Below are 144,179 nucleotides of genomic sequence, written 5' to 3'. Positions count from 1 at the left end.
AAAGGGTCCGGAAGAGCATTGAGAGCTATCTGGACTTGAATGACACGGGTGAGGTGCAGGTGGGGATGGTCTGGGAGGCCCTGAAGGCAGTGATCAGGGGAGAGCTGATCTCCATAAGGGCGCATAGAGAAAGAAAGGAGAGGCAGGAGAGGGAGAGGCTGGTGGGGGAGCTATTGGAAGTGGATAGGAGATACGCGGAGGCACCAGAGGAGGGGCTGCTGGAAGAACGGCGCAGCCTGCAGGTCAAGTTCGACCTGCTGACCACCAGGAAGGCAGAGACGCAGTGGAGAAGGGCACAGGGCGCGGTCTATGAGTATGGGGAAAAGGCGAGCAGGATGCTGGCACACCAGCTTCGCAAACGAGATGCGGCTAGGGAGATTGGGGGAGTGAAGGAGAGGGGCGGGAAGGTAGTGCAGAAGGGGCAAGAAGTGAACGGGGTCTTCAGGGATTTTTACAAGGAGTTGTATCGGTCTGAGCCGCCGACAAGGAGAGGGGGAATGGAGGACTTCCTAAACAAATTGAGGTTCCCAAGGGTCCAGGAGGGGCTGGTAGAAGGGCTGGGGGCGCCAATAGGGCTAGAGGAGCTAGTCAAGGGAATAGGTCAGATGCAAGCGGGGAAGGCGCCGGGGCCAGATGGGTTCCCGGTGGAATTCTATAAGAAAAATGTGGACTTGGTGGGACCGGTACTGGTACGAGCCTTTAATGAGGCGCGAGAGGGGGGGGTTCTGCCCCCGACAATGTCGCAGGCTCTGATCTCCCTGATATTGAAGCGGGATAAAGACCCCGTGCAGTGCAGGTCCTACAGGCCTATCTCGCTTTTGAACGTGGATGCCAAGTTGCTGGCAAAGATCCTGGCAGCTAGAATAGAGGATTGTGTGCCAGGGGTAATCCATGAGGACCAGACGGGGTTCGTGAAGGGGCGGCAGCTCAACACGAACGTGCGGAGATTGCTGAATGTAATTATGATGCCGGCAGTGGAGGGGGAGGCTGAGATAGTGGTAGCGCTGGACGCGGAGAAGGCATTCGATAGGGTGGAGTGGGAGTACCTGTGGGAGACGTTGAAACGGTTTGGGTTTGGGGAAGGGTTTATTAAGTGGGTGAAGTTGCTCTACTCGGCCCCGACGGCGAGTGTAGTGACAAACGGGAGGAGGTCGGAGTATTTCGGGCTCCACCGAGGGACCAGGCAGGGATGTCCCCTATCCCCCCTACTTTTCGCACTGGCGATTGAACCGTTGGCGATGGCACTGAGGGGTTCAGGGGGGTGGAGAGGACTGACTAGGGGAGGGGAGGAACATCGAGTATCGCTGTATGCGGATGATCTATTGCTGTACGTGGCAGACCCAGAAGGGGGAATGCCGGAGATAATGGAACTATTAGCAGAGTTTGGGGACTTTTCGGGGTACAAATTAAATTTGGGCAAAAGCGAGGTTTTTGTGATACACCCGGGGGACCAGGGAGAGGGTATTGGGAGACTCCCCTTCAAGCGAGCAGGAAAGAGCTTTAGGTACTTAGGGGTGCAGGTGGCAAGGAACTGGGGGACCCTCCACAAGTTGAACTTTTCCAGGCTGGTGGAACAGATGGAGGAGGAGTTTAAGAGGTGGGACATGGTACCGTTGTCGCTGGCGGGGAGGGTGCAGTCAATCAAAATGACGGTCCTCCCAAGGTTCTTGTTTTTATTTCAGTGCTTGCCCATCTTCCTCCCTAGGGCCTTCTTCAAAAAGGTGACGAGTAGCATCATGAGCTACGTGTGGGCGCATGGCACCCCAAGGGTGAGGAGGGTCTTTTTGGAGCGGAGTAGGGACAGTGGAGGGCTGGCACTGCCCAATCTCTCAGGGTACTACTGGGCGGCAAATGTGTCAATGGTGCGCAAGTGGATGATGGAAGGGGAGGGGGCAGCTTGGAAACGAATGGAGAGGGCGTCCTGTGGCAACACAAGCCTGGGGCCCTAGTAACGGCACCATGGCCGCTCCCCCCCACGAGGTACACCACGAGCCCGGTGGTGGCGGCCACCCTCAAGATATGGGGGCAGTGGAGGCGACATAGGGGTGAAATGGGAGGTCTGTTGGCGGCGCCAATAAGAGGGAACCATAGATTCATCCCGGGGAACATCGACGGGGGATTTCAGAGCTGGTACAGGGTGGGCATACGGCAGCTGAAGGACCTGTTTATAGAGGGGAGGTTTGCGAGCCTGGGAGGGCTGGAGGAGAAGTTTGAGCTCCCCCCGGGAAACATGTTCAGATATTTACAAGTGAAGGCATTTGCTAGGCGGCAGGTGGAGGGGTTTCCCCTGCTCCCCAGTAAGGGGGCGAGTGATAGGGTGCTCTCGGGGGTCTGGGTCGGAGGGGGGAAGATATCAGACATCTACAAGATAATGCAGGAGGCGGAAGCAGCATCGGGGGAGGAGCTGAAAGCCAAGTGGGAAGGGGAGCTGGGAGAGCAGATAGAAGACGGGACGTGGGCGGATGCACTGGAGAAGGTCAACTCTTCCTCCTCGTGTGCGAGACTGAGCCTCATTCAATTTAAGGTGCTGCATAGAGCTCACATGACGGGGACAAGGATGAGCCGGTTCTTTGGGGGTGAGGACAGGTGTGTCAGATGTCTGGGAAGCCCAGCGAACCATGTGCATATGTTCTGGGCATGTCCGGTGCTGGAAGGGTTCTGGAAGGGGGTGGCAAGGACGGTGTCGAAGGTGGTGGGGTCCAGGGTCAAACCAGGATGGGGGCTTGCGATCTTTGGGGTCGGGGTAGAACCGGGGGTACAGGAGGCTAGGGAGGCCGGAATACTGGCCTTTGCGTCCCTAGTGGCTCGACGAAGGATATTAATTCAATGGAAGGACGCGAGGCCTCCAAGCGTTGAAACTTGGATTAACGATATGGCTAGCTATATTCAGCTAGAAAGGATCAAATTTGCCCTGAGAGGGTCGGTACAGGGATTCGCCAGGCGGTGGCAACCTTTCCTTGACTTTTTAGATCAGAGATAGACGTTCGGGGTCGTGGCAGCAGCAACCCGGGGGGGGGGGGGAGGAGGGGGGGAGGGAGGGGGGGGGGAGGGAGGGGGGGGAGGGGAGGGGAGGGGGGGGGGCAGCAAGGGTCGTGGGGGGACACGCACGACTGTAACGCGGGCAAGCCTGCTCGCTGCTCATGTCTGAAACTGTAGGCTGCCTTGGTTGTTAAGGTTGCCGGGGGGGGGGGGGGGGGGGGGGGAGGACTGGTGCGCGCGAGAGGGCGGGCGAGGGAGGGACATTTGCCTAGAGGGATTGTGTTGTAAATAATTTAAAAATTAGTAGGGGTAAATGTCTGTATGGAAAAACTCTTTCAATAAAAATTATTTTTAAAAAAAAGGTATCCAATATTCAATACATAAATCATCTGAACCCCTCGATTAGATTCCAGTCAGTAACTCACTACCAGGTATCCATTATTCTGTATATAAACCATCTGAACCCCTCAATTAGATTCCAGTCTGTAACGCACTCCCAGGTATCCATTATTCTATATTTAAACCTACTGTACCCCTCGATCAGATTCCAATCTGTAACTCACTCTCAGGTATCCATTATTCTATATATAAACCATCTGAACCCCTCGATTAGATTCTAGTCTGTAACTCACTCCCAGGAACCCATTATTCTATAAATAAACTATCTGAACCCCTCGATTAGATTCCAGTCTGTAACTCACTACCAGGTCTCCATTATTCTATATATAAACCATCTGAACCCCTCGATTAGATTCCAGTCTGTAACTCACTCCCAGGTATCCATTATTCTATATTTAAACCATCTGTACCCCTCGATCAGATTCCAATCTGTAACTCACTCTCAGGTATCCATTATTCTATATATAAACCATCTGAACCCCTCGATTAGATTCCAGTCTGTAACTCACCCCCAGGTATCCATTATTTTGTATATAAACCATCTGAACCCCTCGATTAAATTCCAGTCTGTAACTCACTCCCAGGTATCCATTATTCTATATATAAACCATCTGAACCCCTCGATTAGATTCCAGTCTGTAACTCACCCCCAGGTATCCATTATTTTGTATATAAACCATCTGAACCCCTCGATTAGATTCTAGTCTGTAACTCACTCCCAGGAACCCATTATTCTATAAATAAACTATCTGAACCCCTCGATTAGATTCCAGTCTGTAACTCACTCTCAGGTATCCAATATTCAATACATAAATCATCTGAACCCCTCGATTAGATTCCAGTCAGTAACTCACTACCAGGTATCCATTATTCTGTATATAAACCATCTGAACCCCTCAATTAGATTCCAGTCTGTAACTCACTCCCAGGTATCCATTATTCTATATATAAACCATCTGAACCCCTCGATTAGATTCCAGTCTGTAACTCACTCCCAGGTATCCATTATTCTATATATAAACCATCTGAACCCCTCGATTAGATTCCAGTCTGTAACTCACTCCCAGGTATCCATTATTCTATATTTAAACCTACTGTACCCCTCGATCAGATTCCAATCTGTAACTCACTCTCAGGTATCCATTATTCTATATATAAACCATCTGAACCCCTCGAATAGATTCCAGTCTGTAACGCACTCTCAGGTATCCATTATTCTATATATAAACCATCTGAACCCCACGATTAGATTCCAGTCTATAACGCAGTCTCAGGTATCCATTATTCTATATATAAACCATCTGAACCCCTCGATTAGATTCCAGTCTGTAACTCACTCCCAGGTATCCATTATTCTGTATATAAACCATCTGAACCCCTCGATTACATTCTAGTCTAGAACGCACTCTCAGGTATAATTATTCTATATGTAAACCACATGAACTGCACATTTGTTGGAACTCTAACCTTCTCAGTTTTTTGTATAATGTATGGAAACTCTGGGGCTTTTCCGAGTCCAACTACAATGACTGCATGTGTTCAGCCCCGTGATAATTGGGAAACAGAATCCTGCTTTAAAACAAGTGACAATTTCAGATACTCCCAGGCTAAGATTTCACGCATGTAGATAATGTTTCATCATACGCCCTGACTTAAATATTTTAGATGGTGGTGAGGCTTTGATGGATGGAATCATGAGCACATGACTTGCTGCCTAGTTCACCGGCCTTTACCGTACTTGTAAAGCCACAGTGTTGACAATACTAGTCCTGTTAGTTATCTGATCGATGGTAACCCACAAGATATTAATGGTGGTGAATTAGTGATGATGTGGCCTTTGAAGGTTGCATGAAAATGGGTGAGATTTTTCTTTTCTGTGGGGTGGTCATGGCTGGGCACATTATATGGTGAAATGTTACCTTTTCAGGCAATGTCTGAGTGTTCTAAAGTTGTATTATGGGCTGGAATTGGCTTTTTCATTATTGGAGGAGTTGTTAGTTGAGCTGAGGTTAAGGTAATTGTTAAAACACCTGAGGATGGTGAGTCTTGGATGCTATCCTGCAGCAATATCCTCAATCTGTGATATCTAACCTTCAACCATCTCCCTTGTACAAGTTATAAGTCCAATCAGGGGACGATTTTCTCACCCTTTGACCAACGGTTTTGCTGAGGCTTATTGATGCCATTGTTGGTCCATTGTTCACTTGATGTTGAGCTCAAGCCTGTAGTGATTATGCATATACACAGTAATATATCAATACATATAGTTTTCTATGTGACCTTACACCAGCAGGTGGTGACAGAGTGCCACCAAGTGCCTCCACAGATCGGCAAAGAACAAAGAAAATTACAGCACAGGAACAGGCCCTTCGGCCCTCCAAGCCCGTGCCGACCATGCTGCCCGACTACACTACAATCTTCTACACTTCCTGGGTCCGTATCCCTCTATTCCCATCCTATTCATGTATTTGTCAAGATGCCCCTTAAATATCACTATCGTCCCTACTTCCACCACCTCCTCCGGCAGCGAGTTCCAGGCACCCACTACCCTCTGTGTAAAAAACTTGCCTCGTACATCTACTTTAAACCTTGCCCCTCGCACCTTAAACCTATACCCCCCCTAGTAATTGACCACTCTATCCTGGGAAATAGCCTCTGACTATCCACTCTGTCCATGTCCCTCATAAATTTGCAGCCCTCTATCAGGTCACCCCTCAACCTCCGTTGTTCCAGTGAGAATAAACCGAGTTTATTCAACAGCTCCTCAGAGCTAATGCTCTCCATACCAGGCAACATCTCTTCTGCACCCTCTCTAAAGCCTCCACATCCTTCTGGTAGTGTGGCGACCAGAATTAAACACTATACTCCAAGTGTGGCCTTACCAAGGTTCTATATAGCTGCTACATGACTTGCCAATTCTTATACTCAATGCCCCGGCCAATGAAGGCAAGCATGCCGTATGCCTTCTTGACTACCTTCTCCAACTGTGTTGCCCCTTTCAGTGACCTGTGGACCTGTACACCTAGATCTCTCTGACTTTCAATACTCTTGCGGGTTCTACCATTCACTGTATATTCCCTGCCTGCATTAGACCTTCCAAAATGCATTACCTCACATTTGTCCGGATTAAAGTCCATCTGCCATCTCTCTGCACAAGTCTCCAAACGATCTAAATCCTGCTGTATCCTCTGACGGTCCTCATCGCTATCCGCAATTCCACAAACCTTTGTGTCGTCTGCAAGCTTACTAGTTAGACCAGTTACATTTCCTCCAAATCATTTATATAGACTATGAACAGCCAAGGTCCCAGCACTGATCCCTATGGAACACCACTAGTCACAGCCTTCTATGACCTAGCCAGTTCTGTATCCACCTTGCAAGCTCACCCCTGATTCCGTGTGACTTTACCTTTTGTACCAGTCTACCATGAGGGAACTTGTCAAAGGCCTTACTGAAGTCCATATAGACAACATCCACTGCCCTACCTGCATCAATCATCTTTGTGACCTCTTCGAAAATCTCTATCAAGTTAGTGAGACACGGCTTCCCCTTCACAAAACCATGCTGCCTCTCACTAATACGTCCATTTGCTTCCAAATGAGAGTAGATCCTGTCTCGAAGAATTCTCTCCAGTAATTTCCCTACCACTGACATAAGGCTCATCGGCCTGTAGTTCCCTAGATTATCCTTGCTACCCTTCTTAAACAAAGAAACAACATTGGCTATTCTCCAGTCCTCCGGGACATCACCTGAAGACAGTGAGGATCCAAAGATTTTTGTCAAGGCCTCAGCAATTTCCTCTCTAGCTTCCTTCAGTATTCTGGGGTAGATCCCATCAGACCCTGGGGACTTATCTACCTTAATATTTTTTAAGGCGCCCAGCACCTCGTCTTTTTGGATCTCAATGTGACCCAGGCTATCTACACACCCTTCTCCAGACTCAACATCCACCAATTCCTTCTCTTTGGTGAATATGATGCAAAATATTCATTTAATACCTCGCCCATTTCCTCTGGCTCCACACATAGATTCCCTTGCCTATCCTTCAGTGGGCCAACCCTTTCCCTGGCTACCCTCTTGCTTTTTATGTATGTGTAAAAAGCCTTGGGATTTTCCTTAACCCTATTTGCCAATAACTTTTCGTGACACCTTCTAGCCCTCCTGACTCCTTGCTTAAGTTCCTTCCTACTTTCATTATATTCCACACAGGCTTCGTCTGTTCCCAGCCTTCTAGCCCTGACAAATGCCTCCTTTTTCTTTTTGATGAGGCCTACAATATCTCTCATTATCCAAGGTTCCTGAAATTTGACGTATTTATCCTTCTTCCTCACAGGAACATGCCGGTCCTGAATTCCTTTAACTGACACTTGAAAGCCTCCCATGTGTCAGATGTTGATTTACCCTCAAACATCTGCTCCCAGTCTAGGTTCTTCAGTTCCCGCCTAATATTGTTATAATTAGCCTTCCCCCAATTTAGCACATTCACCCTAGGACCACTCTTAGCCTTGTCCATCAGCACTTTAAAACTTACTGAATTGTGGTCACTGTTCCCAAAATGCTCCCCTACTGAAACTTCTACCACCTGGCCGGGCTCATTCCCCAAGACCAGATCCAGTACAGTCCCTTCCCTAGTTGGACTATCTACATATAGTTTTAAGAAGCCCCCCTGGATGCTCCTTACAAACTCTGCCCCCCGTCTAAGCCCCTAGCACTAAGTGAGTCCCAGTCAATATTGGGGAAGTTGAAGTCTTCCATCAGAACAACCCTGTTGTTTTTACTCTTTTCCAAAATCTGTCTACCTCTCTGCTCCTCTATCTCCCGCTGGCTGTTGGGAGGCCTGTAGTAAGCCCCCAACATTGTGACTGCACCCTTCTTACTCCTGATCTCTACCCATATAGCCTCACTGCCCTCTGAGTACAACTGTGATAGTCTCCCTAACCAGTAGCCACCCCTTTTACATCCCCCTCTATCCCGCCTGAAACATCTAAATCCTGGAACGTCTAGCTGCCAATCCTGTCCTTCCCTCAACCAGGTCTCTGTAATGGCAACAACATCATAGTTCCAAGTTCTAATCCAATTGGTAGTTGGTAGTAAGTCGTACTAGCTCCAGGAGAATTCATTTATTCGTTCCCGTTTGTATTATAGTTTGTTAGTTATCTTTCCATGTGATCATTTTGTCAATAACCTATCTTACTAGTAAAGAACTAGATGTTCTGTGTGCATCTTTACATTGGCCACAACACAGAACATAACATGGTACCTGGAGCATTGAACAGCTGAAGATAACTACGGAGAAGACGGGATGAAAAACCGAAGAAAGAAAAAAGAAAATTCTTCCGCCTACCGGGTAAAATACTGGCAACTGGAACTCAATGTGTGGAAAGTCCGTGAAATTCGAGATGGAGGGTTTAAAGGCCCCACCAGTTTTAAGTCACTAGTAATATAAATGAGAATTGGCGTGTTTTTAAGCAGCAATTTGAATTCTATGTTCCAGCCATTGGCCTGCAGACACAGCCTGATGCGAAGAGTATTGCATTACTGCTTATGGTAGCAGGTTCTCAAGCAATAGAAATTTATAATACCATCACGTTCAACAGCGAAGCAGAAAGCAACCTTCGATGAAGTAATAAAAACTTTGAGCGACATTGCTTCCCGAAAAAAATGAAACGTTTGAGTATTATATCTTTTGCACGCGAACCCAGTAGGCGGGCGAATCCTTCAATAGTTTTCTCACCGACTTGCAGTTGAAGGCAGTTGAACCGACTCTGACTTTTATGTACCACATTCAATTGAAGGAGAATGTGACGCCAGTCGTACCTGCACCGAGACGTGTACCTGCTCCATTGAAGGACAAATTGAAGGCCAGGTTATGCAGAATGATGGCTCTCGGAGTGGAGTCAGCAGATGTATAGAGGAACCTGCAGACTGGGTTAACTCTATGGTGTGCGTCAAGATGAGGGATAGCGACCTACGAATATGCATGGCCCCAAAGACCTGAACATTAACATCAAGAGAGAGCGCTACCCGATTCCAAAGAGGGAGGAAATAACAGGGGAGATGGCTGGAGCGACATGTTTCAGCAAGTTGGACGCGTCACAAGGCTTCTGGCAGCTCAAACTGGACAAAGCGAACACAAAGCTGTGCACGTTTAACACATCCTTTGGGCGCTATTGTTCCCTTGGGATGCCATTTGGCATAATTTCTGCTTCAGAAATTTTCCATCGTGCCATGGAGCACATAGTTGAAAGGTTACCAGGCGCCCGAGTCTATGTGGATGACATAATAATTTGGGGGTCCACACCAACGAGCCTGACAGAAAGCTTCTCAGGGTCTTAAGAAGTAGAAAGAAGAATGGCCGAAAGCTTAACAAAGCAAAGTGTCAAATTAGGGTTGACAGCATCACCTTCTTGGGGACAGGCTTGCTGCACAAGGTGTGCAGCCGGATCAAGAGAAGATAAAGGCTATTTTGGCGATGCCATGTCCCACAGATAAAGAAGGCATCCTACGGATGTTGGGGATGATCAACTTTGTTGGCAAATTCATTCCCAACCTGGCATCTAAAATCTCTCGCCTGCGAGATACGATCAAAGAGGACGCAGTTTTCCAATGATTCCCCCAGACATGAGCAGGAATGGCAAGGGTTGCAAAGCCCCTTGACTACAGCACCAGTTTTAACGTTTTTTGACCCTGCAAAAAAGACCAGAATTTAAATCGATACATCTGAGGACGGCCTGGGAGCATTGTTACTACAGCAGGCTGCATACGCATAGATAGAATTTATAGAATTCATAGAATTTACAGTGCAGAAGGAGGCCATTCAGCCCATCGAGTCTGCACCGGCTATTGGAAAGAGCACCCTACCTGAGGTCAACACCTCCACCCTATCCCCATAACCCAGTAACCCCACCCTATCCCCATAACCCAGTAACCCCACCCAACACTAAGGGCAATTTTGGACACTAAGGGCAATTTATCATGGCCAATCCACCTAACCCGCACATCTTTGGACTGTGGGAGGAAACCGGAGCACCCGGAGGAAACCCACGCACACACGAGGAGGATGTGCAGACTCCGCACAGACAGTGACCCAAGCCGGAATCGAACCTGGGACCCTGGAGCTGTGAAGCAATTGTGCTATCCACAATGCTACCATGCTGCCCTACCGTTGCATCCAGAGCAATGTCAGAGACAGAGCGCAGATATGCGCAAATTGAAAAGGAATGCCTTGGGTTAGTCAATGGTTTGGACAAGTTCCTTGACTTTGTGTATGGTTTTCCGACATTTCTTGTGGAGACTGACCACAGGCCACTCGTCTCAATTGTCCAGAAGAATTTGAGCGAAATGTCCCCGAGGATCCAGCGCATGATGATGAAGCTCCAACGCTACAATTTCAACCTAATCTACACTCCAGGCCAGCATCTCACTATCGCTGACATGCTTTCTCGAGCATCAAAGAGATACACCTGGTTGATGAGCGCGTGCAAATCCATGTTAAACTCGTCAATGAGTTTCTTACAGTCTCTGATGAGAAGTCGTGTCTAATCAAGGAAGAAACAGCTAAGGAAGTAGTCCTACAGAAAGTAGAAAAGTATCTCCACGAGAGGGCAGAGTTGGGTGAGGTGAATGGATTTCTATTGCGACAGCAGGGGACTGTGATGCCGCATTCCGTGGGGTCAATCATTCTCAAGAAGCTCTACGAAGGAAACCTGGGCAATGAGAAGGGCAAGCGCAGGGCCTCAGATATAGTTTATGGCCAGGCATCACCCAAGCCATTGCAGCCACAGTTGGTAATGGTGGCACGTGTCAGAAGTTTCAGTGCAAGCAGAGCAAAGAACCGACGCACATGGGTGAAACCATCACAACTCCTTGGCAGAAGGTGGGCATGCATCTTTTTCACTTCAATAGAAAAGAATACCTTTTGGTCATCGAATACTTCTTTAATTGCCCAGAGGTAGCACAGTTCGTGAACTTGACTGCTCGGTGTGTTATCCAACATGCTGAAGAGATTTTTGCCCAGCATGGCGTACCAGTGTATTGACTGCCAATGGTCCCTGTTTACTTCATGTCTGTTATATCCTCAGTCAAACAGGAAGGTAGAAAAGGGCATGCACATTGTTAAAAAGCCACTGATAAAAGCCATTGACAGCAGGAAGACATGTATCTGGCTCTTTTGAGCGATCTTTCAGCACCACTTATCAATGGGTTGCCACCAGCCCAGCTGCTGATGAATAGACAGCGACGAACGACCCTGCCTTCCACTCCACCTCACCCTGTGGACGGATGACTGGAGTGGAAACGGCTCCTTCAGAAAAGGAGGCAGAAAGGGTTCTACGATGGATCCACAAGGAAGCTCCAGCCACTGCACCCAGGTGACATGGAGGATGCCAATAGAAATGGATGGTCAAGGCTTGCAAAGGACTGCAACAGGCAGGTCCACATTCGTTTGCTGCCATCACTGAGAATGGCGCTGCCCTGTGAAGAAATCGAAGAGCGCTGCGGAAAGTTCAATGTCCCTTCGTTTTCCGTCCAACAGAAGAGTTGGTATGTAACCCCAAAACACTTGAAGAGGTTACAGACCACCAATCAGAGCCAGCACTCAGGGAAACATCCAAAGCAATAATTACAGGCCAAGCAGGAACACCAACAATAAATGAAGGTGAAACATGATCGTCTATTCAGCCACTGCTCAGGAGATCAACCAGATTAGGTCATAAACCTCACGGCCTGAACTTGCAGTGAATTGTGTGCAGTTACAATTGATATTGTTATGCATATCATCTTTGGTGAAGCTTAGTTACATTTGGAAATGTTCATATATCCAAAGAAAGGGGGATGTGGTGATATGCGTACACACAATAATGTACATAGTTATCTATTAATGTATATAGTTATCTATACCAGGCATTGTCAAACTCGGGGGCACGACCCGCGGGTGGGTCGCGGGCGGGTGTCGGGAGGGTCGCGGAGCCGTCCGTCACGGCGCTCCCGATCGCGCAAATCTGCACGCAACAGCCGCAGCAGCCGGTTGTCAAAAACGCCGGCTGCAAGCGGCCTTCAAAATGGCCGCAAACATGTAAAGAAATGCGGCTGCACTGCGCATGGGTGCCCGATCATCAGTGCGCATGCGTAAAACTATGCGCATGTGCGCCGATGATCGGGCATGCATGCGCAGTGCGGCCACTTTTTAAAAAATGGTCACAGCTTTTTGTTTTACAAGTTCGGGGGGGGTTTATTCATTTTATTCATTTATTTTATTCATTTAATTTTTATTTTTTCCATTTATTTTGTTCATTTTATTTTTATTTTATTTTACAAGTTCGGGGGCAGAGGTGGTTTATTTGATAAAATCTTACCGGAATAAAATGCAGAACTTTGGACAGATGGAGACTCCATACTTTCCGACACCGGAAGGCTTCACCTTCACCCAACAGGTTCCATTGGAGGAGCGTGTACGAGACCCAAAACCATTTCCTCCATTTTTATCAGCAGCAAACAAAGTAAGAGAAAATGGTGGGTTGCTCAGGTCGGCCGGCGTGGGTCGCAAATGTCGGCCGGCGCGGGTCATGAAGCTTGGCCGGGTTGGGTCCCGAAGGTTGGTTGGTTGGTAAAAATGGGTCCCCGGAAAAAAAGTTTGAAGAACACTGATCTATACGACCTCTAACCAGCAGGTGGTGATAGAGATCCACCATGTGACTCCACAGATCGACAGTTGGTAGTAAGTTGTAATAGAGGAGAATTGAATTATAAGTAGCTCCAGGAGAATTCATTTATTCACTATCATTTATATTATAGTTCGTTAGTGATCTTTCCACGTGTCCATTTTGTCAATAAACTATCTTGCCAGTAAAGAACTAGATGTTCTGTGTGCATCTTTACAATGGCCGCAACACAACATAACAAACTCTGCTTACCTCTCTTTTGACATTCATGTGTCCATACCATGGTCAAATTTGCGATATTCCAATGATTGAGATGGAATCTGAATTGTGCGTTGGGGAGCAGATTATTGATGACCACATGTAGTTTGATACCATAGATAACTGCTTCTCTCACTTTACTGAAGATTAGGAGGAGGATGAGACAGTAGTAATTGGGCAGCATCGTGTGCTGGTCTTCAGAAGAGACATTGAGTTTGGATAAGAAGCACAGCTGCTGAACATGCTGTTAAAATACGGATTCCTTTAATCGCCCCCCAGACTCCCTCTGCTGGTATGTGTGCATGGTAGCCAACTAGTGAAGAAAATGCAGAAAGCAATTTTCACTGCCTACTCCCCTTCATTAGTCAGTGAGAAGCATAATGTGTTTCCATGGTTTGTTCAAGTGTAAACAAAAAACTTCAGCATAACTTGAACACTCGACTTCACCAGTAACTCTATTATATATTCTCGTGTTTTTATTAATTTAACCTTTCACTCAGTCATGTACAATGCGATGAGAGATTTGTTCACCAGTTTACTCTGTCACATAATCGCTTACATTTGGTGGACGTGTTCTCATATGACTAGGGTATTGTCTGACGACATGTGTAGTCTCATATAACTCCTCTTCCTCATCTGAGATGTCAGTGTCAAAATCAGATTTACTGCTAAATGAGTGGAGTTTTCATTGCGTTGAAAAATGGCACAGTTCATGTGGTGATTTATAGAATCATAGAATCTCAACAGTGCAGAAGGAGGCCATTCAGCCCATCGAGTCTGCACCGGCCCTTGGAAAGAGCACCCTACTTAGCCCACGCCTCCACCCTATCCCCGTAATCCAGTAACCCCACCTAACCTTTTATTTGGACACAAGTGCAATTTATCACGGCCGATCCACCTAACCGGCACATCTTTGGACTGTGGGAGGAACCCGGAGGAAATGAACGCACACACAGGGAGAACGTGCAGACTCCACATAGACAGTGACCCAGCGGGGAAATCGAACCTGGGACCCTGGCGCTGTGAAGCAACCGCGCTAGCCACTGTGCTACCGTGCTGCCCACATTAATGCTGGACATTAAGGGACAATTTGAAATGACCAACCCGGCAAACCTGCACATCTTTGGACTGTGTGAACCAATTTTGCAGTGATCATTGATCCTTTTGTCTTGCAACCAACAAGGGGCTGGACCTCTGAAAGGGGGGAATTTTCTTTCCAAACTATCCCATCACGTTTCTCAAGCACTTTATTTTTTGGCTGCAATGGTGGAGCTGCAAATGTTGTGCATTTACACTCACTCAGTCCTTCTGCTGTCAATCGCGTTTGCACGCGTGTTCTTCATTAGTTGGGGGGACAGCCGAGGGAGGCATGCGTGTGCATGTGGGACGTGCATAGGTGGATGTAGTGACTGAAGGCAGGGGAGGAGGTTCCTCCTTCTTTGACAATATGTCGCCTCAGGAGGGAAAAGTGGTGTGTAGCCTGCCGGCTGCACTGCCGGCTTTCTCGGCCGTGATTTTGTCCTCTGAATAAATCCTGCAGCCGGGTCCCCCGACATCACACTGAGGGGGCCCGGCCCCTGACACAAGGCGCCCCAGTCTGAAAATAATAGAGATAAAAAGCAAACGCAAATGAAAATCGCTTATTGTCACAAGTAGACTTCAAAGAAGTTACTGTGAAAAGCCCCTAGTCGCCACATTCCGGCGCCTGTTCAGGGAGGCTTTTACGGGAATCGAACCGTGCTGCTGGTCTGGTATCAAAGCCAGCGATTTAGCCCAGTGTGCTAAACAGCTCCTAAACAGTCCAGTGTGCTAAACATCTAAAATTCCCCACAGACCGAACCCCCCTCCCCCCCCCCCCCCCCACCATGCCACCACAGACTAGGAATCCCCCCCCTTTCCATGGGCTCGGATCCCCCTCTCAGGATCAGGAAGAAGTCTGACAACACCAGGTTAAAGTCCAGCAGGTTTGTTGGGAATCACTAGCTTTCGGAGAGCAGCTCCTTCCTCAGGTGAGTCGATTGGACTTTAACCTGTTGGACTTTAACCCGGTGTCGTCAGACCTTTTACTGTGCCCACCCCAGTCCAACGCCGGCATCTCCACATCATGGCCCTCTCAGGAAATCTAGGGAGCTCCCTCTCCCTCGCACCCTACGACACAGGAAGCCCCCTCTCCCAGGAAACCCCCATGCACGCACCCAGGAATCACCCCTCCCACGCACTCAGGAACACCCCATCCTTCCACTGACTCGGGTCCCTCCCCTCCGCCTCCCCCTCTCCTAGGGAACCCCCACCAACATGGGATCAGCTTGCCATTGGTGGGTACCCTGTCTTGTCATTCTGCCCGAGATTGGCACCTAAGCCGGGTTTGCAACGTAAACTGAGCGGATGGTTTACTCAGGGTCACAATCGCCATTTGCGCAACTTGCAGGTGACTTTCATTTGAGCTGGGCAGTCCCCCCACCCCCCTTCTCCACTCCCCATTTTCCAGAGGTGGCAGTGACGGGTTTCCTGGCGGAGGGGCCAGGCGAGCAACACAAAAGGCCGTAGACCGTGACGGGCCTGGTAGATCCCGTCCACCAGCCAATGGAGAGCCGGGGGGGGGGGGGGGGGGGGGGGGGACCAGAAGATCCCGGCCTTGAAGTGCAGCCTGTTTGTGTGATTTTGTTCATGGCCACTTTGTGACGTCTTTTGTCAGATTGAGTAGGGGTGAAGGGCAGTATTTTCTCAAGTTCAGGGAATTGTCCAGCACCCATCACTTTCTCGATGATGTAACTGTCGGTATCGGGGGTCTTCCTTGTTTATGTCTTGATTTGATGACCACATGTCAAGGCAGATTCTAATCTGCTCTTGGCCCTCTTGAAGATTTGTACGGTTGGGCCCCCCCCCCCCCCCCCCCCCCCCCCCCCCCCCCCCCCCCCCCCCCCCGCCGTCCTTCTCGATAATGTCACGTCAGGTAGATGCTGAAGACCCTTCTCTCTTTGCTTTCTTTTTTTTTTTTTTTTTTAAATTTAGATTAGCCAATTATTTTTTCCAATTAAGGGGCAATTTAGCATTGCCAATCCACCTACTCTGCACATTTTTGGGTTGTGGGGGCGAAACCCACGCAGACACGGGGAGAATGTGCAAACTCCACACGGACAGTGACCCAGAGCCGGGATCGAACCTGGGACCTCAGCGCCGTGAGGCGGTTGTGCTAACCACTAGGCCACCGTGCTGCCCCTCTCTTTGCTTTCTGACATGAAATGATATTCCTCCCTGTGGATGTGTGACTGGGGGTGATGCGACCATCAATTCACACAAGACAGAGAATGGAAGTGAACTGTGGCTTTAATCAACTAGAACAGTGCCTGCCTGCGACTGCTCTGCAATGAGAGCCGCCTACAGGGAAGCTGCTCTTTATACCTCCCCTCAAGGGGGCAGAGCCAGGGGCTGAGCCCACAAGGGCACCAACATGATACAATCAGTGTAGTACAGTACAATGGTCCATAGGTGGAGCCCACATGGGCAACAGCGTGGTACAATGTAGGACAGTGGTGAATGATTACCATAATACGTTCACCACAGGGGGCACATTACATTCCACGTGCAACTGCCAGGTGATACTTTTCACTTTGCCGATACCAGTGAAGCAATCAGCATGGGCCGAGGAATCGTGTACATAACTACAATAATGCACAAATCTGTTGTTATATAGAAAGGTGTGTCATATCCTTCAGATATTTAACAGAATACAGCATTTCAATGACCTTGTCCTTCCAAATGTTCTGTGAACTGTCAGTGGTTCCTCACTGTTGTATCATAGAATCCTAGAATTTACAGTGCAGAAGGATGCCATTCAGCCCATCAAGTCTGCACTGGCCCTTGGAAAGAGCACCCTACTTAAGCCCATACCTCCACCCCATTTCCATAACCCAGTAACCCACCTAACCTTTTTTTGGACACTAATGGCAATTTAGCATGGCCAATCCACCTAACTTGCATATCTTTGGACTGTGGGAGAACGGGGAGAACGTGCAGACTCCACACAGTGACCCAAGCCGGGAATCGAACCTGGGATCCTGGAGCTGTGAAGCAACTGTGCTCACCACTGTGCTACCATGCTGCCCAATTGTACTTAATATTGAGTTGAACAACTTCAGACTGTTGTCATGTGAGAGTACCTTTAAGAAATGGGTGTTTATAAATGGATGTGTATATAAATATCTATAGTGAGAGTACCTTTAAGAAATAGGTGTTTACTACTGCAGTGATGTCAGAGTACCGGTGGAGTTGGGCTGGCAGTCAGCTTTCTACTTTCGTTTTAGGCTGTTTGCTGCAAGATGTGTTTTAGTTTCGTTTTCAGAGCTGGATAGCTGCAGTCACAGCCAGAAGGTGTATGAATCTCTCTCTGTAATCTAAAGACTGTAAATCAATTCTGGTGATTTAAAACTAATAACAATGATGACTTTAACATGATGTGCTTCTGGTAAAAGGTGTTTTAAGTGTTCTGGATGTTAAAAGGACAGCTTACGGATTACTTAGTGTTGTATTCTTTGGGGCTTGTATTTGAATTAATGGTTGCTAAGATGTTCACTGTAAGTTTTAAAAAGGTTAACTTGAGTTAACAAAGTATTTTGCTTTAAAAATTACTTTTCCATTTCTGCTGTACCACACCTGTAGAGTGGGCCGTGTGCTCCCCATACCACAATCTAATAAAAGTTGTGGGTCAGGTGAACTCCATGATACACTTTGGGGTTCTCCAAACCCTGGCCTATAACACTGTCAACTCTCTCCTCCACCTTCACCCCATTTTTATTTATATTCATTTATCTTCATTTCTTCCATCGATCCATTTTTTCTCTCCCAATGTCTCCCCTCCCCCCCACCCCACTCCACTCGGGACATCTCTTCCCAGGTTCCCTGTTCCTAGTTGTCCTTTGACACTCTGCTTGTCTTCGTTCTGCCATTAATACATCCTGATCTCTTAATGTGCCACCATCAGTACCCTTCTTAATCATTATTGCCACCATTTACATCCCTGTGTCTTTTTGTCCACGGCATCTTTGTCAATCTCCACCGATCGCACCACTGCCCAACCCCCCTCCCCACCAACAGTACAAATCAGAGCCTATTCCCAGCTCTCTCCTGCTCTGATGAAGAGTCACCCAGACTCGAAACGTTCGCTCCCTTCTCTCTCCACAGACCTGCTGAGGTTGTCCAGCCTTTTCTGTTTTTGGTTTCAGATTCCAGCATCTGCAGTAACTTGCTTTTATCTTAAAATGTTCACATTCCTTGGCTTGCAGTGAACAACAATAATAATTATTATTAATGTCACAAGTAGACTTGCATTAACATTGCAATGAAGTTACTGTGAAAAGCCCTTAGTCGCCACATTCCGGTGCCTGTTCGGGTACACGGAGGGAGAATTCAGAATGTCCAGATTTGCTAACAAGCACGTCTTTCCGGACTTGTGGGAGGAAACCGGAGCACCCGGAGGAAACCCACGCAGACACGGGGAGAACGTGCAGACTCCGCACAGACAGTGGCCCAAGCAGGGAATTGAACCTGGGACCCTGGCGCTGTGAAGCAACAGTGCTAACCACTGTGCTATTGTTCCGCCCTTTGGGACAGCCCGGAATCTTATTGGATGTCATGCCCCTCATGACATTGAGAAGTGCTCCTATTTCTTTGAGGAATATTCATCCGAGCAGTCAGTGGTCTCTGTCACACCTGGCTGGTGATCTTCTGCCACGTTAGCGGCGGACAGTGTTCACAGGAGCGGGGCTCGGAGTGCGGTCGATACTGTTGGCAGCCCTCAGCTTCAGCAGATCTGGATTCTGAAAGCAGAGAGCCTTCCTTCTAATTCCAGCACCTTTCTCTGTCTTTCCCGACTGCTTTTTGAGTGGGAGGAAAATTATTGGAAAACGTTCTGAGGGACAGAGTTAATCTCCACTTGGCGAGGCAAGGATTAATCAAGGATCGTCAGCACAGCTTTGTCAGGGGGGAGATTGCGTCCAACAAATTTGATTGAATTTTTCGAGGAATGATTGGTTGACATGGACTTCGGTAAGAAGCCTTACAACACCAGGTTAAAGCCCAACAGGTTTGTTTCAAATCATTAGCTCTACCCCCTCTGGATCTGCAAAGACTTAATGACCTGCAAATGCTCGCATTCAAAGTATCGTCTTGCATCTTTGACTTTGTCTATATATATGTTTCTGGAACCCACCTCTTCATTCACCTGAGGAAGGGGCAGTGCTCCGAAAGCTCGTGTTTGAAACAAACCTGTTGGACTTTAACCTGGTGTTGTAAGACTTCTTTCTGTGCCCACCCCAGTCCAACGCCGGCATCTCCACTACATGGACTTCAGTAAGGCTTTTAACAAGGCCCCACATGGGAGGTAAGATCAAGAAGGTAAGATCCAGGGCAAGTTGGCAAATTAGATCCAAAATTGGCTCAGTGGCATGTGGCAGAGGGTGATGGTCGAAGGTTGTTTTTGTGACTGGGAGCCTGTGTCCTGTGGTCTTCTGCAGGGATTGGTTCTGGGTCGCTTGTAGTGTATATTAATGATCTGGATGTGAATGTGGGGGAATGATCAGTACGTTTGCAGAGGGCACGGAAATTGGTGGTGTGGTAAATAGAGAGGAAGAAAGCCTTAGATCACAGGATGATATAGACGGGGTGTGAGATGGGAACAACAGTGGCAAATGGAATTTAACCCTGAAAACTGTGAGACAAAGCATTCTGAGAGGTCTCACAAAGCAAGGTAACACACAATAGGACGCTGGGAACTGCAGAGGATCAGAGGGACCTTGGTGTATCTGTCCATAGATCCCTACAGACAGCAGGACAGGTAGATAAGGTGGTTGAGGCGGCATAGGATATAAGAGCAGGGAGGTTATGATGGAGCTGTATAGAATGCTGGTTAGGCCACAACTGGAGCAGTGTGTGCAGTGCTGGTCGCCACATTGTCGGAAGGAAGTGACTGCACTTGGAGAGGGTGCAGAGGAGATTCACCAGGATGGTGTCTGGGTTGGAGCGTTTCAACTATCAAGAGAGGCTGGGGTTGTGTTCCTTAGAGCAGAGAAGGCTGAGGGGGGTGGGGGGGGGGGGGGGGGGGGACACACCTGATTGAGTTGTATAAACCAAGAGGGACGTAGATAAGGTGGATAGGAAGAAATTCCCCCTCAATAACCAGGGGGCCCAGATTTAAGGTCATGGGCAGGAGGTTTAGAGATTTGAGGAAAATGTGGAACTCACTGCCCTAAAGGGTGGAAGAGGCGGGAACCCTCCCAACATTTCAGAAGCATTTAGATGGGCACTGGAGACACCAGAGCACACACAAGGCTACGGACCAACTGCTGGAAAGTGGGGTTAGAATAGGAGCTTGATGGCAGGCACAGACACGATGGGCTGAAGGGCCTCTTTCTGTGCTGTAAATCTCAATGACTCGATGACTCTACTTTTGGTGCAGTTGAATAGAGAGACAACCTTACAGGATTTTTGTTCTGACTTCCCTGTCGATATGTTCAACATCATCAAAGTCACATTTTGGTGACTTGTTGCCACATTGTGAGCAACATTGATCAATTGTCTCATTTGCTTCCTGCTTAGTACATCGGCCGGAAAGCAATTATTGTGTCCGGTGAATTTTTCTTGGGTGTCAGATTGGTTGTTCGAGCGTTTTTGTTGAGTTGCTGCCATTTTAGCTCACTCGGCTAAATCGCTGGCTTTGAAGCAGACCAAGCAGGCCAGCAGCACGGTTCGATTCCCGTACCAGCCTCCCCGGACAGGCGCCGGAATGTGGCGACTAGGGGCTTTTCACAGTAACTTCATTGAAGCCTACTCGTGACAATAAGCGATTTTCATTTCATTTCATTTTCATTTTCTTCTTGCACAAGGTGTGAATGTCTCAAACATATCTTCGTCGCCTCTCGTGGAGAAGTAAGGCCCTTTTCTTTTGTTATCTGAGCTTGCAAAACTTGCCATTGTGTCTTCGAAAGGTCGCTAGCCAACGTGGGAATACAGATGAGGGCGGCACAATGGTTAGCACTGCTGCCTCACAGCACCAGGGACCCAGGTTCAATTTCGGCCTCGGGTGACTGTGCGAAGTCTGCACTTTCTCCCCGTGTCTGCGTGGGTTTCCTCCGGGTGCTCCCGTTTCCTCCCACAGTCCGAAGATGTGCAGGTTAGATGGAAGGGCCATTCTAAATTGCCCCTTAGTGTCCAATGATGTGGGGTTAAGGGGCTAGAACTGGTGTTTTGGCCTTGGTTGGCTGCTCTTTCAGAGAATTGGGGTATATTCGATAGGCTGAATGGCCTCCTTCTGCACTGTATGGATTCAATGACTTTGAACGCACCTCAGAAGGTGGAGGATTGGGCACAGACAATGCCTCCTTTTTTTTTTCTTTTTTTTAATTTAGATTACCCAATTATTTTTTCCAATTAAGGGGCAATTTAGCGTGGCCAATCCACCTACTCTGCACATTTTTGGGTTGTGGAGGCGAAACCCACGCAGACACGGGGAGAATGTGCAAACTCCACACGGATAGTGACCCAGAGCCGGGATCGAACCTGGGACCTCAGCGCCGTGAGGCGGTTGTGCTAACCACTAGGCCACCGTGCTGCCCTAGACAATGCCTCCTTGATCAGCAATGCAGTGATAGTGCCTGATCAAGGGTCCAGGGTGACCTTCCTTCCAAGAGAAATCTCCATCATAATTATTGTGTTATGTACTCTGGGATAACACAGGCTGCAACTCGATGCAGCTTTGACCAAAAGATACTCCAGATGTTGAAGTAAGTTGAATGTGATTTATTGAACCATTAGCACAGTTCTCTATGAGTTCCACTTTCCTGTTAATCTTGCTATAGTAACTCAGTCTAACTAACCAGTCTGCTCTAAGCCACGTGGTGGGTGTGATGCTTCTGATCTGCCCCTGTCCTACTCTCTAAGTGTCGCCTGTGGAAAGAGACAGAGCATGTGTGCCCTGGCCTTTTATATGGGTTGTGTAATGCCCCCTTGTGGTAGTGTCACCTCTGGGTGTCTTGACTGCCCATTGGTTGTGTTCTATTCTATGTGTTCATTAGCTGTATGTCTGCATGTCATGACGTCTCTGGGGCTCCCTCTAGTGTTTACTTCGTGTATTTACATTAACCCCTTGCGTATTTACAGTGATGCATATCACCACAATAATGTAGCATTAATTTTACTTTTTTGAGTGGGGTGGTTAGTTTTGTGAGATCAATGTGAGTGTACGTGAATATTGCATCGGCCTTGCTCTTGCTAATCCCAGGCTGGAGTACCTCAATGTGGGCCTAAGTTCAGCCTCTCAGTGTGTTCCCTACATCTCCAACTTAAAATGCTGTCTGCAGAAAGTAGACAAAGGCCTACCCCAGTCAGTGGGGGTGGATTGGAGGGCGGTGGGTGAGGGGGAGGGGGGGGGGGGGTGCAGCCATTAGCAACCATCTTTTAACCTTGGTTACCGTCCCTATATGGCCTGGTCACTGCCGGTCCTCCCTGCCACTGAGCCTTTCACCCCAATTCCCCCCCCCCCCCCTCCCCATCCCTGCCCACGAACCCCCTCCCTGGGCATCACTTACCCTTCCATCCCTCAGACTCCCTCAGGCTCTGTCGGGACTGCTTGCAGTCCCGGTCCTGTCCACTGCTGCTTCTGGCGCTGCAGGGACTGGAATGATGCTGGCAATCAGATGGGCCCGCAGTTTTCTAAGGCCGGACTTCATCTGAGTGAGGGGCAGAAGTCCCACCGGCAGCCGATTAATGCTCATCGAAGCAGCAAATGGATGAGCAGTACCGGTGGGGATGTGTTCCTCACTAGCCTCCCCACCATCTGAAATATCCTGGCCGTGGGTTCCATCATTCTCCTTTTAGACTCCCTCTGCTGTTACAAGGGTAAACTAACCTTAAATAGACAGAACGCACAATGGAAGATTTTCCATTCCTTTTCATGGACTCATGGTCTCTCGCTCATGGATACATCTGGACACTGACAGGACACTTTCAGTCCCTCGCTCACAGAAATATCTGCACTGACGTGGGCTCAGAGCCCCTCTCCCAAGGAGATCTCAGTACACCAAATCTTGTCTCATAGTATCTCTCAGAGATTAATATCTGTTCAGTGACAGTATTCTTTCATTCTCTCACTCTCTCAGGGAAATACTTGTTCACTGACTGATGTCTCTTCGCCTCTTTTGAAAAGATATCTGGAGACTGACTGGGGTCTGTCAGTGCCTCTCACTCAGGGAGGAGGGGGGGTTGTTGGGTTACGGGTATAGGGTGGATACGTGGGTTTGAGTAGGGTGATCATGGCTCGGCACAACATTGAGGGCCAAAGGGCCTGTTCTGTGCTGTACTGTTCTATGTTCTAACACTGACTGGAGTCTCTCAGTCCCTCTCCCTCAGGGAGATATCTGTACACTGACTGGAGTCTCTCAGTCCCTCTCTCTCAGGGAGATATCTGTACATTGACTGGGGTCTCTCAGTCCCTCTCTCTCTCAGGGAGATATCTGTACACTGACTGGAGTCCCTCAGTCCCTCTCGCTCAAGGAGATATCTGTACACTGACTGGGGTCTCTCAGTCCCTCTCTCAGGGAGATATCTGTACACTGACTGGGGTCTCTCAGTCCCTCTCTCAGGGAGATATCTGTACACTGACTGGGGTCTCTCAGTCCCTCTCTCTCAGGGAGATATCTGTACTCTGACTGGAGTCTCTCAGTGCCTCTCCCTCAGTGAGATATCTGTACACTGACTGGGGTCTGTCAGTCCCTCTCCCTCAGGGAGATATCTGTACACTGACTGGGGTCTCTCAGTCCCTCTCCCTCAGGGAGATATCTGTACACTGACTGGAGTCTCTCAGTCCCTCTCACTCAGGGAGATATCTGTACACTGACTGGGGTCTCTCAGTCCCTCTCTCAGAGAGATATCTGTACACTGACTGGAGTCTCTCAGTCCCTCTCTCTCAGGGAGATATCTGTACACTGACTGGAGTCTCTCAGTCCCTCTCTCAGGGAGATATCTGTACACTGACTGGGGTCTCTCAGCCCCTCTCCCTCAGTGAGATATCTGTACACTTACTGGGGTCTCTCAGTCCCTCTCTCAGAGAGATATCTGTACACTGACTGGAGTCTCTCAGTCCCTCTCTCTCAGGGAGATATCTGTACACTGACTGGAGTCTCTCAGTCTCTCTCTCTCAGGGAGATATCTGTACACTGACTGGGGTCTCTCAGTCCCTCTCCCTCGGGGAGATATCTGTACACTGACTGTGGTCTCTCAGTCCCTCTCCCTCGGGGAGATATCTGTACACTGACTGGAGTCTCTCAGTCCCTCTCTCTCAGGGAGATATCTGTACACTGACTGGAGTCTCTCAGTCCCTCTCTCTCAGGGATATATCTGTTCACTGACTGGGGTCTCTCAGTCCCTCTCTCTAGGAGATATCTGTACACTGACTGGAGTCTCTCAGTCCCTCTCTCAGGGAGATATCTGTACACTGACTGTGGTCTCTCAGTCCCTCTCCCTCAGGGAGATATCTGTACACTGACTGGAGTCCCTCAGTCCCTCTCGCTCAAGGAGATATCTGTACACTGACTGGGGTCTCTCAGTCCCTCTCTCAGGGAGATATCTGTACACTGACTGTGGTCTCTCAGTCCCTCTCTCAGGGAGATATCTGTACACTGACTGGGGTCTCTCAGTCCCTCTCTCTCAGGGAGATATCTGTACTCTGACTGGAGTCTCTCAGTGTCTCTCCCTCAGTGAGATATCTGTACACTGACTGGGGTCTGTCAGTCCCTCTCCCTCAGGGAGATATCTGTACACTGACTGGAGTCTCTCAGTCCCTCTCACTCAGGGAGATATCTGTACACTGACTGGGGTCTCTCAGTCCCTCTCTCAGAGAGATATCTGTACACTGACTGGAGTCTCTCAGTCCCTCTCTCAGGGAGATATCTGTACACTGACTGGGGTCTCTCAGCCCCTCTCCCTCAGTGAGATATCTGTACACTTACTGGGGTCTCTCAGTCCCTCTCTCAGAGAGATATCTGTACACTGACTGGAGTCTCTCAGTCCCTCTCTCTCAGGGAGATACCTGTACACTGACTGGAGTCTCTCAGTCTCTCTCTCTCAGGGAGATATCTGTACACTGACTGGGGTCTCTCAGTCCCTCTCCCTCGGGGAGATATCTGTACACTGACTGTGGTCTCTCAGTCCCTCTCCCTCGGGGAGATATCTGTACACTGACTGGGGCCTCTCAGTCCCTCTCTCTCAGGGAGATATCTGTACACTGACTGGAGTCTCTCAGTCCCTCTCTCTCAGGGAGATATCTGTACACTGACTGGGGTCTCTCAGTCCCTCTCTCAGGGAGATATCTGTACACTGACTGGAGTCTCTCAGTCCCTCTCTCAGGGAGATATCTGTACACTGACTGGAGTCCCTCAGACCCTCTCCCTCGGGGAGATATCTGTACACTGACTGGAGTCTCTAAGTCCCTCTCTCTCAGGGAGATATCTGTACACTGACTGGAGTCTCTCAGTCCCTCTCTCTCAGGGAGATATCTGTACACTGACTGGAGTCTCTCAGTCCCTCTCTCTCAGGGAGATATCTGTACACTGACTGGAGTCTCTCAGTCCCCCTCCCTCAGGGAGATATCTGTACACTGACTGGAGTCTCTCAGTCCCTCTCTCAGGGAGATATCTGTACACTGACTGAATGCTCTCAGTCCCTCTCCCTCAGGGAGATATCTGTACACTGACTGGAGTCTCTCAGTCCCTCTCTCAGGGAGGTATCTGTACAATGACTGTAGGATCCCTCAGTCCCCTCTCTCAGTGTTCATACAAGCGGATGTTGATGATCCCAAGGTATTATTTGAATAGCCGAGAGTCGGCCAGGTCCCTGGTCAATATTCCCCTCTTAACCAGCAGTAGCAAAAGCGGATTTGCTACACCTCCCAGAAAGGCTGTATATCCTTCCCCCTCCATAATAATTCCATCTGCAAAATGTTTCAAGAAGTTTCAGCAGTCAAGACAAGTCAGTGGGGTTTTTGTTCTGTTGATATTTATTTACAAGCAGTTAAAGATATTCTGCAAGTCTTCGCTAAATCAAAACAACTGCTCTGGGGTTGGAGGACATCTTACATAAGGTAAATGCATGACCTCCGCACAATCGCTAAAGTCCAGCCAAGTAACCAGGCAGGTTTTACCACCGAGTGAACAACACATCACAACTGTAAAGCAAGATGAGGAAACGTTCACGCTGTTTACTCCCCAGGACATCCCCAAAGCATTTTTTAAAAATTCCTCCCCAGGGCATTGCTGTGAGGGCCAACATTTGGGGCTGGTTTAGCACAGGGCCAAATCGCTGGCTTTGAAAGCAGACCAAGGCAGACCAGCAATTCCCGTACCAGCCTCCCCGAACAGGCGCCGGAATGTGGCGACTAGGGGCTTTTCACAGTAACTTCATTTGAAGCCTACTTGTGACAATAAGCGATTTTCATTTCATTTCATTTATTGCCCATTGTGTTGCTCTTTCCCCAATTGCCCTGCTGATTTTACTTTTCGTGCAGTGACCCCCATTCCCCCTTTGGCAGTTATTACTAACTATTCTTCCGCTCCCCTTCCGGCAGCACGTTACTAAGGTAAAGGTAGGCAGGGCCCAAGTAAAGGCTTTTGGCCTCCTTCAGCCTCAACAACAGCCTGGTCTGTTTTCACAGTTGACACTGCAATGCATGAGCCTGGGATGACACGTGCAGCACGTGTGTTCATTGAGAAAGGCAGCATCTCCAACTGTGCCCCCCACCCCCCCCCACCGAGTGCTGACTGTGCATCAACAAACTGCTCTTGAGTGTTGCCTGGCTCTTTCGCCAGTCACCTGATCAGTAGCCCTTCTCACCATGGAAACGGTTTCTCCCTATTTAGTCCGTCTGAACCCTTCATGAGCACGTCCATCAAACCTCCCCGTGCCTTTTTCTACCTCGGGGGGGGAGCAGTGTCAAGAAATTAGTAAGGGCTGAGCCTAAAAGTCGTGTACAAATTACGTAAGGATGGCAGAAATAAATCGGCACGGGGTTAGCACTGCTGCCTCACAGCGCCAGGGACCCGGGTCCGATTCCGGCCTCAGGTGACTTGTCTGTGTGGAGCCCGCATTTTCTCCCCGTGTCTGCGTGGGTTTCCTCCGGGTGCTCCGGTTCCCCCCCCCCCCCCCCCCCCCACAGTCCAAAGATATGCAGGTTAGGTGGATTGGCCATGATAAAATTGCCCCTTAGTGTGCAAAGATGTGCAGGTGAGATGTGAGGTTCCGGGGATAGAGTTGGGGAACGGCCTGAATAAGGATGCTCTTTCAGAGGGTCGGAACAGACTCGATGGGCCGAATGGCTTCCTTCTGCACTGTGGAGATTCATGGTTCCTTCCCTCAGGTCAAGAAAGTGACCTGGACAATCAGACTGCACCTCAGGACCATCTCTTTTACTGATTTTGCAACCAGCGAGTTACTTCGTGACGCGTGGCAAATGGCATTTTACAGGCAGACCTTCTCACGAGGGAGGAATGAATGATTGACCAAGGCAGCTTGGTCCCATCTGTCTGTCCGGTTCTTATCAGCTGCTTTGTCCTTGCGAGCAGGTTGGAGATTTGGGAACATAGAACATGCAATGCAGAAGGAGGCCATTCGGCCCATCGAGTCTGCACCGACCCACTCAAGCCCTCACTTCCACCCTATCCCCGTAACCCAATAACCCCTCCTAACCCTTTTGGACACTAAGGGGCAATTTAGCATGGCCAATTCACCTAACCTGCATGTCTTTGGACTGTGGGAGGAAACCGGAGCACTCGGAGGAAACCCACTCAGACACGGGGAGAACGGGCAGACTCCGCACCAACAGTGACCCAGCGGGGAATCGAACCTGGGACCCTGGTGCTGTGAAGCCACAGTGCTAGCCACTGTGCTGCTGTAGGAAGGATTGTCCTTAGTGTTGTTGTCTCGCTGGTGGGCGAAATCGGTTCCCGGCCACAGATTGGGATCCACGAAAATTTACGGGAACCCCGGATCTTAACTCATGGCTACGGCCCACCCTCACCTTGGAGTCAGGAAGCCCACTCCAGATCACACTAAACCCGGGCTAACCCACCCAGCGCGGCACTGATGGCTTGCTGCCCTTTCAGAGTTGGTGCCCTTCAAATAATTCCTCAAACCTGGGCCCTGTTTGGCCTCGATCCCGAGGGGAGGTGAAAGATTCCATGGCAGGAGAACAAGGCAGTTGTCCCCAGTGTCCTGGCCAAACTTCATCCATCCATCAACAATAAGAGCTCATGTTACCTTGTCAGCTACGTGGCAAACTCCGCTTCATAAAAAGAATATCACTGGAGGTGAGGAACGCTGGGATAATCTGGGAAGTACTGGATATACAACCAATTTAAGTCGGTCTTGGAATTTCCAAATCTGGGAATGCGGATCAGGAATCTCCAGATCTTCACACCCCTAAGTTTATTTGTAAGAAGTCTTACAACACCAGGTTAAAGTTCAACAGGTTTGTTTCAAACACGAGCTTTCGGAGCACTGCTCCTTCCTCAGGTGAATGGAGAGGTGGGTTCCAGAAACATATATACAGACAAAGTCAGAGATGCCAGACAATGCTTGGAATGCGAGCATTTGCAGGAGTCTTTAAAGATTCAGAGATAGGGGTAACCCCAGGTTAAAGAGGTGTGAATTGCCTCAAGCCAGGACAGTTGGTAGGATTTCGCAAGCCCAGGCCAGATGGTGGGGGATGAATGTAATGCGATATGAATCCCAGGTCCCGGTTGAGGTCGTACTCATGTGTGCGGAACTTGGCTATAAGTTACTGCTCGGCGATTCTGCGTTGTCGCACGTCCTGAAGGCCGTCTTGAAGGAAGTCCCACAGCGTGGTACATTGGCGAGACCATGCAGACGCTGCGACAACGAATGAACGGACATCGCGCGACAATCACTAGGCAGGAATGTTCCCTTCCACTCGGGGAACACTTCAGCAGTCAAGGGCATTCAGCCTCTGATCTCCGGGTAAGCGTTCTCCAAGGATGCTTTAGAGAGGGTGCAGAGGAGGTTCACCAGGATGTTGCCTGGTATGGAGGGGGCTAGCTATGAAGAAAGGTTGAGTAGATTAGGATTGTTTTCGTTGGAAAGACGGAGGTTGAGGGGGGACCTGATTGAAGTCTACAAAATTATGAGAGGTATGGACAGGGTGGATAGCAACAAGCTTTTCCCAAGAGTGGGGGTGTCAGTTACAAGGGGTCACGATTTCAAGGTGAGAGGGGGAAAGTTTAAGGGAGATGTGCGTGGAAAGTTTTTTACGCAGAGGGTGTTGGTTGCCTGTAAAGCTTTACCAGCGGAGGTGGTAGAGGCGGGCATGATAGCATCATTTAAGAGGCATCTAGACAGGTATATGAATAGGCGGGAACAGAGGGAAGTAGACCTTGGAAAATAGGAGACAAGTTTAGATAAAGGATCTGGATCAGCGCAGGCTGGGAGGGCCGAAGGGCCTGTTCCTGTGCTGTGATGTTCGTTGTTCTTTAACCTGGGGTTACCCCTATCTCTGGATCTGTTAAGACTTAATTACCTGCAAATGCTCGCATTCTAAGTATGGTCTGGCATCTTTGAATTTGTCTATATATATGTTTCTGGAACATACCTCTTCATTCACCTGAGGAAGGAGCAGTGCTCCGAAAGCTAGTGTTTGAAACAAACCTGTTGGACTTTAACCTGGTGTTGTAAGACTTCTTACTGTGCTCACCCCAGTCCAACGCCGGTGTCTCCACATCATAAGTTTATTTGAATTACCTTGAATGTACAGTGAATTGAGGGGAATTGTCTAGTTATGTATCCCTAGGGACAGCGTAGTGAGTACCTGAGTGGTTCACAAAGGGGAACAAAAGACTTGTACAAGAGGCTGGGAATTCTGCCGCGAGTAACTCACCCCTTGACTTTCCAAAGTCCGTCCACTATCTCCAGGGCACAAATCAGGACTGCAGGTCCAACAACGCTCAACAAGCTCGACACCATCCAGGACAAAGCTTCCAGCTGACTCACACCCCATCTAACATATTTAACATTCACTCCCTCCACCACCGACACACCGTGGCAGCCGGGTGTGCCATCGACAAGGCGCACTGCACCTTCCAAACTCAGGACTGCTGCCATTTAAAAGGACAAGGGCAACAGGTAAGTGGGACTCTCACCACCTGGAGGTTCCCCTCCAAATCACCCACCATCCTGACTTGGAAATATATCGGCCGCTCCTTCTGAAAATCCTGAAACTTCCTCCCTAACAGCGCTGTGGGTGTACCTACGCGAAACGGGCTCCAGCAGGCACTTCCTGCAAGGCAATTTGGAATAGGCTTGAAATGCTGTCCTAGCCAGCAACAATCCCAGCAATGAACCAAATGTACCTGTCCCACTCTCAGTGAAGCTGTCAACTGCACAGTGGGCTGAGTTGCAACGTTTTGTATCAGTGGCCTTCAACTGAGTTGGGGAGGGAGAAATTAGCCAATGTTCCTACTCAAAGGATCACCCGCTGAACAGCGTCACTCTCGCACCCTCTCCCCCCCCCCACCCCCCCACCCCACCCCCCGCAGTCCCCAAAGGTGGCTGTTGTGTGACCAACAGGATTAAACCGCTGACAGTGCCAACAAGAACAACTTGCATTTGTGCGGCGCTGGTTTTAAACAGCGTCTGGAAGGAGAGGGCCCGGGGATGGACTTAACTACAAAACCAGGGGGAATTAGCAGGCGGGGGGAGAGGGGGGGGAATCGAGGAGCGACCAGGAATAGCACCGGTGAATGGGAAGGATTGGAGGGTGCGAAACGACGATAGGACGGAATTGAATGCACTCGAGAGGGTGCAGAGGAGATTCACCAGGATGTTGCCTGGGCTGCAGGGTTTCAGCTCTGAAGAGAGGCTGGTTAGGCTGGGGTTGCTTTCCTTGGAGCAGAGAAGGATGAGGGGGGAACCTGATTGAGTTGTTTTAACTGAGGGGCATAGATAGGGTGGATAGGAAGAAAAATTCCCCCTTAGCGGAGGGGTCAATAACCAGAGGGCGTAGATTTAAGGATGGGGCAGGTGCTTCAGAGGGGATTTCTTCAAGCGGAGACATTGACCCTCCTCTTCCTCCCTCCCCCTCGGGAGAGGCTACAGGGTGGCACAGTCCCAAGCAGTCCCGATTTTAATGCCATCTTGATCTGGGTCGAAGGGTTAGCGTTTATTTCTTGGGCTATTCTCAGGTTATCCAGCTTCTGCGTTTCAATATCTTTGACTGTAACACCGAGCTGAGCTTCTGCTCGCCAGCCTCATCCATGAGCTGACTAATATGTGTGTGTGTGTGTGTGTGTGTGTGTGTGTGTTTGTGCGCGCGCATAACTTTTGTGGGGCTTTTGCGATTTCCTCCATACCGCATTCGTATTTTAAAAAAATAATTTCTCTCTTCCCGCTGCAACTTTAGCTGGAGTTGGCACGACGTTGGGCCATGCCCTTCAGCAAGGGCGAGAAGAAGGATCCCCGACGCTCCTCCTGAACCCGGTTCGGCACCCTCTTCGGTGCCAGGCCCGGCGGCAGCGATGCCCGTTGCTCGTCCATCCGCTGCTCCTGCAGGCGATGCAGCAGATCGAAGAAGGCCTGGGAGCTGTAGGCCGGAGGGTGACTGCGCTGATCCTCAATCCGAGCACTGGCTGACTGGCGGAGGCAAGGAGGGGGAGCGAGAGAGGGGGAGAGAGAGAGAGAAACAAAATGGGTTACTTAATTTCCGCTGCTGCCCCCTGCTCTTCAGCCCAGCTCGTCACCCGAGCAGGTCCGGTATCGGCCACTGACACTGCGGCCAGCGCTCACACCTCTGAGTCAGAACGACGCGAGTTTGAAAACCCACTCCCGGAGGCTTGAGCCTCACCCCTCGCCACAAAGAGCTTAGCTTCTCGCTGGGGGCCATGTCTCATTAGACCTATTCGACTGAGTGGGGCGTCACCGTCCAGCCCAATCGCCAGTTCCAGCGAAGGGGGGGGGGGGGGGGTTGGGGTCACACCGCTCAAACAGGAACTGGGTGTAAACTGGCAGAGGGTATATTTGTAGAATTACGGTTAAACAGCCGGGGGGCGGGAGGGGGGGGGGGGGGTCAAATATCTAAAAGTTTGTGCAAGCGTGGTAGGCCTCCTCCTGTGCTACGTGTTCTGATAAAGCGTTCCGAAATTCCTTCTGCGAATATCACTAAATGTCCACACCCCCTACCCCCTCCCCCCTACCCATCACCAGGATTACAGAGTGGGCATAGTCATCCCTTGTGGCAAAGCATTGCAATGCCCAACACTGGGCACCAATTCCCTGCTTAACCTGCCACTGACAAGTTGAAAGTGACGGTGCCTTGTGGCTGACTCCCTCACCGGCGGAAACAGCCTTTTCCTTGCACGTTGCCAGAACGGGTAGCAGAGTCTGGCTGCTGTTTGCGGGAGCTTCCTGCGGGCAAATTTCCCACGCCGAAAATGTACGTAACGTTTGTGATCTGTGAGCACTCACCGGAAGTGGATTTTGAACCCCCGGGGCGGGTGGGAAATGGACAAGAGGGGGGGGGGTGAAAGACTGGAGATATTGAACGACAGACTTTCCCCCCGACCCAGACCACAGGGAATGGTGACAGGACGAGAGAAGGAACAGAAGATGTGCCGGGAAAAGGGTACGCTGCTGACTGGACGTAGGGAGAAAAAGCCAACACGTGAAGGAAAAGGAACAACATGAAACAGGGATGATGATCCGCAGTTATTGACCTCAGAGTCCGGAAGGCTGTAGGGTGTCTCAGCGAGAGGGGAGGTGGCGGCTCCTCCAACTTACATCCAGTCTCACCGGGACATTGAGCAGAGCGAGGACATCGATGTCAGTCTGGCGACGAGGTGGAGAATTAAAAGGACAGTCCGTGGTCGTGCGTGCGGACTGAGTGGAGGTAATCCGTAATGCAGATGCCCTTCATCCCCCCTCATCTGCGTTTGGTCTCCCCAATGTAGAGGAGGCCGCGTTGCGAGCAGCGAGCACAGTAGAGTACACTGAAAGAAAGGTTCACCCGGAAGAAAGGTTGGACAGTGAGAAGAGCGGGGCGGTCAGGAGGGCAGGGGGCAAGGGCAAGTGTTACACCTCCTGCGTTTGCGTGAGATGGAGCCATGGGAAAGGAGAAGGTGTTGGGAGTAACTGAGGAGCGGACCAGGATATGGCAGAGGGGATTTCCCCTTCGGAATGCTGAACGGGCAGGGGAAGATGTGTTTGGCGACGGCATTGTGCTTTCTGGTTTTATTTCAGGTTTCCAGCATCTGCACTGTTCTGCTTTTGTGTGTGAATTTTGCTGTGAATTGCATTGGGACATCCTGGAATTAGAATTGCTACAATGCAGGAGGAGGCCATTTGGCCCATCGAGTCTGTACCCACCCTCCAAAAGAGCACCCTCCCTCGGCCCACTCCCCAGCGTAAACCCCGCAGCCCCACCTACCCCCCACATCTTTGGACACTAAGGGACAACCAGCGTGACCCAATCCACCTAATGTGCAAACTCCACACAGTCACCTGAGGCCGGTATTGAACCCGGGTCCCTGGCACTGTGAGGCAGCAGTGCTAACCACTGTGACACCGTGCCGCCCATGTGCCACCGTGCTATCCCTTGAAAAATGACCCACCCACTCAGCCCTTGCTTTCCCCGACAGGAGCCCCCAAACATTTAAGCAGCGTGGATTCCACAGTTCGATTCGGATCTGAGATATGCACTGGTTTCAGTCGATGGATTGAAATGAACGGCGAAATGGGATGTGTGCAGTTCTATAGGGTGGGGGGGGGGGGGGGGGAGAGCGCGATTGGGTATTTGCTTTTCCTGCACTACCTGCGCGTGTGGTCTTAGAGACGGTTGGATAGGAAGGTGGGGGGGGGTGCGGTGTGACCATGGATCTCTTCAAACCCCAGCAGCCAGCCAGCGCCCTCTGCTGGGAACATGTCTGAACTGTTTGTCTTAAGAATTAAAAACCTGCCCACTAAGTCCCTTCCACAATGGTTATGCGCGGTGTTCTAACAGGTGCCCGATGTGCAGCCTGCACCTGAAATAGGGTCGCATCTGTAGTGATCTCTGCATCTGCACGTACACAAGGGATTAATATGTAATCAGTAGCACCAGGTGATCACTCGAGGGCCGGACCAACAGGGGTACAAAATAAACTACATATGGTCTGCCTCCCTCTCTTTTCGATGCGTTTTTTTTTTGAAAGCGTTTGAAGAAACTGTGATGTACAGGGGCAGCTGTAAAGCCTCCGGCCATTTGAAATCAGAATTTTTAAAACTTTCCCGTTCTGAGGTGGCACGCAAAACGAAAACCTCTTCCAATTTCACCACTTCCTGCTTTGAATAATTTGATGCCGCAGCTTATCTATTGACACCTTTTGTTTTTCCACAGTTAAGGCCACTGCTTCACTTCCTCACTCATTCACTAATGGTTCACTCAGAGATGGAAAACATTCCCAGTCTGGTTTAAGGAGTGAGCACAGCAGTGCGGCTGACTGTTAACCAGTCTCTGGAAAGGCCCAGCAAGCCACCCAGTTGTTTTCAGGAAGGCAGCCAACCGCCTCCTCCTCAAGGGAAATAGTGATGGGCGGCAAGTGCTGTGAATAAATTAAAAAGTAGATGTACACAAACACAACCTGGCAAACGATGTCCTCAACCATCAACTCCTTCTCTCTCCAACATGCACACTGGTCCCTGGTATATCTGGCTGTAAGTCTCCATACAATTCCTACGGTCCAGAAGGATGCCATTCAGCCCATCAAGTCTGGGCAAACCCGCTGAAGGAGCACTCTGTCAAGGCCCACTCCCCCCCTCTCTCTACCCCCATGACCCCAGTTATTTATCATGGCCAATCCACCTAACCTGCACATTTTAATAATAATAATCCTTCTTGTCCCAAGTAGGTTTGCAATAACACTGCAATGAAGTTACTGTGTAAAGCCCCTAGTCGCCACATTCCGGCGCCTGTTTGGGGACATGGGGGGAGAATTCAGAATGTCCAATTCACATATCAGCACGTCTTTCGGGTCTTGTGGGAGGAAACCGGAGCGCCCGTAGGCAAGGGGAGAACACGCACACTCCGCCCAGGCAGTCATCCAAGGCCAGAATCAGACCCGGGTTCCTGGCGCGGTGAGGCAGCAGTGCTAAATATTCCCCACTGCGCCGCCCATGTGCCACCATGCTGTCCGCCATTAAGGTGATGGCCCAGACTAATTGCATCCAGACTCATTCTGTCTACTACAGCCCTCAGACAATGGCCTCTCCGGAAATTTCTTTCCTCCTGTCTTATCAAGATGAAGACTGCTGCTATGCAGCTAGAGATACCCCCTCCCCCTGTCTCCCCCCACCCACCACCCTTTGCTGAGAGCAGGAAATCACCACATGCAGGTGGTCTTGCAGATGTTTGATGGGATTGTTGAGGCACCGAAACCCAATGATGGCCCAACTGGAAGTCTGGCCTCGTATGTGAAGTGACCCAGGTGAGATCAGGATATGAAAGGTCCAGGCCCACGTGATCACCGCTGTGGCAGCTGGGAAAGAATGTCTTGGTCAGTCCCCGGGAGGTGTGCGGAGGACCTCGTCCAGCGGACCGACCATCCAGGGATGAGCTCTGGCACGCGGGTCTTACTGATCCAGGGGTGGTGTGAGTGTATACCATCGCTTCGTGGGTTAATGAAGGCTTCCCCACACAAAGTGGAAATTGTTTCCAAAGCTGTATCGTGTCATTGCTACTTATTACAGGATCCTACCCTTCGAGGGAAATCAGACCCCCCCCCCCCCCCCCTCAGGTGTATTAACAGACAGAGGGATCTGGGCAAAAGGTCGATAAATCACTGAAAGTGGCAACGTAGGTGGATAAAGCAATCAAGAATGTATACGGCATGCTCGCCTTCATCGGCCGGGGCATGAAGTTTCAAAATTGGCAAGTAGGGGGCAGCACGGTGGAGCAGTGGTTAGCACAGTTGCCTCACGGTGCTGAGGTCCCAGGTTCGATCCCGGCTCTGAGTCACTGTCCGTATGGAGTTTGCACATTCTCCCCGTGTCTGTGTGGGTCTCACCCGCACAACCCAAAGATGTGCAGGGTAGGTGGATTGGCCATGCTAAATTGCCCCTTAATTGGAAAAAATGAATTGGGTACTCTAAATTTATAAAAATAAATTTAATTAAAACTCGCAAGTCATGCTGCAGCTGTACAGAACCTTAGTGAGGCTACACTTGAAATATTGCGTGCAATTCTGGCCGCCACACCAGCAGGATGTGGAGGCTTTGGAGACGGTACAGGAGAGGTTTACCAGGATGTTGCCTGGTCTGGTGGGTATTAACTATGAGGAGAGAGCCAGGGAGTTGGGATGGAAATTTCAGAAATGGGAGGGGCGGGGGGGGGGGGGGGGGGGGGGGGGGGGTCGCTAATCACGTACATATGTTTTGGTCCTGTTCAAAGCTAGAGGATTACTGGAAGGAGGTTTTTAGGCTAATCTCTAAAGTGGTGCACGTGAAGCTGGACCCGGGTCCCCGGGTGGCCATATTCAGGGTGTCGGACCAGCCGGGGTTGGAAACGGGTGCGGAGGCAGATGTTGTAGCCTTCGCTTCATTGATCGCCCAAAGGTGGATCCTGATGGGATGGAGGGCAACCTCTCCATCCTGTGACCTGGCGTGGCAGGGGGGGGGGGGACCTGTTGGAATTCTTGACTCTTGAGAAGGTTAAGTTTGAACTGAGGGGAAGGATGGAGGGGATTCTACAATTCATGGACATTATTCATCATGCACTTTCAAGAACTGGATAACATTGAACATTAGTTTGGGGGGTGGGAGGGTTGGGGGGAGAGGGGGGCGATGGGTGTTAATGGGGGCCATGGGTGATTCCTGATTCCTTTTTGTCCTTTGTTTATGTGAACATGCGGGCGAATGTTTGGGGGTTTGGTCGAAGAATGGGATCGTTGTTATTGATCTGGGGATTGACATATTTGTTACTGATTACCGTTTATTACTGATTATTGTTTATTGTTGGTGGGTGCAAATTTGGGAGAAAATGCAAAAAAGGAGGAGAATAAAGAGATATTTTTTAAAAACGATGAGGAGAGGTTGGATGAACTTCGATTGTTTGCACTGAAATGACGAAGGTTGAGGGGGGACCTGATAGAGGTTTACAAAATTCTGAGTAGCGTGGGCAGAGTGGATAGTCAGAAGCTTTTTCCCAGGGTGGGAAAGTCAATTACTAGGGGAAATTAGTTTAAGGCGCGAGGGGGAAAGTTTAGAGGAGATGTGCGAGGCACGTTTTTTTACAAAAGGATGCCTGGAACTCGCTGCCAGAGGAGGTGGTGGAAGCAGGAACGATAGCGACGTTTAAGGGGCATCTCGGCGAAGACATGACTAGGATGGGAATAGATACGAATCCCTGAAGTGCAGAAGGTTTTAGTTTAGACAGGCTTCATGGTGGGTGCAGGTTTGGAGGGCCGAAGGGCCTGTTCCTGTGTTGTATCATTCATTATTCTTTTTATTCACTCATGGAATGTAGGCATCACTGGCTAGGCCCAGCCTCCATTGCACATCCCTAACTGCCCTTGAGAAGGTGGGTGGTGTTGAGCTGCCTTCTTGAACCTGCTGCAGTCCATGTGGTGGAGGTACACCCACAGTGCTGTTAGGGAGGGAGTCAATGGATCTCGCCCCAGCGACAGTGAAGGAACGACCAATATATTTCCAAGTCAGAACGGAGGAGGTCCAGAGAGGGTTCACTGGGTTGATCCTGGGTATGGGGGAATGTTCTTATGAGGGGAAGTTGAGTAGGTTGAGCCGGAACTGTTGAGAAGAATGGAAGGTAACCTTATTGAGACATGTTGGATTCTCAGGTGGCTTGACAGGGTAGATGTTGAGAGGATGTTTCCCCTTGTGGGAGAGTCCGGGACCAGAGGGCATAATCTCAGAGTAAGAGGTCACCCATTGAAGACTGAGGAGGAAGAATTTCTTCTCTCAGAGGGTAGTGAATCGGCGGAATTCTTTAACGCAGAGAGCTGTGGAGGCTGGGATCGTTAAGTATGTTCAAGGCGGAGATAGACAGATATTTAATCAGTGAGGGAATCAAGGGTTATGGGGATAAGGCAGGAAAATGGAATTGAGGATCATCAGATGACATCAGATCAGTCATGATCTCATTGAATGGCAGAGCAGAATCGATGGGCCGAGCGGCCTACTTTTGCTCTTATGCCTCGTGATCTGAGTGTGTGACTCAGAGGGGAACTTCCAGGTGGTGGATTTCCCATGTATCTTCTGGGTGGTAGAGGCTGAGGGTTTGGAAGGTGCTGTCCAAGTAGTCTTGGTGAGTTCCTGCAGTGCATCGTGTAGATGGTACACACTGTTGCTACTTTGCAATGGTGGTGGATGGAGTGAATGTTTAAGGTGGTGATAGGGGTGCCAATCACGCGGGATTGCTTTGTCCTGGATGGCATCGCACTTCCTGAGTGTTGTTGGAGCTGCATTCATCCAGGCAAGTTAGAGGGTATTCCATCACACTCCTGACTTGTGTCTAGTAAGTTGTGGACAGGCTTTGGGGAGTCAGGAGGTGAGTTACTCGCTGCAGGATTCCCAGCCTCTGAAATGCTCATTAACCACAACATTCATAGAACATAGAACAGTACAGCACAGAACAGGCCCTTCGGCCCTCGATGTTGTGCCGAGCATTGATCACCCTACTCAAACCCACGTATCCACCCTATACCCGTAACCCAACAACCCCCCCCCCCCCCCCCCCCCCCCCCCCCTTAACTGTACATTTTTAGGACACTACGGGCAATTTAGCATGGCCAATCCACCTAACCCGCACATCTTTGGACTGTTCATGTGGCCCGTCCAGTTTCATTTCTGGTGAATAGTGACCTGCAGAATGTTGATAGTGGTGGGATTCTACGATGGGTCATGTCATTGAATGTAAGGGGAGATAGTTAGATTCCCTCTTGTTGGTGATGGTTAGAGCCCTTCTTGTTGGAGATGGTTAGATCCCTCATGCCAGACTGGTACAAAAGGTGGTCACACGCGATCAGAGGTAAGATGGATACAGAACTGGCTAGGTCATAGAAAGCAGAGGGTAGCAATGGAAGGGGGCTTTTCTGCAGGGATCAGCGCTGGGACCGTTGCAGTTTGTAGTTTGTATAAATGATTTGGAGGAAAATGTAACTGATCTGATTAGTAAATTTGCGGACCACACAAACGTTGGTGGAATTGCGGATAGTGATGAGGACTGTCAGAGGATATAGCAGGATTTAGATCATTTGGAGACTTGGGCGGAGAGATGGCAGATGGAGTTTAATCCGGACAAATGTGAGGTAATGCATTTTGGAAGGTCTAATGCAGGCAGGGAATATACAGTGACTGGTAGAACCCTCAAGAGTATTGACAGTGAGAGAGATCTAGGTCTACAGGTCCACAGGTCACTGAAAGGGGCAACGCAGGTGGAGAAGGTAGTCAAGAAGGCATACTAAGAAGTCTTACAACACCAGGTTAAAGTCCAACAGGTTTGTTTCAAACACGAGCTTTCGGAGCACGGCTCCTTCTTCAGGTGAATGGAAAGGCTTGTTCCAGAAATGTTTATATAGACACAGTCAGAGATGCCCCGGAATGCGAGCACCTGCAGGCAATCAAATCATCAAAGATGCAGAGAGAGAGGTAACTCCAGGTTAAAGAGGTGTGAATTGTCCCAAGCCAGTTCAGTCGGTAGGCCTCTGCAAGTCCAGGCTTGTTGGTGGGGGCCGAATGTAATGCGACATGAATCCCAGATCCCGGTTGAGTCCGCATTCATGCGTGCGGAACTTAGCTATAAGTTTTTGCTCAGCAATTTTGCGTTGTCGCGTCTCCTGAAGGCCTCCTTGTAGAATGCTGACCCGGAGATCAGAGGCTGAATGTCCTTGACTGCTGAAGTGTTCCCCAACTGGAAGGGAACAGTCCTGCCTGTTGATAGTCGCACGATGCCCGTTTATTCGTTGTCGCAGTGTCTGCATGGTCTCGCCAATGTACCACGCTTCGGGACATCCTTTCCTGCAGCGTATGAGGTAGACTACATTGGTCGAGTCGCACGAGTATGCGCCGCGTACCTGGTGGGTGGTGTTTCCACGTGTAATGGTGGTGTCCACTTCAAACAACCGCGCAACCTCAAACAAACCATTGTTTGCAGCAAATTACCCAGCCTTCAGAACAGCAACCACAACACCACAAAACCCTGCCAGGGTAATCTCTGCAAGACATGCCAGATCATCGACATGGACACCACCATTACACGTGGAAACACCACCCACCAGGTACGCGGCGCATACTCGTGCGACTCGACCAATGTAGTCTACCTCATACGCTGCAGGAAAGGATGTCCCGAAGCGTGGTACATTGGCGAGACCATGCAGACACTGCGACAACGAATAAACGGGCATCGTGCGACTATCAACAGGCAGGACTGTTCCCTTCCAGTTGGGGAACACTTCAGCAGTCAAGGACATTCAGCCTCTGATCTCCGGGTCAGCATTCTACAAGGAGGCCTTCAGGAGACGCGACAACGCAAAATTGCTGAGCAAAAACTTATAGCTAAGTTCCGCACGCATGAATGCGGACTCAACCGGGATCTGGGATTCATGTCGCATTACATTCGGCCCCCACCAACAAGCCTGGACTTGCAGAGGCCTACCGACTGAACTGGCTTGGGACAATTCACACCTCTTTAACCTGGAGTTACCTCTCTCTCTGCATCTTTGATGATTTGATTGCCTGCAGGTGCTCGCATTCCGGGGCATCTCTGACTGTGTCTATATAAACATTTCTGGAACAAGCCTTTCCATTCACCTGAAGAAGGAGCCGTGCTCCGAAAGCTCGTGTTTGAAACAAACCTGTTGGACTTTAACCTGGTGTTGTAAGACTTCTTACTGTGCTCACCCCAGTCCAACGCCGGCATCTCCACATCAAGAAGGCATACGGCAGCTTTGCCTTCATTGGCCGGGGCATTGAGTATAAAAATTGACAAGTCATGTTGCAGCTGTATAGAACCTTAGTTAGGCCACACTTGGAGTATAGTGTTCAATTCTGGTCGCCACACTACCAGAAGGATGTGGAGGCTTTGGAGAGGTTGCAGAAGAGATTCACCAGGAAGTTGCCTGGTATGGAGGGCATTAGCTATGAGGAGAGGTTGAATAAACTCGGCTTGTTCTCACTGGAACGACGGAGGTTGAGGGGCGACCTGATAGAGGTCTACAAAATTATGAGGGGCATAGACAGAGTTGATAGTCAGAGGCTTTTTCCCAGGATAGAGGGGTCAATTAATAAGGGGCATAGGTTTAAGATGCAAGGGGCAAGGTTTAGAGGAAATGTACGAGGCAAGTTATTTACACAGAGTGTAGTAGGTGCCTGGAACTCGCTGCTGGAGGGGGTGGTGGAAGCAGGGACAATAATGACATTTAAGGGGCATCTTGACAAATACATGAATAGGATGGGAATAGAGGGATACGGACCTCAGAAGTGCAGAAGATTTTAGTTTAGACGGGCAGCATGGTCGGCGCAGACTTGGAGGGCCGAAGGGCCTGTTCCTGTGCTGTACTTTTCTTTGTTCTTTGTTCTATTCCCTCTTGTTAGAGATGGTTAGATTCCCCCTTGCCTGGCACATGTGGGGTATGAGTGGTTCTTGCCACGTATCAACTGGAACCTCTTCTACTCTATATGATGATGACTTCCATGTTCTAATCACTGTCTGGAGAAGGAGGTTTCTCTTGAATTTCTGTTGGATTTATGCTTCCCTGGTTCTGGTCCCACGAGCAAGGGCCAACATCTATTCTACATTGACCCTGAACAACCCTTTCTTAATCTTGAAGACCTTGAGCTAATCACCTCTTCTATTTTCTGGAGGCAAGTGTTCCAGCCTATGTCATTCGGGAAGGCAGTGACATAGTGGTATTGTCACTGGATTAGTAACCCAGAGACCTAGGGTAAGGCTCTGGGGACCTGGGTTCAAATCCTACCAGGGCAGTTGGTGGAATTTAATTTTTATTTTTAAACCTGGAATTAGAAGTTTAGAAGTGCAATGATGACCATGAAACCATTGTTAATTGTCATAACAACCGCTCTGGTTCACTAATGATGGAAAAAAATCTGTCATACTTCTTACCTGGTTTCGACCTATATGTGACTCCAGACCCATAGCAATGTGGTTGACTCTAATTCCCTCAGGGATGGGCAATAAGTGCTGGCCCAGCCAGCGATGGCCGCATCCCATAAACCAGGGGTGGGCAAACTACGGCCCGCGGGCCGCATGCGGCCCGCCAAAGGTATTTCTGCGGCCCACCAAGTCATTAAAAAAAAAAAAAAAAAAAAAAATTTTTTTTTTAAAATTTTTTTTTTTTTTTTAATTTTTTTTTAAGGTTAATGGGGGGGGGGGGGCTGTTGGGTTACTTACTGGTATAGGGTGGATACGTTGACTTGAGTAGGGTGATCATTGCTCGGCACAACGTCGAGGGCCGAAGGGCCTGTTCTGTGCTGTACTGTTCTATGTTCTATATGAGGCTCCCAGAATCATAACCGGGTGAAGTAATTATTTTACTTAATATACTATGCGGCCCTTTGTGAATTGTGAATTTCTGAATGTGGCCCTTGCACGGAAAAGTTTGCCCACCCCTGCCATAAACGATTAAAGAAAATAAAAGGTATGACTAACCACTTATCGACCCACTGACCTTACGGCCACAAATGACAGGACAAAGAAAACAACTGGACGATGTCTCTTTTGTGGGCTGCCTATTGCCCACGCCCCCACCCCAACCACCCCCCACTCAGATCAAGAGTTGACCCTTTTGTTTCTCCGTACCTGATGTGTCATGATGGTGTTGTACAGTTCATCTTCCGGCTCCTTCTTCACTTTCACTGCTGGCAGCTCCTCTCTCTCTACTGGGTTCTTCTCTTCCTCTGCTGGAGCTTCCCCTTTCTCTCCTGGGCTGTCAGCTCCCCCTGATGGATTCTCAGCTTCCCCTGCTGGGCTCTCGGCTCCGTCTCCTGGGTACTCGGTTCCCCTTGATGGACTCCCAGCTTCCTCTGCTGGGCTCGCGTCTACCTCTTCTGGCCTCTCAGCCCCCTCTGCTGCACACCCAGCCCCCTCTGCTGGGCTCCCGGCTCCCTCTGCTGGGCTCCCGGCTCCCTCTGCTGGGCTCCCGGCTCCCTCTGCTGGACTCCTGGCTCCCTCTGCTGGACTTCCAGCTCCCTCTGCTGGGCTCCCGGCTCCCTCTGCTGGACTCCTGGCTCCCTCTGCTGGACTTCCAGCTCCCTCTGCTGGGCCCCCAGCTGCCTCTGCTGGGCTCTTGGCTCCCTCTGCTGGCCTCTCCACCTCCTCTGCTGGGATCTCTTCTTCCCCTGCGGGATTCTGGTTTGCCTCTGCTGGAGTTGCTGCTGGAGCCTCCCCTCTCTGCGAATCAGATGCCGTCCTTCCCACTGGAGCCAGGTACTCAACAATATCCGCTGGAAAAGGTGAGCTGAGTTCAACTGTGGGGGAGTCTTCAAAGTCTGCTCGCTGGTCATTGATGCGACGGCTCTGGGAATAGGCAATGAGGTCGAAGAATTCTTCCGTTTGCAGTGACGACATGGAGGGGAAAAAATCTGCAAAGAAGGTGGAAGATTAGCAGAGGGGCATGAAAATATTTCAATTCAACTTCATCTCTCCAGCCTTCATTTTTTTATAATAAATTTAGATTACCCAATTATTTTTTCCAATTAAGGGGCAATTTAGCGTGGCCAATCCACCTACTCTGCACATTTTTGGGTTGTGGGGGCGAAACCCACGCAGACACGGTCTCCAGCCTTCATAACATGTACCTCCATCTTTACAAATACACACATTCATCCAAAGCTACACATCCATGTACATCCATACACATGCTGGACCATGTACACATCCACGTCTGTGTACACATTGGCAACCATGTACACCTACACATCCAAGTGCACCTGTACATCCATGCACATACTGTCCCATATACACAACCACGTCCGTGTGCATATTGTATACCTACACATCCATCTGCACATACGTGTACGTCCATACAGATACACACCTATGGACACTTGCACATCCATGTACACCACCACAATAATGCACCCCTCTAATGTACGTGTGTGCCCATGCATCCATACATATGTATCCCTTACGTTTCTCTTTGTCCAAAGGTGTTGAGGGCATCGATCTATATGCTCGACGGTCTTTGACCTTCTTACGGAAAGAGCACCGTTGGTCATTCAGACGTCTGCTCTGGACCTCCCACACCAGATCAAGGAACACCTCGCGGTCACTGAAGTCAGGGGTCAAACGTTTAGTCTGCAGAGCGAGAGAGAGGGGAAGAGAGAGAGAGACAACATGACATAGAGTGACGTGCCACTCAGCCGATCCCAGCCAAGTTCCTGGCAGAAGGCAGCTCCAAAAACGGCCAACGAAGTGGCTTTTCTGCCATGCCCTGATTTGCTCGGTAGGGAGTAAGGAACAAGAGGAAACATTAATGAGGTGAGATGGCGCAGGGGAAGGAAGAGGCTCATAAAGACTAGCATGGATCTCTTGGGCCGAATAGCCTGTCCCCTGTGCTGTAAAATTCAATATAATTGATCCAATTATATTGGATTGGGCTAGGGTTGCACCTATTTCATTTGGTGCCCTTACGGCCAATAGAATCCCTGCAATGCAGAAGGAGGCCATTCGGCCCATCGAGTCGGCACTGACTCTCCAAAAGAGCACCCTATCCGGGCCCACCCCCCCCCCCTCCCCCCCCCCGCCCCACCCCACCTAACCTTTGTTCACAAATGAGCAATTTAGCATGGCCAATTCATCTAACATGCACATCTTTAGAGAGAGAGAAGAGGCCACTGTTCCCCCAGTCTGACAAAACTCACTTGCGAGAATGGTGCCCAGGTCCTCCCCCTAACAAGAACCACAAGGGAGGATGGTGCACAAGGTTGGAAATTGTGGGAGCTCGTCAGAAAGGTACAGCGATAATCATGCGGGACTTTAGTCAGTATTTGTGTAGACTGGAGAAACCGGATGGGCAAAGGTAACTCAGGTGAGGAATTGTCTGCAGGAGAGGCACACAGACACGAAATGATAACTCTGCTTCTCTCTCCACAAATGCTGCCAGGCCGGCTGAGTTTTTCCGGCACTTTCTCTTTTTATTGTGTGAGGAATTCATAGAATGCTTTCAGGGTAGGTTACTCCAATATTTCGACAGCACATTCTGGCGCCAACCACAGAGCAGGCTTTTTTAGAACTGGTACTTTGAAACAAGCTAGGATTAATTAATGACCTCATAGGCAAGTCACCCTTAGGTTCTGGTGTGAGGTGCTCCGGAGAGTGAACGCCTCCACCTCATGTGCGAGGTTAGGGCTGATACGGCTGAAGGTGGTATACAGAGCACACCTCATGAGGGTGAGAATGAGCCAATTCTTTGAAGGAGTAGAAGATGTGTGTGAACGTTGCGGGGGAAAGGGGGGGGAGGGGGGGGGGCTCCGCTAATCACGTTCGTATGTTTTGTCCAAAGCTAGAGGATTACTGGAAGGAGGTTTTTAGGGTAATTTCTAAAGTGGTGCACGTGAGACTGGACCTGGGCCCCCGGGAGGCCATCTTCGGGGTGTCGGACCAGCCGGGGTTGGAAACGGGTGCTGAGGCAGATGTTGTAGCCTTCGCCTCGTTGATCGCCCGAAGGCGGATCCTGATGGGTTGGAGAGCAACCTCTCCACCCTGTGCCCTGGCGTGGCGGGGGGACCTGTTGGAATTCTTGAATCTTGAGATTAAGTTTGAACTGAGGGGAAGCTCGGAGGCGTTCCACAATTCAAGGGCATTATTCATGATGCACTTTCAAGAACTGGATAACAACGAACATTAATTGGGGGGGGGGGTGTTAATGATGGTTATGGGTAATTCCCGATTCCTTTTTGTCATTTGTTTATGCGAACAAGTGGGCGAATGTTTGGGGTTTGGTGGGAGGATGGGATTGGATTGGATTGGATTTGTTTATTGTCACGTGTACCGAGGTACAGTGAAAAGTATTTTTCTGCAAGCAGCTCTTTGTTCGTTGTTATTGATATGGGGAATGCCATATTTGTTGCTGATTATTGTTTATTGTTGGTGGGTGTAAATATGGGATAAGATGTGAAAAAGGAGGAAAATAAATTTTAAAAAATTTTTTAAGTCATCCCTAGGTAACAGTGATCATAATATGATTGAATTTTAAGTTCAGGTTGAGAGCGAGAAGAGTCGGACCAAGGTTCTCAATTTGAACTTAAATAAAGGGCAATTATGAGGGGATAAAACTAGAGCTAGCGAACAATAACGATAAATTAGGTTAAGTAATAGATCAATAGAGATGCACTGGCAAACATTTAAGAAAATATTTCCGAAGACACAAATTAGATAGGTTCCAAGAAGCAGGAAAAATTCCAAAGGAAGGACCCACACCATCTGTGGTTAACAAAAAAATTAAAGATCGTGTCAAACTTGGCGTCATGGTGGCACCGTGGTTAGCATTTCTGCCTCACAGCGCCAGGGACCCAGGTTCGATTCCAACCTCGGGTAGCTGTCTGTGTGGAGTTTGCACATTCTCCCCCTGTCTGCGTGGGTTTCCTCCGGGTGCTCCGGTATCGTCCCACAGTCCAAAGATGTGCCGGTTAAGCGGGTTGCCCATTTTAAATTGTCCCTTAATGTGCAGCATTAACGTGGGCAGCGCCACAGCACAGAGGTTAGCACAGTTGCTCCACAGTTCCAGGTTCAATTCCCGGTTTGGGGCACTGTCGGTGCATGTTCTCCCCGTGTCTGCGTGGGTTTCCTCCGGGTGCTCCGGTTTCCTCCCACAGTCCAAAGATGTGCCAGTTAGGTGGATTGGCCATGCTAAATTGCACTTAGTGTCCAAATAAAAGGTTAGGTGGGGTTACTGGATTACGGGGATAGGGTGGCGGCGTGGGCTAAGTAGGGTGCTCTTTCCAAGGGCCGGTGCAGACTCAATGGGCCGAATGGCCTCCTTTGCACTGTTGTGATTATATGATTCTATTCCGGTCTATGATTCTAAAGAAAAAGCATTTAATTGCACAAAAATACAGGGCAGTAGATTGGAGGAGTCCTTGCGGTACGGTGGGTAGCCCCCCCCCCCCCCCCCCCCCCCCCCCCCACAGCTGGACTAGGAACCCCTGGTTCGATTCCAACCCTGGGACTTGTTGGCCACGGAAGGTGAGTTCAACAGGTGGATAGTCAGCTCGGGAATCCTTTCCCCACTCGCCCCACTATTCTCCAAAGGGTGTGGGTGTGTGAAGATGCGCTAAAAAATTCCGCTAGATCGTCAAATGTTCCACTCAGGACCGGACTCAAAGACCAGGGGGGTAGTGATCTTGATCAGCAAACGAGTGGCATTCGAGGCAGGGAGAATCATATCAGACCAGGTGGTAGATACATAATGGTGAGTGGGAAGCTGGAGGGGTGCGAGTGGTACTTGTGAACATATATGCTCCGAATTGGACGACGTAGAATTTATGAGGCGGGTAAGATCCCAGACTTAGAGCCACATAACCTGATCATTGGAGGGGACTTCAACACAGTCATTGATTCGGAACTGGACCGGTAAAAATCAGGGAGGAGGCCGGCAGTGGCAAAGGAATTGAAGGGTTTTATGGAACAGATGGGGGGAGTAGACCCCTGCAGGTTTGCACGGCCGAGAACAAAGGAGTTTTCCTTTTTTTCACATGTCCACAGGGTATACTCTCGCATCGACTTTTTTTGTTCTGAGCAGGATGCTGATACCAATGGTGATGGATATTGAGTATTCGTTAATTGCAGTGTTGGATCATGCCCCGCACTGGGTGGATCTACGGGTTAGTGTGGAGAGAGGGCAACGCCCGCTGTGGCGACTGGATGTGGGGTTGCTAGCGGACAAAGCAATCTGTGGGCGGGTTAAAACGAAATGAAATGAAAACCACTTATGGTCACGAGTAGGCTTCAATGAAGTTACTGTGAAAAGCCCCTAGTCGCCACATTCCGGCACCTGTCCAGGGAGGCTGGTACAGGAATCGAACCGTGCTGCTGGCCTGCTTGGTCTGCTTTAAAAGCCATCGATTTAGCCCAGTGAGCTAAACCAGCCCCACAAGTCCATCCCAATCTATCTGGAATCAAATGATACGGGGGAGGTCTCTGCAGCGACGGTCTGGGAAGCTTTGAAGCCAGTAGTCAGACGGGAATTAATCTCGATACGGGCCCACAGAGAAAAGGTGGAATGGGCTGAGAGGGATAGATTAGTGGAGGAGATACTCCAGGTGGACAGGAGATACTCGGAGGCCCCGGATGCGGGGCTACTGAGGGAGCGGCGGAGGTTACAGGTGGGGTTTGGGCTGTTGACCACAGGGAAAGCAGTGGAACAGTTGAAGAAGGCAAGGGGGGGGGGGGGGGGGGGTGATTTAGATGTAGTATTCCAAGGGGGGGGTGGGGGGGGAGGAGGATTGTTTTTTAAAAATAATATTTTATTAAGGGTATTTGAAAATTTTTATAATAGTGACAAAAACAATGACATCAACAGGGTAAAATAAACATCCCCCCCCCCCCCCCAGCTGAATCTTCACACAACACAACCACACAACAACGATCCACCCGTACCCCCCCCCTTGTAATACTGCATCTGCCGACATTTTTAATTTTCCGCGAGAAAGTCGACGAACGGCTGCCACCTCTGGGAGAACCCTAACATTGACCTTCTTAAGGCAAACCTTATTTTCTCCAGACTGAGAAACCCAGCCACGTCACTAACCCAGGTCTCTACACCCGGGGGCTTTGAGTCCCTCCACATTAACAAGATCCGTCTCCAGGCTACCAGGGAGTCAAAAGGCCAGGGCGCCGGCCTCTTTCGCCCCCTGAACTCCCAAATCTTCCAGACTCGGCACCACCCATGTTTTTAGCACCATAGACATTGCCTTAGCAAAACCCTGCCAAAACCCTCGAAGCTTCAGGCATGCCCAAAACATGTGGACATGATTGGCTGGGCTTCCCGCGCACCTCACACACCTATCCTCTACCCCGAAAATCGAGGCCTGCGACATTGACTCCCTTCTATCTTGCTTCGTTAAATGTCCTCACCAGCAGTGGGCTCAGTATCTCTGAAAACTTTATAGAATTCCACCGGGTAGCCGTCAGGCTCCGGGGCCTTGCCCGACTGCATGCCCTCCAGAACCTTGATTATTTCCTCAATCTCAATTGCGGCTCCCAGCCCCTCCACCAGGTCCTCCTCCATCCCCGGGAACCTCAACTGATCCGGAATTTATTTATTTTTTTTACATTGTAATATGTTCTTTATTTTCCAGTTCTGGATGTGAAAAGAGGCATTATTTTTTAATTAAATACTTAATAAAGCAAAAAGTATTTACACATTAATTTTAAACTGTAATCAATGAAGGATTCATTCTTGTTGATAATTACAAGCACCTTATGAACTCAGGAATACTATAAATACAGGAGACACTGCTGCACTTTATCAAAGACAGCAGAAATAACATGGCATTACATTAGCAATATTGCGGAACATTTATTTACAGAACTGTCCTAAAACTGTTCTACATTAAGTAGAATCATTTAGGAACTGTACTGTTTTACATTTTGTCTAATTAAACTGTTAAACTCTTACTGATTTTTAAAATCCACTACAGGCTTGTTCAAGGCTTTTTATACAACTCATAGGCATAAGAACAGAGGAGACCAGGGGCTGGGGGGCCCTCCCCTCAAAAGAAAAATCTAGCATAGGGAAGCCAAGTTGATATACCTTGGGATCCCTAAATTTGTTTGCATCGTTGGTGATTGTGCAAAAACTCAAAGGACAGTTCTCATCTGCCTAATGCGATTTGCCATGTGACTGACTTCTGCCAATCATGATTTCTAATTGCCTTCTGATTCTTCTTCAGCTTCTCTTAACCAAGTGAAGAAAGCGGTCACAGATTTCAAAGCTACTCCTTTTCCTTGTTGCTCAGCTGGATCTTTACTGGACTCTCATTTGTAAAAGGCTTCTTCAGATATCACATCCTCATCATACAAAACATCGAAAAATGTCCTTAGTAAGTTTGGTGGCTGCTCTAACTTGGCCATTAAGGCCTGGAGGGCATAGAGTGAACTGATCCAGAAATTACCTCATCCCCTCCACCCCAGCCGGGGGTTCCGACTCATATCATTTGCTATAAAAGTCCTTAAACATCTCGTTCACCCCCACAAGATCCAGGACAGTGTTACCGTCTCTACTCTTTACTTTACCTATCTCCCTGGCCGTCTCTCTTTTCCTGAGCTGGTGCGCCAATATTCTGCTTGCCTTTTCCCCGTACTCATAAATCGCCCCCCTTGCCTTCCTCAACTGTTCCACTGCTTTCCCAGTCGTCAACAGCCCAAAGTCCACCTGTAACCTCCGCCGCTCCCTCAGTAGCCCCGCGTCCGGGGCCTCCGAGTATCTCCTGTCCACCTGGAGTATCTCCTCCACTGATCTACCCTCTCAGCCCGTTCCACCTTTTCTCTGTGGGCCTGTATCGAGATTAATTCCTCTTTGACCACTACCTTCAAAGCTTCCCAGACCGTCGCTGCGGAAACCTCCCCCGTATCATTTGATTCCAGATAGTTCTGGATGAACTTGTTAACCTGCCGATAGATCGCTTCATCCGCTAGCAACTCCACATCCAGTCGCCACAGCGGGCGTTGCCTTCTCTCCACACTAACCCGTAGATCCACCCAATGCGGGGCATGATCCAACACTGCGATTGCCGAGTACTCAGTATCCACCACCTTCAGTATTAGCGCCCTGCTCAGAACAAAAAAGTTGATGCGAGAGTATACCTTGTGAACATGTGAAAAAAGGAAAACTCCTTCATCTTCGGCTGTGCAAACCTCCATGGGCCTACTCCCCTCCATCTGTTCCATAAAACCCTTCAATTCCTTTGCCGCAGCCGGCCTCCACCCTGTCCTGGATTTTGACCGGTCCAATTCCGGATCAATGACTGATCAACCGGATCAACCTCCCATGATCAGGATGTGTGACTCTAAGTCTGGGCCCCTGCCGACTAGCCATCACCCTTTTTAGGTCAGCCTCGAGCTCGCGCCCTCTGCTTCCTCGACTCCCCACTCCGGCTGTTGCCGTTCCCGACCTCCCATTTGTCCCCTAGTAACAGTTCCTCCCCTGTCAGCAAAGCAGCTCTCCCCCTCCCCACTAGCAACAACACTATAAACCCAATCCCACAAGTCAAGCTCCAGGTTAACACCTGCTCACCCCCCACTGCGCTTCTGAGAGTCAGCTGACCCATGCTGACTCGATCGCTCCCGCCCCGGCACCGAGCAGTCTGTCTCCCTATTGTACTCTCCTCTCTCCCCGCTACATGAATAAACATTTTAAAAGCATCACATTCCCCAGTAAATAAACAACAGAAAAAAAACAGAAAAGAAACAATCACTTTCGAAAAATAGTCACCCAAAAAGTAGAACTAAATTCAAAGCCCATCCCCCCTCTAACAAGGTCCCAACAGATCAACCTTTAACCATCTACACAGCTCATTATTTCACATAGAGCTACTTAAAGTTTTACAATCCAGCACCACAAATCGCTGCCACAGTACCTCTCCAAGGCTTAAGTGTCTTTTAATTCACCTCCAGCTTCATTTCTTTAATAAAGGTCCATACTTCGTCTGGCGTTTCAAAGTAGAAGTCCCGTTCCTCATGTGTGACCCACAGGCGGGCTGGGTACAACATCCCGAACTTCACCCCCTTCTTAAAGGGGGTCGTTTTTGCCCAATTGAACGCAGCTCGCCTCTTGGCCAAATCCGCTCCCAGGTCCTGATAAATGCACAACTCACAGTTCTCCCACTTGCTGCTCCGATCCTTCTTGGCCCATCGCAAAACGTGTTCCTTGTCCATGAAACGGTGAAAGCGTACCACCATGGCCCTCGGCGGTTCATTCGCTCTGGGCTTCCTCACGAGGGCTCTGTGCGCTCTGTCCAATTCCAGGGGCCGAGGGAACGCCCCAGCCCCCATCAACTTCTCCAACATGTCCGTCACATAGGCCCTCGCACCCGATCCCTCACTGCCTTCAGGGAGGCGAACAATTCTGAGATTCTAACTCCTGGACCTATTCTCCAGGTCCTCCAGCTTCTCCTGCGTTCTTTTCTGGCGGTCGTTAATCATCCCCACCTTGTTTTCCAGCACGGTTATATACTCCTCGTGCTCGGACAACTTTTGTTCCACCTCCTGGATCGCTCTCCATGGGTTTCCTGATTCTGAACCACTTGATCAATCGAAGCCTTAGTCGGGTCCAGCGTGTCCTTTTACTGCTTGACGAATCAATCCTCGAAAAACTTCACCAGCTTCTCCGTCGACCACTGTGTCGTCTCCCTTGCCCTCCGCCATGCTGTCCTGTGTTACCAGCTCTGCTTGCGTCTCCCTTATAGGACTTTCTCGTCTCACACGGCCACTTCTGGTCCAATTCTCCAGACACCGGAGGGGGATTTCTCCTCACTGTCTCACTCTTCCCTGCTTTATCCCATAAAATCCGAACAGAACCGGGGAAAAAGGTCCAAAAGTCCGTTACAGGCGGAGCTATCAAATGTGCGACCTACCCCTCCATGGCCGCTACCGGAAGTCGGGCGGGCGGACTGTAGTTGTATGGTTGACGTGTGTGAAGATTGGGCTGGTTGGGTGGGGGGGGGGGGGGGTGTTGATGTCATTGTTTTTGTTACTGTTATAAAAAAATTTAAATACCTTAATTAAATATTATTTTTAAAAAAGGAAGAGAGACAGAGAGCAGGTCAGTCATAGGGAAAATATGGGCAGCACGGTAGCATTGTGGATAGCAAAATTGCTTCACAGCTCCAGTGCCCCAGGTTCAATTCCGGCTTGGGTCACTGTCTGCGCGGAGTCTGCACATCCTCCCCGTGTCTGCGTGCGTTTCCTCCGGGTGCTCTGGTTTCCTCCCACAGTCCAAAGATGTGCAGGTTAGGTGGACTGGCCATGATAAATTGCCCTTAGTGTACAAAATTGCCCTTCGTGTTGGGTGGGGTTACTGGGTTATGGGGATAGGGTATAGGTGTTGACGTTGGGTAGGGTGCTTTTTCCAAGAGCCGGTGCAGACTCGATGGACCGAATGGCCTCATTCTGCACTGTAAATTCTATGAAATTGTATAAAATGTTGGAAGCCATAATTAAAGACCTTCATTGAAGCCATTAATAAAGGGACGTTGAAAAATTCAACATAATCAGGCAAAGCCAACATGGTCTTGTGAAAGGGAAATCATGTTTGACCAATTTACTGGAGTCCTTTAAAGAAGTAATGTGCTGTGAATAAAGGGGAATTGGTGGATGTACTGGACTTTCCAGCAGATTTTTGGTAAGGTGCCACATCAAAGGTTATCGGAGAAAATTAAACTTGTGGTGTTGGGAGTAACATGTTGGCATGGATGGAAGATTGGTTAGTTAACAGGAAACAAAGAGTAGGTTAAATGGGTCTTTTTCTCTTTAGCAAGGTGTGAAGAGTGGTGAGCCACAGGAATCAATGCTGGGACCTCAACTGTTTACAATTTATATCAATAACATGGATGGAGGGACAAAAGACACCAGTTAAATTTGCTGATGACACAAAAATCGGTGGGATAGTAAGTTGTGAAGAGGACGTACGGAGGCTACAAGGGGACACAGACGGGGTAAGTGAGTGAGCAAAGAACTGGCACAAGGGATATAATGTGGGCAAATGTGAAATTGTCTATTTTGGCAGGAAGAATAATAAAAAAAGATTATTATCTAAGTGATGAGACATGCCAGGTGAGTACGTTAAGTTACTGGGCCCCTGTGACCATCTTTAGTACAGGGGAACACTGCTAATGCAGGATTCCTATTAACCACATGTGCAGCCTGTGCTGCTTATGAAGAGCAACAGAAAGATCCAAGACTCTTTTCTGATATTTTTCTGCTCACCGTGTTGTTTACGTTGTTGGTATCCAGGGGCAACAGGTCAAGCCTGAGGTGCCTCACAACTTCAGTGGTGCAGTCATTCTGTGGCGTGGGACCATCATCCTCCCCACTCCCGCCTGTCGGGCAACTGGGTTGACCCATCTCGGCACTCGTGTCTGTAAAAGCTGTCACCTCACCGTCCTCCTGCCCACCATTATATTCATTCTCTCCATTCTGCAACAAGAAGGACACAGTAGATATATCAGCACCTTTAACAACCTCAGTGAGCTATTCTTCATGGTCCGAGTGACTCGAAGGCAACGATTTGGCAGCCAGTTCACATGAAATGAGATGACCGCCCAGTCGGCCACTTTGAATGGTGGTGCCCACCCTGGGGCTGGTTTAGCTCACTGGGCTAAATCGCTGGCTTTTAAAGCAGACCAAGCAGGCCAGCAGCACGGTTCGATTCCCGTACCAGCCTCCCCGGACAGGCGCTGGAATGTGGCGACTAGGGGCTTTTCACAGTAACTTCATTGAAGCCTACTCGTGACAATAAGCGATTTTCATTTCATTTCATTTCAGTCCGCACACACTGTTCATACCCAGTGTCCACACACACTGTTCATACCCAGTGTCCACACACACTGTTCATACCCAGTGTCCACACACACTGTTCATACCCAGTGTCCACACACACTGTTCATACCCAGTGTCCACACACACTGTTCATACCCAGTGTCCACACACACTGTTCATACCCAGTGTCCACACACTGTCCACACACACTGTTCATACCCAGTGTCCACACACACTGTTCATACCCAGTGTCCACACACATTGTTCATACCCAGTGTCCACACACACTGTTCACACCCAGTGTCCACACACATTGTTCATACCCAGTGTCCACACACACTGTTCATACCCAGTGTCCACACACATTGTTCATACCCAGTGTCCACACACACTGTTCATACCCAGTGTCCACACACACTGTTCATACACACTGTTCATACCCAGTGTCCACACACACTGTTCATACCCAGTGTCCACACACATTGTTCATACCCAGTGTCCACACACACTGTTCATACCCAGTGTCCACACACATTGTTCATACCCAGTGTCCACACACACTGTTCACACCCAGTGTCCACACACATTGTTCATACCCAGTGTCCACACACACTGTTCATACCCAGTGTCCACACACATTGTTCATACCCAGTGTCCACACACACTGTTTATACCCAGTGTCCACACACACTGTTCATACCCAGTGTCCACACACACTGTTCATACCCAGTGTCCACACACTGTCCACACACACTGTTCACACCCAGTGTCCACACACACTGTTCATACCCAGTGTCCACACACACTGTTCACACCCAGTGTCCACACACTGTCCACACACACTGTTCACACCCAGTGTTCACTCACACTCACACTGTTCATACCCAGTGTCCACACACACTGTTCACACCCAGTGTCCACACACTGTCCACACACACTGTTCACACCCAGTGTTCACTCACACTGTTCACACCCAGTGTCCACACACACTGTTCACACCCAGCATCCACTCACACTGTCCACACACACAGTTCACAGCCAGTGTCCACACACACTGTCCACACCGAGTGTCCACACACACAGTCCACACACACTGTTCACACCCAGTGTCCACACCCAGTGTTCATACCCAGTGTCCACACACACTGTTCACACCCCTTTCCACTCATACTGTCCACACACACTGTTCATACCCAGTGTCCACACACACTGTTCACACCCAGTGTTCACTCACACTGATCATACCCAGTGTCCGCACACACTGTTCATACACAGTGTCCACACACACTGTTCATACCCAGTGTCCACACACACTGTTCACACCCAGTGTTCACTCACACTGATCATACCCAGTGTCCGCACACACTGTTCATACACAGTGTCCACACACACTGTTCATTCCCAGTGTCCACTCACACTGTTCACACCCAGTGTCCACACACACTGTTCATACCCAGTGTCCACACCCAGTGTCCACACACACTGTTCACACCCAGTGTCCACACCCAGTGTCCACACACACTGTTCACACCCAGTGTCCACACCCAGTGTTCACACACACTGTTCACACCCAGTGTCCACACCCAGTGTTCACACACACTGTTCACACAGTGTCCACACACACTGTTCACACAGTGTCCACACACACTGTTCACACAGTGTCCACACACACTGTTCACACCCAGTGTCCACACCCAGTGTCCACACACACTGTTCACACAGTGTCCACACACACTGTTCACACACAGTGTCCACACACACTGTTCATACCCAGTGTCCACACCCAGTGTCCACACACACTGTCTGCACCCAGTGTCCACACACACTGTTCACACACAGTGTCCACACACACTGTTCACACCCAGTGTCCACACCCAGTGTTCACACACAGTGTCCACACACACTGTTCACACACAGTGTCCACACACACTGTTCATTCCCAGTGCCCACACACACTGTTCACACCCAGTGCTCACACCCAGTGTCCACACCCAGTGTCCACACACACTGTTCATACCCAGTGTCCACACACACTGTTCACACCCAGTGTCCACACCCAGTGTCCACACACACTGTTCACACAGTGTCCACACACACTGTTCACACCCAGTGTCCACACCCGGTGTTCACACCCAGTGTCCACACCCAGTGTCCACACACACTGTTCACACCCAGTGTCCACACCCAGTGTCCACACACACTGTTCACACAGTGTTCACACACACTGTTCACACCCAGTGTCCACACCCAGTGTCCACACACACTGTTCACACAGTGTCCACACACACTGTTCACACAGTGTCCACACACACTGTTCACACCCAGTGTCCACACCCGGTGTTCACACCCAGTGTCCACACCCAGTGTCCACACACACTGTTCATACAGTGTCCACACACACTGTTCATACAGTGTCCACACACACTGTTCACACAGTGTCCACACACACTGTCCACACACACTGTTCACACCCAGTGTCCACACCCAGTGTCCACACCCAGTGTCCACACACCCAGTGTTCACACCCAGTGTCCACACCCAGTGTCCACACACACTGTTCACACAGTGTCCACACGCACTGTTCATTCCCAGTGTCCACACGCACTGCCCAAACCCAGTGTCCACACACACTGTTCACACACACTGTCCACACACACTGTTCACACCCAGTGTCCACACACACTGTCCACACACACTGTTCACACACAGTGTCCACACACACTGTTCATTCCCAGTGTCCACACGCACTGCCCAAACCCAGTGTCCACACACACTGTTCACACACACTGTCCACACACACTGTTCACACCCAGTGTCCACACACACTGTCCACACACACTGTTCACACACAGTGTCCACACACAGTGTTCACACAGTGTCCACACACACTGTTCATACCCAGTGTCCACACACACTGTTCATACCCAGTGTCCACACACACTGTCCACACACACTGTTCACACACACTGTCCACACACAGTGTCCACACACACTGTTCATACCCAGTGTCCACACACACTGCCCACACCCAGTGTCCACACACACCGTAAGGGGCAGCACGGTATCATTGTGGATAGCACAACTGCTTCACAGCTCCAGGGTCCCAGGTTCGATTCCGGCTTGGGTCACTATCTGTGCGGTGTCTGCACATCCTCCCCGTGTGTGCGTGGGTTTCCTCCGGGTGCTCCGGTTTCCTCCCACAGTCCAAAGATGTGCAGGTTAGGTGGATTGGCCATGATAAATTGCCCTTAGTGTCCAAAATTGCCCTTAGTGTTGGGTGGGGTTACTGGGTTATGGGGATAGGGTGAAGGTGTTGACCTTGGGTAGGGTGCTCTTTCCAAGAGCTGGGTCAGACTCGATGGGCTGAATGGCCTCCTTCTGCACTGTAAATTCTATGATACCCAGTGTCCACACACATAGTTCACACCCAGTGTCCACACACATTGTTCATACCCAGTGTCCACACACACTGTTCACACCCAGTGTCCACACACACTGTCTACACCCAGTGTTCACACACACACTGTCTACACCCAGTGTCCACATCCAGTATCCACACACACTGTCCACACACACTGTCCACACCCAGTGTCAACACCCAGTGTTCACACACACACTATCCACGCCCAGTGTTCACACACACACTGTCCACACCCAGTGTTCACACACACTATCCACGCCCAGTGTTCACACACACACTGTCCACACCCAGTGTTCACACACACTATCCACACCCAGTGTTCACACACACACTGTCCACACCCAGTGTTCACACACACTATCCACGCCCAGTGTTCACACACACACTATCCACACCCAGTGTTCACACACATACTATCCACGCCCAGTGTTCACACACACTGTCCACACCCAGTGTCGACACACTCTGTCCACACCCAGTGACAACACGCACTATTCACACCCAGTGTTCACACACACACTGTCTACACCCAGTGTCCACATCCAGTATCCACACACACTGTCCACACACACTGTCCACACCCAGTGTCAACACCCAGTGTTCACACACACACTATTCACACCCAGTGTTCACACACACTGTCCACACCCAGTGTCGACACACTCTGTCCACACCCAGTGACAACACGCACTATTCACACCCAGTGTTCACACACACTGTCCACACCCAGTGTCGACACACTCTGTCCACACCCAGTGACAACACGCACTATTCACACCCAGTGTTCACACACACGCTGTCCACACCCAGTGTCGACACACTCTGTCCACACCCAGTGACAACACGCACTATTCACACCCAGTGTTCACACACACGCTGTCCACACCCAGTGTCGACACACTCTGTCCACACCCAGTGACAACACGCACTATTCACACCCAGTGTTCACACACACGCTGTCCACACCCAGTGTCGACACACTCTGTCCACACCCAGTGTCGACACACTCTGTCCACACCCAGTGTTCACACACACTGTCCACACGCAGTATCCACACACACTGTCCGCACCCAGTGACAACACGCACTATTCACACCCAGTGTTCACACACACGCTGTCCACACCCAGTGTCGACACACTCTGTCCACACCCAGTGACAACACGCACTATTCACACCCAGTGTTCACACACACGCTGTCCACACCCAGTGTCGACACACTCTGTCCACACCCAGTGTCGACACACTCTGTCCACACCCAGTGTTCACACACACTGTCCGCACCCAGTGTTCACACACACTGTCCACACGCAGTATCCACACACACTGTCCGCACCCAGTGTCGACACACTCTGTCCACACGCAGTATCCACACACACTGTCCGCACCCAGTCCAAGTGTGTTCATTGGTTCACTGATCTAAATCACAAGTTCTCACCCCCTCCCCCCTCAGGGCTCCAGATGTCACTTCAGTGGAATGGAACGCGATCTAAGATGCCAAGGCCTACCTGCCCACCTTACCCCATAGGCTTCTCATTCACACGTTTGCTCTCAACTCCCTTTACCCATGCTGGTCTTCAATATCTCCTTTCAGGGTGGAGTCAGAAGTGAGAATGGATCCAGTGGCCTCCAGCGACAGCTCCAGCAGGAGGCGCTGCATGTGGGACAAGGCTAGGGGGAGCGTGAGCACCAACAGGAGGCTGACAAGCGGAGACCCAGATGGCGGAGGCGGCCGGCAACACAAAGGATCCACCATCCACGAGTCCGCTTTCCACAGATGAGCGAGAGGCGGCGCAGGGCAAGGCTGCGATTGGCCAGAGATCAGGTAGTCACATACGGCACATGCTCCGAGAAGACCTGCGCCATGTGGGGTTGGTGGTTTCCCCTTGCCCACGGCCCTGGCGACGAGGGCAGCACTCAGTTTCGTTGCCCGCTGGCTCATTCCAGGAATAAACCGGGGACCTGCGTGGCATTTGACGGGCACAGCCGGTTTGCGGCCGAGATGATGAGCTGGAAGATTGAACATCCAGAGGTTTTTCCTTCACAGTAACACTTGGCAGGCCATAATGAATCAGCAAGGACAAAGGGCTGGATTCTCCGATTTGAAGACTGTGCTGGCGCCGGAGTGGGAACAGAGACGTTTTATGCCTGGAAAAACGGTGCAAAAGCTGCACCAATTCTCTGTCTGGTGGGGGGGATGGGGGGGGGGGGGGGGGGGGGGGGGGGGACCTAGCTGGCACGTAGCTGAAAGCTACGGTCCCACCCAACTGAGGCAGCGCTGGGCTCAGTCCGCAGCTGCCACTCTGGGTTCACAAAAATAAATAGCGTAAGTGACCCATGCCGTCGGGAACTCGGCCCATCGGGGGGGGCGGAGCTTCAGGGGAAGGCCTCAGGTGACGTCCTGAGACCCTCCATATGTTGTGCGGCGTACTCTGCGAGTGCGGGTTTTGGAGGGGGCGGAGAATCCCAAAAGTGGCACCGAACCCGAGTCCACCGCAAACGGGGATTCCCCAGCCGATCGCCCAACGTGATTTCGGCGTCTGACACCAGAGAATCCCGTCCAGATTGTGTGACGAGAGGGCATTCATTAAAGAATCCTGAGCTTCCTGATGTGTTATCTGTGTTGGTCTAACATTGACTGCAACTGGATGCAGTTAAACGAGAAACAGGCTTCCGACACAGGCGATGGTCCAACACTGTTCTATTGAACCTGTTGATTGCTGTACATCATCTGCTGTGGGTGTTGACACTCTATTAACCTAACTGATAACCTCCTACTGGCTTGACCAGACTAGCTCTCTACCACATGGTGATGATGTTCATTGGCCTGTGCCCTGCGACTATCTCCTTAGCCGTGTCCTGTGAGAGAGGGAGAGCCTTAATGCCCTGTGGGCTTTATAGTGGCGGTGTCCTGTCTGGTGATTGGTTGTTCTGTGTCGAGTGTGTTCATTGGTTATCCTGTGTGTCAATCACTGCCTGTCTGCATCTCATTATATACATGAGTGGATGTTATGACACTTCCCTCTCACAATTTTGGAGGGTGAGCAACATTGAAAGGATAAATGAAGGTTCGGACCTTATCTCACAGTGGGGCGGGGCTTGGTGGAATGGGGTATTATTGCTTATTTCTCTCAACGCTACTGCTTAGAAATATTGCATGAATCAACAACTCAGTCAAACACAACGGCCGGAATGTTCCTGCTATCACACCGCCGGGATCAGCCAGTCCCACCAAATGTGCCACCCTGCCGGTTGAAGATTCCACCGCCGGCCAATAGCGGAATGCCGTCACGGCGGCAGGTTATGCGGGGGAATGGACGATGTCGCCATCACATTTGGTGTGGGCTTTTGAATATTCTTACATCGCTCCCGCGAAGCATCGTGAACTGTTTAACGACAACGTGCATTTAGAACATAGTGTCGTGTTAAGCACACTGAGATAACACGGGCTGCAACTGGATGCAGCTTTAACTGAAAGATACTCCAGACCTTGAAGTTAGTTCAATCTGATTTATTGAACCTGTCACACAGTTAGCTCAGTTCTCTGTGAGTTCGACTCTCTGCTAACCTAAGTTAGATCTCTCTGTCTGACTGAACCAGACTAGCTCTTAGCCACGTGGTGGTGTTTTGTGATATATACACCCTGACTCACTCTGTAGATGCCCCCAGTGGAAAGAGGCGGAGTGTGAGTGTCTCGTGCCTTTTATAGTGTGAAACCACCCCCAAGTGTTCTGCCTGCTGATTGGTTATGTCCTGTTCTCTGTGTTCATTAGCTGCCTGTCTGTTGCTCATCATGTGAATGTCTGCATATCATGACACATAGAACATACAGTGCAGAAGGAGGCCATTCGGCCCATCGAGTCTGCACCGACCCACTTAAGCCCTCACTTCCACCCTACCCCTGTAACCCAATAACCCCTCCTCACCTTTTTTGGTCACTCAGGGCAATTTAGCATGGTCAATCCACCCTAACCTGCACGTCTTTGGACTGTGGTAGGAAACCGGAGCACCCGGAGTAAACCCACTCAGACTCGGGGTGAACATGCAGACTCCGCACAGACCGTGACCCGGCGGGGAATCGAACCTGGGACCCTGGAGCTGTGAAGCCACAGTGCTAGCCACTTGTGCTACCATGCTGCCCTCGAAATAATGAACTGTCCCAATAAAATTGAATTCCAACCACATAAGGGGATATTAAGGAGCTGTTCCAAGGCTGGCCAAAAGGTTTAGGTTTTAGGAACATCTTTGAAAATTCTTTCCTGGGATGTGGGGGTCGCTGACAGCCCATTTGTAGCTCATCCCTAATAGCCCACAGACTGGTCGCTTTGCTCGGCCCTTTCAGAGGGCAGTTAAGGGTAAAGGAGTTTGCCGAGGGTCTGGAGTCACTTGTCAGCCAGACCGGGTGAGGGTAGCAGATTCCCTTCCCTGAAGGGCATTAGGGTCGGAATTCTCCGCTCCCGCGATAAATCGGGAAGGCCGCCGTGAACTCGGCCGAGTTTCACGACGGCCTCGGAGGCCGCTCCTCTCACCTTATTCACCCCCACCCGGGGGGCTAGGAGCGGCGCTCCGTAACTCTCGGCCGCCGGGCCTTGACGCTTGCGTCAAGGTGCTGCGCCGAGACTGACGCGACGGCGGCGCCTAAGTGACGGCAGCCGCGCATGCGTAGGTTGGGCGGCTCCAACCCGCGCATGCGCGGCTGACGTCACGACGGCTGCCGGCTAAAACCCGCGCATGCGCGGTTCCACTCTTCCCCACCGCTGCCCCGCAAGACGTGGCGGCTTGATCTAGTGGGGCGGCGGAGGGGAAAGAGAGCGTCGCTTGGAGACGCCGGCCCGACGATCGGTGAGCACCGATCACGGGCCAGTCCCCTCCCGAGCACGGCCGTGGTGCTCACTCCCCTTAATCACTGTCTTGAACCGGTTGGGAACGGCAGGCCGCTCAGCCCATCCGGGCCAGTCGCCATGAAAAACGGCGAGCGCAGATTCTTCCGAGCGGGGGGTGGGAGAATCGCGGGGGGCGCCAGGGGGGGCATGTCATGAGTCACCCAGCCCTCCCACGATTCTCCCACCCAGCGTGGGGAGTGGAGAATTCCGCCCTAGAGTTGGGAGCGAGGAGGTTTCTGGAGCTGAGGGCCCAGACAGCCAAAAATGTGGCCGCTAAATGTGAAGCGATTAAAACTGCGGGATTCTCACCAGGTCGGAACAGGAGAAGCGCAGCTATCTCGGAGGGCCATGGAGGCTGGAGGAGGTGACAGGGATTCAGATGGACGAGGGGTTGAGTTGCAGCATCCCGACCTCCTCAGGCACGGGCCTTTGCTTGCAGCCTCTTCACGGGGGCAGATGATGGGACAATTCCCAGTTCCTTCACCGTCGTTGAGCCAAAATCCTGGAACGCCCAACCTAACGGCGCTGCGGGCACACCTTCACCAGACGGGCCGCCACGGTTCTAGAAGGTAGCTCACCATCAACCCCTTCAAGGGCGAAAAGGAACGACCAACTTTGCAGCAATGCCGCACAGCCCAAGATCAAACTGAAATTAAAAACATTGCCCACCATGATCTTCCAACAATTCATTTCTCCGGAGAGGAAATCTAGACAGGAATGGGTGCTCGCTCACAGTCTCTTCCTTCTGTGGATTGAATCATTCTATTCTCCCCTCCGTCTCCTCACTCCCGTCCCCATAGTCCTCCTCGCACCATCGGTATGTGCACCGATTGTTCACTCAGTCCCCGGAATCTGGCTGCGGAATTCTTCAACCAAATCAACATCCGGCAGAGGGACTGAGGTGGCATTTGGGGCAATACGATTCCATCACCAATTCGCCAGGGTGAGGACCAGGCAATTGGGCCTGAGAAAAATTCTGCCCAAAATCTATCCCCGCCCGTTGGAGAGAAAACACGTCCAGGTGAATTTTTCTCCAGCTCCCCGCCCACTAAATCCATAAACCTCCCAATCAGCACAACTTAGAATCAGAATTCCAAAATAATAATAATGATCTTTATTAGTGTCGCAAGTGGACTTACATTAACATTGCAATGAAGTTACTGTGCAAAGCCCCGAGTCGCCACATTCCGGCGCCTGTTCGGGTTCACAGAGGGAGAATTCAGAATGTCCAATTCACCTAACAAGCACGTCTTTCGGGACTAGTGGGAGGAAACCGGGGCACCCGGAGGAAACCCACGCAGACACGGGGAGAACGTCCAAACTCCACAGAGACAGTGACCCAAGCCGGGAATCGAACCTGCCGTCTCCGGCACTGTGAAGCAACAGTGATAACTACTGCGATGCCGTGTGCGTAGAATTCCTTCAGTGCAGAAGGAGCCCATTCGGACAATCAAGTCTGCACCGACCCTCAGAAAGAGCATCCTACCTCGGCCCACGTTCCCCACCCTATCCGATAACCTTACCTAACCTACACACCTTTGGACACTAAGGGCAATTTTAGCACGGCCAATCCACCTAACCTGCACATCTTTGGACCGTCGGAGGAAACCGGAGCACACGGAGGAGACACGGGGAGAACGTGCCGACCCCGCACAGACAGTGACCCGAGACTGGAATTGAACCTGGGACCCTGGCGCGGTGAGGCAGCCCAGCTGACAACTGTTATCATCCCACAGATGAAGTTGGGATCAATAAAGCTAAAGGCGTCTTGGCGGTTGAATGGACTACGTTCCGCAGCGACCAGAGGGCAGGGGCTAGTGGTGGAACCGAGAAGGAGGGAGGAAGAGGGGAAATACTGGGGGTGGGGGTGTAGGAGAAAGGGGGTTAATGAAGCTAACTCACCAGGCCGCTGTCCGCACTGATATCGGCTTCTGAGGGTTGAGGCGCGGGCGATGTTTCATTCTGACTGGTCTCCTCCGCGAGTCCATCTCCCGCCCACATCGGAGTAGGCTTGTTAACGGCGCGATTGGCTGGCTCAGTGAGCATCTCCAGATAGGGGGAGGGGTCGGTCTGCACCTCCTCCTCGTCTCTGCTGTCGCCACGGGAGTCCGGCTCTGGCGCTGCTTCGCTCTGATCTTCCTCAGGCAGGTCGCCCCGGGCTCTGAGTGAGGCGGCGTCTGGGTTACTGTCCCCAGCACCCGCTGATCCACTCTCAGCCTCTGTCTCCATCATTGCTCCTTCCTCCATCCCGCTCTCAGCAACCACCACCTCACGCTGCAACACAAAGACAACTATTTCACAAAGGGATGAACTTGTTTTCGTTTACTTCACCTTTCATTCCACAACGCATCTCAAACAGATGATGGAGTCCATACACGGCTAACCCAGCCGCAAGCGTAGCCCAATCCCGCAAACAGTAATCAGATGATGACCAGATAATCAGGTAATTTTTGCGATGTTAGTTCAGGGTTAACCAAGGCAATAATCTGCTCTTCTGAGGTACACCAGCATCAGATCTTTTGCGCCGAACTGAAACAGCAGCAGATATTTGGCCAAACTTTGATCAGAGAGTCAGCAAAACAAACAGTAGGGGCTCCCAGCACTGACCCTCTGACTGTGCAGCGCTCCCTCAGTATTGACCCTCTGACAGTGCAGCTCTCCCTCAGTACTGACCCTCTGACAGTGCAGCACTCCCGCAGTACTGACCCTCTCACAGTGCAGCACTCCCTCAGTACTGACCCTCTGACAGTGCAGCACCCCCAGTACTGACCCTCTGACAGTGCATCTCTCCCTCAGTACTGACCCTCTGACAGTGCAGCACTCCCTCAGTACTGACCCTCTGACAGTGCAGCACTCCCTCAGTACTGACCCTCTGACAGTGCAGCTCTCCCTCAGTACTGATCCTCTGACAGTGCAGCACTCCCTCAGTACTGACCCTCTGACAGTGCAGCACTCCCTCAGTACTGACCCTCTGACAGTGCAGCTCTCCCTCAGTACTGACCCTCTGGCAGTGCAGCTCTCCCTCAGTACTGACCCTCTGACAGTACGGCACTCCCTCAGTACTGACCCTCTGACAGTGCAGCACTCCCTCAGTACTGATCCTCTCACAGTGCAGCACTCCCTCAGTACTGACCCTCTGACAGTGCAGCACTCCCTCAGTACTGACCCTTTGACAATGCAGCGCTCCCTCAGTGCTGACCCTCTTAACAGTGCAGCACTCCCTCAGTACTGATCCTCTGACAGTGCAGCACTCCCTCAGTACTGACCCTCTGACAGTGCAGCACTCCCTCAGTACTGACCCTCTGACAGTGCAGCACTCCCTCAGTACTGATCCTCTCACAGTGCAGCTCTCTCTCAGTACTGATCCTCTGACAGTGCAGCACTCCCTCAGTACTGACCCTCTGACAGTGCAGCATCCCTCAGTACTCACCCTCTGACAGCGCAGCGCTCCCTCAGTACTGACCCTCTGACAGTGCAGCACTCCCTCAGTACTCACCCTCTGACAGCGCAGCGCTCCCTCAGTACTGACCCTCTGACAGTGCAGCACTCCCTCAGTACTCACCCTCTGACAGCGCAGCGCTCCCTCAGTACTGACCCTCTGACAATGCAGCGCTCCCTCAGTACTGACCCTCTGACAGCGCAGCACTCCCTCAGTACTGACCCACTGACAATGCCGCACTCCCTCAGTACTGATCCTCTCACAGTGCAGCACTCCGTCAGTACTGATCCTCTGACAGTGCAGCACTCCCTCAGTACTGACCCTCTGACAGTGCAGCACTCCCTCAGTACTGACCCTCTGACAGTGCAGCACACCCTCAGTACTCAACCTCTGACAGCGCAGCGCTCCCTCAGTACTGACCCTCTGACAGTGCAGCACTCCCTCAGTACTCACCCTCTGACAGCGCAGCCCTCCCTCAGTACTGACCCTCTGACAGTGCAGCACTCCCTCAGTACTGACCCTCTGACAGTGCAGCATTCCCTCAGTACTGACCCTCTGACAGTGCAGCACTCCCTCAGTGCTGACCCTCTGACAGTGCAGCACTCCCTCAGTACTGACCCTCTGACAGTGCAGCACTCCCTCAGTACTGACTCTCTGACAGTACAGCACTGCCTCAGTACTGACCCTCTGACAGTGCAGCACTCCCTCAGTGCTGACCCTCTGACAGTGCAGCACTCCCTCAGTACTGACCCTCTGACAGTGCAGCACTCCCTCAGTACTGACTCTCTGACAGTACAGCACTGCCTCAGTACTGACTCTCTGACAGTGCGGCACTCCCTCAGTACTGACCCTCTGACAGTGCAGCACTCCCCAGTACTGACCCTCTGACATTGCAGTGCTCTCTCAGTACTGACCCTCTGACAGTGCAGCACTCCCTCAGTACTGATCCTCTGACAGCGCAGCACTCCCTCATTACTGACCCTTTGACAGTGCAGTGCACCCTCAGTACTGACCCTCTGACAGTGCAGCACTCCCTCAGTATAGAATCTATGACAGCGCAGCACTCCCTCAGCACTGACCCTCTTGACAGTGCAGCACTTCCTCAGTACTGACCCTTGACAGTGCAGCACTCCCTCAGTACTGATCCTCTGACAGTGCAGCGCTCCCTCAGTACTGACCTTCTGACAGTGCAGCACTCCCTCAGTACTGACCCTCTGACAGTGCAGCGCTCCCTCAGTACTGACCCTCTGACAGTGCAGCACTCCCTCATTACTGACCCTCTGACAGTGCAGCACTCCCTCAGTACTGACCCTCTGACAGTGCGGCACTCCCTCAGTACTGCCCCTCTGACAGTGCAGCACTCCCTCAGTACTGCCCCTCTGATAGTGCAGCACTCACTCAGGACTGACCCTCTGACAGTGCGGCCCTCCCTCAGAACTGACCCTCTGATAGTGCAGCACTCCCTCAGTACTGACCCTCTGACAGTGCAGCGCTCCCTCAGTACTGACCCTCTGACAGTGCAGCACTCCCTCATTACTGACCCTCTGACAGTGCAGCTCTCCCTCAGTACTGACCCTCTGACAGTGCGGCACTCCCTCAGTACTGACCCTCTGACAGTGCAGCACTCCCTCAGTACTGCCCCTCTGACAGTGCAGCACTCCCTCAGTACTGACCCTTTGACAATGCAGCGCTCCCTCAGTGCTGACCCTCTGACAGTGCAGCACTCCCTCAGTACTGATCCTCTGACAGTGCAGCACTCCCTCAGTACTGACCCTCTGACAGTGCAGCCCTCCCTCAGTACTGACCCTCTGTCAGTGCAGCTCTCCCTCAGTACTGACCCTCTGACAGTGCAGCACTCCCTCAGTACTGACTCTCTGACAGTGCGGCACTCCCTCAGTACTGACCCTCTGACAGTGCAGCACTCCCCAGTACTGACCCTCTGACATTGCAGTGCTCTCTCAGTACTGACCCTCTGACAGTGCAGCACTCCCTCAGTACTGATCCTCTGACAGCGCAGCACTCCCTCATTACTGACCCTTTGACAGTTCAGTGCACCCTCAGTACTGACCCTCTGACAGTGCAGCACTCCCTCAGTATAGAATCTATGACAGCGCAGCACTCCCTCAGCACTGACCCTCTTGACAGTGCAGCACTTCCTCAGTACTGACCCTTGACAGTGCAGCACTCCCTCAGTACTGATCCTCTGACAGTGCAGCGCTCCCTCAGTACTGACCTTCTGACAGTGCAGCACTCCCTCAGTACTGACCCTCTGACAGTGCAGCGCTCCCTCAGTACTGACCCTCTGACAGTGCAGCACTCCCTCATTACTGACCCTCTGACAGTGCAGCACTCCCTCAGTACTGACCCTCTGACAGTGCAGCACTCCCTCAGTACTGACCCTCTGACAGTGCGGCACTCCCTCAGTACTGCCCCTCTGACAGTGCAGCACTCCCTCAGTACTGCCCCTCTGATAGTGCAGCACTCACTCAGGACTGACCCTCTGACAGTGCGGCCCTCCCTCAGAACTGACCCTCTGATAGTGCAGCACTCCCTCAGCACTGACCCTCTTGACAGTGCAGCACTCCCTCAGTACTGATCCTCTGACAGTGCAGCACTCCCTCAGTACTGACCCTCTGACAGTGCAGCGCTCCCTCAGTACTGACCTTCTGACAGTGCAGCACTCCCTCAGTACTGACCCTCTGACAGTGCAGCGCTCCCTCAGTACTGACCCTCTGACAGTGCAGCACTCCCTCAGTACTGACCCTCTGACAGTGCGGCACTCCCTCATTACTGACCCTCTGACAGTGCAGCACTCCCTCAGTACTGACCCTCTGACAGTGCGGCACTCCCTCAGTACTGCCCCTCTGATAGTGCAGCTCTCCCTCAGTACTGCCCCTCTGACAGTGCAGCACTCCCTTAGTACTGACCCTCTGGCAGTGCAGCACTCCCTCAGTACTGACCCTCTGACAGTGCAGCGCTCCCTCAGTACTGACCCTCTGGCAGTGCAGCACTCCCTCAGTACTGACCCTCTGACAGTGCAGCACTCCCTTAGTACTGACCCTCTGGCAGTGCAGCACTCCCTCAGTACTGACCCTCTGACAGTGCAGCACTCCCTCAGTACTGACCCTCTGACAGTGCAGCTCTCCCTCAGTACTGCCCCTCTGATAGTGCAGCAGTCACTCAGTACTCCTCAATACTAACATACAAATTAGGAGTAGGCCTAGTCCATTTGGCCCCGCGAGCTTGTTCTGCCATTCAATAAGACAATTGATCTTCCTATTGTGGTCTCAACATTTTCACGCCTTCCTCCCAATAACCTTTGACTCCCCTTTCAGATAAGGATCTATCTAAGTCAGCCTTAAAATGATGCCTTGACCCTGTGCACTCCGCTCTCTGATGAAGAAAGTTCCACTGTCTCATGGCCCATCTCTGACAAATAAAATCTTCCTTATGTCAGAAACATTTCTTTCCACACCGTCAAGCCCTCTCGGGATCTTATATAACAAAGATCAAAGAAAAGTACAGCACAGGAACAGGCCCTTCGGCCCTTCAAGCCCGTGCCGACCATGCTGCCCGTCAAAACTAAAATCTTCTGCACTTCCTGGCTCCGTACCCCTCTATTCCCATCCTATTCATGTATTTGTCAAGATGCCCCTTAAATGTCACTATCGTCCCTGCTTCCACCACCTCCTCCGGCAGCGATTTCCAGGCACCCACTACCCTCTGTGTAAAAAACTTGCCTCGTACATTTCCTCTAAACCTTGCCCCTTGCACGTTAAACCTATGCCCCCTAGTAATTGACCCCTCTACCCTGGGGACAAGACTCTGACTATCTACTCTGTCTATGCCCCTCAGAATTTTGTAGACCTCTATCAGGTCGCCCCTCAACCTCCGTCGTTCCAGTGAGAACAAACCGAGTTTATTCAACCGCTCCTCATAGCTAATTCCCTCCATACCAGGCAACATCCTGGTAAATCTCTTCTGCACCCTCTCTAAAGCCTCCACATCCTTCTGGTAGTGTGGCGACCAGAATTGAACACTGTACTCCAAGTGTGGCTTAACCAAGGTTCTATACAGCTGCAACATGACTTGCAAATTCCTATACTCAACGCTCCGGCCAATGAAGGAAAGCATGCAGTATGCCTTCTTGACTACCTTCTCCACCTGTGTTGCCCCTTTCAGTGACCTGTGGACCTGTACACCTCGATCTCTCTGACTTTCAAAACACTTTAGAGTTCTACCATTCACTGTATATTCCCTACCTTCATTAGACCTTCTAAAATGTATTACCTCACATTTGTCCGGATTAAACTCCATCTGCCATCTCTCTGCCCAAGTCTCCAAACAATCTAAATCCTGCTGTAAGATGCGGTATTGTTGCTGGACTGCGTCTACAGGCCCTCAGGAGCAGGGATCCTGCACCGCACAAGGGGCCAGCACGGTACTGGAGTGACTCACACAGCTCCAGCTGTCGATACCGGGGTCAAAGGGCGTCGTGGATCTGTGCATGCGCGCTGCGGCCAGTGCGAACTCGCGCATGCGCACTAGGTTCCTTCTCCGCGCCGGCCCCGACACAACATGGCGTAGAGCTACAGGGGCCGGCACGGATTAAAAGAGGCCCCCACCAGGAGAAGCCTGCTCACTATTCGATAGGCCCCAATCGCGGGCTTGGCCATGGTGGAGGCCCCCCCTTCCCCCCCCCCCCCCCCCCCGCCCCACCAGGCCCCCCCGCGCAGGATGGACGCCGAGGTCCCGCCGGGTAAGACCGAGGGGCTGTTTAGCTCACTGGGCTAATCGCTGGCTTTGAAGGCAGACCAATGCAAGCTGGCAGCACGGTTCAATTCCCGTAACAGCCTCCCCGAACAGGCGCCGGAATGTGGCGACTAGGGACTTTTCACAGTAACTTCATTTGAAGCCTACTCGTGACAATAAGTGATTTTCATTTCATTTCATATGAACGGCGCCGGCGGGACTCGGGCTATCTCGGCGGCCATTCGGCCCATCCAGCGTGGAGAATCGCCGGTGGGGGCCGCATAGAGCGGCTCCCGACCAGCGCCAATGGCGCCGATTCTCCGGTCACCAGAGAATCGGTGGACCGTCGTTGGGGTGGCGTCACGTGAATCGCGGCCAGCCCAGCGGTTCTCCGAAACAGCCCCGGGGTCAGAGAATCCCGCCCAGGATGTCTGGCAGCAACTGTGGAGAGAATATAAAGGAGCGAACGATTCAGCCATCGGCAAACTTTCATCAACATGGGATCTAATGGAGCTTTATGGAGTTCTTATTTGGGGGAGTTATTTGGAGGTGCCAATTATAAAAGGTTACTCAGGTCACTGCTCTGAACACAGGTCGTCTTACAAAGGTTTGCTGCGCAATGTCTGCTTGTTTAACCTTATGTATTGTCTCGCATTGACAATCAACTGTATCTGACAAATTCAGGAAGAAAGGCAAGAGAATACGTTACTTAACACCAGTAAATGATTGGTTCAGCCCAGTCGCAGATAGTCACAGGCCTTGTTTACAGATAGTTGAGAAATCAAGGAAATGTGTGGTGAGTTGATTTAAAAGATAACACACAGCAACTGGGTAGAGAAACACTCCTTCAGTACTCAGAGGGCTCTGGCTACAGAAACACTCCTTCAGTATTCAGAGGGCACTGGCTACAGAAACACTCCTTCTGTATTCAGAGGGCACTGGGTACAGAAACACTCCTTCAGTACTCAGAGGGCACTGGGTACAGAAACACTCCTTCAGTACTCAGAGGGCACTGGCTACAGAAACACTCCTTCAGTACTCAGAGGGCACTGGCTACAGAAACACTCCTTCTGTATTCAGAGGGCACTGGGTACAGAAACACTCCTTCAGTACTCAGAGGGCACTGGGTATAGAAACACTCCTTCAGTACTCAGAGGGCACTGGCTACAGAAACACTCATTCAGTACTCAGAGGGCACTGGGTACAGAAACACTCCTTCTGTATTCAGAGGGCACTGGGTACAGAAACACTCCTTCTGTATTCAGAGGGCACTGGGTACAGAAACACTCCTTCAGTACTCAGAGGGCACTGGGTACAGAAACACTCCTTCAGTACTCAGAGGGCACTGGCTACAGAAACACTCCTTCAGTACTCAGAGGGCACTGGCTACAGAAACACTCCTTCAGTACTCAGAGGGCACTGGGTACAGAAATACTCCTTCAGTACTCAGAGGGCACTGGGTACAGAAACACTCCTTCAGTACTCAGAGGGCACTGGTTACAGAAACACTCCTTCAGTACTCAGAGGGCACTGGGTACAGAAATACTCCTTCAGTACTCAGAGGGCACTGGGTATAGAAACACTCCTTCAGTACTCAGAGGGCACTGGCTACAGAAACACTCCTTCAGTACTCAGAGGGCACTGGCTACAGAAACACTCCTTCAGTACTCAGAGGGCACTGGCTACAGAAACACTCCTTCAGTACTCAGAGGGCACTGGGTACAGTAACACTCCTTCAGTACTCAGAGGGCACTGGCTACAGAAACACTCCTTCAGTACTCAGAGGGCACTGGGTACAGAAACACTCCTTCAGGACACGGTGACTAGAGACAGAAACATTCTTGGAAAACTTTAATTACTTTGTTGACTAGTGGGCATTTTTATCCACATTCACTCATGCCAGTCAGTGCCAGTACAAACTGTCTCATATATGCGTTGTTAGTTAGTATTTTGTCACAATGTTTTGAAGCTATTTCTGTCAGTGCTGCTACAAATCCTTTGGAAGGAAGTGACACTTGTATGTGGGTGTGGAATGATTCTTGCCCTGTTGCTGCGGCTTTCATCGATAAAAGACATCAGATTAGTCACGGCCAATATGTCTGCTCGGAAAATGGCTCCACATTTCAATGATGGAGGGGTGAAGGGTTTAAGTGTGTGACATTCTGTGGTTACTTCATTTAAACTGAAACCGCCATGTGTTGAACCAACATATTGGTCAGGGTCAGAGGACAGCCCTTTCCCAAGCTGCCAAACACGCACCGTGGATAAACACTTCAGCAGAAATTTGAAGATTCACTGTCAGTAATGACAGTGTGATCCCATCAAACACTCCCAGGACAGGTACAGCACAGGGTTAGATACAGAGTAAAGCATCCTCTACACAGTCCCCATCAAACACTCCCAGGACAGGTACAGCACGGGGTTAGATACAGAGTAAAGCTCCCTCTACACTGTCCCATCAAACACTCCCAGGACAGGTACAGCACGGGGTTAGATACAGAGTAAAGCTCCCTCTACACTGTCCCCATCAAACACTCCCAGGACAGGTACAGCGCGGGATTAGGTACAGAGTAAAGCTCCCCCTACACTGTCCCATTAAACACTCCCAGGACAGGTACAACATGGAGTTACATACAGAGTAAAGCTCCCTCTACACCAGTGGTGGGCAAACTATGGGCCCGCCAAAGGTCTTTATGCGGCCCACCAAGTCATTAAAAAAAAAAAATTATTTTTTTAAAAATTATTATTTTTTTAAATTTTTAATTATTTTTTTTAGGTTAATGGGGGGAGCTGTTGGGTTACTTACTGGTATAGGGTGGATACGTTGACTTGAGTAGGGTGATCATTGCTCGGCACAACGTCGAGGGCCGAAGGGCCTGTTCTGTGCTGTACTGTTCTATGTTCTCTATGAGGCGCCCAGAATCATAACCGGGTGAAGTAATTATTTTACTTAATATACTATGCGGCCCTTTAAAATTGTGAATTTCTGAATGTGGCCCTTGCACGGAAAAGTTTGCCCACCCCTGGTGTAGAGGAAGCTTTACTCTGTATCTAACCCCGTGCTGTACCTGTCCTGGGAGTGTTTGATGGGACAGTGTAGATCTACACTGCCCTATCAAACACTCCCAGCACAGATGCAGCATGGAGTTAAATACAGAGTAAAGCTCCCTCTACACTGCCCCATCAAACACTCCCAGGATAGGTACAGCACAGGGTTCGATAAAGAGTAAAGCTCCCTCTGCACTGTCCCATCAAACACTCCCAGGACAGGTACAGCACGGGGATAGATACAGAGTAAAGCTCCCTCTACACTGTCCCATCAAACACTCCCAGGACAGGTATAACATGGGGTTAGATACAGAATAAAGCTCCCTCTACACTGTCCCATCAAACACTCCCAGCACAGATACAGCACGGTGTTGGAAACAGAGTAAAGCTCCCTCTACACTGTCCCCATCAAACACTCCCAGTACACGTACAACATGGAGTTAGATACAGAGCACAGCTCCCTTTACACTGTTCCATCAAACACTCCCAGAACAGGTACAGCATGGGTTAGATACAGAGTAAAGCTCCCTCTGCATTGTCCTTTCAAACACTCCCAGGACAGGTACAGCACAGTGTTAGATACAGAGTAAAGCTCCCTCTACACTGTCCCATCAAACACTCCCAGGACAGGTACAGCACAGGGTTAGATACAGAGTAAAGCTCCCTCAACACCGTTCCATCAAACACTCCCAGGACAGGTACGACATGGAGTTACATACAGAGTAAAGCTCCCTCCACACTGTCCCATCAAACACTCCCAGGACAGGTACAGCACGGGGTTAGATACAGAGTAAAGCTCCCTCTACACTGCCCCATCAAACACTCCCAGCACAGATACAGCATGGAGTACAATACAGCGTAAAGCTCCCTCTACACTGCCCCATCAAACATTCCCAGGACACGTACAGCACGGGATTAGATACAGAGTAAAGCTCCCTCTACACTGTCCTATCAAACACTCCCAGGACAGGTACAACACGGGGATAGATACAGAGTAAAGCTCCGTCTACACTGCCCCATCAAACATTCCCAGGACAGGTTCAGCACGGGGTTAGATACAGAGTAAAGCTCCCTCTACACTGTCCCATCAAACACTCCCAGGACAGGTACAGCATGGGGTTAGATACAGAGTAAAGCTCCCTCTACATTGTCCCATCAAACACTCCCAGGACAGGTACAGCATGGGTTAGATACAGAGTAAAGCTCCCTCTGCATTGTCCCTTCAAAACTCCCAGGACGGGTACAGCACGGGGTTAGATACAGAATAAAGCTGCCTCTATGCTGCCCCATCAAATACACCTAGGACAGGTATAGCACGGGGTTAGATACAGAGTGAAGCTCCCTCTACACTGTCCCATCAAACACTTCCAGGACAGGTACAGCATGGGGTTAGATACAGAGTAAAGCTCCCTCTACACTATCCCAACAAACACTCCCAGGACAGGTACAGCACAGGGTTAGATACAGAGTAAAGCTCCCTCAACACTTCCATCAAACACTCCCAGGACAGGTACAGCACGGGGTTAGATACAGAGTAAAGCTCTCTCTACACTGACCCCATCAAACACTTCCAGGACAGGTACAGCACGGGGTTAGATACAGAGTAAAGCTCCCTCTACACTGGCCCCATCAAACACTCCCAGGACAGGTACAGCACAGGGTTAGATACAGAGTAAAGCTCCCTCTACACTGTCCCCATCAAACACTCCCAGGACAGGTACAGCCCGGGATTAGATACAGAGTAAAGCTCCCTCTACACTGTCCCCATTAAACACTCCAAGGACAGGTACAGCACGGGGTTAGATACAGAGTAAAGCTCTCTCTACACTGACCCCATCAAACACTCCCAGGACAGGTACAGCACGGGGTTAGATACAGAGTAAAGCTCCCTCTACACTGGCCCCATCAAACACGGGGATCCAAATAATCTCCCGGTGAGGCTGGTGGAATAGGAGCTGCCCCGCTGAGGGGCGGAGGCCTAGCAGGTGAGGCTTGTGAGTCTTCTGCTTAAAAGCCGCCCCGGATTGGGACCTGCTTGATTGAAAGTCCCAGCTGGGACTTATGTATGTGCTGTATGCCACGTTCTTTATGTAAACTTCTCGCGACTCCTGAAAATATTATGGGCACGATCTGCTGGGCACGTTGCGCCTGCAAGTCAGCTCGCCAATACACAACGTGGCCAGTAGATGCTGGTAGACCCTGCTCCCGGGAACTAACCGGCTCGCTATGGTCCGCGAGATCTAACGCAACCTCGCGAGACGTTGCAATATGAATCCCAGCCATAGTGGGTGGAATCACTTTTTAGCAAATCTGCATATTAGAGCGAGACAGCTAGTCTCACTTTAATATGTAGTTCCCTGATGTAACTGTGACAAAATGCATAAGCAATTATGTATATAGTGATATACGAGACCTCCAACCAGCAGGGGGCAATAGAGAATAACCACATGACACTGTTACCTCAGGGAGTTGGTAGAAGGTCTTCGTAGCGGATAGTCATGATTTGTTATTAGATTATTTATAGTAGTGAGTAGTTTTTGATAATATTCTTATTGTTATCTAACCCATCCAATTGTTCAACAATAAACTAGATGTTCTTTAGTGCACTTATCCGACCGGCCAAGCACCAGAACGTAACATGGCGCCATATTTGAAGATCTAACAAGATACCAGGATTGGCTTTGAAGATCTAAAGGCAAGGTTACGAGAAAAGAAAGAAAAATAATTTTTATTAATCGGGTAGAGTACTGACAAATGTCACTCAACGCATCGGAGTCTGTGTTGGAAAGTCTGAAGACACATGACCAGCTTCGGGTCTCTGGTACTGTAGATGCGAATTAGCGCGCTTTTAAACAGCAATTGACACCAGTTGGCAGCTCTACATTTCAGTCACTGTAGCAGGTCCACAAGTGATAGAAATCTTTAACACCTGCGCACTCACTAACGAAGTGGATAAAAATAACTTTGATGAAGTCGTAAAAAAATTTGATCGACACTGCACCCCGAAGAAAAATTAAACATTTGAGCGGAATGTTTTTCGCACACATACACAGCACGCAGGTGAATCGTTCGACAGCTTTTTAATAGACTCGAGGTTGAAGGCGCAGACCTGTAATTTTGCCACTCTGCAACCGTCGATGATCCGCGATCATGTGATGTTCGGGATTAGCAATGACAAGGAGAACGAACCCCAACTCGACGATGCCATTAAAATATGTCATGCCATAAAGTTAGCGCACAGCAGATTCGAAATCTAAGCCTGAAGAAGTTTGGCGCAAAGCTCGGAGATGCAGCCAACCCGTGTTGTGATGCACCCTAAGGCAAAACATGGTCCCAGCAGCGGTGGCCATTTTAAGTGGGTAATCAAAACCACCATTTTATTCAAGCGATGCGGCAACATGAATTTGCAAAGACAATGTCCAGCATTTGGAAAAGTCTGTTCTAATTGCAAAAGCAATAAATCACTTTGCAAAACAATGTTTTTCTAATAAAAAATCAGAAATGCCAAAATCGATCAACGTGTTTGATTAGATAAATCTCGAAGACACATTTTTCATAGATATGATATCTAGTGATGATAAGCATTGTGACAGCATGCAAGTTAAACAGGCTTCAAAGCAAACTTGCATTACAAGCAATGCAAATGTTCAATGAGATAATTGGACATTAATAAAACATTAATCAATGTCAAACTCGACACAGGAGCGAGAGCCAATCTTATAAGTTTATCCGATATGCAAGAAATGAAGATTAAACAGCACATTTTATTTTTTATCTTCAATCTTTTATAAATTTAGAGTACCCAATTATTATTTTCCAATTAAGGGGAAATTTAGTGTGACTAATCCACCTAACCTGCACATCTTTGGGTTGTGGGGGTGAAACCCATGCAGACACGGGGAGAATGTGCAAACTCCGCACGGATAGTGACCGATGGCTGGGTTTCGAACCTGGGTCCTCAGAGCTATAGTCCCAGTGCTAACCACTGCACCACATGCCACCCTAAACCGCAAATTTTAAATACTGCAGTACTTTTAAAAGATTACAACGGCAAAATAATTAACACACTCGGAGTATCGAACTAGAGGTCAGTGTAAAGAATAAAGTGCATTGTGCAGGCTGAGCGTGAATCATTATTGGGAGTGGAAGCATGTGAAGCACTTGAACTGGTAAAAAGAGTCTACACTGCAGACTCTGCTGTAAGTACGCAAAGTACATCAGTGGATGCAATCCGAAAAGAATTTCCTGAAATAGTTGAAGGAAATCGGAGCTGCACCATTCACTTATCATATGCAGTTAAAAGAAAATGCGCAACCAAACAAACACGCACCAAGACGTCTACCAGTTCCATTGAAGGAATGACTTAAGAGTGGACTGGCGAGAATGACAAATCTGGGGGTGATAATACGCATTGCAGAACCAACAGATTAGGTGAACTCCATGGTTTGTGAGAAGAAATGGAACAATGACCTCAGAATCTGTATGGATCCCAAGGATCTCAATTTGAACATAAAGAGAGAGCACTATCCTATCCGAAGAGAGATCAAATCACGTGTGAGATGTCAGGAGCGACATGCTTCAGCAAATTAGATGCATCACAGGGTTTTTGGCAACTCAAGTTGGATGAGAAGAGCACAAAGTTGTGCACCTTTAATATTCCAGTTGGGCGATACTGTTTTGTCAGAATGCCATTTGGTATTATTTCAGCATCTGACATTTTGAAAAAATTAAAATCGCTTATTGTCACGAGCAGGCTTCAATGAAGTTACTGTAAAAAGCTCCTAGTCGCCACATTCCAGCGCCTGTTCGGGGAGGCTGGTACGGAAATTGAACTGTGCTGCTGGCCTGCCTTGGTCTGCTTTAAAAGCCAGCGATTTAGCCCAGTGTGCTAAACCAGCCCTGGTTTATTCCACAGCCCGGGCAATGGAACATGTTGCAGAAGGCATTACAGGCGTCAGGGTGTCCGTAGATGACATAATCGTTCGGGGCTTGACAAGAAGAGAGCTCGACGAAAGGCTTATCAAAGTGCAAAGAATCATCAAAGCTTGGTCCAAAATTAAATAAAGCCAAATGCCAGTTTGGTGTTGAAAAAAATCACATTCTTAGAAGACAAACGTTCTGCTAAAGGTATACAACCTGACCAAGAGAAAATAAAATCGATTTTAAATATGTCACGTCGAACAGACAGAAAAGGGGTCCTCAGGATGCTTGGCGTGATAAATTTTGCAACAAAATTTATTCCTAATCTTTCAGAGAAAACAAGGTGCTTGCGGGAAACAATCAAGAAAGATACTGGGCAGGAGTCTCTGGTAGCCGACACCAAAATCGGGGCGTGCGATTGGGCAGAGAATAGCTCCCGATGCCAAAATCATGGCTGGTGCCGGTTTGACACATGAAAGCAAGCTCGTAGAATATTAAACCGTCTTCAGATTGATGTGTCTGCTGCTCTTTGCACTGAGTTGAGCCACAGGAGGAAAGCCCACGTGGAAGCCGACTCAATACACAGGCCTTAAAGAGAAATCTAATCACCCAGGTTACAAAGTATGATGATGAAGTTACAGAGATATGGGGCTAGATTCTCCGCCGGCAGGATGCTGCGTTTAGCCGGAAACTCGGGGGTGGGGCTGCCCCACAACGGGAAACCCCATTGACCAGCCGGCGAAACGGAGCATCCCACCAGCGGGATGAAACAGAAATGTGGCGCGGCAGGGCGGGGAATCCAGCCCATAATTTCAATCTCATCTGCACGGCAAGTAAACATCTTGTTGTAGCGGATGCACTATCTCGTGCTACGGAAGAAAGAAGACCAGCACTTGGAAGGGGATGTACAAGCACATGTGAATCTAGTGACAGAATCCCTTCTAATCTCAGATGAGAAGTCAAAATTAATCAGAAACAAAACCAACAAAGATTTTTTTTTTTTAATTTTAGAGTGCCCAATTCAATTTTTTTCAATTAAGGGGCAATTTAGCATGTTCAATCCACCTATCCTGTACATCTTTGGGTTGTGGGGGTGAAACCCACGCAGACACGGGGAGAATGTGCAAACTCCACACGGACAGTGACCCAGAGCCGGGATCGAACCTGGGACCTCGGCGCCGTGGGGTAGCAATGCTAACCAATGTGCCACCATGCTGCCCAAAACCAACAAAGATGACAATTTACAGGAAGATAATAAAATATCTCACAGAGAGATGGCCGAAAGGATCCTGCTCCAAACATTATAATATCAGAACAGAGCTGAGTGCAACCAATAGTTTATTTGCGAAGGCAAAATGGAATAATCATTCCAAAATCGTTACGACCAATGATTCTGAAAAAGATTCATGAAGGGCACTTCTAACACAGCTGCCTCACGGCGCCGAGGTCCCAGGTTCAAACCCCGGCCCAGGGTCACTGTCCGTGTGGAGTTTTTCACATTCTCCCCGTGACTGCGTGGGTTTCGCCCCCCACAACCCAAAGATGCGCAGGGTTGGCCATGCTAAATTGTCCCTTAATTGGACTCCAAATTTTGTTTTTTACATGAAGGACACTTTGGCGTAGGAAAATGCAAACGACGAGCCAGAGAGGTGGTGTAATGGCCGGGCATCAATCAAGATTAACAGATCATGATCGAAAACTGTGCAACTTGTCAGGAACTTCATAATAAACAGCCGAAAGAACCAAATGGGCGAAATCATTACAAGTCCAAGGGAGAAAGTAGGAATGGATCTGTTTTATCTGGCCGGAAAAGAAGTTAGTAATCGACTATTTCTCTAACTTTCTAGCAAACTCATCAGCTAGCTGTGTCATCATTATGGGGCAGCAGGGTAGCATGGTGGTTAGCATAAATGCTTCACAGCTCCAGGGTCCCAGGTTCGATTCCCGGCTGGGTCACTGTCTGTGTGGAGTCTGCACGTCCTCCCCGTGTGTGCGTGGGTTTCCTCCGGGTGCTCCGGTTTCCTCCCACAGTCCAAAGATGTGCGGGTTAGGTGGATTGGCCATGCTAAATTGCCCGTAGTGTCCTAATAAAAGTAAGGTTAGGGGGGGGGGGGTTGTTGGGTTACGGGTATAGGGTGGATACGTGGGTTTGAGTAGGGTGATCATGGCTCGGCACAACATTGAGGGCCGAAGGGCCTGTTCTGTGCTGTACTGTTCTATGTTAAACATACCAAAGACATTTCTGCGCGCCATGGAAGACCTCATGAGTCATGAGTGATGATGGCCCATGTTTTATGATTGGACAGAGTTTGCACAGAGCTAATGATATTCAGCATATAACTTGGAGTCCTCTGTATCCACAATCCAACGGGAAGGCTGCAAAAGGTGTTCGCATTGTGAAGCGGCGGCTCAAAAACGCTATGGGCCGCCGGGAACATCCATATCTCGCACTGCTTAGCTATAGAGCAGCACCATTGTCAAATGGATTATCTCCTTCGCCGATGTTGATGAATCGACAGCTCAGAACAACCTTACCTTACATTCCACTGGAACTTACAAATCGAAAAACTGTGAGGAAGCTCACATTTCAAAAATGGAGACAGAGATATTATTACAAAATGACATGAAGGCAATAGCCATGAGAAAACGATGAGACAGTCAGGGTAGAAGATCCTGATGGAAAAGGATGGTTGAAGTGTGCGAAGGTACTACAATCATCCCGATGGGCCGAATGGCCTCCTTCTGCACTGTATGTTCTATGTATCTATATGAAAATATGTAAATAATGTACACATTATGCATATCATGTATATTGTATAGTAAATTGAGATCATGTATGAAAAACTATACATTTCCAAAGAAAAGGGGATGTGATGATATGCATAAGCAATCATATATACAGTAACATACAAGACCTCCAACCAGCAGGTGGCAGTAGAGAACAACCGTGTGATACTGTTACCTCAGGGAGTTGGTAAAGGGTCTTTGCAGTGGATAGTCAGGATTTTAGTAGCTCTGAGATTATTTATAGTAGTTTTTGATAATATACTTATGGTTATCTAACCCACACAGTTGTCCAACAATAAAACTTTAACTAGTCAAGAACTAGATGTTCTTTAGTGCAATTAACCGATCGGCCAAGCACCAGAATGTAACAGTAACCATGGTGTTGGGATCTAACCCATCGCCCCGGAGACCTCAGCCGAGCACCGCTCAGTATTGGTCACCGGAAATGGAGACCAGACAGAATGGCACTCATGTGGGATCTCCCAGGGGATTGGAGGTCCCCAGTGGTTAGCCTCTTGGCAGAATGGCACCCTGAAACTGCTGGTGCCAGCCTGGCATTGCCAAGGTGCCCACGTGACATTGCCAGCTGGTAGGAGCACTGCTAGAGTGCCAGGCTGGCATTGCCAAGGTGCCAGGATGGCATATTTTACTGACGGGGATTCGGACAGGGATGCCATGCGCTCAAGAGGTGGGGTGCGAGGGGGGGCTGCCGAGGAAGCCCTTATAGGTGAGTAGGGGCTTTGGGTGGGTTAAGGTGTCGTGTCGGGGGCTTGCAAGATCAGGACGTGCTCAAGACACCTCAGTGCAGGAAACGGGTTTAAGAAGGGCCGCGCGTTCCCCACTGAGGCCCCGTATCCAACCAGAATCGCGTTAGATAGCGTTGTGTCTGCCATCAAGCACGCGGCTAAACGCACACGCTGTGGGACACTGTGCCCATTCAGTTACATTGGGCCCAACAATGTAGTGTAGCCTATCCTGCGACACAGCGGAACATGCAGTGCAGCGTATGCTGCGACGCAGCCTAAGATGCAGTGCAGCGTATCCTGCGACGCAGCCTAAGATGCAGTGCAGCGTATCCTGCGACGCAGCCTAAGATGCAGTGCAGCGTATCCTGCGATGCAGCCTAAGATGCAGTGCAGCGTATCCTGCGACGTAGCCTAAGATGCAGTGCAGCGTATCCTGCAACACGGTTCGTCAGGCAGTGTGGTCTGTTTTGTGACATAGCCTGCTGCACTGCGCAACCTCTGCAGCAGCCAGGACCAGTGACACAGATTGAAATGCGGAGCACAGCGGTTCAGCGAAGCTCTACGTCAGACCAGGCTCCAAACCGAGGGAACTTCCTCTGCCAACACAGCACGGCAACAGGATGTGAGGTCATTGTCCGCAGCTTGCCGTCTAAGCTTTCACTTCCTTCTTTCGCTGGTCTTTATTTCAATTTCCCATCTGTTTTCCCTGGTCCTTTTATTGAGGGCGTTAACCTCACACTGAGGCCACAGTCACCAGTTAGCTATACTTTACCCGTGATTTGGTGGGCTGCTCAACTGTGCAGGGCATCACGAACAATTTGCTACCCACGCCATGTCAATTTGTCAAAACTGGCTGGATTAGGCCAAGGGATATTGATTCAGAGCAAGAAATCAAATAGTAGAAATTTGCCTGATTCTGCCCGCCTCAGTGCTTACACTTTCAGGTCTGAGGGAGTGCCGCACTGTCAGAGGGTCAGTACTGAGGGAGTGCTGCGTTGTCAGAGGGTCAGTAATGAGGAAGTGCGCACTGTCAGAGGGTCAGTAATGAGGGTGTGCTGCATTGTCAGAGTGTCAGTACTGAGGGAGAGCTACACTGTCAGAGGGTCAGTACTGAGGGAGTGCTGTACTGTCAGAGGGTCAGTACTGAGGGAGTGCTGCACTGTCAGTGGAATAGTAATGACCAAGTGCTGCACTGTCAGAGGGTCAGTACTGAGGGAGTGCTGCACTGTCAGAAGGTCAGTACTGAGGGAGTGCTGCACTGTCAGAGGGTCAGTACTGAGGGAGTGCTGCACTGTCAGAGGGTCAGTACTGAGGGAGTGCTGCACTGTCAGAGGGTCAGTACTGAGGGAGTGCTGCACTGTCAGAGGGTCAGTACTGAGGGAGTGCTGCACTGTCAGAGGGTCAGTACTAAGGGAGTGCTGCTCTGTCAGAGGGTCAGTACTGAGGGAGTGCTGCACTGTCAGAGGGTCAGTACTGAGGGAGTGCTGCACTGTCAGAGGGTCAGTACTGAGGGAGTGCTGCGCTGTCAGAGGGTCAGTACTGAGGGAGTGCTGCATTGTCAGAGGGTCAGTACTGTGGGAGTGCTGCACTGTCAGAGGGTCAGTACTGAGGGAGTGCTGCACTGTCAGAGGGTCAGTACTGAGGGAGTGCTGCACTGTCAGAGGGTCAGTACTAAGGGAGTGCTGCTCTGTCAGAGGGTCAGTACTGAGGGAGAGCAGCACTGTCAGAGGGTCAGTACTGAGGGAGTGCTGCACTGTCAGAGGGTCAGTAATGAGGGAGCGCTGCACTGTCAGAGGGTCAGTACTGAGGGAGAGCTGCACTGTCAGAGGGTCAGCACTGAGGGAGGGCTGCATTGTCAGAGGGTCAGTACTGAGGGAGGGCTGCACTGTCAGAGGGTCAGTACTGAGGGAGTGCTGCACTGTCAGAGGGTCAGTACTGAGGGAGTGCTGCACTGTCAGAGGGTCAGAACTGAGGGAATGCTGCACTGTCAGAGGGTCAGTAATGAGGAAGTGCGCACTGTCAGAGGGTCAGTAATGAGGGAGTGCTGCACTGTCAGAGGGTCAGTACTGAGGGAGTGCTGCACTGTCAGAGGGTCAGTAATGAGGAAATGCGCACTGTCAGAGGGTCAGTAATGAGGGAGTGCTGCATTGTCAGAGGGTCAGTACTGAGGGAGAGCTACACTGTCAGAGGGTCAGTACTGAGGGAGCGCTGCACTGTCAGAGGGTCAGTACTGAGGGAGTGCTGCACTGTCAGTGGGATAGTAATGACCAAGTGTTGCACTGTCAGAGGGTCAGTACTGAGGGAGTGCTGCACTGTCAGAGGGTCAGTACTGAGGGAGTGCTGCACTGTCAGAGGGTCAGTACTGAGGGAGTGCTGCGCTGTCAGAGGGTCAGTACTGAGGGAGTGCTGCACTGTCAGAGGGTCAGTACTGTGGGAGTGCTGCACTGTCAGAGGGTCAGTACTGAGGGAGTGCTGCACTGTCAGAGGGTCAGTACTGAGGGAGTGCTGCACTGTCAGAGGGTCAGTACTAAGGGAGTGCTGCTCTGTCAGAGGGTCAGTACTGAGGGAGTGCTGCACTGTCAGAGGGTCAGTACTGAGGGATTGCTGCACTGTCAGAGGGTCAGTAATGAGGGAGTGCTGCACTGTCAGAGGGTCAGTACTGAGGGAGTGCTGCACTGTCAGAGGGTCAGTACTGAGGGAGTGCTGCACTGTCAGAGGGTCAGTACTGAGGGAGTGCTGCGCTGTCAGAGGGTCAGTACTGAGGGAGTGCTGCAGTGTCAGAGGTCAGTACTGTGGGGGAGTGCTGCACTGTCAGAGGGTCAGTACTGAGGGAGTGCTGCACTGTCAGAGGGTCAGTACTGAGGGAGTGCTGCACTGTCAGAGGGTCAGTACTAAGGGAGTGCTGCTCTGTCAGAGGGTCAGTACTGAGGGAGTGCTGCACTGTCAGAGGGTCAGTACTGAGGGAGTGCTGCACTGTCAGAGGGTCAGTAATGAGGGAGTGCTGCACTGTCAGAGGGTCAGTACTAAGGGAGTGCTGCTCTGTCAGAGGGTCAGTACTGAGGGAGTGCTGCACTGTCAGAGGGTCAGTACTGAGGGAGTGCTGCACTGTCAGAGGGTCAGTAATGAGGGAGTGCTGCACTGTCAGAGGGTCAGTACTGAGGGAGTGCTGCACTGTCAGAGGGTCAGTACTGAGGGAGTGCTGCACTGTCAGAGGGTCAGTACTGAGGGAGTGCTGCGCTGTCAGAGGGTCAGTACTGAGGGAGTGCTGCATTGTCAGAGGGTCAGTACTGTGGGAGTGCTGCACTGTCAGAGGGTCAGTACTGAGGGAGTGCTGCACTGTCAGAGGGTCAGTACTGAGGGAGTGCTGCACTGTCAGAGGGTCAGTACTAAGGGAGTGCTGCTCTGTCAGAGGGTCAGTACTGAGGGAGTGCTGCACTGTCAGAGGGTCAGTACTGAGGGAGTGCTGCACTGTCAGAGGGTCAGTAATGAGGGAGTGCTGCACTGTCAGAGGGTCAGTAATGAGGGAGTGCTGCATTGTCAGAGGGTCAGTGCTGAGGGAGTGCTGCACTGTCAGAGGGTCAGTACTGAGGGAGTGCTGCACTGTCAGAGGGTCAGTACTGAGGGAGTGCTGCACTGTCAGAGGGTCAGTACTGAGGGAGTGCTGCACTGTCAGAGGGTCGGTACTGAGGGAGTGCTGCGCTGTCAGAGGGTCAGTACTGAGGGAGAGCCGCACTGTCAGAGGGTCAGTACTGAGGGAGCGCTGCACTGTCAGAGGGTCAGTGCTGAGGGAGTGCTGCACTGTCAGAGGGTCAGTAATGAGAGAGTGCTGCACTGTCAGAGGGTCAGTACTGAGGGAGTGCTGCACTGTCAGAGGGTCAGTAATGAGGGAGCGCTGCACTGTCAGAGGGTCAGTACTGAGGGAGTGCTGCACTGTGGGAGGGTCAGTAATGAGGGAGTGCTGCACTGTGGGAGGGTCAGTAATGAGGGAACACTATTATCAGAGGGTCAGTTCTGTGTATGTCCATGAGTCTGTTTCTTTGTCTTTATCTGTGTCTATATCAATATTTGTATCATTATCTGTGTCTGCAGCTGTATCTGCACCTTTGTCTGTATATGAGTCTCTATTTGTAGCTGTACCTATGTCATTGCCTGTGTCTGTACATGCGTCTGTGTGTATCAATCTGTGTCTAAAATAGGGCTCGTTTAGCTCAGTTGGCTGGACAGCTGGTTTGTGATGTAAAGTCTACCTCGCACCACGGATTCAAGTCCAGCGCTGTCTGTCCAGTGTATTTCTGTGTCACTGTCTGTGAGTGTGTACAATGTGTCTGTGTTACTATCTATCTCCAAACAGTGTATCTTTCTCTGTGTCTGTAGTATGTATCTCGGTGTGTTTCTGCAGTGTGTATCTGTGTTGGTATTGATTGTCTTTACAGTTAGGTGGGTTAGGTGGATTGGCCATGCTAAATTGCCCATAGTGTAAGGTTAATGGGGGGATTGTTGGGTTATGGGTATACGGGTTACGTGGGTTTAAGTAGGGTGATCATTGTTCGGCACAACATCGAGGGCCGAAGGGCCTGTTCTGTGCTGTACTGTTCTATGTTCTAGTGTATCTGTGCCTGTGTCCCTGCCTGTGTTACAGTCTGCATCACTGTGTGTGTCTGTACAGTGTTTCTGTACCTGTGCCCCGCCTGTGTTACAGACTGTATCACTGTGTGTGTCTGTACAGTGTATCTGTGCCTGTGTTACAGTCTGTATCACTGTGTGTGTCTGTACAGTGTATCTACGCCTGTGCTCCTGCCTGTATTGCAGACTGTATCGCTGTGTGTGCCTGTACAGTGTATCTGTGCCTGTGTCCCTGCCTGTGTTACAGACTGTATCGCTGTGTGTGTCTGTACAGTGTATCTGTGCCTGTGTTACAGTCTGTATCACTGTGTGTGTCTGTACAGTGTATCTATGCCTGTGCTCCTGCCTGTGTTACAGACTGTATCGCTGTGTGTGCCTGTACAGTGTATCTGTGCCCGTGTCCCTGCCTGTGTTACAGTCTGCATCACTGTGTGTGTCTGTACAGTGTATCTGTGCCTGTGTCCCTGCCTGTGTTACAGACTGTATCGCTGTGTGTGTCTGTAGAGTGTATCTGTGCCTGTGCTCCTGCCTGTGTTGCAGACTGTATCACTGTGTGTGTCTGTACAGAGTATCTGTGCCTGTGCCCCTGCCTGTGTTACAGTCTGCATCACTGTGTGTGTGTCTGTACAGTGTATCTGTGCCTGTGTCCCTGTCTGTGTTACAGTCTGTATCACTGTGTGTGTGTCTGTACAGTGTATCTGTGCCTGTGTCCCTGTCTGTGTTACAGTCTGTATCACTGTGTGTGTGTCTGTACAGTGTATCTGTGCCTGTGTTACAGTCTGCATCACTGTCTGCATCTGCATCTATAACTGTACCTGCAGCCCTAGCAGTGTCTGTGTGATGAGCTGTGTTTGTGTGATTGTTTTTGTTACTGCCTATGTTACAGTCAGTGTCACTGCCTGTGTCTGTGTGACAGTCCGGCTGTATCATTGTGTTTGATGCTGCCTGTTTTACAGTCTGTACCATTGGGCAAAGTTTTGCGGCCAGGCTGCGACCGGAAAGTAACTTCACTGGGAGATCCCGCACCTGGGATCTACCCGGATTGCAATGCCTCGCCAGATCTCATGAGACGCTGCGATGTGAATCCCGCCTTGGTAGGCAGGATCACTTTAACAATTTGCATATTAGAGAGAGACAGCTAGACTGGCTTTAAAGTGCAGATTCCCGAGGTACCCGAGGCATGGGATCTATCTCCTTCACCTTGGAGACCTCAGGGCGCATCATTCAGCCACTGGTCTCCACAAACGGGGACTGGATGGAACAGCACTCGTCTGGTGCCAGCCTGGCACTTCAATGTACCCAGGTGGCACTGCCAGGTTGGCATGGCCAAGGTGCTGAGCTGGCATTTTTTGTGCTGGTGTGATTGGGCTGGGGGTGCTGGTTTCCTGCTGTAGTGGGTCAGTCTCTCGTTCCCCTGAGGAGTTCTGGTGAGTGGAGCTTCTCAGTCTAGAAACCGGGGGCCTGTGTGTGGCCTCGGCCACGCGTTCCCCGTTGAGTCTCTTATCAACTGCGAACCGCCTTTTACAGCCTGTCTTTCCCGGCGCTAAACTCGCTCGCTACCGTACTTTGTTCCCATTTTGTAAAATCGCTCCCATTTTTTGCATCTGTATCTATTACTGTATCTTTGTCACTCTCTTTGTCTGTGTGACAGTCTGTGATTGTGTGATTGCATTCATTATTGTCTGTGTTACACTCTGTATCACTCCCTGTATCACTGTATCTATAACTGTACCTGCATCACTGCCAGTGTCTGTCTGTCTGTGTTTGTGTGATTGTGTTTGTTACTGTCTGTGTTACACACTGTATCACTCTCTGTATCACTGTATCTACAACTGTACCTGCATCACTGCCAGTGTCTGTGTGACGGCCTGTGTGTTATACCGTTAATTCACTGTGAGAACGAGTGAAAATTAGGCTTTATTATCCATAACTCGCCTGCCAGAGTCAGCTGTTCAAATAAGTGCCACCCACAGGTGGCCGGTCTATAGATGGCCCCGGTGAGGGCGGAGCCAGAGGCGGAGCCCACCGGGATTCCAGTACAGTACCTGGAAGTAGCCCGTCTCATGACTTCCAGGTCATAGGTCACATCATTATACAGACAGACAGGCATTAGGTGAAATACATTCACCACGCTGTGTTTGTATGATTGTGTTTGATACTGCCTGTATCACTGCCTGTATTACTAACTGTGCCTATAAGTGTATCTGTGTCACTGCCTGTGGTTGAGACATCCTTCATGGGCATTTACTAACCGGCCAATATTCAGCCCTGGAGGCTGCAAAGGAATCAAACCCGTTGGTAAATGAGGTCAACATGTGTGGCATGCAGGTGGAGGTACTGGGGGTGCCGATTGAGCTGGAGGAGGTGGTCAAGGGGATAGGGAGCATGCAGTCAGGGAAGGCGCCGGAGCCGGACGGGTTTCCGGCGGAATCTTATAAAAGGTATTTGGACCTGTTGGGTCCCCTGTTGGTCCGGACCTTTAACGAGGCAAGGGGGGGGGGGGGGGGGGGGGGGGGGGGGGGCTCTGCCCCCAACTATGTCACGGGCGCTGATTTCCTTGATCCTGAAGCAGGACAAGGACCCTCTGCAGTGCGGGTCATATAGGCCGATTTCGCTGCTGAACGCCGATGCTAAGCTGCTGGCAAAGATCCTGGCCGCTAGAATAGAGGATTGCGTGCCCGGGGTCATTCATGAGGACCAGACGGGGTTTGTGAAGGGGAGGCAGTTGAATACGAACGTGCGAAGGCTCCTCAATGTCATTATGATGCCGGCCATGGAAGGGGAGGCGGAGATAGTGGTGGCAATGGATGCGGAGAAGGCCTTTGATAGGGTTGAGTGGGAGTATTTGTGGGAGGTGCTGGAGAGGTTTGGGTTTGGGGAGGGGTTTATCCGGTGGGTGAGGCTGCTCTACGAGGCCCCGATGGCGAGTGTAGCCACAAACAGGAGGAGGTCGGAGTACTTTCAGCTGTACCAGGAGACGATACAGGGGTGCCCCCTGTCCCCCTTGCTCTTTGCATTGGCGATTGAGCCTCTGGCCATGGCATTGAGGGAGTCAGGGAACTGGAGGGGCCTGGTGCGGGGTGGGGAGGAGCATGGAGTGTCGCTGTATGCGGACGACCTGTTGCTGCATGTGGCGGACCCGGTGGGGGGGATGCCGGAGGTGATGAGGATTCTTAGTGAACCTGGGCAAGAGTGAGGTGTTTGTGGTGCATCCGGGGGATCAAGAGGAGGGGATTGGTAGGCTCCCATTGAAGCAGGCAGGTATAATGATGTGACCTATGACCTGGAAGTGATGAGACGGGCTACTTCCAGGTACTGCACTGGAACCCAGGCAGGGAAGGTACCTAGGGGTCCAGGTGGCTGGGAGCTGGGGGGCCCTGCACAAGCTCAACCTCACAAGGTTGGTGGAGCAGATGGAGGAGGAGTTTAAGAGGTGGGATATGTTACCACTGCCACTGGCGGGGAGGGTGCAGTCCGTTAAGATGACGGTGCTCCCGAGGTTTTTGTTCCTGTTCCAGTGCCTCCCCATCCTTATCCCGAAGGCCTTTTTTAGGAGGGTCAACAGGAGTATCATGGGATTTGTGTGGGCGCATGGGACTCCGAGGGTGGGAAGAGTGTTCCTGGAACGAGGCAGGGATAGGGGGGGGGCTGGCGTTGCCCAACCTCTGTGGGTACTATTGGGCTGCCAATGCAGCGACGGTGTGTAAGTGGGTAATGGACGAGGAAGGGGCAGCATGGAAGAGGATGGAGGTGGCGTCATGTGTGGGCACGAGCCTGGAGGTGCTGGTAACGGCGCCGTTGCCGCTCCCTCCAACGAGATATACCACGAGCCTGGTGGTGGCGGCTACCCTCAAAATTTGGGGGCAATGGAGATGGCACAGGGGAGAAGTGGGGGGCTCGATGGAGGCCCCGATAAGGGGGAACCATCAGTTTGTCCCAGGGAGCATTGATGGCGGATTCCGGGCTGGCACAGGGCAGGGGTTAGGAGGTTGAGCGACCTGTTTGTGGAGGGGAGGTTCGCGAGCTTGGGGGAGTTAGAGGGGAAGTTTGGGCTCCCCCCGGGGAACATGTTTAGGTACATGCAGGTTGCCAGGCAGCAGGTGAAGGGGTTCCCCTTGCTGCCCCCATGAGGGGTGCGGGATCGGTTGCTCTCGGGGGTGTGGGTTGGAGGAGGGAGGATTTCGGACATATACCGTGTGATGTAGGAGGTAGACGAGGCCTCGGTGGAGGAACTGAAGGGTAAATGGGAAGAGGAGCTGGGTGAGGAGATTGAGGAGGGGACGTGGATGCCCTGGAGAGAGTGAAATCCTCCTCTTCCTGTGCGAGGCTTAGCCTCATACAGTTCAAGGTGCTGCATAGGGCCCACATGACTGGGACGAGGATGAGTAGGTTTTTCGGGGGCAAGGACAGGTGTGATAGGTGCTCGGGGAGCCCAGCGATCCACGCCCATACGTTTTGGGCATGCCCAGCACTGGGGGAGTTTTGGAAGGGGGTAGCAAGGACGGTGTCAAGGGTGGTGGGATCCAGGGTCAAGCCAGGCTGGGGACTCGCAATTTTTGGGGTTGCAGTGGAGCCGGGAGTGCAGGAGGCGAAAGAGGCCGGTGTTCTGGCCTTTGCATCCCTAGTAGCCCGTCGGAGGATCTTTCTCCAATGGAAGGATGCGAGGCCCCCAAGCGTGGAGGCCTGGATCAATGATATGGCGGGGTTCATTAAATTGGAGAAGGTGAAATTTGCCCTGAGGGGATCAGTACAGGGGTTCTTTAGGCGGTGGCAGCCTTTCCTGGACTTCCTGGCAGAACGGTAGGGAAATAGGCCGGCAGCAGCAGCAACCCGGGGGTGGGGGGGACGAGGGGGGGAAGGGGGGGGGGTTTGGATCGGGGGGGAGGGAGAACTGTGTACATGGGTCTGTGGGATGTGGCGGGTGTTATCTCTTTCCCTTTTGTTGTTGGGTGTTAACATAGAACATAGAACAGTACAGCACAGAACAGGCCCTTCGGCCCTCGATGTTGTGCCGAGCAGTGATCACCCTACTTAAACCCACGTAACCCGTATACCCGTGACCCAACAATCCCCCCATTAACCTTACACTACGGGCAATTTAGCACGGCCAATCCACCTAACCCGCACATCTTTGGACTGTGGGAGGAAACCGGAGCACCTGGAGGAAACCCACGCACACACGGGGAGGATGTGTTCTTTTGTTTTGTTTTTCTTTTGTTTGTAGTTGCTTTTGAAGTTGGCTGGGAATTGTTCTTGGGGTGTTACCACAGTTGTTTTGTTAATAGAGTTGAGTTGTTTATATTTTGTAAAAATTTCAATAAAAATTATTTATAAAAATAAAAAAATAAAAAAACATGTGTGGCATGGCAAGGCTGCAAAATTCCTCCCTTTTGCGATTTGCTTGTACATTGCTCCATGGATGTCATTATTAGATGATCCCAATGAATCCTTTGCCAGACAGTGCCCATGGATTGTCTAAGTTTCCCTCACTGAATGACTTCCGGTTTATTGTGTGAATTCAGAATTCTTGTACTTTTGACAACTCGATAGAGATAACTGCTGAGTACTGAAGCTGCCCAATAGTTTGAACTGAACCAATAGACAATCATAGAATCATAGAATTTACAGTGCAGAAGGAGGCCATTCGGCCCATTGAGTCTGCACCGGCCCTTGGAAAGAGCACCCAACCTAAGCCCACGCCTCCACCCTATCCCCGTAACCCAGTAACCCCACCTAACCTTTTTGGACACTCAGGGACAATTTAGCAGGTCCAATCCACCTAACCGGCACATCTTTGGACTGTGGGACTGTGGGAAGAAACCGGAGCACCCGGAGGAAATCCACGCAGACAGGGGAGGATGTGCAGACTCCGCACAGACAGTGACCAAAGCCGCAAAGCGAAACTGGGACCCTGGAGCTGTGAAGCAACTGAGCTAGCCACTTGTGCTACCGTGGCCCCCCCCCCCCCCCCAAAACGGGCGACCTGACTTCCAAAATTCCTGCTGAAGGAGGAATCTGGCCTTACAGATCGCTGGCTGGCGATCCCGGGCTGGGAGTGCCCCCATAAAAAGGAGGCTCTGACTATATCAGGGGGCCCTTATACGGGAAGCTGAACTGCCAAGACATCTACTGAAGGAGGAGTTTGTACATCGGAATGCAGTGACAGAGGGAGGTTGATCAACCGGACTAATTTGCAAAAGAGGAAGTTGGACTCTCAGTATGTTTATTGCTAAAGGGGCTGTCAGACCGTTTACTGGAGAAGCAGTGTGGGAGAGTTACCAAACCCAGCATTGCCAGGGTACTAAGCTGGTCAATGCCACAGCGAATATAGGAGAGACACTGTCACAAAAAGGCCCGGACTGGATGGACATCCTCAGTGCATGCATATAGATGGGCTGAAAGACTCCAAAACAGCAATAATCCCGCCACCTGGTTGCAATTTTGTCCACAAGAAAACCCTCATAGAATGAGCCAACACGGAAGGAGGCCATTCGGCCCATGGTGCTTGTGCCGCCTCATTAAAAGAACTACCCAATTGGCCCTTACTTTCCACTTCTACCCTCATAGACCCGCAAATTGTCCCCTTCAGGAGTTCCTCCAATTCCCTTTGGAAAGTTCCTGTTAAATTTGCTTCTACCCCCCCCCCCCCCCCCCCCCCCCCCCCCCATTACCCTCTCCTTTCCGGCATGGCCTTCCGAATCGTAAAAGCTCGGTCGTTGTGGAAAATAAAGATCTCTAATCCTCCCCCCTCTGGCTCTTTCCGTCTGTTATCCGCCGGTTACTGACTCACTGAGAGTGGGAGGGTGTAGAGGATTCACTCTTCTCTCTCAGGGGGGAAGGTTGAAAGATTTCCCTGGCTTGGGGCGTGTATGTTGTCAATCGCATTAGGCCTCGTCCTGTACGGAGAGGGGTTGGAGACACAGGCGATACCAGAGTGGCGTCTTGGAAGGCAAAACCCGGGGTACTCACATCAATGCAGACACCTTTGGCGTGGGCTGTTCTCTGCTTCTTTTGGGCCCCACATCTCCTTCTCCTCCCCCTGTTTCAGCGCCTCCAGTCAAAGGGCCGGCCCACCGCGCATCCACAATCACAGACAGGAAGGCAGCTGAAATCCGTGCTTGGCTCCCAGCTACCTGGTGGGAACGATGCGAGCCCGGCGCCACAAGGCCTTTCTGTTTCTGCCTTGTTGTGTCTCTCTGCAGTTGGCTCTGCCTCTGTGGTCGCGTCGAGTTCCAGGAAATGTCTCAGTAACCACTTCCCCCTCCCGGCTCTCAGCGTGTGCTGTCGGTGTGATCACACATCTCACTCTGTCACCTTGGGCTGGAGAAGCTGAAGCTGGGCTCTGGGGCAGGTCAGAGCTGCAATTGTTACATTTACACATCGGCCTGCACTTCACGTAAGATGCCAGCGGCCCACAGCCCCTTCTCCCCCTCCCCCTCTCCCCCACAGACGCCCACCCCGACTTGTTACCAGTCTGACTGGGAAACTCGCTGCGATCATTTCATTGGGGAACCCATTCTGACACTATGACATGAGGATTATTCCATTGGGGATTCACTATGAAGCTGGAATACTGTCATCTTTCCATTGGGGAATCCATTGTGGCACTGGGATTACATCATCGTGTCATCAGGATAATTCCATTGGTGATCTATTGTGATACTGGGATTATTCCATTAAGGATCCACTAGGACATGGGATCATTTCATTGGGGGTCCGCTATGACACTGGGATCAATCCACTGAGGATCCACAAGGACACAGGATCATTCCATTGGGGGCCCACTGTGACACTGGGATCAATCCACTGAGGATCCACTATTACACTGGGAGCATTCTATTGAGGATCCGCTATTACACTGGGATCATTCTATTGAGGATCCACTATTACACTGGGATCATTCTGTTGAGGATCCACTATTACACTGGGATCATTCTGTTGAGGATCCACTGTGACACTGGGATCATTCTATTGAGGATCCGCTATTACACTGGGATCATTCTACTGAGGATCCGCTATTACACTGGGATCATTCTATTGAGGATCCGCTATTACACTGGGATCATTCTTGAGGATCCACTATTACACTGGGATCATTCTATTGAGGATCCGCTATTACACTGGGATCATTCTATTGAGGATCCACTATTACACTGGGATCATTCTATTGAGGATCCGCTATTACACTGGGATCATTCTATTGAGGATCCGCTATTACACTGGGATCATTCTGTTGAGGATCCACTATTACACTGGGATCATTCTGTTGAGGATCCACTGTGACACTGGGATCATTCTATTGAGGATCCGCTATTACACTGGGATCATTCTACTGAGGATCCGCTATTACACTGGGATCATTCTACTGAGGATCCACTGTGACACTGGGATCATTCTATTGAGGATCCACTGTGACACCGGGATCATTCTATTGATAATCCGCTATTACACTGGGATCATTCTACTGAGGATCCACTGTGACACTGGGATCATTCTGTTGAGGATCCACTGTGACACTGGGATCATTCTATTGAGGATCCGCTATTACACTGGGATCATTCTATTGAGGATCCACTGTGACACTGGGATCATTCTGTTGAGGATCCACTGTGACACTGGGATCATTCTATTGATAATCCGCTATTACACTGGGATCATTCTATTGAGGATCCACTGTGACACCGGGATCATTCTATTGATAATCCGCTATTACACTGGGATCATTCTACTGAGGATCCACTGTGACACTGGGATCATTCTGTTGAGGATCCACTGTGACACTGGGATCATTCTATTGAGGATCCACTGTGACACTGGGATCATTCTATTGATAATCCGCTATTACACTGGGATCATTCTATTGAGGATCCGCAATTATAGGGGAATCATTCCATTGAGAATCCGCTATAACCCTGGGATCTGTTGCTCCCTTTAACTGGATACTGATATGACAGTTAATAATGTGATCATTCGATCCCAGTGTAATCCGCTATTACACTGGGATCATTCTATTAAGGATCCGCTATTACACTGGGATCATTCTCTTGAGGATCCGCTATTACACTGGGATAATTCTATTGAGGATCCGCTATTACACTGGGATCATTCTATTGAGGATCCGCTATTACACTGGGATCATTCTATTGAGGATCCGCTATTACACTGGGATCATTCTATTGAGGATCCGCTATTACACTGCACTGGGATCATTCTATTGAGGATCCGCTATTACACTGGGATCATTCTATTGAGGATCCGCTATTACACTGGGATCATTCTATTGAGGATCCGCTATTACACTGGGATCATTCTATTGAGGATCCGCTATTACACTGGGATCATTCTATTGAGGATCCGCTATTACATTGGGATCATTCTATTGAGGATCCGCTATTACATTGGGATTATTCTATTGAGGATCCACTGTGACACTGGGATCATTCTATTGAGGATCCACTGTGACACTGGGATCATTCTATTGAGGATCCGCTATTCCACTGGGATCATTCTGTTGGGGATCTGCGTTTACACCGGGATCATTCTACTGAGGGTCCACTGTGACACTGGGATCTGTTGCTCTTTTTAACTGAATACTGATATGACATTATTAATGATGATATGTCTTTTCAGCGTTGCCAGGTATCAAACGATACCACCGCAAGGTTTTACTGGATATCGATCAAAGACCAAACAACCAGTTAGTTAGTTCAAGTTCAATGATAGTTTATTTACACACAAGAATTACTTCGACATGCAACATAAAAACACTACCAGCTAAACTACACCTAACACTACAACAACCTGTACTTAACTTCAGGCACCCGGCTTTGGCAGAGGAACAAGGCCTTTGTTCGTATCTGGAGTGGCTGGGTCTGGAGAAGTGACTTCGGTTCTGCTGGGCTCATCCGTCCGGTAGCAATCGTTGGTCTTGAACTTGTCTTCTGGTCGTGATGCTGCACTTGGTTTGAGGCGTAAATCGGGGCCAAGAGAGACCGAACACATGGCCGTGTCTCTCTTTATCCTTCTGGGGTTTCGCGCTCCTTTGGGATGTCCTTAGCTTTGGACCCAATAATTCGGCAGGCTTCGATCACTGCCTTCGATTTTGGCCAATAAAGGGGCAGGTGCCTTGATGGTGGAGCATGTCCTGAGCGGTCATTGACCTTGGCCTTTTGGGCTCCTTGAGCAAAGGGAGTGACGCCGATGAGTCTGTTTCTTTATCTGTTACCTGAGTACAGATCTCTTGTTCTGGGGAAATGGGCCATTACAATGCAATATAGCTGGGGTTTAGATAGCGCCTAGTTATCTGAGTTGTCAATATACAGAAGCTCTGAGCGTCTGAGTCCTGGGTTGACCATATTTCCCATGATCCTTTGCAGGTGGCCATATTTCCGGGGATCCTCTGCAAGTGGCCATTCCAGATGGCTACATATCATTCTATTGAGGATCCAAAGTGACACCTGGATTATTCAATTGAGGATCCGCTATTACACTGGGATCGTTCTATTGAGGATCCACTGTGACACTGGGATCATTCTATTGAGGATCCACTGTGAATCTGGGATCATTATGTTGAGGATTCGCTATTCCACTGGGATCATTCTATTGAGGATCCGCTATTACACTGGGATCATTTTATTCAGGATCCGTTATTACAATTGGGATCATTCTAATGAGGATCCGCTATTGCACTGGGACCATTCTATTGAGGATTCGCTATTACACTGGAATAATTCTATTGAGGATCCACTGTGACTCTGGGATCATTCTGTTGAGGATCCGCTATTACACTGGGATCATTCTATAGAGGATTCGCTATTGCGGGTTGCTGTACTGGAGGAGGGTTGCAGTACTGGAGGAGGGTTGCAGTACTGGAGGAGGGTTGCAGAAGTGGAGGAGGGTTGCAGTGCTGGAGGAGCGTTGCAGTAGTGGAGGAGGGTTGCAGTGCTGGAGGAGGGTTGCAGTACTGGAGGAGGGTTGCAGTACTGGAGGAGGGTTGCAGAAGTGGAGGAGGGTTGCAGTGCTGGAGGAGGGTTGCAGTAGTGGAGGAGGGTTGCAGTGCTGGAGGAGGGTTGCAGTGCTGGAGGAGGGTTGCAGTGCTGGAGGAGTGTTGCCGTGCTGGAGGAGGGTTGCAGTACTGGAGGAGGGGTGCAGTGCTGGAGGAGGGTTGCAGTGCTGGAGGAGGGTTGCAGTGCTGGAAGAGGGTTGCAGTGCTGGAGGAGGGTTGCAGTAGTGGAGGAGGGTTGCAGTAGTGGAGAAGGGTTGCAGTGCTGGAGGAGGGTTGCAGTACTGGAGGAGGGTTGCAGTGCTGGAGGAGGGTTGCAGTGCTGGAGGAGGGTTGCAGTACTGGAGGAGGGTTGCAGTACTGGAGGAGGGTTGCAGTGTTGGTGGAGGGTTGCAGTAGTGGAGGAGTGTTGCAGTAGTTGAGGAGTGTTGCAGTGCTGGAGGAGTGTTGCGGTACTGGAGGAGGATTGCAGTGCTGGAGGAGGGTTGCAGTGCTGGAGGAGTGGTGCAGTTCCTGGAGGAGGGTTGCAGTGCTGGAGGAGGGTTGCAGTGCTGGAGGAGGGTTGCAGTACTGGAGGGGTGTTGCAGTTCCTGGAGGAGGGTTGCAGTGCTGGAGGAGGGTTGCAGTGCTGGAGGAGGGTTGTAGTAGTGGAGGAGGGTTGCAGTAGTGGAGGAGGGTTGCAGTGCTGGAGGAATGTTGCAGTGCTGGAGGAGGGTTGCAGTACTGGAGGAGTGTTGCAGTGTTGGTGGAGGGTTGCAGTAGTGGAGGAGGGTTGCCATAGTGGAGGAGGGTAGCAGAGCTGGAGGAGGGTTGCAGTAGTGGAGGAGGGTTGCAGTAGTGGAGGAGGGTTGCCGTGCTGGAGGAGAGTTGCAGTGCTGGAGGAGGGTTGCAGTACTGGAGGAGGGTTGCAGTGTTGGTGGAGGGTTGCAGTAGTGGAGGAGGGTTGCCGTAGTGGAGGAGGGTTGCAGTACTGGAGGATGGTTGCAGTAGTGGAGGAGGGTTGCAGTGCTGGAGGAGGGTTGCCATAGTGGAGGAGGGTAGCAGAGCTGGAGGAGGGTTGCAGTAGTGGAGGAGGGTTGCAGTAGTGGAGGAGGGTTGCCGTGCTGGAGGAGGGTTGCAGTGCTGGAGGAGGGTTGCAGTACTGGAGGAGGGTTGCAGTGTTGGTGGAGGGTTGCAGTAGTGGAGGAGGGTTGCCGTAGTGGAGGAGGGTTGCAGTGCTGGAGGAGGGTTGCAGTACTGGAGGAGGGTTGCAGTGTTGGTGGAGGGTTGCAGTAGTGGAGGAGGGTTGCAGTAGTGGAGGAGGGTTGCCGTGCTGGAGGAGGGTTGCAGAGCTGGAGGAGGGTTGCAGTGCTGGAGGAGGGTTGCAGTAGTGGAGGAGGGTTGCAGTGCTGGAGGAGGGTTGCAGTACTGGAGGAGGGTTGCAGTAATGGAGGAGGGTTGCAGTGCTGGAGGAGGGTTGCAGTACTGGGGGAGGGTTGCAGTGCTGGAGGAGGGTTGCAGTAGTGGAGGTGGGTTGCAGTGCTGGAGGAGGGTTGCAGTACTGGAGGAGGGTTGCAGTACTGGAGGAGGGTTGCAGTGCTGGAGGAGGGTTGCAGTAGTGGAGGAGGTTTGCAGTGCTGGAGGAGGGTTGCAGTACTGGAGGAGGGTTGCAGTACTGGAGGAGGGTTGCAGTACTGGAGGAGGGTTGCAGTAGTGGAGGAGGGTTGCTGTGCTGGAGGAGGGTTGCAGTAGTGGAGGAGGGTTGCAGTACTGGAGGAGGGTTGCAGTAGTGGAGGAGGGTTGCAGTACTGGAGGAGGGTTGCAGTAGTGGAGGAGGGTTGCAGTGCTGGAGGAGGTTTGCAGTGTTGGAGGAGGGTTGCAGTGCTGGAGGAGGGTTGAAGTAGTGGAGGAGGGTTGCAGTAGTGGAGGAGGGTTGCAGTACTGGAGGATGGTTGCAGTAGTGGAGGAGGGTTGCAGTGCTGGAGGAGGGTTGCAGTAGTGGAGGACGGTTGCAGTAGTGGAGGAGGGTTGCAGTGCTGGAGGAGGGTTGCAGTGCTGGAGGAGGGTTGCAGTACTGGAGGAGGGTAGCAGTGCTGGAAGAGGGTTGCAGTGCTGGAAGAGGGTTGCAGTGCTGGAGGAGGGGAGCAGTACTGGAGGAGGGTTGCAGTGCTGGAAGAGGGTTGCAGTAGTGGAGGAGGGTTGCAGTGTTGGAGGAGGGTTGCAGTAGTGGAGGAGGGTTGCAGTACTGGAAGAGGGTTGCAGTGCTGGAAGAGGGTTGCAGTAGTGGAGGAGGGTTGCAGTGTTGGAGGAGGGTTGCAGTGTTGGAGGAGGGTTGCAGTGCTGGAGGAGGGTTGCCGTGCTGGAGGAGGGTTGCAGTGTTGGAGGAGGGTTGTAGTAGTGGAGGAGGGTTGCAGTGCTGGAGGAGGGTTGCAATAGTGGAGGAGGGTTGCAATGCTGGAGGAGGGTTGCAGTGTTGGAGGAGGGTTGCAGTGCTGGAGGAGGGTTGCAGTGCTGGAGGAGGGTTGCAGTGCTCGAAGAGGGTTGCAGTCGTGGAGGAGGGTTGCAGTGTTGGAGGAGGGTTGCAGTAGTGGAGGAGGGTTGCAGTACTGGAAGAGGGTTGCAGTGCTGGAAGAGGGTTGCAGTAGTGGAGGAGGGTTGCAATGTTGGAGGAGGGTTGCCGTGTTGGAGGAGGGTTGCAGTGCTGGAGGAGGGTTGCAGTGCTGGAGGAGGGTTGCAGTGCTGGAGGAGGGTTGTAGTAGTGGAGGAGGGTTGCAGTGCTGGAGGAGGGTTGCAATAGTGGAGGAGGGTTGCAATGCTGGAGGAGGGTTGCAGTGTTGGAGGAGGGTTGCAGTGCTGGAGGAGGGTTGCAGTGCTGGAGGAGGGTTGCAGTGCTGGAGGAGGGTTGTAGTAGTGGAGGAGGGTTGCAGTGCTGGAGGAGGGTTGCAGTAGTGGAGGAGGGTTGCGGTGCTGGAGGAGGGTTGCAGTACTGGAGGAGGGTTGCAGTGCTGGAGGAGGGTTGCAGTAGTGGACGAGGGTTGCAGTAGTGGAGGAGGGTTGCAGTGCTGGAGGAGGGTTACAGTACTGGAGGAGGGTTGCAGTGTTGGTAGAGGGTTGCAGTAGTGGAGGAGGGTTCCAGTAGTGGAGGAGGGTTGCAGTACTGGAGGAGGGTTGCAGTGCTGGAGGAGTGTTGCAGTAGTGGAGGAGGGTTGCAGTGCTGGAGGAGGGTTGCAGTGCTGGAGGAGGGTTGCAGTGCTGGAAGAGGGTTGTAGTGCTGGAGGAGGGTTGCAGTGCTGGAGGAGAGTTGCAGTGCTGGAGGAGTGTTGCAGTAGTGGAGGAGGGTTGCAGTACTGGAGGAGGGTTGCAGAGCTGGAGGAGGGTTGCAGTGCTGGAGGGGGGTTGCAGTGCTGGAGGAGGGTTGCAATAGTGGAGGAGGGTTGCAGTGCTGGAGGAGGGTTGCAGTGTTGGAGGAGGGTTGCAGTGCTGGAGGAGGGTTGCAGTGCTGGAGGAGGGTTGCAGTGCTGGAGGAGGGTTGTAGTAGTGGAGGAGGGTTGCAGTGCTGGAGGAGGGTTGCAGTAGTGGAGGAGGGTTGCGGTGCTGGAGGAGGGTTGCAGTACTGGAGGAGGGTTGCAGTGCTGGAGGAGGGTTGCAGTAGTGGAGGAGGGTTGCAGTAGTGGAGGAGGGTTGCAGTGCTGGAGGAGGGTTACAGTACTGGAGGAGGGTTGCAGTGTTGGTAGAGGGTTGCAGTAGTGGAGGAGGGTTCCAGTAGTGGAGGAGGGTTGCAGTACTGGAGGAGGGTTGCAGTGCTGGAGGAGTGTTGCAGTAGTGGAGGAGGGTTGCAGTGCTGGAGGAGGGGTGCAGTGCTGGAGGAGGGTTGCAGTGCTGGAAGAGGGTTGCAGTGCTGGAGGAGGGTTGCAGTGCTGGAGGAGGGTTGCAGTGCTGGAGGAGTGTTGCAGTAGTGGAGGAGGGTTGCAGTACTGGAGGAGGGTTGCAGAGCTGGAGGAGGGTTGCAGTGCTGGAGGAGGGTTGCAGTAGTGGAGGAGGGTTGCAGTGCTGGAGGAGGTTTGCAGTGTTGGAGGAGGGTTGCAGTGCTGGAGGAGGGTTGAAGTAGTGGAGGAGGGTTGCAGTAGTGGAGGAGGGTTGCAGTACTGGAGGATGGTTGCAGTAGTGGAGGAGGGTTGCAGTGCTGGAGGAGGGTTGCAGTAGTGGAGGACGGTTGCAGTAGTGGAGGAGGGTTGCAGTGCTGGAGGAGGGTTGCAGTGCTGGAGGAGGGTTGCAGTACTGGAGGAGGGTAGCAGTGCTGGAAGAGGGTTGCAGTGCTGGAAGAGGGTTGCAGTGCTGGAGGAGGGGAGCAGTACTGGAGGAGGGTTGCAGTGTTGGAAGAGGGTTGCAGTAGTGGAGGAGGGTTGCAGTGTTGGAGGAGGGTTGCAGTAGTGGAGGAGGGTTGCAGTACTGGAAGAGGGTTGCAGTGCTGGAAGAGGGTTGCAGTAGTGGAGGAGGGTTGCAGTGTTGGAGGAGGGTTGCAGTGTTGGAGGAGGGTTGCAGTGCTGGAGGAGGGTTGCAGTGCTGGAGGAGGGTTGCAGTGTTGGAGGAGGGTTGTAGTAGTGGAGGAGGGTTGCAGTGCTGGAGGAGGGTTGCAATAGTGGAGGAGGGTTGCAATGCTGGAGGAGGGTTGCAGTGTTGGAGGAGGGTTGCAGTGCTGGAGGAGGGTTGCAGTGCTGGAGGAGGGTTGCAGTGCTCGAAGAGGGTTGCAGTCGTGGAGGAGGGTTGCAGTGTTGGAGGAGGGTTGCAGTAGTGGAGGAGGGTTGCAGTACTGGAAGAGGGTTGCAGTGCTGGAAGAGGGTTGCAGTAGTGGAGGAGGGTTGCAGTGTTGGAGGAGGGTTGCCGTGTTGGAGGAGGGTTGCAGTGCTGGAGGAGGGTTGCAGTGCTGGAGGAGGGTTGCAGTGCTGGAGGAGGGTTGTAGTAGTGGAGGAGGGTTGCAGTGCTGGAGGAGGGTTGCAATAGTGGAGGAGGGTTGCAATGCTGGAGGAGGGTTGCAGTGTTGGAGGAGGGTTGCAGTGCTGGAGGAGGGTTGCAGTGCTGGAGGAGGGTTGCAGTGCTGGAGGAGGGTTGTAGTAGTGGAGGAGGGTTGCAGTGCTGGAGGAGGGTTGCAGTAGTGGAGGAGGGTTGCAGTGCTGGAGGAGGGTTGCAGTACTGGAGGAGGGTTGCAGTGCTGGAGGAGGGTTGCAGTAGTGGAGGAGGGTTGCAGTAGTGGAGGAGGGTTGCAGTGCTGGAGGAGGGTTACAGTACTGGAGGAGGGTTGCTGTGTTGGTAGAGGGTTGCAGTAGTGGAGGAGGGTTCCAGTAGTGGAGGAGGGTTGCAGTACTGGAGGAGGGTTGCAGTGCTGGAGGAGTGTTGCAGTAGTGGAGGAGGGTTGCAGTGCTGGAGGAGGGTTGCAGTGCTGGAGGAGGGTTGCAGTGCTGGAAGAGGGTTGCAGTGCTGGAGGAGGGTTGCAGTGCTGGAGGAGGGTTGCAGTGCTGGAGGAGTGTTGCAGTAGTGGAGGAGGGTTGCAGTACTGGAGGAGGGTTGCAGAGCTGGAGGAGGGTTGCAGTGCTGGAGGGGGGTTGCAGTGCTGGAGGAGGGTTGCAATAGTGGAGGAGGGTTGCAGTGCTGGAGCAGGGTTGCAGTGTTGGAGGAGGGTTGCAGTGCTGGAGGAGGGTTGCAGCGCTGGAGGAGGGTTGCAGTGCTGGAGGAGGGTTGTAGTAGTGGAGGAGGGTTGCAGTGCTGGAGGAGGGTTGCAGTAGTGGAGGAGGGTTGCGGTGCTGGAGGAGGGTTGCAGTACTGGAGGAGGGTTGCAGTGCTGGAGGAGGGTTGCAGTAGTGGAGGAGGGTTGCAGTAGTGGAGGAGGGTTGCAGTGCTGGAGGAGGGTTACAGTACTGGAGGAGGGTTGCAGTGTTGGTAGAGGGTTGCAGTAGTGGAGGAGGGTTCCAGTAGTGGAGGAGGGTTGCAGTTCTGGAGGAGGGTTGCAGTGCTGGAGGAGTGTTGCAGTAGTGGAGGAGGGTTGCAGTGCTGGAGGAGGGTTGCAGTGCTGGAGGAGGGTTGCAGTGCTGGAAGAGGGTTGCAGTGCTGGAGGAGGGTTGCAGTGCTGGAGGAGGGTTGCAGTGCTGGAGGAGTGTTGCAGTAGTGGAGGAGGGTTGCAGTACTGGAGGAGGGTTGCAGAGCTGGAGGAGGGTTGCAGTGCTGGAGGGGGGTTGCAGTGCTGGAGGAGGGTTGCAATAGTGGAGGAGGGTTGCAGTGCTGGAGGAGGGTTGCAGTAGTGGAGGAGTGTTGCAGTGCTGGAAGAGGGTTGCAGTAGTGGAGGAGGGTTGCAGTAGTGGAGGAGGGTTGCAGTACTGGAGGAGGGTTGCAGTGCTGGAGGAGGGTTGCAGTAGTGGAGGAGGGTTGCAGTACTGGAGGAGGGTTGCAGTGCTGGAAGAGGGTTGCAGTGTTGGAGGAGGGTTGCAGTGCTGGAGGAGTGTTGCCGAGCTGGAGGAGGGCTGCAGTGCTGGAGGAGGGTTGCAGTGCTGGAGGAGGGTTGCAGTACTGGAGGAGGGTTGCAGTGCTGGAGGAGGGTTGCAGTACTGGAGGAGGGTTGCAGTGCTGGAGGAGGGTTGCAGTAGTGGAGGAGGGTTGCAGTGCTGGAGGAGGGTTGCAGAACTGGAGGAGGGTTGCAGTGTTGGTGGAGGATTGCAGTACTGGAGGAGGGTTGCAGTGCTGGAGGAGGGTTGCAGTGTTGGAGGAGGGTTGCAGTGCTGGAGGATGGTTGCAGTACTGGAGGAGGGTTGCAGTGCTGGAGGAGGGTTGCCGTGCTGGAGGAGCGTTGCAGTGCTGGAGGAGGGTTGCAGTGCTGGAAGCGAGTTGCAGTGCTGGAGGAGGGTTGCAGTAGTGGAGGAGGGTTGCAGTGCTGGAGGAGGGTTGCAGTACTGGAGGAGTGTTGCAGTGCTGGAGGAGTGTTGCAGTACTGGAGGAGGGTTGCAGTGCTGGAGGAGGGTTGCAGCGCTGGAGTAGGGTTGCAGTACTGGAGGAGGGTTGTCGTGCTGGAGGAGGGTTGCAGTGCTGGAGGAGGGTTGCAGTGCTGGAGGAGGGTTGCAGTAGTGGAGGAGGGTTGCAGTGCTGGAAGAGGGTTGCAGTGCTGGAGGAGGGTTGCAGTACTGGAGGAGGGTTGCAGTGCTGGAGGAGGGTTGCCGTGCTGGAGGAGCGTTGCAGTGCTGGAGGAGGGTTGCAGTGCTGGAGGAGTGTTGCAGTACTGGAGGAGTGTTGCAGTGCTGGAGGAGTGTTGCAGTACTGGAGGAGGGTTGCAGTGCTGGAGGAGGGTTGCAGTGCTGGAGGAGGGTTGCAGTGCTGGAGGAGGGTTGCAGAGCTGGAGGAGGGTTGCAGTGCTGGAGGAGGGTTGCCGTGCTGGAGGAGGGTTGCAGTGCTGGAGGAGGGTTGCAGTGCTGGAGGAGGGTTGCAGTGCTGGAAGAGGGTTGCAGTGCTGGAGGAGGGTTGCAGTGCTGGAGGAGGGGAGCAGTACTGGAGGAGGGTTGCAGTGCTGGAAGAGGGTTGCATTACTGGAGGAGTGTTGCAGTAGTGGAGGAGGGTTGCAGTACTGGAGGAGGGTTGCAGTGCTAGAGGAGGGTTGTAGTAGTGGAGGAGGGTTGCAGTACTGGAGGAGGGTTGCAGTGTTGGAGGAGAGTTGCAGTAGTGGAGGATGGTTGTAGTAGTGGAGGAGGGTTGCAGTGCTGGAGGAGGGTTGCAGTACTGGAGGAGGGTTGCAGTAGTGGAGGAGTGTTGCAGTACTGGAGGAGGGTTGCAGTACTGGAGGAGTGTTGCAGTGCTGGAGGAGGGTTGCAGTAGTGGAGGAGTGTTGCAGTACTGGAGGAGGGTTGCAGTACTGGAGGAGGGTTGCAGTGCTGGAGGAGGTTTGCAGTAGTGGAGGAGGGTTGCAGTACTGGAGGAGGGTTGCAGTTGTGGAGGAGTGTTGCAGTGCTGGAGGAGGGTTGCAGTAGTGGAGGAGGGTTGCTGTGCTGGAGGAGGGTTGTAGTAGTGGAGGAGGGTTGCAGTGTTGGTGGAGGTTTGCAGTAGTGGAGGAGGGTTGCAGTACTGGAGGAGGGTTGCAGTGCTGGAGGAGGGTTGCAGTAGTGGAGGAGTGTTGCAGTACTGGAGGTGTGTTGCAGTGCTGGAGGAGGGTTGCAGTAGTGGAGGAGGGTTGCAGTGCTGGAGGAGGGTTGCAGTAGTGGAGGAGGGTTGCAGTACTGGAGGAGGGTTGCAGTGCTGGAGGAGGGTTGCAGTAGTGGAGGAGGGTTGCAGTACTGGAGGAGGGTTCCAGTGCTGGAGGAGGGTTGCAGTAGTGGAGGAGTGTTGCAGTACTGGGGGAGTGTTGCAGTGCTGGAGGAGGGTTGCAGTAGTGGAGGAGGGTTGCAGTACTGGAGGAGGGTTGCAGTAGTGGAGGAGGGTTGCAGTACTGGAGGAGGGTTGCAGTGCTGGAGGAGGGTTGCAGTAGTGGAGGAGTGTTGCAGTACTGGAGGAGTGTTGCAGTGCTGGGGGAGTGTTGCAGTGCTGGAAGTGCCGCCTGTCACAAAGACATTACCCGGAGCCCTGCCTTTTTTCTTGTTATGATGTGGAGATGCCGGCGTTGGACTGGGGTGAGCACAGTAAGAAGTCTTACAACACCAGGTTAAAGTCCAACAGGTTTGTTTCAAACACGAGCTTTCGGAGCACGGCTCCTTCTTCAGGTGAAGGAGGAGGAGGGTTGCAGTAGTGAAGGGTGAAGAAGGAGCCGTGCTCCGAAAGCTCGTGTTTGAAACAAACCTGTTGGACTTTAACCTGGTGTTGTAAGACTTCTTACTTTTTTCTTGTTGTTATTGTATTGCAGTCTGTGGGAGCTGCCCTGACACCGCATTTCCGACAGGAGAGTCACTTCAAAAACTCTTTATTGATTGTAAAGTATGCGCTGTGTCCTGAGGTTATAAAAGGTGTTATACCGATGCATGTCTCACTGTTTCCCTTCTTCCTCCTCCTACACTTTCACTCTAGTTTTATACTCCATTTCTCTCTCTGTCACTCTCCTGTGTCCTTCTCTCGTTCGACTCATCTTTCTCTCCCACTCTCCCCCTCTCCTACCTTTTCTTCTCTCACTCCCCAAATATGTCCCTCACTTTCTGCGTCCTCTCTCTACCTCTCTCCCATGCTCTCTCTCCCTCTCCCATCCTCTCCCCCTCTCTTTTTTCTCCCGTCTCACACCCTCTCTCTCTCTCTGTCTCCCCATCTCTCTCTCTCCCCTCCTTTTCCACACACTCTCTCCCTCTCTCCTCCATCTTTCTCTCTCTCTCTCTCTCTCTTCCCCTCTCGCTACCCCTCTCCCTCTATCTCTCCATCACTTTCCTTGTCATGCTCCCCGACTCTCTCCGCCCTCTTTCCTTCTCCTTTCTTCCCCCGACCTCATCTTGTCTCTCTCTCTCTTCCACTTTCCTTCCCTCCCCCCTCTTTCCCTCTCTCCCCCTACCAATCTCCTCTCTCCCTCTTTCCTTCCCTCTCCCCCTCTATCCCTCTCTCCCCCACCAATCCTCTCTCCCTCTTTCCTTCCCTCTACCCCTCAATCCCTCTCTCCCCCTACCAATCCTCTCTCCCTCTTTCCTTCCCTCTCCCCCTCTATCCACCTACCAATCCTCTCTCTCTCCCTCATTCCTTCCCTCTCCCCCTCTATCCCTCTCTCCACCTACCAATCCTCTCTCTCTCCCTCTTTCCTTCCCTCTCCCCCTCAATTTCCTCTCTTCCCCTACCAATCCTCTCTCTCCCTCTTTCCTTCCCTCTTTCCCGCTCTCCCCTACCAATCTTCACCTCGCTCTCTCTTCCCCCTGCTTCCATCTCCCCCTCTTGCCTTCTCCCTCTCTCCCCCCATTTCTCCCTTTTCCCGCTCGCTGCCGCCTCCAGGATGTACTGACAGGGATGTATGGACAGCACGTTTCGCCACTGCTCACTGCACCGTGAGCTCAGCCTGAAGGCAGTGAGGTGGCTGCACGGTGTAGGAGGCGAGAGCTCCATTCTCCGAGTGGGGTTGTCACAAACACTGAGCGGAAAAAATGTGGTTTCCTGTCTCGAAAATCCCCCGCCTTCTTCAAAATGAAAAGTGTAAAATAACAGCACGTAACAGGGCAGGTAGTGCCAAAACAATTGTTTAGATGTTGGCAATAGATTTCTCATTTCAAGAGATTAACGACGTCAGGCCTTGTTAGTAAACAAAACACTGGAACTAGATGTATTAAAAGACCAACTCTGTTAGAACCCCACCTTTGTCCCTGAAGCGACTCGGCAATACACACAGCAGTCACCGTGTGAATCGTGAGACTGCAGAAAGAGTGCGGGTCGTGAACTCTCCTTCAGTACTCAGAGGGCACTGGCTACAGAGACACTCCTTCAGCACTCAGAGGGCACTGGGTACAGAAACACTACTTCAGTACTCAGAGAGCACTGGCTACAGAGCCACTCCTTCAGTACTCAGAGGGCACTGGCTACAGAAACACTCCTTCAGTACTCAGAGGGCACTGGGTACAGAAACACTCCTTCAGTACTCAGAGGGCACTGGGTACAGAAACACTCCTTCTGTACTCAGAGGGCACTGGCTACAGAAACACTTCTTCAGTACTCAGAGGGCACTGGCTACAGAGACACTCCTTCAGCACTCAGAGGGCACTGGGTACAGAAACACTACTTCAGTACTCAGAGGGCACTGGGTACAGAAACACTCCTTCGGTACTCAGAGAGCACTGGCTATAGAAACACTCCTTCAGTACTCAGAGGGCACTGGGTACAGAAACACTCCTTCAGTACTCAGAGGGCACTGGGTACAGAAACACTCCTTCTGTACTCAGAGGGCACTGGCTACAGAAACACTTCTTCAGTACTCAGAGGGCACTGGCTACAGAAACACTCCTTCAGTACTCAGAAGGTACTGGGTACAGAAACACTCCTTCAGTACTCAGAGGGCACTGGCTACAGAAACACTCCTTCAGTACTCAGAGGGCACTGGGCACAGAAACACTTCTTCAGTACTCAGAGGGTACTGGGTACAGAAACACTTATTCAGTACTCAGAGGGCACTGGGTACAGAAACACTCCTTCAGTACTCAGAGGGCACTGGCTACAGAAACACTCCTTCAGTACTCAGAGGGCACTGGCTACAGAAACACTCCTTCAGTACTCAGAGGGCACTGGGTACAGAAACACTCCTTCAGCACTCAGAGGGCACTGGGTACAGAAACACTCCTTCCGTGCTCAGAGGGCACTGGCTACAGAGACACTCCTTCAGTACTCAGAGGGCACTGGGTACAGAAACACTCCTTCAGTACTCAGAGGGCACTGGGTACAGAAACACTCCTTCCGTGCTCAGAGGGCACTGGCTACAGAGACACTCCTTCAGTACTCAGAGGGCACTGGGGACAGAAACACTCCTTCAGTACTCAGAGGGCACTGGCTACAGCAATACTCCTTCAGTACTCAGAGGGCTATGGCTACAGAAACTCTCCTTCAGTACTCAGAGGGCACTGGGTACATAAACACTCCTTCAGTGCTCAGAGGGTACTGGCTACAGAAACACTCCTTCAGTACTCAGAGGGCACTGGGTACAGAAACACTCCTTCAGTACTCAGAGGGCACTGGCTACAGAAACACTCCTTCAGTACTCAGAGGGCACTGGCTACAGAAACACTCCTTCAGTACTCAGAGGGCACTGGCTACAGAAACACTCCTTCGGTACTCAGAGGGCACTGGCTACAGAAACACTCCTTCAGTACTCAGAGGGCACTGGGTACAGAAACACTCCTTCAGTACTCAGAGGGCACTGGCTACAGAAACACTCCTTCAGTACTCAGAGGGCACTGGGTACAGAAACACTACTTCAGTACTCAGAGAGCACTGGCTACAGAGCCACTCCTTCAGTACTCAGAGGGCACTGGCTACAGAAACACTCCTTCAGTACTCAGAGGGCACTGGGTACAGAAACACTCCTTCAGTACTCAGAGGGCACTGGGTACAGAAACACTCCTTCTGTACTCAGAGGGCACTGGCTACAGAAACACTTCTTCAGTACTCAGAGGGCACTGGCTACAGAGACACTCCTTCAGCACTCAGAGGGCACTGGGTACAGAAACACTACTTCAGTACTCAGAGGGCACTGGGTACAGAAACACTCCTTCGGTACTCAGAGGGCACTGGCTATAGAAACACTCCTTCAGTACTCAGAGGGCACTGGGTACAGAAACACTCCTTCAGTACTCAGAGGGCACTGGGTACAGAAACACTCCTTCTGTACTCAGAGGGCACTGGCTACAGAAACACTTCTTCAGTACTCAGAGGGCACTGGCTACAGAAACACTCCTTCAGTACTCAGAAGGTACTGGGTACAGAAACACTCCTTCAGTACTCAGAGGGCACTGGCTACAGAAACACTCCTTCAGTACTCAGAGGGCACTGGGCACAGAAACACTTCTTCAGTACTCAGAGGGCACTGGGTACAGAAACACTTCTTCAGTACTCAGAGGGCACTGGGTACAGAAACACTCCTTCAGTACTCAGAGGGCACTGGCTACAGAAACACTCCTTCAGTACTCAGAGGGCACTGGCTACAGAAACACTCCTTCAGTACTCAGAGGGCACTGGGTACAGAAACACTCCTTCAGCACTCAGAGGGCACTGGGTACAGAAACACTCCTTCCGTGCTCAGAGGGCACTGGCTACAGAGACACTCCTTCAGTACTCAGAGGGCACTGGGTACAGAAACACTCCTTCAGTACTCAGAGGGCACTGGGTACAGAAACACTCCTTCCGTGCTCAGAGGGCACTGGCTACAGAGACACTCCTTCAGTACTCAGAGGGCACTGGGGACAGAAACACTCCTTCAGTACTCAGAGGGCACTGGCTACAGCAATACTCCTTCAGTACTCAGAGGGCTATGGCTACAGAAACTCTCCTTCAGTACTCAGAGGGCACTGGGTACATAAACACTCCTTCAGTGCTCAGAGGGTACTGGCTACAGAAACACTCCTTCAGTACTCAGAGGGCACTGGGTACAGAAACACTCCTTCAGTACTCAGAGGGCACTGGCTACAGAAACACTCCTTCAGTACTCAGAGGGCACTGGCTACAGAAACACTCCTTCAGTACTCAGAGGGCACTGGCTACAGAAACACTCCTTCGGTACTCAGAGGGCACTGGCTACAGAAACACTCCTTCAGTACTCAGAGGGCACTGGGTACAGAAACACTCCTTCAGTACTCAGAGGGCACTGGCTACAGAAACACTCCTTCAGTACTCACGCAGCAGTGACTGGGCACTGATGTGAAAGTGATATTTTACAACAAGGTGTCTTGGTTGCAAACCCTTACTTTGCTTTGTTCCATGGTAAAAGTACTACGGACACGTTAGTCATTGTCATGACATGATGGTCTTAGGTCGGGGCACAAGTACCCCTCATACTCAGGGAGCAGTGATGTGGGGGTCAAGGAAGCAGGAGTGTGGGTGTGAGTGGATGGGAAACTTTCATGCGAACAGGAAGCCAATAAAATAAGCAAACTGCAAAGAAAGAGGGAGTGGAAGTCAGTGAGGGTGGACAGGGAGTGAGAGTGAGATAGGGGTGAAGTATGGAGAGTCTGACAGATATTCAATAATGCATGGATCCGTTATGGATCATAGAATTTACAGTGCAGAAGGAGGCCGTTCGGCCCATTGAGTCCGCACCGGCTCTTAGAAAGAGCACCCTACCCAAGGTCAACACCGCCACCCTATCCCCATAACCCAGTAACCCCACCCAACACTGAGGGCGATTTGGACACTAAGGGCAATTCATCATGGCCAATCCACCTAACCTGCACATCTTTGGACTGTGAGAGGAAACCGGAGCATCCGGAGGAAACCCACGCACACACGGGAAGGATGTGCAGACTCCGCACAGACAGTGACCCAAGCCGGGAACCGAAACTGGGACCCTGGAGCTGTGAAGGAATTGTGCTAACCACTATGCTACCGTGCTGCCAAAATATAGGAGAGTGGTGAGAGAGTGACAGTGATGGGGGAGAGAATGGAGCATGAGAGGTCGATGTACAGGACAATGGGGAGAAACAGATAATAAATATATGTGGGCATAGAGTGAAAGAGGTGCAGGGAGGGTGGAGAGAACTTTGGAGATAGTACAGAAAAGTATATAGAGTGGAGAACACTTGGGCAGAAAGGAGATTGCAGAAATTATGATATCGCAAAATAGAGAGAAAATAGAGTGGAACTATCCATAGAATAAAATCTGTAGAACCCGACAGTGCAGAAGGGAGGCCATTCGGCCCATCGAGTCTGCGCCAACCGTCCAAAATAGCACCCTGCCTCGGCCCAAATCCCCGCCCTATCTCCATGACCCCCGCGCATTGATCATGGCCAATCCACCGAATCTGCATATCTTTGGAGTGGGGAAGAAAGACTAGAGTGTGGCAGAGGGAGAGAAATGAGTGAAATCGAGAGTAGAGAGAGGGTGTAGAGAGAGAGAAAGCAGGGGGATATTGAGAATTGGGCCCACATTATCCTTCTCAAGCTCTTCCTTATTGGTACAGAGTGATGTCACAACATAAACATTTGAAAACTACAGCCGCTAGGTGTCAGAGTTCAGCCAGGCTGCACACGTACACTCACACCGACAAAGAAACACACACACACAGATAAAACAGACAAGCACACCATATACACATACATAGACAGAAACACACACACAGATAAAACAGACAAACACACCATATACACATACATAGACAGAAACACACACACAGATAAAACAGACAAACACACCATATACACATACATAGACAGAAACACACACACGCACCATATCCACACACACAGACAGAAACACACACCATATAAACACACATGGACAGAAAAACACACACGCACCATATCCACACACATAGACAGAAACACACACACAGATAAAACACACAAACACACCATATACACATACATAGACAGAAACACACACACAGATAAAACAGACAAACACACCATATACACATACATAGACAGAAACACACACACAGATAAAACAGACAAACACACCATATACACATACATAGACAGAAACACACACACGCACCATATCCACACACATAGACAGAAACACACACCATATAAACACACATAGACAGAAACACACACACGCACCATATCCACACACATAGACAGAAACACACACACACCATATAAACACACATAGACAGAAACACACACACACCATATACACACACATAGACAGAAACACACACACAGATAAAACACACAAACACACCATATACACACACACAGACAGAAACACACACACACACAGAAAACATACAAACACACCATATCCACACACATAGACAGAAACGCACACACAGATCAAACACACAAACACACCATATACACACACGCGCAGACAGAAACACATACACACAGATAAAACACACAAACACACCATATCCACACACATAGACAGAAACACACACTCACCATATACACACAATCATAGAGACAGAAACACACATATAATAAACTTTTATTGTCACATATGAAGTTACTGTGAAAAGCCCCTAGTCACCACATTCCGGTCCGCGCTGCTGGCCTTGTTCTGCATTACAAAGCTGTCTAGCCCACTGAGCTAAACCAGACCCATATAAACACACCATATATACACACTCACAGACACACATATATAAACACACCATATGCACACTCATAGACACACACACATATAAACACACCATATACACACAGTCACAGACACACACATGTAAACACATAAACACACTATACACACACTCATGGAGACACACACACACAAAAACACATAAACACACTCATAGACAGAAACACACACACACACCATATACACACACTCATAGACAGAAACACACAAACACACAATATTCACAAACATAACTAATATTAGAGTGCCATACTGCATGTTCAATGACTCGAGCATCCTGTACAGTAAATATTTAATCATTGGTCACTTAGCCAAGAACGGAGACCTTGTAGAGAGTTAATCAACCCCCCCCCCAACCCCCTGTCCCTTCTCATTTCCAGTTAAAAATTGCAGGTTGACACCCCTGGAGCACTGTGTGCAATGTTAGTCTCGATATGTGAGGAAGGATATACCGGCATGGGGGGCAGTGCAGGGAAGATTCACTAGATTGACCCCTTTGTTGAAAGCGATGTCCTTTGATGAGAGGACCTGTCTGTAACCTGAATTGACATTCCTGGAGTTAAGGAGAAGACGGGAAGTGATCGCAGTGAAACATGGAGGATTCTGAAGGGGCTTGGTGGGCTAGATACTGGGAGGTTATTTACCCTGGATGGGGTAACTGGAACAAGAGCCATAGTTGTGCCTGATCCGCGGATTAATCTCCGTATTCCGCCAACACGTACATGGGCAACACTGGGTAAGCCAGGCATGAGCTGCCGAAATGGTGGTGAAAACATAGAGCTGGAAATGATCCAAAGATGGGCCTTCAAGATCTCGTGGTGACCCTGCGACTAGTTGCTTTGACAGCTTGTTCCATTGTGGGACTGTGCTTGGGAAGAAAGTTTGTTGGTACATTGTCTTGGCAACTCATGGTCTGTTGTTGTTTGTGTGGATGGCTACCTTGTGTTTTATTACTGCCAGAGAGCAGTTCTTTCTGTCAGTCCCCAACAGTCCTTTCCATGTGTTATCGAACATGGTCCGTCTACTTTTCTCCCCTCTTTGCTGCGGTGATTCCCGTTCCGAATATTTAATTAAAGTTCTGACACTGGTGTGCTCCCCGTCCTGACTCGGGGCAGCATAGTGGGTAGCAATCTGGCTTCACAGCTTGGGTCACTGTCTGTGTGGAGTCTGCACGTTCTCCCCGGTGTCCGCCTGGGTTTCCTCCGGTTTCCTCCCCCAGTTCAAAGATGTGCAGGTTAGGTGGATTGGCCGTGCTAAATTGCCCTTAGGTTAGATGGGGTTGATGGGTTACGGGAATAGGGTGGAGGTGTGGGCTTTAGTGGGGTGCTCTTTCCAAGAGCCGGTGCAGACTCTTGGATGGGCCAAATGGCCTCCTTCTGCACTGCATATTCTATGAATAATGCAGCTTGTCTTTGAGTCCCATCAATCTGACATATCTCTGGGCATTCTTTTTTTTATAAATGTTTTTCTATTGGGTTTTTGAACAAGGTATAATTACCGTTATGTACACAGAATAAGAAACATATATATATATACACATATTTAGAAGAGAAGGGCACACCCCAACGTAAAATACAATAAAATATGAAATAGAATAACTGGTAGGGTATTGTGCACCAGCTCGACAGCGGCAGCTCTGTACACCTGGCAAAATTATTTACACCACGTAAGTAGGCGACTGTTTGCGGGGGTGGGGGGGGGGGGGGGCAGGGATTGGGGAGGCAAATATACATTTGGGTGCCAGGGAGATAATTACAGTGTGCGATACTTGGTTGTGTTTTGTGTTGTTGTCGCCTGCTTCTCCCGGACGGATCTCGCTGCTGTCCCGCGCTCGCCTCCACTTCTGCTGCTCCTCTCGTCCTCCATCTTTATTTTCCTCATTATCTGCTCCTGGAGATGTCATGCACGTTTTGGCATCCCGTGCCTTCCTTCTGGCTCCCGTTTCCCCCCCTCCCCCTCCCCCCCCCCCCGCTGGTTCTCCTCTCTTGTCCCCCCCCCCTCCACGGTTCGCCTTTCATTCCTCAGGTTTAGCCATCCGCCCCCCCCCCCCCCCCCCCCCCCCCCCCCCGTCTCCCTCCCAGTCCCTCTCTCCCTTTCATGCCTTGGCTACCTTCCCCTGATTCTTGACTAATTTCCCCTGATTCTTGGCTACCTGGCTATTCTTCCTCTTGTTCGTTGGCCACAAACAGGTCCCGGAACATTCGCATGAATGGCTCCCACGTTCTGTGGAAGCCGTTGTCTGACCCTCGGATGGCGAATTTGATTTTCTCCATTTGGAGAGATTCCGAGAGGTCGGACAGCCAGTCTGCAGCTCTGGCTGGTGCTGCTGACTGCCAGCCAAACAGGATTCTACTGGCGGGCGATCAGGGAGGCAAAGGCAAGGGCGTCCGCCCTCCTCCCCAGGAAGAGATCTGGCTGGTCTAAGACCCCGAAGACCGCCACTTATCGGGCATGGCTCCACCCTCACCCCCACCACTTTGGACATAACCTCGAAGAAGGCTGTCCAGTACTCCACAAGCCTGGGGCAAGACCAGAACATGTGGGCGTGGTTGGTCGGGCCTCCTTGGCACCGTTCACATCTATCCTCCACCTCCGGGAAGAACCTGCTCATACGGGTTCTTGTTAAGTGGGCTCTATGTACCACTTTTAGCTGCGTTAGGCTGAGCCTTGCGCACGTGGAGGTGGAGTTGACCCTATGCAGTGCTTCGCTCCAGAGTCCCCACCCTATCTCAATCCCCAGGTCCTCCTCCCATTTCTTTCTTGTTGCGTCCAGTACGGTGTCGTCCTTTTCTGTCAGTCGGTCATACATGTCACTACAGTTTCCCTTGTCTAGTATGCTTGCGTCCAGTAGTTCTTCCAGTAGTGTCTGTCGTGGCGGTTGTGGGTACGTCCTTGTCTCCTTTCGTAGGAAGTTTTTAAGCTGCAGATACCTTAGCTCGTTCCCCCTGGCTGGCTGAAATTTCTTTGTCAGTTAGTCCAGTGTTGCGACCCTGCCGTCCGTGTATAGGTCCCTGACTGTCAGTGTCCCTCTGTCCTGCCCCCACCTTTTGAAGGTGGTGTCAGTCAGTGCTGGTGTGAACCTATGGTTGTTGCAGATGGGAGCTTTGTCCGACATTTTGGTCAGGCCAAATTGCTGCCGCAGTTGGTTCCAGGATTGGAGGGTGGCTATCACCACTGGGCTGCTGGAGTGTTTTTTTGGGTGGGGATGGGAGTGCTGCCGTGGCGAGGGCCCGGAGGGAGGTCCCCACGCAGGAGGCCTCCTCCGCGTGCACCCACTCGGCCTCTGGCTCCTTGATCCATCCCCTTATTCGCTCGGCTGTCGCCGCCCAGTGGTAGAATTGTAGGTTTGGGAGGGCTAGCCTCCCCCTGGATTTTGTTTTTTGTAGGACCTTCTTTGGGATCCTAGCATTTTCACATCTCCATACGAACGCCGTGATTAGTTTGTCCAGCGCTTTGAAAAAGGCCTTGGTGATGTAGATCGTGATGGATCTAAACAGGAAGAGGAACCTGGGCAGTACGTTCATTTTGATCGCCTCTCTCGGCATTTTATGGGTCCTTCCCGTTTATTCCCTTATTCCCCCTTGCTTTTTATTTTGCCATTACTATTTTGATCCATGGGTCATTAATGGACATGTGACTTTGAGACAAACAGCAGAGAGGAGGGAAGAATTCAGTAGTTGCAGGAGAGAACACCCTGCTCGTCTCTGCTTTTTTGAACAGGAGTCCTCAGACCTTTTGGCACCAGAGAGAGAGATAGGGTGGGACTCGGTTTGATTTACAATGGCCAATGAATTGTCCAAAAGGCCATACGTGCCCGATAACAGGTCTTGATTGGATCCTATCCCTATGGAATGATTTTCAGTCCCACGGAGCTCAGTTTGACTCCTGGAACTACAGGGACAAGGATGCACTTTAGCTCCAGAAAGGGTGTGAGCACTGTATTCCTGAAGCTGGAGAGAATCTAAATGAATGAATCCACGGGGAAACCATTGCAGGTGGCAACCCAAGACCATGCTCTCCAGAAACGCTGTGAGTGCTGTATTCCTGAAACTCCAGAGACCTGAATGAGTCTACAGTGAAACCTTGTACTGAAAGCAACGTTGGAAGAGGAGCAAGGTACTGAAAACAGCAAAGACTCTTTTTCCTTTTACTTATGGTTTTTATCCCTTTCCTCCCCTCTGTGTTTGTCTGTCTTGTGTGTGTGTATAGAGGGCGGGGACAAGTTAAAGTGGAGGATTAGGAATTAGGTAATAGTTAACTCATTGTATTTGCTGCATATTTCATTATAGTTCTTGTCATAAATAAACAGTAATTGTGTTTATATTTATAAACCTGGTGACTGTAATTATTTGGCAACCGAGGCTTCGGGTATTTTTCTAAGAATTACTGGTGAATTCACCTGTTTTGTGACTCCAGGTCACGTGGGGCAAGGATTGACCATACAGTAGCCCAGGGTGTTGTAACCGATATGAAGGGTCCCACCACCAACTTGTATACTCCAGGAGTAGACCAACAAATGTTTCAGGATAAGTGGCCGATCATTTAGGACTGGGATGAGGCAACATTCCTCCATTCAAAGGGTTGTGAATCTTTGGAATTCCCTGCCGGAGAGGTTGTAGGTGACCGCAACATTGAATAAGTCTCAGTCGTTTGATCTCTCAGGGAATCAAGGGATGTGGAGGGGGGGGGGGGGGAGGAGGAAAGCTTCCCCCCCCCCCAGGTCAGTCATGATCATAACGAATGGCAGGCTCCGTGGGCCGAATGGACTTCGCCCATTCCTATTCCTTATGTTTTTTTCGGACACCCTGCTATCCCTAACCACCCACTGAGACAGCCCCAATGGAGGAGATTAATCCCTCACCCACCTCATCAGGCACACTAGAGAGCAAGAAGGCAGACGGTGGGGTGGGGGGGGGGGGGGGGGGGGGGCAGGTCAAACCAATTGCCTCACCTCTTCTTGCCTACAACGTAAGCTTTGAGTAGACTTTGGTCCAGGCTTACAAGCATTGCCGGACAGAACGCAGAGGGGGCACATCAGCCACATCGGCAAGTGGTCTTCTCGGATTCCCCTCCAGCTGATGAGGTTAGCAGAAGAGAAATCTGGTGCGTTTTCGAAAGGATCCTGAGTTCTATATACGAGAAGGATTATCTCCTGTGACTCATCCCCCTGTGATGAATTTGGAAATTTCAGATATATTGTATCATATGTATTTGATGCAGTAAGGGTTAAAAACCTGGGATAGTGTGTGACTGCTGCAGTCACGTTTTCAAAGAGCCTGTCTGGAAATTCAGCTCGCCTTTTCGGAGCCAGAGGTGCAATTAAAACATCGTAAAAGTTTGGGCGAATGGACTTTTATTTAGATTAACAGGGTTCCCTGTGGAGTAGACAATTCGAGACAGTGCTCAGCTGAGCAAGATTATGTAGTTAATAGGAGGAGCCAAGGGATGAAGCAGTCAGGTGTTGAGGTTTTCAATGTTAGTTTTGGGCTGGAAGGTGAGTTGAGAGGGGTTCTGAAGAAATAGCAAGAGATTCTGTATTATTCTGACTCTTTCTTTTAATAAATTTAGAGTGCCCAATTTATTTATTTTTTCCAATTAAGGGGCAATTTAGCATGGCCAATCCACCTACCCTGTACATTTTTGCGTTGTGGGGGTGAAACCCACGAAAACACGGGGAGAATGTGCAAACTCCACATGGACAGTGACCCAGAGGCGGGATCGAACCTGGGACCTCAGAGCTATGAGGCTGCAGCGCTAACCCACTGCGCCACCGTGCTGCCCGCCCTGACTCTTTCTTTCAAACAGTCAAAAGATCACGCTTTCTCAAAGTGGAAAACACCCCCGTATAGCAAATATTCCTGTGTGAACTTTATTTAAAAGTAGATTGGGATCTGAGATGTTTTTGTTGTTTGTATGGAAATTAAAGATAAGTTGAGGGTTATTGTGTCACTGTTCTGAATAGCATTGTTTTAGAGGTAAGTGTGAGCTATTTTCTTCTGTGATGTTAAGGATATTTTGATGGGGGCAGCAGTGGTTAGCACTGCTGCCTCACGGCGCCGAAGGGCCAAGGTTCGATCCCGGTCCCAGGTCACTGTCCGTGTGGCGATTGCACATTCTCTCCGTGTTTGCGTGGGTTTTACCCTCACAACCCAATATGTGCAGGGTAGGTGGATTGGCCACGCGAAATTGCCCCGTAATTGGATTTTTTTTTCAAAAAGATACTTTAGTAATAGGTTTAGCTCAGTTGGCTGGATGCATGGTTTGTGATGCAGAGCAAGGCACACAGTGCAAGTTCAATCCCCGTTCCGGCTGAGGTTATTCAAGAAGGCCCCACCTTCTCAACCTCGCCTGAGGTGTGGTGATCCTCAGGTTAAATCACCACCAGCCAGCTCGCCCCCTCAAAGGGGAAAGCAGCCTATGGTCATCTCATACTATGACGACTTTAGTAAGAAAGTTTGTTTCAATATACCATAAATATCCCTATTTTGTGTGAAATCACTCCTCGAGCAAGGTTTCCTTTCCTCACAGTCTTGCAAAATTAAAAATAAAACATTGGGGTTTCTGTCCAGTATTCCAGCCACGGTTGGGATCTGATCAAGGTCATGGCTCCAGCGATAATGATTGACACGATAACGAGCCTGATATTGTGTTTCACATTGCCAGTCTGTAAGCATACGGGAAAACTCTGCCTTCCCAGAGCACCATTTCCTGAACGTTAACATAGATGCATTTCAGGGCAAGCTTGATAAGTACTTGAGGGAGAAGGGAATAGAAGGATCTGTTGCTAGAAACTGATGAAGTGAGGTGGGAGCAGACACGTGTGCCCCAGAAACACCGCAACAGACAAGTTGGGATGATTAGTCAGTTTCCATTTGATTTGATTTGATTTTGATTTATTTATTTATTGTCACATGTACCGAAGTACAGCGAAAAGTATTTTTCTGCGGCCGAGGGAACATACACAGTACGTACATATCAGACAAAGAGAATAATCAACAGAGAACATTGACAAATGGTTCATCGACAAACAGTGATTGGTTACACGCTGTTAATGGTTAATTCCATGTAACTCATGGCCGGAAACTCTTGGGCTGTGGAGGGAACGGAATTATGGAATTTCTCCGACACTCACCACCCCAGGAGCACCGGAGCGGAACATCCTACGACATGAAGCAACAACGCTCTTGGGAAGATCCTCCGTTCGTTCCCCCATACCGCGCAGTCTCGCGTTTTCCTCTTGGTTGCTTATAAGAGCCCCCCATTCTAAATTTCTAATTCTCTCGTATCATCATTCTCTTTCCCCCTCTTGGCCGACTTCCCTTTAATCCTCAGTCGCCTCCTCCAGTGAGTTCCCATGCCTGGGAATGCGCCCAAATCCAGCCAATCCAAACTTGTTGGCTTTTCTTGACGATATTCACTCACCACCGGCCCCGAGGCCAATTGGCCCAATCACTAAAAATGGGACGAATCGCCGTATAATCTGGCTTGTTTTGTGTGATGCTGGTCGAGGATAAATATCACCCAGGGCAACTCCCCTGCCCTCCTTTAAGTTGTGCTCTGGGATCTTACATGTTGATCAGAATGGTTCCAATGATGAGGAAGCTCAGTTATGAGGATAGATTGGGAAGGTTCTCCTTGCAGAGAAGGCGGCCAAGAGGAGATTTGATAGAGATGTTCAAAATCACGAGGTAGCTGGACAGAGTAGACAAGGAGAAACTGTTCCCTCGAGGGAAGTGCTGAGGGTTTTGGCCATGGGTGGTATCATGACCAGTACAGGCTTGGAAGGGCTGAAGGGCCTGCTACTGTGCTGCACTGTTCTTGTTCTCTGAGGAATTTTTTTCTGGGGCAGTGGTTAGAATGTTGAACTTGTTACCACATAAAGCAGCTGAAATGAACAGTGTTGATGCATTTGAGGGAAAGGTAGAGAGGCTCATGTGGGAGGGGAGGAATCACAGGGTGCACTGATGTGGTGGGATAAAATAGGTTAGATTGGGGCTCATGTGGAGCATATAGGCCAGCATGGAACAATTGGCTTGTATTGCCTGTTTCTTTGAGTACATTTTGAGTGGGGTGACACAGTGGTTAGCACTGCCGCCTCACAGCTCCGGGGACCCAGGTTCAATTCCGGCCTGCAATTTCTCTCCGTGTCTGCGTGGGTTTCCTCCGGCTGCTCCGGTTTCCTCCCACAGTCCAAAAATGTGCAGGTCAGGTGGATTGGCCATCCAAAGGGTTAGGTTGGGTTACTTGGCTACGGGAATGGGGTGGAGGCGAGGGTTTAAGTAGGGGAGCTCCTTCCAAGGGCCGGTGCGGACTCGATGGGCTGAATGGCCTGCTTCTGCCCTGTAAATTCTATGATTCTATGAGTAATCTCAGTTTGTCCGTTTCTCTTCTCTCCATTGGTCTCTCGGTTTTAGTCTTGAAACTAGGCATAGACTAGAGACAAGAGTAAAGAGTTTGAGTTTCCTACTCTGTAAAAAAAAAAAATCCTTGCGATTGTTGTATATTTTACATTTTTCAGAGCAATGCAGAGATGACACAATCTTCAAAGTATGCAACAGGTTGAATGTTAAATATCTGCAATCACAATCACAAAATACCTGCCCTCGTGCTTATCCCTGTTCTAGTTTCTCATAGCTTCTGTGGTGCCTGCTACCTTTGCTCTGAGTCAACAGCCAGACTTAATCAATCAAGCACGGTGAGCATAGATCAGTTCCCAGATTCAAATAATCAAATGCAGTGCAATTGAACCATTGAACACTGCAACAATCTCAGGCCTCTAGGAGCTCAACAAGCATTGCCTCTATCTTCTTCAGGCCCTAGTCTCTGTTCCTGCCTTTGCATAAAAGACGTGATGCAGGGGAACACGGACATCTCCAAGTCTCCCTGCCCACCCAAACCCCCCCAAGCCACACACTATCCTGACTGATATATCGCTGGTCCTTCAAAACCCTGGAACCTACTTCCTAACAGCACTGTGGGTGTACCTGCACTAGATGGATAACAGCGATTGAAGAAAGTATCTCGCCGCCATTTCCTCAAGGGCAACTAGGCACGGGCAATCATGCTGGCCCTGCATCCAAAGAATGCCGCTTGGTTTCAGGTGCAAACTTTCAAGAAGCAAACTGGACGGTGAGAAACTGGAAGAGGCCATTCAGCCCCTCATGCATGACGAATACCTCAAGGTCCAGTTACGCAACTCAGCCCCATTTCCCTCCTCGCCTATTTTTCCTCTTCCCGTGTCTGGCACAAGGCACATACATATATGTTCTCATCGCCAGTACATTCCTGGAACAGGTCAGTCGTCTGTCACCAGAGGCTTGAGGGGGGCAATTCTGCATGAAGCTTGGCTGACCAGGAGTCTCTCCCACTCTTATCGCCAGACATTGGTGTGTCGGAAGGATTTTGCAGGTTGACAACAATCACCCCGTTTGACCGCATTACAGACACACCTTCTTTGACCATCAAGGGCGGGCCTCGAGCCTGGGGCTTGTGGCACAGAGGCAGGGACGCGACCAGCTGACCAACAGGATCTCCACCGTCGATATACTTACACCAATAATTTCAATCCGGGAGATCCAATTGTCGCCCCACAGCCACCTGGGGAGAGAATTGCAGGTTTTCACGATACTTTGTGCGGAAAAAGTCCTTGATATCACTCCCGACTGGCCTAGTACGCATTTTTAGGCCTTATTGTTGACTCCCTCACCAGAGGAAAAGATTCCTCCCTTTCTACCTGGTCAAATCCTTTTCACCCTATCAAATGATTTTTATCATTTCAGATGGGGTGGGGTCGTGGCAATGTCACTGGACCAGTAATAGAAATGTGGGGGGAATCCTTTGTGGACGCAAGTTCAAATCCCACCACAGCAGCTGGTGGAATTTGAATTCAATTAATATTTTAAAAGTCTGGAATACATAAATCTAGGCTTGGTAATGGTGACCATAAAACTATCATTGACTGCCGTTAAAAACCTATCTGGTTCACTGCTGTCCTCAAGGGGAGGAAATCTCGCATTGGGTCTGGCCTACATGTGACTCCCGGCCAAGCCAACTCAGTTTAACGGCAGCAATTGCCAGCCTTGCCAGTGATGCCCATACATCCCAAGAAAGAATAGAGTTTTTTAAAAAGGCTTCCGGTCCCCCTGCCTTGGGTTCCTCGACGGTGAAGGGGGCGAACACCAGGAAAGACCATTGACAGCACGATAGCACGGTGGTTAGCACAGTTGCTTCTCAGCTCCAGGTCCCAGGTTCAATTCCCGGCTCTGTGCGGAGCCTGCACGTTCTCCCCGTGCGGGTTTCCTCCGGGTGCTCCGGTTTCCTCCCACAGTCCCTAGATGTGCGGGTTAGGTGGATTGGCCGTGATAAATTGCCCTTGGTGTCCAAAACGGTTGGGTGGGGTTACTGGGTTACGGGGGCAGGGTGGAGGTGTGGGCTTAAGTGGGGTGCCCTTACCAAGGGCCGGTGCAGACTCGATGGGCCAAATGGCCTCCTTCTGCACTGTAAATTCGATGATTCTATGGCAGGCTGTAAGGCCCTGCCATTGGCCGATGGCAGGCCGCCTGCGCCGGTGCAAAGCTGGTGGTGGGGAGGCCAGGGGCAATACTGGCAGGGCTTTGTGGTGATAGAGGTGGCATGCCATTGGCCGGTGACAGGCTCTTCTGTTCCCTTTGTGTTAGACCAGGCGATGCCCGATGCTGCCTGCGGCTCCACATCAGACACACTGGACAGCTTTTAGGGGTGAGAAAGATGGCTGAATCTATGCAACCACAACACCCCCCCCCCCCCCCCATACGTTGCCCCACCCCTATCTTTCCGGCTGATTGTGTCCAATCAGAGCACAGCAGTCAGTCCCATTCTCCCACCCTACCTACCCAGCCCTGAACGTTTACTTCCAAAAAGGGCCGGCCCCAATCTCCCTCTTGAAATCATTCTTCGTCTCCACTTCCGCCAGCAACGTTCCAGGCCATTACCACATGCTGAGTAAAAAAAGATTCTCCCCCCCCCTCCTCCCCCCCACTCAACATTCCGCTTGAATCTCACGTCCACAACCTTCAATCTGTGTCTCCGGGTCCTTGCACCATCAGCAAATGGGAGCAGCTTTTCTTTATCCGTCTGTCATAACCTTAATCAAACCTCCCTTGCTCCATCCTAACCCTGTCGCTGAAAGGCCCCACCCCAACCCTTGGAAACATTCTGGTAAATCTCCTCGCGTGGTAGCGAGACTCTATTGAGTGGTGTTCTCTGAGGGAGGGGTCATGTGGCCCACTGGTCCAATCAGGGCTGGGAGTTGGCAATTCACTGGGGCATGTTGGGACTTGTCCCATCAGTTGCACCCGAGGGCTGAGTATGGAAAACACGTTTTAAAGCACTCTGTGAATAGTTGTTTACAGTTGGAATAAATCGTGGATTCTTGTAAGTTTTAAAAAAATAAATTTAGTGTATCCAATTCATTTTGTCCAATTAAGGGGCAATTTAGCGTGGCCAATCCACCTCGCCTGCACATCTTTGGGTTGTGGGGGTGAAACCCACGCAGACACGGGGAGAATGTGCAAACTCCACACGGACAGTGACCCAGAGCCGGGATTGAACTTGGGACCTCGGCGCCGTGAGGCAGTAGTGCTAACCCACTGTGCCACCCTGCTGCCCTGGGGATTCTTATAAGTTAACTGGTGGAGCTAATTCTTGAAGTTATTACCCTATTGAAGACCCTCTCATCCTCCCTAAAGTGTGGTGGTCAGAACTGGATACAGTACCCTACCTGTGGCTGAACTAGAGAAAGGCTCAGCGCGACTTCCTTACTTGTGTTCTTAATACCTCTACCTGGGGCTGTGGGGAGGTGGGGGGGGGGGGGGGGGGGGAGGATGTTGGGATTAATTAGCAAGGGTTGCACTTCTGACCGTGACGTGGGGACCCTTTTCCGAAACGGCGGCTGTCACAGGATGATGGGATCGAGCAGTGCCGTAAAGGCCCCCCCCCCCCTCCACCCACCCCTCCGACCCCTCCACCCACCCCTCCACCCACTCCCCCACCAAGAGATCAAATGGGCAGCCGGGTTTGTTCACATGGACGGTGGTGAGTTGGAGGCGGTGTGGGAGGGAGGGAACGGAGTGAGCGAGGCAGAGCGGGAGTCAGTCACGAAGGCGAGGATTGGACAAAGAGGAGCAGAGAAGAGAAAGAATAAAACCTGAGGGAGGAAAGGGCTAACACGGAACGAGTCAACAAATCAAAAGAAAGGGAGTCTTTATCATAAAACCGCTCTCCATTTTTCTCTCACTAATTAGTGGATAATTACTTGCCTGGTTTGTTTAATTAAATGCAGTGAAAATGATACAGTTTTCAACTTTGTTGCTATCCTGTGACTCCCAATAAACTTAATTAATATTGGCTATTGCAGTGTGTTTAATGAGTTGCTAATTAACTGCAAGGGTACAGCATCTCTGGCTGCCTGCCCGGTCGGCCTCTTATGAATCTGATTTATTTTATATTGATAAACTGCTTGAGCACACACAGCTGTTACGCTGCACGGGTAAATAAGGAAAGTATTTGCGCTCGTCTCATGCTTACACTGCCACTTGCTGCCAAGTCAACAACGCGAAGAGAGTCGGAGTCCCTGCTCCGCTACAAGCCTCGTAACGTTCGCTCTCACCCACTCTTTCGACCCAGTGGTGTTAACCCTCCAAGTACTGAAGAGGTACATCCGTATCCTCGGAGTACCAAATGAATACCCAGTTCCCTCTGAGTACTGAAGGAGTGTTTCTCTATCCAGTGCCCTCTGAGTGCTGAAGGAGTGTTTCTGTAGCCAGTGCCCTCTGAGTACTGAAGGAGTGTTTCTGTAGCCAGTGCCCTCTGAGTACTGAAGGAGTGTTTCTCTATCCAGTGCCCTCTGAGTGCTGAAGGAGTGTTTCTGTAGCCAGTGCCCTCTGAGTACTGAAGGAGTGTTTCTCTACCCAGTGCCCTCTGAGTACTGAAGGAGTGTTTCTGTAGCCAGTGCCCTCTGAGTACTGAAGGAGTGTTTCTGTAGCCAGTGCCCTCAGAGTACTGAAGGAGTGTTTCTCTACCCAGTGCCCTCTGAGTACTGAAGGAGTGTTTCTGTACCCAGTGCCCTCTGAGTACTGAAGGAGTGTTTCTGTACCCAGTGCCCTCAGAGTACTGAAGGAGTGTTTCTCTACCCAGTGCCCTCTGAGTACTGAAGGAGTGTTTCTGTACCCAGTGCCCTCTGAGTACTGAAGGAGTGTTTCTGTACCCAGTGCCCTCTGAGTACTGAAGGAGCGTTTCCCTACCCAGCGCCCTCTGAGTACTGAAGGAGCGTTTCTGTAGCCAGTGCCCTCAGAGTACTGAAGGAGTGTTTCTGTAGCCAGTCACGGAACATGTTTGCCAGTCACTGCACAACATTTTAATTTGTCGGCATGTTCTTTCAATGTCAGTTTGACGTTCTACACTCATTCCCATTAGGAAGACATCCTCCTCTGTAACTGATGGAGTAGCCTCTCCTCACGTGACAGCACATGTTATTGCCAGGTTGTTGCAACACCACCAGAACCTTGATAAACAAACTTGCAGTTGTGCTGTCAACCAATCCCATGACAGACACAGCTCTACTCTCGCTCTGGGATATTGGCCTCCTTGAGCTTCGGAGCTGGTCACAAGCAAAACAACACCACCACAGACTCAGACACACACGCACTCCGTCACACACATTCACTCCCACATTCAGACTCAAACATTCATACTCACTTAGGCAGACACAAATTCACGCTCCTCCACACACTCACACATTCACTGAGTTACACACTCACACTGACATATTCACACAGTTACACTCACACATTCACTCACCCACACACACTTATTCACCCACTCAGGCACGCAAACATTCACACAAATTCATACTCCTCCCAGGCACACACTCACATATAATCACACTCACTCACACACACACACACGCAAACTCACACAAACACACACACACACACACTAACTGACTCACACACACACACTGACTGACTCACACACACACACTGACTGACTCACACACACAGCCACACACACTCACTCACACACACTAACTCAGACACACACACTAACTCACTCACTCAGACACACACACTAACTCACTCACTCAGACACACACACTCACTCACTCAGACACACACTAACTCACTCACACACACTAACTCACACTCACTCAGACACACACTAACTCACTCACACACACTAACTCACACTCACTCAGACACACACTAACTCACACTCACTCAGACACACTAACTCACACTCACTCAGACACGCTAACTCAACACCACGCTACTCACACACACTAACTCACACTCAGACACACACACTAACTCACACGTGCCGTTTGAACACTAGATCAGAAAGCGGGAATCCTGCTGTTTCGTTTTCCTGTCGGGAGAAGCACTGATGTTGTCCCCCAGCGCCTCTTCCTGTTTTCCACCTCATGGGCCATTGTGGCCCTTTGCGGACAGAGCCCGGGATTTCGGGTTTTCCACATGGATCTCCCGTTACCCCCCGGGTTTTCCACATGGATCTCCCGTTACCCCCCCCCCCCCCCCCCCCCCGCCGTCCCGGGATTCCGGGTTTTCCACATGGATCTCCCATTACCCCCCCCCCCCCCCCCCCGTCCCGTCCCGGGATTCCGGGTTTTCCACATGGATCTCCCGTTACGCCCCCGGAACAGTGTCGCCAGCTAAGCCGTATTTCTGTTTAAATCTCTGTTTCAGCCTGGCCGTGTGTGGGAATGATTGATTCCCAGTGCCGGGTCCTGGCAAATTCCCGAATCCTAATGGTTTCCAGCTGCTGATACAAACACCTGCAGCAGCTTTTAATGAGCTGCCGGCTGAACAACATCCCAGCCATCCCTCTGCTTACTTTCCTGCTTCTTTCAACAAACGCTACCTTTCCAAACTGGTTCAAGGTGAGAAGAGGATTTCTTTCTCGGTATAATCCGGCCTGATTCTGCTGGGCAAGCAACTTCCACAAAAAACACAATTTTCCCACTTGTGTGAAATCTGTGGCGCTGTATTAATATATTCCGAGAGGTTCTGCTCAGCACGTCCCCTAATATTCTAATATTCCTCCCCCCCCCCCCCCCCCCTCAAACTCCATGAGGAAGGAGCTGCTTCGAAAGCTAGTATTTGAAACAAACACGTTGGACTTTAACTTGGTGTTGTAAGACTTCTCACTGTCCATGCTCAAAGTCAGTGGATCTGTCATTTTCCTCCTCATTGTCCTCAGAGGTTTGCTCTGTGCAGTATTGGTTTGTAATACCCCCCCCCCCCCCCCCCCTTATCACAATCAAAAAGCTTTCAAAGATCACCATTCGCTGTCAGGCACATTGGAAAACCTGACCTCATGAAAAATGCTTCATTCACATTCCACTGGCTTCTTCACAGCACAAGGTTAGATACAGAGTAAAGCTCCCTCTGCACTGTCCCCATCAAACACTCTCAGGACAGGTACAGCATGGGGTTAGATACAGAGTAAAGCTCCCTCTACACTGCCCCATCAAACACTCCCAGGACAGGTACAGCTCGGGGTTAGATACAGAGTAAAGCTCCCTCTGCACTGTCCCCATCAAACACTCTCAGGACAGGTACAGCATGGGGTTAGATACAGAGTAAAGCTCTCTCTACACTGTCCCATCAAACATTCCCAGGATAGGTACAGCAAGGGGTTAGATACAGAGTAAAGCTCCCTCTAAACTGTCCCCATCAAACACTCCCAGGACAGGTACAGCACGGGGTTAGCTGATCAAACACTCCCAGGACAGGTACAGCACGGGGTTAGCTGATCAAACACTCCCAGGACAGGTACAGCATGGGGTTAGATACAGAGTAAAGCTCCCTCTACACTGTCCCATCAAACACTCCCAGGACAGATACAGTACAGGGTTAGATACAGAGTAAAGCTCCCTCTACACTGGCCCATAGACGCTGCCATTCCAGGTGGAATTTTCCTTTCCAGAACTCAGTCCCAAGGCCTCATTCATTGAGCAGTGAGAGGTTTCCTGAGATGGCGACTAGATGGCACCCTCCCTGCCACCACATCGGGGCACGTTGTTTGAAAGAAACTCTGACATCAACCTACCTAATGTTGAAGGATCTTTCTGTACTCGTTACCCTCTGAGTCCTGAAACAGTGTTCAGTGGATGAAGCGGATGAAAGGCCAAGCACGATACCGGCCTCAGCTGACAGAGAATTGGTTTTCACACTGAAATCACGGCGGGTGCCAAGTTCACACTAAATCGCAATTCTCCGGTGCCTTGACACCAACGTCAATGCGTTCCACTCCGGACATACAGTGAATAGTACACGCAGTTTGCATAGCGGACCTGACCCGGTCCTGCCTGGGGCCTCCGTGATGCTCCGTCTCTAATGGGGGAATGTTCCAACAACGAGATTCACTCGTGCATTTAAAAATCGAGAACCAGGCATTGTGGCTGAGAGGGAGAGAGAGAGGCAGGAGGATACAGAGAGGCGTGATTGTGAGCTGCCGATCCTGACACTGGCTCGGGTGGGGGGACGCTGCCAGGGCGGGAGATGGGGCGTGGGCTCAGGGTGATCCACCTTGGTGCTGGGCACTGATGGTGGTGCAGGGATGGAGGAAGGGTCCGCAGTGCCAGCCGAGGCCACCATGTAGCCAGTTGGACCTAGTGGGGCACTGGGTATGCACCATACTAACATGTCCCCATCCGCAGACAATGGATATTGGAATTCAGCCAACAATGGTGACCTTCCTCTTAGTCACCACAGCCCTGGTGTACGATCTGAAGCTGCTCGAGGAGGAGGAAGCTGCAGCAGCAGAGCGTGCTGCAGAGGGACAGGAGGCAGCCACCCAGGATGGAGAGCCGGCCGCCCAACAGGCTGCGGAGGAGGAGGTGCAAAGGAGATGCCGCATGAGGCCTCGTGTGTACAGGCAGCGCCTGTCTTTCAAGAGCCTGCCGGACTGGGCACTCTGTCAAAGACTCCGGCTGAGCAGGGGGACAGTGCAGCATATCTGTCAGATCATGGTGCAGAAGATTTATTCGTGTAAGTTTACATTGACGCCGCAATGCAATTGCTGTAAAAAAAAACCCTCGTTGCCACATTCCGGCGCCTGTTCGGGTACATTCAGAATGTCCAAATTACCTCACAGCACGTCTTTCGGGACTTGTGGGAGGAAACCGTGCGTATATACAGCTGCAGCTTGTCAGCCTCCTGTTAATCACAAACCCGGCGAATACCGCACCGTCTCTCATTGGAATCGATTGTGTTCACGTGGTGCCGGTGCTAGCCCCTTAACGGCTAATCCCGCCCTGGCGTCAACACTTAGTTTCAGGAATGGAGACCCTCACCGCTTATCCGTTCCACCAGGGGAGGTGAAACCTCGGCTGCTGACACTCACCTCGCGGAATGGTACAGGGGTCACGGGCCTCAGGGACAACGTGATGAGGTGGCTCATTGCCGCCCATCAGCTCTGCAGGTCCCTGACGCTGCCACACTGAGAGCTCACGTGACATCAGGGAGAGTTGGGGAAGGGATTCAAGTGTTGGGGGGTACCAGGAAACACGGCTGATGACATGGTTCCATGTGCCTTCTATCTGCAAAGCAAAGCCGTCGAGCGGAGGGAAGTACATCTAGTCCCAAGCGGGACCATCCGGAAATGCCGGTTCCCTTCCTGCTGGCTTTTATGGATGGGTTCCAACGATCCCGCTGGTCGATCACCGCCCCTCAGCGGGGGAGCTTGCATTCCACGAGCCCTGGGGAGATCAAGCAGGTTGACCCCCGTGGGGGTTATTGCAGTAAATAAATCAGAATAGGAGAGAGAGGGAGAAGGCAAGAGGGGGGTTGACCACGCTTCAAAGGCCTCGCCGGCTTTGAGTGACGGGCAGTCCAGCTGGAGCGGACTGATCCTGTGGAGAGGGAGAGATTGGCTTCCGGCCTCCATTCTGGAGGGGGGCCTACGACTGTCATAGGAACCCAAGGGTCACCCAGTCCTCCGTGTGGGAGGCAGCCCCATGCAGCCAGTCGCTCTCTCTCTTCTCGCTCACTCACAGGTGCTGGTAGGAAGAGGGCAAAGCCGGATTGGACCGAGGGCATGATGGGGGGGGGGGGGGGGGGGGGGGGGGAAGCACCTATAGAGCCACAGCAGCCACTTTAACCCTCCACCAGCCCAGAGGTGGCACATGCACCTCTGTGTGTGTATTAGATCTAGTTTAGGAAGGGTCTCACGTTCTGTGGTTACTCACCGGCACGTGTACGCAGCAGGGCCGGCCAGGTTCACAGACACTCGGAGGACTGCTGGGGAAGGTTCATGCCTGATGATCATCCTCTGGGATCTGCACTCCATGAGATGCTGAAGAGGCAGCAAGAGACGGGGGAAAGTCAGGCAGAGATATCAGAGTGGCGGGCGAGGTGACTGAATGATATGATGCCGACCTGTTGTGTGAATGGAGCTCTCCATGGAGGTGGGATGGTGGATTCCATGGAGAACCCATATCCAGCGGTTTCTGCTGGAGATGCGCACAGGCCTGCACTCCATCACTGTAACCCTGGGTGAACTTTTTCAGTGGATACACGGGAAGGGGGGGTGGCAGGGCACCTTGACCTCTCTCCAGCCGTCCCTTTGCCTCAAGGAGTCAGGCAAGAAGCCTTGGACACCTGAAGGGAGGAGGAGCAGTCGGACATTACTGTGACCTTGGACACCTGAAGGTGTCCGACCCTTCGGAGTTCTCCCCTTGCCTATGACCTGCCTCCACAGCGGGACAGCTAGGGTAAGCCGGGGCCCTCCAGGCCTGGGGCCTCCAGGGAACGGCCGCCTAGATCATCAAAGACAACTGGGTCAACTGGTCAGCGGGCTGCCTCCACCCCTACTGCGGATGTCAGGGGAGCAGGTCGGAGGAGGGATAGGAGAGAAAAATAAAGAAGTTCTGATTTCAAAAGTGGGCGGCACCCACTGCAAATCGTGGCACAGTGGTTAGCACTGCTGCCTCACAGCACCAGGGAACCGGGTTCGATTCCAGCCTCGGGTGACTGTCTCTGTGGAGTTCGCACGTTCTCCCCGTGTCTGCGTGGGTTTCCTCCGGGTGCTCCGGTTTCCTCCCACAGTCCAAAGATGTGTGGGTTAGGTGAATGTGCCATGTTAAATTGCCCTTAGTGTCCAAATGTTTAGATAGGTTACTGGGTCATGGGGATACGGTGGAGATGTAGGGTGCTCTTTCCAAAGGCCAGTACAGACTTGATGGGGTGAATGACCTCCTATGTTCTGTGTGTGTGTGATTGTGTATGTATGTGTGTGTAATTATGTGCGTGTGATTGTGTATGTGTGTGTGATTATGTGCGTGTGATTGTGGGATGGCACGATGGTGTCCTGGTTAGCACTGCTGCCTATGGTACTGAGGACCTGGGTTCGATCCCAGCCCCGGGGTCATTGTCTGTGTGGAGTTTGCACGTTCTCCCTGTGTCTGCATGGGTTTCACCCCCAGAACCCAAAGATGTGCAGTTTAGGTGGATTGGCCACGATAAATTGCCCCTTAATTGGAAAAAAAATAAATGGGTACTCCAAATTTTAAAAGTAATGTGGGTGTGATTGCATATGTGTGTGTATGTATGTGTGTGTTGTGTGATTGTGTATGTCACTGCCTGTGTGCAGTTTGCATATTTGGGTACTCTACATTTTTGGGAAAATGTGTGATTGTTCATGTGTGTGTGGGTGTGTGATTGTGTGTGTGATTGTGTATGTGCGTGTGATTACGTGCGAGTGTGTGTGTGGTGTATATGATTGTGTATTTGTATGTTTGCGTAATTTTGTGTGTAATTGTGTATGTATGTGTGTGAGACTATATGTGTGTATGTGATTATGTGTGTCCCGTACCAGCCTCCTGGACAGGCGCCGGAATGTGGCGACTAGGGGCTTTTCACAGTAACTTCATTGAAGCCTACTCGTGACAAGAAGCGATTTTCATTTCATTTTTCATTTCAAGTGATTATGTATATGATTATGTGTGTGTAATTGTGTATATGTGTGCGTATTTGTGAACGATTATATGTGTGTGTGTGATTACGAGTGAGTGTGCGCGGTGTTTATGTGTGTGTTTGATTGTATATTTTATGTTTTCTGTGATTGTGAATGTGTCTTCACATGTGAGAGTGTGTATGTGTGTGTGTATAATTGTGTATTTGTGTTTTTTGTGTGATGTGTGAGTGTATTAAACGGCAAGTTAGCTGTTAGTACTTCAGTGCGGGCGGTAAACAGGGCAGCACAATGGTTAACACTGTTGCTTCACAGCTCCAGGGTCGCAGGTTCGATTCCCCGCTGGGTCACTGTCTGTGTGGAGTCTGCATGTTCTCCCCGTGTCTGCGTGGGTTTCCTCCGGGTGCTCCAGTTTCTTCCCACAAGTCCCGAAAGACGTGCTGTTATGTAATTTGGACATTCTGAATTCTCCCTCAGTGTACCCGAACAGGCGCCGGAATGTGGCGACTCGGGGCTTTTCACAGTAACTACATTGCAGTGTTAATGTAAGCCGGCTTGCGACACCAATAAAGATTATTATTATTATCATTAAGTGCCAGCACACTGAGCACATATGATTGGGTCTTCGGTCTGCACCTCACTCAGACTTCACATCTGCTCTTGCTACCAAATATCAAACTCAGTGTTCCCATGGAGTGTCCGGTGATCAAGCAAAGAGCTGTTTAAAGGGAAGTCAATAGGGAAAAAGGTATGTTGATGGAGTTAGATAAAGAGGAATAGGGAAGAGGTCTGCGTGGATGGTGGCCCAAATGGCCTTTTCTTTGTGCTGTTACCATGGACCCCATGGGATTCCGACCAACACTCTTCCTTCAAAGAACATGACACAAACAGATGGAGTGGCTGTTTGTGGGACACCGCCTCGCACAAATTGGCTGGCATCAGTTTGGTGAGATTGTAATTGCACCCACAAGAGTAATTATTTGGTTATGAAGCATGGTGGGAAGTCTGAGGATGTGAATGGTCTTCTACAGGCCTTCATCCTGCACTCTGGGCCTTCATACAGAGCCTTCATCCTGTGTACGGGGCCTTCATCCTGTGTACAGGGCCTTCATCCTGTGTACAGGGCCTTCATCCTGTGTGCGGGGCCTTCATCCTGTGTACAGGGCCTTCATCCTGTGTGCGGGGCCTTCATCCTGTGTACGGGGCCTCCATCCTGTGTACGGGGCCTTCATCCTGTGTACGGGGCCTTCATCCTGTGTACGGGGCCTTCATCCTGTGTACGGGGCCTTCATACAGAGCCTTCATCCTGTGTACGGGGCCTTCATACAGAGCCTTCATCCTGTGTACGGGGCCTTCATCCTGTGTGCGGGGCCTTCATCCTGTGTACGGGGCCTCCATCCTGCACCCTGGTCCTTCATCCTGCACACAGGACCTTCGTTCTGAATCCTGAACCTTCATCTTGCAAGCCAGGCCTTAATCCTGCACTCTGTATCTTCATTCATCAGCCTGGCCCATCATCCTGCACTCTGGGCCACACCCTGGGCCTTCATCCTGCACCCAGAGCATTTATCCTGCACCATGGACTTTCATTCTGTACCCAGGGCCTTCAATCTGCCCCCTGTGCCTTCATCCTGCACCTTGGACCACGAGGCATCGGAATCAGAACTCTGCCCAAAATGGGCATGCCTAAACAGCACTCACTTAGGTCGATCTTAAACGTACTCAGACCTACTCACCCGGGATCTACCAGCCTCCCAATGGAGGCCGCAGCCTTGTGCCATTCAGTACTCGTCCACTCAAATGTGGACCAGGCGGAATGATACCGGGGAGGGGGGTCAGGGTCAGTGCAGGGTGGTCCCCTGGCTCTCCCCCTGGAACATGGGCATATTGGCACTGCCCAAATAGCACCTGAGCACTTCCACCCTGCCTGAATGGCACTAGCAAGCTGGCAGGAGCACTGCGTGAGTGCCAGGGTGCCAGTGCAAGGGTGCCAGGGTGACATAATCAAGGGTCAGGGGCCTAGGGGGTCATGCCCATGAAAGGAAGGTGGAGGGGGGGTGTTTGAATGTGGGGGTGTGCAGGGCAGGTAAGTATGGGCCTCTGGGAGGTTGGGGGGGCGGTGGGTGGGGATGCTGTAAGGAGGCTTGGGAGGGCTTGAAAAAGGGGTGCACCAGGGACCCCATAGCAGGCTTTCCTCACTTAGGGTGTGTGTGTGTGTGGGGGGGGGGGGGTGATATTCCCCATGGGTGAGGGATGAGGGGGACACACAAGCTTACTTAGAGATCGGGGCACTCTTTCAAAATGGCGGCCCGATCTCAGAGTTCAGCTCCCCTGTGCTAAAAAAAATTCTAAGTGCGGGTTAAACTGGTGAGAAGCTCCCCAGGGCCCAAATAGGTGATTAAGTGAAACTGAAAAGCGGTGGGGAAGTCGGCGGCAGAGCCGGCGGGAAACTCCCTGAAAAACCCGCCACAAATTATCTCAGAAATCTTTCCAGAGAATCGCACCCTGGGTCTTCATCCTTCACCCTGGGTCTTCATCCTTCACCTTGGGTCTTCATCCTTCACCCTGGGTCTTCATCCTTCACCTTGGGTCTTCATCCTTCACCCTGGGTCTTCACCCATCACCCTGGGTCTTCATCCTTCACCCTGGGTCTTCATCCTTCACCCTGGGTCTTCATCCTTCACCCTGGGTCTTCATCCTTCACCTTGGGTCTTCATCCTTCACCCTGGGTCTTCATCCATCACCCTGGTCTTCATCCTTCACCCTGGGTCTTCATCCATCACCCTGGGTCTTCATCCTTCACCCTGGGTCTTCATCCTTTACACATGGTCTTCAACATCAGTGGTGGGCATATTAGCAGAATCAATCCTGACAGATAGGGGGCAGGATTCGCCGTGCCCCGTGCCGGGCTGGAGAACCGTCGCAACCGCGCCATGCCACCTGAGCCGGCATGCGATTCTCCGAGGAACAGAGAATCGGCGCCATTTGTGGCGGTGCGTTTGGCGCGGCGCCGGTCATGGGCCGAGCGGCCGCGCGGAAACAGCAGAGTCCCGCCGGCGCCGTCCACACCTGCTCACAGCCGGCGGGAACTCTGCACGCAGGGTCGGGGGGGGCCGGCCGGCCCCTGAAGCCCTGCGCCATGTTGCATTGAGGCCGGCGTGTTGAGGAAGTTCCCCGTGCATGCACGGGTTGGCGCGGCACCCAGTTGGCACCAGGAAGGGAGGCTGGAGCGGTGTGACCTGCTCCAGCGCCGTGCTGGCCCCCTGTGGGGACCAGAATCGGTAGTGCCCGCACCAGTTTTGCGACATTGTGAAAAGCGTTCACGACGGCGTTCCCGACGGCACGGACACTCTGCCTCCATTTCGGGGAATCCCGACCAGGATTAACTGTCACATAGACAGGCGTGAACTCCACTACAGAGAGTAAGGCAGGCAGGGGGTTTGGGTCTTCTGAACCTGATGTATTATTACTGGGTGGCGAATGTGGAGAAGGTACGGAGTAGGGTCAGAGGGGTTGATTCCCAGTGGGGTCAGAATGGAGGAATGTCTGTGTAGAGGGTCGAGATTGAAGGCGCAAGTAACTGCGCCGCTCCCGACTACCCCGGGGAGATACTCAGGGAGTCCGGTAGTAATAGCATCATTTGGAGTCAGTTTCGCCAGCGCTGGGGGCAGGGTCAAGGGAAATGCCGATTCGGAGAAACCATAGATTTGAGCCAGGGAAGTGGGATGGAAATTTTCGGAGGTGGGAGGAGAAAGAAATTAGGACACTAAAAGATTTGTTTCTTGGGGGTCGGTTTACAGGTTTGAAGTTGCTGGGAGCGAAGTATAGGCTGGAGCAAGGGGAAATATTTAGATACATGCAGGTTCGAGACTTTGCCAGAAAGGAGATACAGAGCTTCCCAGTCGAGCCGGCTTCCACATTGCTGGAGGAGGTGCTGACGACAGGGGGACTGGAGAAGGGGTTAGTGTTGGCTGTTAACGGGGCTATTTTGGACGAGGAGAAGGCACTGCTGGAAGGGATCAAGGGAAAGTGGGAGGAAGAGTTGGGAGAGGGTATGGAGGAGGGGTTCTGGTGTGAGGTGCTCCGGAGGGTGAACGTCTCCACCTCGTGTACGAGGTTGGGGCTGATACAGCTGAAGGTGGTGTATAGAGTTCACCTCACGAGGGTGAGGATGAGCCGGCTCTTTGAGGGGGGAGAAGATGTGTGTGAACGTTGCAGGGGGGCCCTGCAATCACGTTCATATGTCTTGGTCCTGTCCAAAGCTAGAGGATTACTGGAAGGAGGTTTTTAGGTTAATTTCTAAAGTGGTGCACGTGAAACTGGACCCGGGCCCTCGGGAGACCATATTCAGGGTGTCGGACCAGCCAGGGTTGGAAACGAGTGCGGAGGCAGATGTTGTAGCCTTCGCCTCGTTGATCGCCCGAAGGCGGATCCTGATGGGTTGGAGAGCAACCTCTCCACCCTGTGCCCTGGCGTGGCAGGGGGACCTGTTGGAATTCTTGATGCTTGAGAAGGTCAAATTTGAACTGAGGGGAAGGATGGAGGGGTTCTACAATTCATGGGCATTATTCATTATGCACTTTCGAGAATTGGATCACATCGAACATTGGCGGGGGGGTTGCTGGGAGGGTTGGGGGAGATGGAATGTATGTTTTAATGTTGACTATGGGTGATTCCTGATTCCCTTTTGTCATTAATTTATGTTAACATGCGGGATAATGTTTGGGTGTTTGGGGGGGAGGATGGGATCATTGTTATTGATATGGGGATTGACATTGCATTCGTTACTGATAATTGTTTATTGTTGGGTGTAAATGTGGGAGAAAATGTGGAAAAGGAGGAGAATAAAAATATTTAAAAAAAAAGAAAGGCATGGACTAGTCAGAGATGGTCAGCATGGATTTATTAAAGGAAAATCTTTCCTCACAAATTTTTAAAAATAAATTTAGAGTATCCAATTAATTTTATCCAATTAAGGGGCAATTTAGCACGGCCAATCCACCTACCCTGCACATCTTTGAGTTGGGGGGGCGAAACCCACACAAACACGGGGAGAATGTGCAAACTCCACACGGACAGTGACCCAGGGCCGCGATCGAACCTGGGACCTCGGCGCCGTGAGGCATCAGGGCTAACCCACTGCGCCACCGTGCTGCCACCTTTTCTCACAAATGTGATTGAATTCTTTGAGGGAGTGACAAGAAGGGTGGATGAAGGTAGTGCAGTGGATGTGGTGTACATGGATTTCAGTAAGGCATTTGACAAGGTCCCAAATGGCAAATCGGTCAAAAACGTAAAGCCCATGGGATACAAGGCAATGTGGCAAACTGGAAAAAAGTTGGCTTAGTAACAGGAAACAAAGGGTAATTGTAAGGTTGTTTCAAGTGGTGCTCCACAGAGCTCGGTGTTGGGATACTTTCTGTTTGTGTTATCTATTAACGATTTGGACTTGAACGTAGGGAACATAATTGGGAAATTTGCAGACAACACAAAGATTGGCCGAGTGGTGGACAGTGTAGAGGATAGCTACAAATCCAGAATGACATAGGTGGATAGGTGGAGTGGGTGATAAAGTGGCAGATGGAATTTAACATAGAGAAGTGTGAGGTCATGCATTTAGGGAGGTCAAACAGTTTTTTAAAAAACAATTATTCTCCTTTTTCACATTTTCTCCCAAATTTACAGCCCCCAACAATAAACAATAATCAGTAACAAATATGTCAATCCCCATATCAATAACAACAATCCCATCCTCCCACCAAACCCCAAACATGTTCACACAAACAAATGACAAAAAGGAATTAGGGATCACCCATAGTTGCCATTAACACACACAGCCCCCCTCCTCCCCCCAACCCTCCCACCCACCCGCCCCAACTAATGTTCAATGTTATCCAGTTCTTGAAAGTGCATAATGAATAATGCCCATGAATTGTAGAACCCCTCCATCCTTCCCCTCAGTTCAAACGTAACCTTCTCAAGAGTCAAGAATTCCAACACATCCCCCCCCGCCACACCGCCAGGGCACAGGGTGGAGAGGCTGCTCTCCAACCCATCAGGATCCGCCTTCGGGCGATCAACGAGGCGAAAGCTACACCATCTGCCTCCGCACCCGTTTCCAACTCTGGCTGGTCCGACACCCCGAAAATGGCCTCCCGGGGGCTCGGGTCCAGTTTCACATGCACCACCTCAGAAACTACCCTAAAAACCTCCTTCCAGTAATCCTCTAGCTTTGGACAGGACCAAAATATATGAACGTGATTAACCCCCCCCCCCCTCCCCCCATCGCAACGTTCTCACACATCTTCAACTCCTTCAAAGAATTGGCTCATCCTCGCCCTCGTGAGGTGTGCTCTGTACGCCACCTTCAGCTGTATCAGCCCCAACCTCGCGCACGAGGTGGAGGCGTTCACCCTCCGGAGCACCTCACACCAGAACCCCTCCTCCATATCCTCTCCCAACTCTTCCTCCCACTTTGCTTTGATCCTTCTAGAGGTGCCTTCTCCTCTTCCAAAATAGCTCCGTAAACCGCTGACACTACCACCTTCTCCAGTCCCCCTGTCGTCAGCACCTCCTCCAGCAATGTGGAGGCCCGTTCCACCGGGAAGCTCCGTATCTCCTTCCTAGCAAAATCTCGAACGTCTGTATCTAAACATTTCCCCCTGCTCCAGCCCATACTTTGCTTCCAGCTCCCACAAACCGACCCCTAAGAAACAAATCTTTTGGTGTCTTGATCCCCTTCTCCTCCCATTTCTGAAAATCTCCATCCCACATCCCTGGCTCAAATCTGTGGTTCCCCCGAATCGGCATTTCCCTTGACCCTACCCCCAACCCGAAGTGTTGGCGAAACTGCCTCCAAGCTCTCAATGAAGCTATTATTACCGGACTCCCTGAGTATTTCCCCGGGAACGGCGCTGTTGCTAGTGCTTTCAATCCCGACCCCCTGCACAAACTCTCCTCCATTCTGACCCATTGGGAATCAACCCCTCTGACCCAGCTGCGCACCTTCTCCACATTCGCCGCCCAGTCATAGAACATCAGGTTCGGAAGACCCAAACCCCCTGTCTGCCTTCCCCTTCCTCACTCTGGCCACCTTCCCTCCCCATATAAACGAGGTAATCCTTCCCTCAATCTCTCTGAAAAATGCCTTTGGCAGGAAAATCGGCAGGCATTGAAAAATAAACAGATATCGCGGCAACACGTTCATTTTAGCCGCCTGTACCTAACCCGCCAGTGACAGAGGAAGACCATCCCACCTTGCCAGATCAGCTTTCACGCTCCCCACCAAACTAGAAATGTTGTACCTGCAGAGCTCCCCCCCCCTCTCCTGGGCAACCTGCACCCCCAGGTACCTAAAGTGAGTCCCTGCCCTACGGAATGGCAGCCCCCCCTCCCCTGCCCCAACCCCCGGCCGAGACACCACAAAATACTCACTCTTGTCCAAATTTAGTTTGTACCCCGAGAAAGACCCAAACACTTGAAGCACGTCCAATATTTCCCCTATCGGCACACTCGGTTCCGACACGTATAACAGCAAGTCGTCGGCATATAAGGACACCCTTTGCTCTATTCCCCCCCCACACTATTCCTTTCCATACCCCCGAACTTCTTAATGTGATGGACAATGGCTCAATCACGAGTGCAAACAGCAGGGGGGACATAGGACATCCCTGCCTAGTCCCACGGTGGAGAGAAAAGTATTTCGGGCTGATGTTTGTGCGGACACTCGCCCTCGGCTCCTGATATAGTAGCTTTACCCTGTTCACAAATCTTGGTCTAATCCCAAACTGCTCCAGAACTGCCATCAAGTACCCCCATTCTACCCAGTCAAACGCCTTCTCAGCGTCCAATGCCACAACCACCTCTGTTTCCTTCCCCTCTGCCGGTGCCATAACGACGTTCAATACCCTTCTAACGTTTGAAAAGAGCTGCCTCCCTCTCACGAACCCCGTCTGATCTTCACCTGTCACCTTCAGGATGCACTCCTCCAGCCTACCCACCAGTACCTTCGCCAATACTTTTGCGTCCACATTCAGAAGTGATATGGGCCTATACGACCCACACTCTGTTGGATCCTTATCTTTTTTTAGCAACAGTGAAATCGATGCCTGCCCCAAAGTTTGTGGCAACAACCCCTTCCTTATCACCTCTTCAAACATCCCTACCATCAGGGGTGCCAGCTTATCCTTGAAGTTTTTATAATATTCCACTGGAAACCCATCCGGCCCTGCCACCTTCCCCGACTGCATCCTCCCAATCGCATCCTTTATCTCCTGCTCCACTATCGCTCCTTCTAATGTAGCCCTGTCCCCCACCCCTAACCTCAGGTACTCCAACCCATCTAGAAAATCCAGCATCTCACAGTCTCCCCCAGGTGGCTCTGACCTGTACAACCTCTCATAAAACTCCTCAAAAACCTTGTTAATCAGCTCCCGAGCCACCACCAACTTCCCCGCCCTATTCCTCACCTGAACAATTTCCCTCACCGCTGCCTCTCTCCGGAGCTAATCTGCTAGCATACGCCCGCCTTATCTCCATGTTCGTAAACTGCACCCCTTGTTTGTCTCAGTTGGCGCACCGCCTTCCTGGTAGATAGTCGGTCAAAGCTCGCCTGTAGTTCCGTCCTCTTTTCCAGCTTCGCTGGGTCCCCATCTTCTGCATAACTCCTATCTCCTTCCAACATCTCATCTATTACCCTCTGCCGCTCCAACCTCTCCTCTTTGCCCACCCTGGCCTTAAACAAAATCACCTCACCCCTCACCACCGCATTTAGAGCCTCCCAAACAATTGCCTTAGACACCTCACCCGTACAGTTGAAACCTACATACTCCTCAATTACCGTTTCAATTTTGTCACAGAACCCTTGGTCCCCAAAAAGTCCCACATCTAATTTCCACCCTGGCCTCTGCGCTACCCCCTTCTCCAGTACCATATCGACCCAATGCGGAGCATGACCTGACACTGAAATTGCCGAGTATTCCAACCCCTTAACCCCAGCCTACAGCGCCTTCCCTACCACGAAAAAGTCAATCCACGAGTATACCCTATGGACTGCTGAGAAAAACGAGTACTCCCGTTCCCTTGGGTGCAGAAACCTCCAAGGGTCCACCCCTCCCATTTCCACCATTAGGCCAGCCAACACCTTCGCCCCCCCCCCCCCCCCCCCGGACGGGACCAGCAAGCGTGGCCGTGACCTGTCCAACCTTGGCTCCTGCACCAAGTTCCAGCCACCCCCCCCACCCCCCCCACGCCCCCCCCCCCCCCCCCCCACCCCCCCACAATCAGCTCGTGTGTGTCCAAGTCGGGGATTGCCCCAAACACCTTCTTCGCAAATCCCACATTGTCCCAATTGGGACCGTACACACTTACATGCGCCACGAAGCTCCCCTCCAGTTCCCCTGTCACAATCACATATCTACCCCCCTGATCTGCAACCACATTCTCTATCTGGAAGCGTACCCTTTTCCTGACCATTACGTTAATCCAGAGTAAAACACCTGATTAATCCAGCCCTTTTTAAGTCTCACCTGGTCCTTCACCCTCAGGTGAGTCTCCTGCAGCATTGCTGCATCGGCTTTCAAACTTTTAAGATGCGCAAGCATCCTTGACCTCTTGACCGCACCTCCTAACCCCCTCACGTTCCACGTGACTATCCTAACTGGGGGTCTCTCACCCCCCAGCCTTCTTATCCACCATCATCATACCACCGGGCCCTGCCCCATGAGCCTTACCCGCCCCTATCCATTATTAACATCGAACCCCTTCCCCCCCCAAAACACCCCCTACATTTCCTCTCGAAAAAACTTCTCCTTGCATCAATCCCTACCACCGCCAGCTCCCCCCAACCCCGCTCGTCTCATAGGCCCATCGAAACCTGCCAACCAGGCTCCAACGTCCGCAGCCCTCCTCTCACACCACCGTTCACTAGCTGACTTTAGTTAGCTAGCGCGGGTGGCTCCCCCTGCTAATGTATACCGTCCCCTCCCACCCAGTCCCAGAGAAAGAAAAACAAAAACAATAATCCAACCCATACAATTCACTAAACTAAGATATAACAGTCGCAACAC

General features: G+C 51.0%; 1 protein-coding gene across 1 annotated transcript; it reads right to left on the bottom strand.

Annotated features, from left to right (window-relative positions):
- Positions 1-30,865: 30,865 nt before the first annotated feature.
- LOC119976490 lies at positions 30,866-94,640 on the bottom strand. The gene is made up of 6 exons (XM_038817033.1): positions 94,415-94,640; positions 65,033-65,404; positions 54,277-54,486; positions 44,481-44,646; positions 43,150-43,931; positions 30,866-31,979 (listed from the first exon to the last, which is right to left on the bottom strand). Exons 2-6 carry the CDS (start codon positions 65,375-65,377, stop codon positions 31,746-31,748), a joined length of 1,737 nt encoding a protein of 578 aa, XP_038672961.1. The 5' UTR covers positions 65,378-65,404; positions 94,415-94,640; the 3' UTR covers positions 30,866-31,745.
- Positions 94,641-144,179: the final 49,539 nt, after the last annotated feature.

Source organism: Scyliorhinus canicula, chromosome 13 (assembly GCF_902713615.1).
Source record: "Scyliorhinus canicula chromosome 13, sScyCan1.1, whole genome shotgun sequence".
Lineage (NCBI taxonomy): Eukaryota > Metazoa > Chordata > Chondrichthyes > Carcharhiniformes > Scyliorhinidae > Scyliorhinus > Scyliorhinus canicula.
Note: the sequence above shows the minus strand (reverse complement) of the source record. Positions and strands in the feature narration are given on the sequence as shown.

Bases quoted from the DNA above. Each gene is read 5' to 3' on its own strand.
- LOC119976490 (XM_038817033.1), bottom strand. From the start codon at position 65,377: ATGGAGGAAGGAGCAATGATGGAGACAGAGGCTGAGAGTGGATCAGCG. The intron at 54,487-65,032 runs GTGAGTTAGCTT...TTCTTGTTGCAG, and splicing joins TCAGTGCGGACAGCGGCCTG to AATGGAGAGAATGAATATAA. The intron at 43,932-44,480 runs GTAAGGGATACA...CCTTCTTTGCAG, and splicing joins ACCTTTGGACAAAGAGAAAC to ATTTTTTCCCCTCCATGTCG.